A 102,605-nucleotide genomic window follows, 5' to 3' on the forward strand; every position below is an offset into this window, starting at 1 on the left:
CAAGGCACATACGAGAAGCAACTACTATAAGTTGATGCTACCTGCTCCTCCCCATTCTCTCTCTGTCTCTCTCTCCTCTCTCTAAAATCAATAAATAAATTTTTTTAAATTACTATCTCGGCCCTGGCCAGTTGGCTCAGCAGTAGAGCATCAGCCCAGCATGTAGAAGTCCTGGGTTCAATTCCTGGTCAGGGCTCACAGGAGAAGCGCCCATCTGCTTCTCCACCCTTCCCCCCTCTTTCTTCTCTATCTCTCTCTTCCCCTCCCACAGACAAGGCTCCATTGGAGCAAAGTTGGCTCAGGCACTGAAGATGGCTCCATGGCCTCCACCTCAGGAGCTAGAATGGCTCCGATTGCAGTGGAGCAATTCCCCAGATGGGCAGAGCATAGCTCCCAAGTGGGCATGCTGGGTGGATCCCAGTCGGGCACATGTGGGAGTCTGTCCATCTGCCTCCTTCCTGCTTCTCACTTTGGAAAAATACAAAAAAAAAAATTACTATCTCTATGTTAATGGAGAAATGTAAACAAAAGAGCAATTAAATCAAAAGAAAAATAAAATACAAAACAAAAAACTCTCTGGTGCATAAAAATAAAATCATTAGTAAAGTCACAGTTGGATCAACAGATGATGTGCTAGAAGGTCAGCAGGAGGCAGTGGTGTGCTGGCAAATGTTTCATAACTAACTTTTGTGAGAAAAAAAAATTGACTTGTAGAGTTTGTTAGTTCCTGAAGTATAAGAATTCCCACGTGGCTGACTTCAAGCTACCCACATGACACAGCTGAATGTGGAAACAGGAAAGAATTGTTACGTGTACTTTGTTAAAATAAAAATCTTCTGCTGTGTGAAAGACACAAGCCAGGCTATCAGCAAGTGGTTGCAAAACATATATTTGCCAAGGGACTTGTATCCAAAATACAGAAATAACTCCTAAAACTCAACAATAAGAAAACATGGCAAGCCCTGGCTGGGTAGCTCAGTTGACTAGAGTGTTGTCCCAACACACCAAGGTAACAGGTTCAGTCCTCAGTCAGGACACTAACAAGATTCAACCAAGGAATACATGAATAAGTGGAACAACAAATCAATCTCTCTCTTTCTCTCTCTCTCTCTTTCTCTCTCTCTCTCTCTCCCTCTTCCCTCTTTCTCCTTCTCTTTTTCTAAGTGGAACAATAAATTGATGTTTCTCTCTTTCCTGTGTCTCCCTCTCCCTTCCTCACTCTCTCTCTAAAATCAATCAATTTTAAAAAATTTGAAGAAAATGTGGCAAAAGATTTGAGCAGACACTTCACCAAAGAAGATACACAGATGGTAAAAAAGCAGTTGGGAGGATGGTCTACATCATAAGCCATCAGGCATATGTAACTGCATTTGCATTGCAACTGCAAATTAAAACAACAAACAGTATACACCGCTAGGATGGCTAAAATCCCAAACACCGACCACACCAAATGCTGACAAGGATGTGGAGCAACAGGAACTCTCAAACATTGTTCGTAGGAATGCAGAATAGTACAGCCACTTTGGAAGATGGTCAGGCAGTTTCTTACAAAATTAAGTACAGTATAGTCTTCCCATCCCATCCAGCAATTGTGCTCCTGAGTATAACTGAGTTGAAAAATTATATGTACACAAAAACCTGCACTTATAGTATCTTTGTCCATAATCACCAAAAACTGGAAGCAACCAGCATGTCCCTCAGTAGGTAAGTGGATAAGCAAACGAAGGTACATCCATACAGCGAGATATTCAGCGACTAAAAGACATGAACTAGCAAGCCACACACACACACACACACACACACACACACACACTAAGGAACCTTAAATGCATATTACATGCATACTACTAAGTGGAAGAAACTAACCTGAAAAGTTTACATACTACATGATTTCACTGGTATGACATTCTGGAAAAGGAAAAACTATGAAGACAGTGAAAATGTTCATGTGTCTGAGTGAAAGTCAGCAAAGGCTCAATAACACTCCATGGCCAAAAGAGCAATCAAATGTCTGTGTTTGTACAAGTCAAGTACATATTATATCTTAGAGGCTGTAAAAGTTACCACTGGGGTTGCCCAGACAACTGGTTCTTTGAAATTAGTAAGAACATGCTTCAGACTTGAAAGAGAGTGTTAAGCCAGGTGGCAAACACAATGAAAGGGAGGTGGTTGATTGTACAAACTTCATGTTCTTAGATAGCCATGACCCCGTGCAAAAGCTCAGAGGAGAGTGGAGTCCCAGCTGTGCCGTAAATTCTGCGAGCCTCAGTTTCCTGGTCTGTAAATTCAATGATTGAACTCCATTTGTATTAAGGGCCTTGCCCACTCTGCATTCTTTATTTTTATTCTAAACACATTCATTCCAAATCAGGGCCCTGTTCTTTTTCCAGGGCAGGGGTTTCAAGTTTCTAACTGCATCGCCCCTCTCCATCCCCACACTCATCTCTCCATTGGTCCAGTAGTGTTTGGATGAGTTTCCCAGCCTTTCACTCACTGTCTGGCTTCATGTCTCAAAGCCAATGGGGAGTCCAGTTCTGGGCCAAGTTCATGGGAAGGCTAGATACCCCAGGACTCTGACCACAGATATAACACCTTCTGATCCACATCTCTGACCACAGTCTCTGCCAATCTCAGATGATCTCGGGGACAGTTGGCTGGAGAAGTTCCTTGCTCCATCCTGCAGCCAAAGAAGGTTTTGCTGCAGTTGAATAGGTTCCAAAAGTCAACTAAGGAGCCTGACCGGGTGGTGGTGCAGTGGATAGAGCATCAGACTGGGATGTGGAAGATCCAGGGTTGAGACCCCGAGGTCGTCAGCTTGAGCACGGGCTCATCTGGCTTGAGCAAGGGGTTACTCAGTCTGCTGAAGGCCCGCGATCAAGGCACATATGAGAAAGCAATCAATGAACAACTAAGGTGTTGCAATGCGCAACGAAAAACTAATGATTGATGCTTCTCATCTCTCCATTCCTGTCTGTCTTTCCCTGTCTATCCCTCTCTCTGACTCTCTCTCTCTCTGTCTCTGTGAAAAAAAAAAAAAAATCAAAAGTCAACTAAGGAAATGACTGAACAGGCAGCCAGCACAAACCAGAGCACCTATTTGCAGTGAGCAAACCAAAATCTTTATTTCAACCTAACACCAACTCTTCAAGAAGTCATGAGTGGATTTTTCCCAGAACCTTCCCTGGACCTTCTCAGCTGCAGGTCCTGAGACTCTAGAAACTTTGGACCATAGTTCTGTCTAGTTGTGAGCCAATCATGTCCCAGACAAACAGTGTATCTACCAATCAGCTCAGAGCCTCCCAAAGGTGGGGACTAGAATTAATCTTGTTGCCTTACTACCTGGTATCTGGGAAGCATCCTCTGTTCCCATATAGTTACCATTCATTCATTCACCCATTCATTCACTCAAATGCACTTACGAAGTTGACCAGGTGGTGGCGTAGTGGATAGAGCATCAGACTGGGACAACCCCGAGGTTGCCGGCTTGAGCATTAGATCATTGACATGACCCCATGGTCACTGACTTGAGCCCAAAGCTCACTGGCTTGAGCCCAAAGTCAATGGCTTGAGCAAGGGGTCTCTTGCTCTGCTGTAGCCACCCCACCCCCCAGTCAAGGCACATATAAGAAAGCAATCAATGAACAACTAAGATGCCACAACAAAGAATTGATGCTTCTCACCTCTCTCCCTTCCTGTTGGTCTGTCCCCATCTGTCCCTCTCTCTGTCTCTCTTTCTGTCTCTGTAAAACACGCACACACACACGCACACGGAGTCTTCCCTTCTATAGGCCCTGTGGTATGTACCATGGAAGAGACAGGCACAGCAGCTAATCATCTCACCTCGCCAACTTGGTGCAAGTTCCCTCTGAGTTTTCAGCTCAGCAGAGGAAGGGGGACTGAATCTGACCCTCTTCATGCTAACAGAGCTTTTCCTCTGCAGAGGACTTCCGTGCTCACCTCCTATGTCCTGGCACTCTCCATGCAGTTTGAATTGAAGAGACAAGTTTCTTACACCTTCTTGGAGCATGACATGGGGTGATACAGGAGTATGAGGTGCAGAGAGTGTCCTCTCTGATGAAAGACCATTCCACAGTCTCGAGGGGTCCTCAATCTGCAGGGAGAGACACAGCTCTGTATTTCAAGAGTCTCTCAACTTTGAAGAATCCCTTGTTTGGTGGACAAATCATGTACACAAATACTAATATTCAAAGACAATACAGCACCATATATATATAAAAACAGCAGTGGGTTGGCTTATTCCCAAGGGAAGGAAGGGAGGTGACCTATCCCTAGGAGAGGTCCCTTGAGGTGAGAGATGTGGAAAGAGGGATTCTTTGCAGCCTTTCCCACTCAAGCTTGAAGGAGAAGCCCACATTCATAACTGCTAAGAGATTTATGACATGACTATAGCAGTCAGGCTAGGGTGGAGCAAGTACGAGATGGCCCTTCTGGGTGCCAATATTTTTTTAAGTGGAAAACAGAATGAAGTATGCTCTCTGGAAAAAATGAAAGGGTGGGTATATTTGTGTCCCTGGATCAAATCCTAGAGTGAGGTCTGAGTAATAGAGGGAGGTAGCCAGCCCAGAGGAAGCATACAGAATCACTAAGCTGCATGGTCCATGAAGGGACATTCTGTCCAGCCCCTGCTACAATGAAAGACTTGTTTTATTCAGACCCCTAAGTGGGCTCTTGGCCTCTTTCATAAGGTCATACCAATAGTTGCCTCTGATTGCCTCTGGGTCTTAAAACCATCTCCCAAATGATGTTCTCTTCACATTTACCCTAAACCTGCCAGTACTCATTCTCTCTTTCTCCTCTCTCTTTCAAATACCAAACTGATTAAAAATAAGAGCTGATCGATAATATTTCAGCCTGACCAGTGATGGTGCAGTGGATAGAACATCTACCTGGGATGCTGAGGTCCCAGGTTCAAAGCCCTGATGTCACTGGCTTTAGTCTAAGGTTGATGGCATGGGCAAGGGGTCACTGGCTCAGCTTGAGCCCTCTGGTCAAGGCACATTTGAGAAAGCAATTAATAAACATCTGAAGGTGATACAACTATGAGTTGATGTTTCTCATCTCTCTCCCTCCCTATCTCTCTCTCGCTAAATAATAATAATAATATTATTATTATTTCATATTTTAAAACATGGCTTCACGGTATCATAGGTTGAGCCAACAAGTTCTGCAACAATCTGGCCCCTTCCGACCTCTCTCTCTCCATTTCACAATCTGTGCTCCACCCAGCTGGCTTTTCTCACTTCCTCTGACAGCACACTTCCTCCTGTATGCAGCCACAGTACTTACAGCTTCCTCTGTCTAGAATGACCCCAAACTTTCCCTAGGGTACCACTCAGGGTTGTAAGTCTAGCTTACTTAGAATATAAGTATTTACAGAAGGGCAATGCATCCTGCAGAATCACTGGGAGTCCTGTAAAATCAGGCTGAGTTTCCAAAAAGGACTCCCAGAGTCATATCACAAAACTGGTCTGCCAAACAGGAGGCTGCTCCTCCGACCATGAAGATATCATCTTAGTTTCTATCACCAGAACCATGCTTCCACCACAACACTGGGCCAGCAAATGGATGACCTACATCTTGTCCCGTTTCCCACTCAGTGAACTTAGACAAGAATTCACACAAAAGATATATTGTAGGTTATTTGAATAGGTCAATATTTATTAAATTAAGAATTAATAACTTAAAAAAAAACTACCAGGGCCATATTACTTCATTGGTGAATTCTACCAAATATTTAAGGAAAAATTATACCAATTTTTACAATCTCTTTCAGAAAATAGAAGCAGAAGGAATTCTCTCTAACTCATTCTACAAGGCTGGTATTATTCTGATGCCAAAACCAAAAAAGATATTACAGACTGACAGTCTCATGAACACAGGTACAAAAACCCTAAAAAATATTAGCAAATTCCATCTAATAATGTATTCAAAGAACTATTCCTTACAACCAAAAGGGATTTGTTCCGGACATGCAAGATTGGCTTAACATCTGAAAACCAGTTAATGTCTCTGTCCCATCAACAGAGTAGAGAAGAAAGATTATATGATCATAACAATAGATGCAGAAAAAGCATATAACAAAATTCAATACTTATTCATGATAAAAAAAAAACAACTCTCAGTCAACTAGAAATAGAAGGGAATTTCCTGAGCTTGATAAAGAACATCTACAAAACAACCTACTAAAAAGTATACTTAATGGTGAGAAAACTAGATGCTTTCCTGCTAATATCAGAAACAACACAAGGATGTTCCTTCTCAATACTCTTATTCAACATCATACTGGAAGTCCTAGCCAACATAATAAGAAAATAAAATAAAATACAAGTATACCAATTGGGAAGAAAGAAATAAAACTGGGTTTTTTTTTCAGAGATGACTGTCTATGTAGAAAATCTCAAAGAATTGACAACAACAAAGAGAAACTGGAACTGCTAAGCAAGCATTGCAAAATAGAAAGTTAAAATATTAAAGTCTATTATTTTCCTATATATTAGCAGTGAACAAATGGAAGTTGACTTTTAAAACAATTATCATTTAGTAGCATCCCCCAAAATAAAATACTTAGGCATAACTGTTACAAATTATGTACAAGATCTAGATAAGAAAAACTACAAAATTTGATCAAAGAAATCACAGAATTAAATAACATATTCTATGTTCATGGATAAGAAGATTCAAAATTGCTAAGATGTCAGTTCTTCTCAACATGATCTATAGATTCAGTACAAGTTCAATAAACATCCCTGCAGGTTACTTTTTGGATATTGTCAAAATGATTCTAAAGTTTATGTGGAGCAGCAAAGATCCAATAGATAAAACAATATTGAAAGAAAAGAACAAAGTTGGAGGACTGACACTACCTGGTTAAAAATTTACAATAAAGCTATAGCAATTAAAATAGCCTAGCACTTCCATGGTTGGGTTGCTAAGTTGGTTAGAGCATTGTCCCAATATGCCAAGATTGTAGATTCGATCTCCAGTCAGGGCACATATGAGAATCAACCAATGAATGTATAAATGAGTGGAACAACAAAACAATGTTTCTCTTTCTTTCTTTCTCTCTCTCTCTCTCTCTCTCTCTATCTCTCTCTTTTCTCTCTCTTTCATTAAAGATCAATTTAAAAGACAATGTAGTATTGTCAAAAGAATAGAAAAATTCATCAGTGAAACAGAATCAGTAACTCAGAAATAGATCCACACAAATGTAATCTACTGATCTTTGACAAAGGAAAAAGGCAACTCAATAAAGAAAAGACAGTTTTTTTTTTGTTTTGTTTTGGTTTTTTTGAGTTGAGAATACTTTTTTATTTAAAAAAATAATTTGTTTTATTTCATAATACAAAAAATTATAAATATTTCACTACTAATTTGCTATTCTCAAAATATTGTACAAACTATAAGTACAAGAAGGTTTGAGAAGTGTTTGCATAAACTTGAGTTGCCAGTGATGTAATAATTATTTTTTTTATTTTTATTTTTTTGTTCATTGATTGCTTTCTCTTTTTTTTATTTTTTTTATTTTTTTATTATAATAAATTTTTATTAATGGTAATGGGATGACATTAATAAATCAGGGTACATATATTCAAATAAAACATGTCTAGGTTATTTTGTCATTAAATTATGTTGCAAACCCCTCGCCCAAAGTCAGATTGTCCTCAGCCACCCTCTATCTAGTTCTCTGTGCCCCTCCCCCTCCCCCTAACTCTCTCCCTCCCTCCCTCCCATGTCCTCCCTCCCCCCACCCTTGGTAACCACCACACTCTTGTCCATGTCTCTTAGTCTCATTTTTATGTTCCACCAATGTATGGAATCATGTAGTTCTTGTTTTTTTCTGATTTACTTATTTCACTCCTTATAATGTTATCAAGATCCCATCATTTTGCTATAAATGATCTGATGTCATCATTTCTTATGGCTGAGTAGTATTCCATAGTGTATATGTGCCACATCTTCTTTATCCAGTCTTCTATTGAAGGGCTTTTTGGTTGTTTCCATGTCTTGGCCACTGTGAACAGTGCTGCAATGAACATGGGGCTACATGTGTCTTCACATATCAATGTTTCTGAGGTTTTGGGGTATATACCCAGTAGAGGGATTGCTGGGTCATAAGGTAGTTCTATTTGCAGTTTTTTGAGGAACCACCATACTTTCCTCCATAATGGTTGTACTACTTTACAGTCCCACCAACAGTGAATGAGGGTTCCTTTTTCTCCACAGCCTCTCCAACATTTGCTATTACCCGTCTTGTTGATAATAGCTAATCTAACAGGAGTGAGGTGGTATCTCATTGTAGTTTTGATTTGCATTTCTCTAATAACTAATGAAGCTGAGCATCTTTTCATATATCTGTTGGCCATTTGTATCTCTTCCTGGGAGAAGTGTCTGTTCATGTCCTCTTCCCATTTTTTAATTGGATTGTTTGTTTGTTTGTTGTTGAGTTTTATGAGTTCTTTGTAAATTTTGGATATTAGGCCCTTATCTGAGCTGTTGTTTGAAAATATCATTTCCCATTTAGTTGGCTGTCTGTTTATTTTGATATCAGTTTCTCTTGCTGAGGAAAAACTTTTTATTCTGATGTAGTCCCATTCATTTATCTTTGCCTTCACTTCTCTTGCCATTGGAGTCAAGTTCATAAAATGTTCTTTAAAACCCAGGTCCATGATTTTAGTACCTATGTCTTCTTCTATGTACTTTATTGTTTCAGGTCTTATATTTAGGTCTTTGATCCATTTTGAATTAATTTTAGTACACGGGGACAGGCTGTAGTCCAGTTTCATTCTTTTGCATGTGGCTTTCCAGTTTTCCCAACACCATTTGTTGAAGAGGCTTTCTTTTCTCCATTTTGTGTTGTTGGCCCCTTTATCAAAGATTATTTGACCATATATATGTGGTTTTATTTCTGGGCTTTCTATTCTGTTCCATTGGTCTGAGTGTCTATTTTTCTGCCAATACCATGCTGTTTTGATTATCGTGGCCCTATAATATAGTTTAAAGTCAGGTATTGTAATGCCCCCAGCTTCATTCTTTTTCCTTGGGATTGTTTTGGCTATTCGGGGTTTTTTATAGTTCCATATAAATCTGATGATTTTTTGTTCCATTTCTTTAAAAAATCTCATAGGGATTTTGATGGGAATTGCATTAAATTTGTATATTGCTTTGGATAATATGGCCATTTTGATTATATTTATTCTTCCTATCCAAGAACAAGGAATATTTTTCCATCTCATTGTATCTTTTTCGATTTCCCTTAACAATGCTTTGTAATTTTCATTATATAGGTCCTTTATGTTCTTTGTTATGTTTATTCCTAGGTATTTTATTTTTTTTGTTGCAATCGTGAAGGGGATTATTTTTTTGAGTTTGTTTTCTAATATTTCATTGTTGGCATATAGAAAGGCTATGGACTTTTGTATGTTAATTTTGTATCCTGTGACCTTACTGTATTGGTTTATTGTTTCTAATAATCTTTTTGTGGAGTCCTTCGGGTTTTCGATGTATAGGATCATATCATCAGCAAAAAGTGATACCTTTACTTCTTCTTTTCCGATATGGATGCCTTTTATTTCTTTGTCTTGTCTGATTGCTCTGGCCAGAACTTCTAGCACCACGTTAAATAAGAGTGGAGAGAGTGGACAACCCTGTCTTGTTCCTGATTTAAGGTAGAAAGTCCTCAGTTTTATGCCGTTTAATAGGATGTTGGCTGATGGTTTATCATATATGGCCTTTATCATGTTGAGATATTTTCCTTCTATACCCATTTTGTTGAGAGTCTTAAACATAAAATTGTGTTGTATTTTATCAAAAGCCTTTTCTGCATCTATTGATAAGATCGTGTGGTTTTTGTTCTTTGTTTTGTTGATATGGTGTATTACGTTAACCGTTTTGCGTATGTTGAACCATCCTTGAGATTCTGGGATGAATCCCACTTGATCATGATGTATTATTTTTTTAATATGTTGTTGTATTCGGTTTGCCAGTATTTTGTTTAGTATTTTAGCATCTGTATTCATTAGAGATATTGGTCTGTAGTTTTCTTTCTTTGTGCCATCCTTGCCAGGTTTTGGTATGAGGGTTATGTTGGCCTCATAGAATGTGTTTGGAAGTATTGCTTCTTCTTCAATTTTTTGGAAGACTTTGAGTAGAATAGGAACCAAGTCTTCTTTGAATGTTTGATAGAGTTCATTAGTATAACCGTCTGGGCCTGGACTTTTATTTTTGGGGAGGTTTTTAATAGTTTTTTCTATTTCCTCCCTGCTGATTGGTCTGTTTAGGCTTTCTGCTTCTTCATGACTCAGTCTAGGAAGGTTGTATTGTTCTAGGAATTTATCCATTTCTTCTAGATTATTGTATTTGGTGGCATATAATTTTTCATAGTATTCTACAATAATTCTTTGTATATCTATGATGTCTGTGGTGATCTCTCCTCTTTCATTTTGGATTTTATTTATTTGAGTCCTGTGCCTTTTTTCCTTGGTGAGTCTTGCCAAGGGTTTGTCAATTTTGTTGATCTTTTCAAAGAACCAGCTCCTTGTTTTATTGATTTTTTTCTATAGTTTTTCTGTTCTCTATTTCATTTATTTCTGCTCTGATTTTTATTATCTCCTTTCTTCGGCTGGTTTTGGGTTGTCTTTGTTCTTCTTTTTCTAGTTCCTTAAGGTGTGAAGTTAAGTGGTTTACTTCGGCTCTCTCTTGTTTGTTCATATAGGCCTGAAGTGATATGAGCTTTCCTCTTATTACTGCTTTTGCTGCATCCCAGAGATTCTGATATGTCGTATTTTCATTTTCATTTGTCTGTATATATCTTTTGATCTCTGCGCTTATTTCTTCTTTGACCCATTCATTTTTTAGAAGTATGTGTTGTTTAGTTTCCACATTTTTGTGGGTTTTTCCCCCTCTTTTTTGCAGTTGAATTCTAGTTTCAAGGCTTTATGATCAGAAAATATGCTTGGTACAATTTCAATTTTTCTAAATTTGCTGATATTGTCTTTGTGGCCCAACATATGGTCAATTCTTGAGAATGTTCCATGTACACTAGAGAAAAATGTATACTCTGTCGCTTTGGGATGAAGTGTCCTGTAGATGTCTATCATATCCAGGTGTTCTAGTATTTTGTTTAAGGCCACTATGTCTTTGTTGATTCTCTGTTTGGATGACCGATCTAGAGCCGTCAGCGGTGTATTGAGGTCTCCAAGTATGATTGTATTTTTGTTAGTTTTTGTTTTAAGGTCAATAAGTAGCTGTCTTATATATTTTGGTGCTCCTTGGTTTGGTGCATATATATTAAGGATTGTTATGTCTTCTTGATTCAACTTCCCCTTAATCATTATGAAATGACCATTTTTGTCTCTGAGTACTTTTTCTGTCTTGTAGTCAGCATTATTAGATATGAGAATTGCTACACCTGCCTTTTTTGGGGTGTTGTTTGCTTGGAGTATTGTTTTCCAGCCTTTCACTTTGAATTTGTTTTTATCCTTGTTGCTTAGATGTGTTTCTTGTAGGCAGCATATAGTTGGATTTTCTTTTTTAATCCATTCTGCTACTCTGTGTCTTTTTATTGGTAAGTTTAATCCATTTACATTTAGTGTAATTATTGACACTTGTGGGTTCCCTACTGCCATTTTATAAATTGCTTTCTGTTAGTTTTGTATCTAGTTTGATTCTTCTCTTTTGTTTTTCTATCATTTGTTTTTGTTTGTTTGTGTTCCATACTTCTTTCCTCTGTTGCTACCTTTTTTAAGTACAGTGTTTTTGTGGTGGTTTTTTCAAGGGTGGTTACCATTAAGTAATGAAAAGGGTACCTACCATATTCATTGTAGTACCCTATCTTATAAGTATTTCTGCCCTTCATCGTCCTTTGCTACTGTTAATCTCTATCCTCTCCCCCCTTTTTTTCCTTTGTTGTCACAGTTTAAGTTTGGTTTTATTGTGTTCTTGGTGGAGCTGTTACTTGTGGTGTTGTTTTCTTTTGTTCTTTGAATCTGGTTGGAAAACCCCCTTTAGTATTTCCTGGAGTGGGGGCTTTCTGTTGATAAATTCTCTCATCTTTTCTGTATTTGTGAATGTTTTTATATCTCCTTCGTACTTGAAGGATAGCTTTGATGGGTATAGTATTCTTGGCTGAAAGTTCCTCTCTTTCAGGGCTTTAAATATTGGGGTCCACTCTCTTCTAGCTTGTAGAGTTTCTGCTGAGAAATCTGATGATAATCTAATAGGCCTTCCTTTATATGTTGTACTCTTCTTTTCCCTGGCTGCCTTGAGAATTTTTTCTTTGTCATTGGTTTGTGTCATCTTTATTATGATGTGCCTTGGAGTGGGTTTGTTGGGGTTAAGAAAACTCGGTGTTCTGTTTGCTTCTTGAATTTGAGGCTTTAGTTCTTTCCACAGGCTTGGGAAGTTCTCGTCTATTATTTGTTTGAGTATATTCTCCATTCCATTTTCTTTCTCTTCTCCCTCTGATATACCTATTATTCTTATGTTATTCTTTCTGATGGAGTCAGACAATTCCTGTAAGGCTTTCTCGTTTTTTATTATTTTTGAGTCTCTTTCTTCTTCTCTCTGTTGTGCCTCAAGTTGTTTGTCTTCTATTTCACTAATCCTATCTTCAATCTGGGCTGTTCTGTTAGCTAAGCTTGTTACCTCGTTTTTCAGCTCGTGAATTGAGTTTTTCATTTCTGTTTGATTTGTTTTTATAGTTTCAATTTCCTTGGTAATATATTCTTTGTGTTCATTGAGTTGTTTTCTGATCTCCCTATATTGCCTTTCTGTGTTTTCTTATATATCTCTGAGTATTTTTAAGATTTCTATTTTAAATTCTCTGTCATTTAGCTCCAAGGCTTCCAATATGTTAAGTCTTTTCTCCATAGATTTTTCCACATCTATTTGTGTTACCTCTCTTTCTTTTGTATCCATAATATTCGATTTCCTCTTTCTTATCGGCATCTGAGGGTGGTCTTGTTGATAGCACTAATTAGAATTAATAATGAGTAAAAAGTAAAAAAAAAAAAAAAAAAAAAGGTAAAACACCCCACAAAAAAAAACAGTAATAATTTATTAATTCCCCCTTTTTTCTTTCTTCTCTTTCCCTCCTCTTCCCTCCTCAGGGAAATATCATGCCTATAATGGAGGGCCTGATTTGAGGTGAAGAGTTCAAGGGGCAAAAAAAGGGAGTAGGGACCTATTAAATGCAAAAAAAAAAAAAAAAAAAAAAAAGGAAGAAAATCTTAGACAAGCATAAGATGATTTGCTTGTAAGTGATGGTCAACTAAGAGAAATAATGAGAGGGATAAGAGGGAACCAGAAAAAAGGAACAAAAAAGAATAATAAAGAAGAAAAAAAATAAAAATAATAAGTAAAAATCTGTTGTATTAAGTGGAGCGAAGATTAAATACAATGGAGACCTTGGGTTGGGAGGACCCAAAATGCCACAAAAATAAACAAACAAGAAAAAAAATAAAAACAAAAGCAAAAAAGAGAAATAAAGCCAAAAAAAGCCTTGAGTCCCAAATTAACTAATTTGTTCGTGATTGAGGATTATATGGGAGAAAAGTAAAATGAGAAAAGAAAAAATGAATAGAAAGGAAAAAATAAGAAAAAGAGAACAACGAAGGAAGAAATAAAATAGGAAGAGAAAAAAACAAAATAAAGCAAGACAAAAAAAAACAAAAGAGGAAAGAGTGAGAGTTAAGTGTTTTGGAGTATAACCTTAAAGGAGGGTGAGGATGAAGAAGAGAAATAAAATGCAACACTCATGGGTAGTGTAGTTCAAGAAAGGGGAAGCATAAGATGGGCAGAGAATAGAAGGACCAAGGTGGAGGAAATAAAGGCAATAAGATAGGAGAAGCAAACAACAACAACAAAAAAATTAGTGGATCAAGTTGTAAAGTCTGTGGGTTTTTCTTGATTTTGAGAGGTTAACTTCTTCCTTTTTCTTTTCTCTCCCTCTTCCTAGTCGGTGACTCTGTATCCCAGGCTCTGCCCCTGTGTCACACTTAGGTAGGGATTGCAGTTGATGGGATTCTATGGCAATGTCATATAATTGGCTTTAGTCTTGTTGGTAGTCAAGGCTTGTTGGCGTTTGCAGGGTCCAAAGATGAGAGAGTTTGCTTTCCTGGATTCTCTCTCCTAGTCCCCCCTTTCTGAATTAGCAGCCTGGTGATCCAGCTATAAGGCTGCAACTGCTTCTGCCTGGGGAGTAAGAGGCTCAAAGAGCTGGGAAATCCCCACTCTATCCCCACTCAGTGCAAGGCTTTGGGAAAGGCTCTGACAGTCAGGGCCTCCAGTTTAATCAGGCGGGGGTGGGAGTCAATTGTTGTCAAGGTGACTGTTCAGCACCTATCATTTAGTTGGACCTCTCAACCCAGGCTTTCCACACTTTGTAGCCTGTTTTTGCAGGGAAGAAGAGGCACTAGTCTCTGCTTGCGACTAGTGTAGTATAGATCTTATTATCTGCCAAGTCCTTCTTGTTAGCGTTTATCCCTGAATATGGAGGCTCTATCAATCAGAAGTTGCCCCCGCCCCTTTAGCGAGAGGCACTAAAAAATATCACGCCTCTTGTCTTGGATCGCTGAACTGAGAGAGATCTTATCAATTAGAACCGAGGGTGCGCAGATTTCATGGGTTAAGCTAGTTTCAGTGATTGGGTCGCAGCTGTGCTTCCGAAGGTATTTTAGGCTGCCTGCGCGCGCCCCTCCCCCAACGCTTGATTGTTAGCTTGAATGGCTGGGTGAGGTGCCCCGCCCATGGAGAGAATCTCCCAAGCCTCTCCCGCTCGCCCTGCCGCTGGCGGCTGGATCGCACCAGGCGCAGGATAATGGAGCACCCTGGGTGTGCGGGCCAGTAGGGCGCTCTGGGCGCGTGGAATGCCCAAGGCACGCGCGCGAATGGGGTGCTCCGGGCACCGGTGGCTGGCGACTCTCACTCACAGTGTGCGGGCCGCTGGGAACGCTAGTGGTGCCCAACCGGACCGGGCGCGCGCGCAGCTGCTCGCGGCGGCTCTCGCGCTGGCGGCTCGCGGCTCCCAAGTGTGGGCTGACTCACCACAGGCGCACTTCCTCGCGGCTTGAATGAACGTCCCTGCGGTAGATTCCTCCACACCCTCGTCTCTCAGATTCAAGTGATAACAGTCCTTTCGCTATCAGTTTGTGTGGAACTCCGGAATGCTCCGAGGATAAATTTTTCTGTTTCTAGTTGATAAATTTGTTGTGATTTAGGCTGCTCACGGCGCCATTTCCGTGACGTCACTCTCAAGAAAAGACAGTTTTTTCAACAAATGGTACTAGAGCAACTGAATGTGCACATGCAAAAATAAATAAATAAATCTAGACACAGACCTTACATATTTCACAAAAATTAATTCAAGATGGATCATAGGCCTAAATGCAAAATATGAAGCTATAAAACTTCTAAAAGATAACATAAGAGAAAGTGTGGTTTAGTGACGATTTTGAGGGTGTGTGTGTGTGTGTGTGTGTTTCACAACTTTGACTGCTGAGAAGGCCCAGAGCAGTGACATCCCAGGAACAATGAGCACCCTTAGGTCTCAGATCTTTGTTTCTAAATATGATTCTCACAAAGGAAGGAAAAGAGGGAGTGAGGAAGGGAGGGAGAGAACAAGTGAGGGAGGGAGGGAGAGAACAAGTGAGGGAGGAAGAGAGGAGGGCGAAAGGAAGGAAGGAAGGAAGGGAGGAAGGGAGGAAGGAAGGAAGGAAGGAAGGAAGGAAGGAAGGAAGGAAGGAAGGAAAAGAAAGAAGAAAAAAACCAGAGCTTCTAGGATAAATGGGTGATTGGCAAATTAAAATACAATATAAACTTGGAACATTCTATAATGCCAGAAAATAAGGAAATACTAAGGGAAAAAATATAATGAAGATGAGGGCATGCCAAAAGGACATTGCTGTCAATGTGAAGGTGCTCTCCATAGCAAAGATGGACACAATTTGAGCAAGAAAATATATAATGATGGTATTGACTTACATCTACAAATGAAATAAATGAGTACATATGAATATCAATAACTGAATAAATAAACACATGAAAAAGTTCTTGCCTATGGAAGTATTTAAATTCTTAATGTTGAAGGAATCTTGCAGGCAAGAACACGGATTAATGCTAAAACTAGTGAGTAGAACTATGAAGAGAAAGGGAATACTTGCATGGTTTCAAAATAACTCCCCCTACCCCCAAGATACTAATTACAAAAGGAAAAACTGTAACTTTTCAGTGCCAATACCTGGCAGACACCACCTTTACCAGGTGATCAAAGTGAACATCAATAGTAATGTGACCTACCAATATCAGAGACCATTGATAAGTCTCCCTGAGAAAGGTGCAATGTCCCTTCTGTGATAGTCTTGCCAAAACTGCATGCCCTCAATCTTGTCATGAGAAAACATTAGATAAACCCAATTGAGGGGCGTTCTATAAAAACCTGAGCAGTGCTCTTCAAAAGTGCCAAAGTCACCAAAAGCAAAGAAAGACCGAGGAGCTATCACAGATTAGAGGAGATTAAGGGGACATGAAAACCACATATGATGTGGAATCCTGGATTGGATTCCAGACCAGAAGAAAGAATATCACCAGGAAAAATGGTGACATTCCAATAAGGTCTGTAGATTCGTTGTTAATGTTCATTTGCTGGTTTCCATAATGTACCATGGCTCTATGTAGGATGTTAACATTCAGGGAAGCTGGAACTTCCCAGAGTATACAGTATCATTGCAACTTTTCTATAGGTGTAAATGTATTTCAAAATAAGAAGTCCCCTCCCCCAAAAAAAAGTATTGAGTAATTTTTCCTCAAACACACACAAAAAAATAGGAAACAGGACGTATTACAAACATTTTCAACCATAAACCTGAGATTGAAAATAACTATTACCAAAAGGCTGAGTCTTTTAAGTATGGATACTTTAAGACCACTTCTCTGAACACAGACTATGTTCAAAGCACCTTCCATTTGAGAATGTCCAACCTACGTAAAATTGCAACTTACCTTTCACCCACTCACTCCTGTGACCCCTTCTCATCTCTATTGCTTCTTTCTTCATTGCCTTATCACCACCTAACATGCTCTATAATTTATTTATTGCATCTTTTGTTTTTTCTTTGTCTCTCTCTACTAAGATAAAGCTCCATAAGTAGAGGATTTTGTTGCTTTGTTGTTGTTGTTGTTGTTGTTTTATTAAGAAAGACATGGAAAGATAGGCAGGAAGAGAGAGAAGCATCAACTTGTAGCTTTGCTTCAGTTATGCATTGATTGCTTCTCTTCTATGCCTTGACTAGGGATGGGACCAGTAACTTTGGGCTCAAGCTGATGACCTTGGGATCTTATTGATGATCCTATGCTCATGCTGATGACCTCAGGTTTTGAACCAGTGACCTCAGTGTTGTGAGTTGACACTCTATCCACTGCACCACCACTGGTCAGGTTAGAGATGTTTGTTTTGCTCACTGATAGTCTCCAAGTGATTACATTAGTCCTTGGATGAAAGAGTCTGCCAAGAGGCCAAACCATGGACTTCGAATTCTTATAAAACATTCCCAAAAAGATTGGAAAAGAGAGGCAATGGGTGATGCCAACAGAGCCTTTGAGTGTTGTGCCCTGGATGCAATACCAGGGACCACCAGGATCAGAATACATGTGGGGGAGACAGCCTGCAGATTGTAGAAATGATGTGTTCCAGAGGCTGAGATGCTTAACAAAAGGCAAAGGTCTAGCTCATCACCTCTGAACCTTGACATAGGCCTAAAACAAAAAACCATGAAAGCAAAAATCCCAGACTGACAGAGATCCTTGGAGAATGCGTTGGTTTGCTAGGGCTGTGTACTAGGTATAAAGTCCCACACTCTGAGTGGTTTAAACAGTAGGATGTATTATTTCATAGTTCTTGAGGCCAGAGTCTGAGGTCAAGGTGCCACGTGGTTGGCTCTTCCTGAGGGCTGTGAGGGAGGATCTGCTAGACTCCTCCCCACTCCCAACTTCTGCTGGTTTCCTGGCCATCTTAAGCATTTCTTGGCTTGTAGAAGCATTGCCACAATCTTTGCCTACATCTTCACATGTGTGTGTGTGTGTGTGTGTGTGCCCGAGTTTTCTCTTTTTATAAGGACATCAGTGATACTGGATGAGGCCAATGCTAATAACCTTATCTTAACTAATCACATCCTCAAAGACTCTATTTTCAAATAAGGTTACCTTCTGAGATACCAGAAGTTAGGACTTCAACCTAGGAATTTGGCAGGGGATGCAGTTTAACCTAACATAAGTTTACCACTTGAAGGAAATTATATCTTCAAGGTAGAAGCTGCTTAGAGGGCTATTAGCATAGATTAAGTTACGCTGTGGTCACTACCAATCTCAATGATCAGTGACTTCAAACAGTAAAATTTCAAGGAATTTGAAGATGGCGATGGAGTTGCCAGATGTAGCAACTTCCACCTCTCTGAACCAAAGTAGATTACAACTTAATTTTAAGAACCATCATCTGGAAAAACCAACTTTGGACTAAACTAAGAGAACTCTTCAACCAAGGAACGCTGAAGAAGCCACACTGAGACTAGTAAGAAAAGTGGAAATGCGGAGAGGGCTGCCCAGCTCCTTGGAGTGAATGGCAGCCCAGAGAGACTCGCTTGGCAGGAATTGAGTTTAGCAGAGAGGGGAGGGTCCTGGGCCCCAGGAACAAAGCCCCAGCCTGCAGCCCCAGAGCCTAGAAGAGGTGTATGGAAAGTACAATATTTAGCTGCGAAACAAGTCAGGATACTGTTTGTGAGAAAGAGACAGATTTCTCAGACCTAGGATTCTTCTTTTTGTTATTTTTTCTTTTTTTTTTAATGGGGCGACATCAATAAATCAGGATACATATATTCAAAGATAACATGTCCAGGTTATCTTGTCGTTCAATTATGTTGCATACCCATCACCCAAAGTCAGATTGTCCTCTGTCACCTTCTATCTAGTTTTCTTTGTGCCCCTCCCCCTCCCCCTTTCCCTCTCCCTCTCTCCCCTCCCCCCATAACCACCACACTCTTATCAATGTTTCTTAGTCTCACTTTTATGTCCCACCTACGTATGGAATAATGCAGTTCCTGGTTTTTTTCTGGACCTAGGATTCTTCTTAAAGGAACTGCAGAAAACCTCTTTCACAATCACTCACCCGGGGCTCCAGGGGACCGGGAGAGAGAAAAGGACCGGAGTAGCAGGAAGAGATTGTAATCTAGGAAGAGAGGACCGGAGTAGCAGGAAGAGAGTGTAATCTAGGAGGTACAGGGAGAAACACTTTGAGGGAAGGCCACCCTAACCCCTGGGCTGAGTCACTCCCCAAATCTGAAGTGAATATTTCCCCTGGAACCAGCAATACCAGCAAAGGGAAGCAGGACACCAGCCAAATAAGCTCTTCAGCAGCACTCAGAGCAGAGTCGCTTAGAAAGAGGGAACTTTCAGGACTACAGTATGGAGTGTTAGGATCTGAGCTGCAGCACCCCCACCCACATGGCTGAGGGCACGCAGTTCCCTCAGTGGGGGTGAAAGGGGGTGGAGGCAGGGTCAGCCATGACTGAGGCCCGGAGTGAGCTCAGTCTTGCCTGGTGGGGGTGGAGAGGACACTGAAAGTGGTCCGGCCCAGCTGCGGGCCCACCTTCAATCCCATCTGGGGGGAAAAGGCAAAAGCCTGAGAACAGGCAGAGACCAGTGGCTGAGCATGGGCATGCAGTCCCACCCAGCCCATGGGAGCCGAGGCTTGCAGCCCAAGTGTAAGCTGGCTCCTCCCGCAGGGGCGGGGTGAAAGCCCAGGAACAGGTGGAGATCCGCAGCTGAGCAAAGATGCTCACTCCTGCCTGCGGTGCGGAGGCTTACGGCTGGGCTGATAGCATTGCACAACACCACCTGCAGGGGCGGGCCAAGGCCAAGGCCCTCCAAGGCTTGTAGACCCCAGCACATGAACATAGTCCCTCCCATGGAGGAGAGGCGGAAACTGCAGCAGGCCATGCTGGCAATGCCCACACCCGTCCATATCCCTACACCCTAGGGGGGGGTGGACCTGCAGACAGACCACACCTAGGAAACACAGAGGCCACACCTACTGGACTCCAGTGGCCAAACCCTTCTTATACATAGATAAAATGGAAAGGCAGAGAAATGCAACCCAAATGAATCAAGAGAAATCCCCAGAAAAGGACCTGAATGAGTCAGATATAACCAAATTACTGGATGCAGAGTTTAAAATAAAGATTGTTAGGATGCTCAAAGATCTTAGAACAATAGATAATCATAATGAACAACTAAATAAAGAGGTAGCAAGTATAAAAAAGGACATCTAAATAATAAAAAGGAATCAGTCAGAAATGACAAATACAATATCAGAAATGAAGACCACAATGGAAGGAATTAAAAAACGAATGGATGAAGCTGAGGGTTGAATCAGTGAGTTAAAGGACAAGATAAACCAGGGGTACCCAAACATTTTACACAGGGGGACAGTTCACTGTCCCTCAGACCGTAGAAGGGCCAGACTATAAAAAAACTATGAACAAATCCCTATGCACACTGCACATATCTTATTTGAAAGTAAAAAAAAAGGGGGGGGGGAACAAATACAATATTTAAAATAAAGAACAAGTAAATTTAAATCAACAAACTGACCAATATTTCAATGGGAACTATGGGCCTGCTTTTGGCTAATAAGATGGTCAATGTGCTCCTCTCACTGACCACCAATGAAAAAGGTGCCCCTTCCAGAAGTGCAGCCTGGGGGCTGGATAAATGGCCTTAGGGGGCTGTATGCACCTGCGGGTCATAGTTTGGGGACCCCTGAGATAAACAAAGGCACGGAAGCAGAGCAGAAAAAAGAAAAGAGACTCAAAATGTCTGAGGAAACTCTAAGAGAGCTCTGTGACGACATGAAGAGAAATAACATCCGCATCATAGGGGCTCCTGAAGAAGAGAAAGAACAAGGAATAGAGACTTTGTTCAATCAAATTATAGCTGAAAACTTTCCTAAATTGATGCAGAAAAATATCTCACCAGTTCAAGAAGCACAGAGAACTTCATTAAAGAGAAACTCAAAGAAATCTACACCAAAACACATCATAATTAAAATACCAAAGCTGGCCCTGGCCGATTGGCTCAGTGGTGGAGTGTTGGCCTGGAGTGCGGGAGTCCCGGGTTCAATCCCCGGCCAGGGCACACAGGAGAAGTGCCCATCTGCTTCTCCACCCCTCTCCTTCCTCTCTGTCTCTCTCTTTCCCTCCCGCAGCCAAAGCTCCATTGGAGCAAAGTTGGCCCGGGCACTGAGGATGGCTCTGTGGCCTCTGCCTCAGGCACTAGAATGGCTCTGGTTGCAACAGAGCAACGCCCCAGATGGGCAGAGCATCGCCCCCTGGTGGGCGTGCCAGATGGATCCCAGTCATGTGCATGCGGGAGTCTGTCTGACTGCCTCCCCCTTTTCCAACTTCAGAAAAATACAAAAAATAAAAAATAAAAAAATAAAAATAAAAAAAAAATACCAAAAGCTAAGTGATAAAGAGAAAATATTAAAAGCTGCTAGAGAAAAAGGACTATCACCTACAAAGGAGCCCCCATAAGGATGACATCTGACTTCTCAACAGAAACACTTGAGGCCAGAAGGAAATGGCAAGAAATATTCAAAGTAATGCAGAACTAGAGCCTACAACCAAGACTACTTTATCCAGCAAGGCTATCGTTTAAAATTGAAGGAGAAATAAAAAGCTGCCCAGACAAAAAAAACCTCAAGGAATTCACTATAACCAAACCAATGTTGCAAGAAATGTTAAGGAGCCTGTTGTAAACAGATCAAAGGGGGAAAAGAATATAGCAAAAGAGGAATACAGCTTTAAAGAATAAAATGGCAATAAACAACTACATATCAATAATAACCTTAAATGTAAATGGATTAAATGATCCAATCAAAAGAGATAGGGTAGCTGTGTGGATAAGAAAACAAGACCTATATATATGCTGTCTACAAGAGACACACCTTAAAACAAAAGATGCACATAGACTGAAGGTAAAAGGATGGAAAAAAATATTTCATGCAAATGGAAATGAAAAAAAAGCTGGGGTAGCAATACTTATATCAGATAAAATGGACTTTAAAAGCAAAGGCTATAGTAAGAGATAAAGAAGATCACTACATAATAATAAAGGGAGCCATCCAACAGGAAGATATAACCATTATAAATATCTACGCACCTAATATAGGAGCACCTAAATATATAAAGCAGACTTTGATGGATATAGAGGGCGAGATCAATAGCAATACTATAATAGTAGGGGATTTCAATACCGCACTAACATCACTAGATAGATCCTCAAGAAAGAAAATTAACAAAGAAACAGCAGACTTAAAGGACACACTAGATCAACTCAATTTAACAGATATCTTCAGAACCTTTAACCCTAAAGCAGCACAATATACATTCTTTTCAAGTGCTCATGGTACATTCCCTAGGATAGACCACACATTAGGGCACAAAAGTGATCTCAAAAAATTTAAGAAGATTGAAATCATATCAAGCATTTTCTCTGATCACAATGGCATGAAACTAGAAATCAACCACAACAGAAACACTGAAAAATACTCAAACACTTGGAAACTAAATAGCATGTTATTAAATAAGGAATGGGTTAACAATGAGATCAAATAAGAAATAAAAAATTCGTAGAAACAAATGATAATGAGCATACAACAACTCAAAATTTATGGGACACAGCAAAAGCAGTACTGAGAGGGAAGTTCATAGTATTACAGGCATACCTTAAGAAGATAGAAAAAGCTCAAATAAACAACTTGACCCTACATCTAAAAGAACTAGAAAAAGAACAAAAGTAAAGCCCAGAGGTAGTAAAAGGAGAGAAATAATAAAGATCAGAGTGGAAATAAATGACATAGAGGCTAAAGAAACAATAAAGAGGATCAATAAAACCAGGAGCTGGTTCTTAGAAAAGATAAACAAGATCGATAAACCTTTAACCAGACTCACCAAGAAAAAAAGAGAGAGGACTCAAATAAATAAAATTAGAAATGAAAGTAGAGAAATAACAACTGACACAACAGAAATACAAAATATTGTAGAAAATACTATGAAGAACTGTATGCCAAAAAATTAGACAACCTAGATGAAATGGACAAATTCCTTGAAACATATAATATTTTAAAAATCAATCTGAAAGAATCAGAAAACCTAAATAGACCGATTACAACAAATGAGATCGAAACAGTTATCAAAAATCTTTCAACAAAAAAAGTCCTGGGAGCCCTGGCCGGTTGGCTCAGTGGTAGAGCGTCAGCCTAGCGTGCGGAGGACCCGGGTTCGATTCCCGGCCAGGGCACATAGGAGAAGCGCCCATTTGCTTCTCCACCCCTCCACCGCGCTTTCCTCTCTGTCTCTCTCTTCCCCTCCCGCAGCCAAGGCTCCATTGGAGCAAAGATGGCCCGGGCGCTGGGCATGGCTCTGTGGCCTCTGCCTCAGGCGCTAGAGTGGCTCTGGTCGCAATATGGCGATGCCCAGGATGGGCAGAGCATCGCCCCCTGGGGGGCAGAGCACCGCCCCCTGGTGGGCGTGCCGGGTGGATCCCGGTCGGGCGCATGCGGGAGTCTGTCTGACTGTCTCTCCCTGTTTCCAGCTTCAGAAAAATGAAAAAAAAAAAAAAAAAGTCCTGGGCCTGATGGCTTCACAAGTGAATTCTACCGAATATTCAAAGAACTAATTTCTATCCTTCTCAAGCTATTTCAAAAAATTCAAGAGGAAGGAAGACTTCCAAACTCCTTTTATGAGGTGAGCATAATTCTGATTCCAAAACCAGGAAAAGACAACACAAAGAAAGAAAATTATAGGCCAATATCCCTGATGAATTTAGATGCTAAAATACTCAACAAAATATTAGCAAAGCGGATCCACCAATATATGAAAAAAATCATACACCATGATCAAGTGGGATTTATCCTGGAGAGGCAAGGCTGGTACAATATTTGCAAATCAATCAATGTGATTCATCAAATAAACAAAAGGAAGAAAAAAAACCACATGATAATTTCTATAGATGCAGAAAAAGCATTTGATAAAATCCAGCACCCATTCATGATCAAAACTCTCAGCAAAGTGGGAATACAGAAAACATACCTCAACATGATAAAGGTCATCTATGACAAACCCACAGCCAACATCATACTCAATGGGAAAAAATTAAAAGCAATCCCCTTAAGATCAGGAACAAGGCAAGGGTGCTCCCTTTCACCACTCTTATTCAACATAGTTCTGGAAGTCCTAGCCACAGCAATCAGACAAGAAGAAGAAATAAAAGGCATCCAAATTGGATAAGAAGAAGTAAAACTTATCATTATTTGCAGATGATATGATACTGTATATAAAAAACCCTAAAGTCTCAGTCAAAAAACTACTGGACTTGAATTCAGTAAGGTGACATGATATAAAATTAATACTCAGAAATCAGAGGCATTTTTACACACCAACAATGTTCTGTCAGAAAGATAAATTAAGTAAACAATCCCCTTCACTGTTGCAACCAAAAAATAAAGTACCTAAGGGTAAATTTAACCAAGGAGATTAAAGACTTGTCCTCAGAAAATTATAAACATTGATAAAAGAAATCAAGGAAGAAACAAACAAGTGGAAGCATATACCGTGCTCATGGTTAGGAAGAATAAACATCATTAAAATGTCTATATTATCCAAAGCATTTATAAACTCAATGCAATACCAATTAAAATACCAATGACATACTTAAAAGATATAGAACACATACTCCAAAAATTTATATGGAATCAAAAAAGAACAGAATAGTCTGACCAGGTGGTGATGCAGTGGATAGAGCATTGGACTGGGATGCCGAGGACCCAGGTTCAAGAACCCGAGGTCGCCATCTTGAGCTCGGGTTCATCTGGCTTGAGCAAAAAGCTCACCAGCTTGGACCCAAGGTCGCTGGCTCGAGCAAGGGGTTACTCAGTCTGCTGAAGTCCCGCGGACAAGGCACATATGAGAAAGCAGTCAATGAACACCTAAGGTGTCGCAATGAGAAACTATTGATTGATGCTTCTCATCTGTCTGTTCCTGTCTGTCTGTCCCTGTCTATCCCTCTCTCTGATACTCTTTCTGTCTCTGAAAAAAAAAAAGAACAGAATAACCTCAGCAATCTTAAAAAGAAAGAATAAAGTGGGAGGTATCACACTTCCTGATATCAAGTTATACTATAAGGCTATTGTACTCAAAACAGCCTGGTACTGGCATAAGAACAGGCATATAGACCAATGGAACAGAACAGAGAACCCAGAAATAAACCCACATCTTTATGGACAACTGATATTTGACAAAGGAGGTAAGAGCATACAATGAAGTAAAGACAGCCTCTTTAACAAATGATGTTGGGAAAATTGGACAGCTACCTGCAAAAAAATGAAACTAGACCACCAACTTACATCATTCACAAAAATAAACTCAAAATGGATAAAAGACTTAAATGTAAGCCATGAAACCATAAGCATCTTAGAAGAAAACATAGGCAGTAAGCTCTCTGACATCTCTCGCAGCAATATATTTGCTGATTTATCTCTGTGGGCAAGTAAAATAAAGGACAGGATAAACAAATGGGACTATATCAAGCTAAAAAGTTTTGCACAGCTAAAGACAATAAGAACAGAATAAAAAAGACAAGCTATACAATGGGAAAACATATTTGACAATACATTTGATAAGTGGTTAATAACCAAAATTTATAAAGAACTTATAAAACTCAACACCAGGAAGACAAACAATCCAATCAAAAAAATGGGAAAAAGAAATAAATAGACACTTCTCCAAAAAGGACACACAGATGGCCAATAGGCATATGAAAAAATGCTCAACATTACTAATCATTAGAGAAATGTAAATTAAAACCACAATGAGATATCACCTCACACCAGCCAGAATGGCACTCATCAACAAAACAACACAGAATAAGTGCTGGTGAGGATGTGGAGAAAAGGGAACCCTCCTGCACTGCTGGTGGGAATGCAGACTGGTGCAGCCACTGTGAAAAACAGTATGGAGATTCCTCAAATTAAAAATCAATTGAACTGACTTTTGACCCAGCTATACTACTTTTAGGAATATACCTCAAGAACATCATAGCATTGTTTCAAAAGGAGAAATGCACCCCCATGTTTATGGCAGCATTGTTCACAATAGCGAAGATCTGGAAACAGCCCAAGTGCCTGTCAGTGGATGAGTGGATTAAAAATCAGTGGTACATATATACTATAGAATACTATGGGGCCATGAAAAAAAAGGAAATCTTACCTTTTGCGACAACATGAATAGACCTGGAAACTATTATGTTAAGTGAAATAAGCCAGGCAGAAAAAGAAAAATATCATATGACCTCGCTCATTTGAGGAATCCAATGAACAATGTTAACTGAGGAACGGAATTGAGACAGAGGAGAGATCAAAGGGACCAGAGGAAAAGAGGACAGAGGGAAAGGGGTTGATAGGATGGGATAAATCTGAAGGGAAGGGGGAGGGTGTTATGGGGAGGGGAGCAAGGGAGATGTTTAGGGGCATATGGGGGAGGGGGGATGCATTCGGGGCAACACTAGAATCTATGTAAACACAATAAATTAAAATCAATTAAAAAAAAAGAAACGGTGAAGCAAAAAAAAAAAGAAAATCAGAAATTTAAAACACACAAATCCAGCCCTGGCCGGGTAGCTCAGATGGTTAGTACATCATCCCGATATGCCAGGATTGTGGGTTCAATCAATCCCCTGTCAGGGCACATACAAGAATCAATGAATAAATGTATAATAAGTTAACAACAATAACAACAAAAAACAGTAAAATTTCTTGGCTCTGGCCGATTGGCTCAGCAGTAGAGCTTCAGCCTGGTGTGTGGAAGTCCCGGGTTTGATTTCCAGCCAGGGCACACAGGAGAGGCATCCATCTGCTTCTCCACCCTTCCCGCTCTCCTTCCTCTCTCTCTCTCTTCCCCTCCCACAGCCAAGGCTCCACTGGAGCAAAGTAGGCCCGGGCGCTGAGGATGGCTCTATGGTCTCTGCCTCAGGCACTAGAATGGCTCCGGTTGCAATGAAGCAACAGCCCCAGATGGACAGAACATCGCCCCCTGGTGGGCTTGCCAGGTGGATCCTGGTCGGGTGCATGTGGGAGTCTGTCTCTCTGCCTTCCCGCTTCTCACTTCAGAAAAATCCAAAAAAAATCCAAAGAAACCCCCCCAAAAAATAGTAAAACTTCTTTGTCTCTGACTAAGTGCACTGAGGGTCTGCGGGACTCTCCATGCCCTGACTCAGGGATCCAAGCCCCTTCCCCCTTCTTGTTCCACCATGACAGGCAGAGCAAGGCCAGGGTGCTGCCCATGGTTCTTCCTTTTGGTTCAGGCAGGAAGACCCTCAGCAGCAATGCTCATGTGATCTAATACCAGAACCAGTCTCCTGGGCCTGCCTACCTGGAGGGTGGCCCAGGGATGGTGGGGAGCAAGTGGAATGTTTATGACCACTTCACTGACTTTTTTGGGAGTAGTGTCAGGGATGTTTACCTAGGGTCGTAGAAACTAAATTCTTATCATGTATTGGACGGCAGGGAAAGAGATATTTGCTTTAGAAATTAAAGCTGGGGTCACTGTGTCCCTGAGAATTGGAAAAGAAAGAACAATGGATCCAGGAAGCATTAATCAGCGCCATCTCCAAACAGGTGTGGAGTGGGATAAGGTGGAGACAAGTACTTAAGGGGGAACTCCAGGGCAGTCTCTAGCTTTCTCTAGAAGGGGAAAGAGAAGGAGGAGGAGAAGAAGAAAGTGGATCAAGGAGGAGAAAAGGTAGAGGTGCTGGCCCAAGTCAGTGGGAAGTGACCATCTGCTTCATTGCACCCTTTTGGTCCCTGGAAGAGCAGAATGAGTCCTCACAACCGCCCCCTCCAGAGGCTTACATGGGTCCTAGCACTTTGTGGGGGTTGAGTATGTACATCCTGCGAATGAACAATTGATAGAATGAATGAATAACAATAAAGGCCCCCGTTTCTATGCCCAAAGGCCACATTTGGCTGAAGAAAGAAGCTATCCTCACTCAATGGTCCGGTTGGCCGTGTAGTGAGTCCACAGCCTGCACCAGCAGGTGCCCCGTTCTCTTGTGAGCGTGGTTCCAGGGAGCTGACTGGGGCTCGCTCGCACACAGAGCCTGGTCTGGGGATTTTCCTCAGCCAGGAAGTAGGGCCATGTGAAGATTGCAAAGTAATCAACAATATTGGCATTGGCTAACAGCACATAAGTTTTTTCCATCCTCATCTCTGTCCTGCCAGCAAATGAGGGGAAGAAAAGGGACTTGCCCAGAAGTATGCACATGCCAACTTTGAGTTCATTGCTTACCATAATCCCACCCATTTGCCTCCCCAACCAAATCCCAACCTCCTTGGGGGCAACTATTTTAGGGGAGCTGCAGTTCAGACAGTCACTTGGAGCCATCAACTCTGGCTTTACTGAGAGGTAAATATCTGGAAATTTATGCTCCATCAGAAGTATGAGTCCCTGATCATTGGCTGCCTTTAAGAATATCTGTGCTGTGCATACGTGTGCATGTGTGTTTATGCGTGTGTATCTTGGCATGTGTGAAAATAAACATGCATGCATGTGATCTGGGTCTTTGTGCACAGGCTGTTATGTGGGTAGGGAGTGTATTGTAGGAGAGGAGGTCTGCACTAGTGGGGGAGCTGGAGATTGTGCATATGCATACATATGCGCGTGATGTATGTGCTTTTGCGCATGTGTATGGGTGTAAGGGGTTGGAAAATCTTGCAAAGAGAGGGGTACTGCTTTAATTTTGGAGAAAAATATTGAGGATTAAAATCCATGGATGGAATTTCCAAGACTTGAACCCAGTTGGGAACAAGATATGTCTAACGGAAGGCACATAACCTATGGCCTTGGCACTCTCCCAGCCGGTTAAGATGACCCGGTTGCAACCTCCAGGAATCTTCGGTCTGATGGGAAGCATGGGGGTGTCCTCAGTGTAGAATGCAGGGTTCTCGTCGGTCTGAGGCCTGCCTGTGTGCAAAAACATTCAGCAGAGCTGGGAAGAGTCAGGAGGTCCTGCATGTGCACAACCTTCGTGTTCTGTATGTGACGAAAGCAGTCCTCCTGGATTGAGGAGCATGTCTGTGTGTTCCCCTGAAGAGTCCTTCCTCCAGGGCTGCTGAGTGCGAGCTGGGAAACAGGGGGCCAGGGCAGACGCTGGTCCCACCTGGGGGGAATCTAGACCCATCCATCTGCATTTCTCCCACACAGAGCTGTCAACATGAAGATCCTTCTGTTGCTGGCCTTGACCTTGGCTTTTGGTAAGAGCTGACCCTGACTTCTGGCCACAAGTGGGCAGCCCAGGACGGACATAGCCTCAACCCCAGCGTTCCTTCCTATTTCACAGGCCCTCTCTTTGTGGGTGGGAGAGAGGCTATGGGGGGAGTAACAGAGAGGGACAGAGGAGGAGGACACAGTTCCCCAGGCCCCATCACCAGGTGATTTCCTTCCAGGCCTGCTGCAGACCCATGGGGATTTGCTGGATTTCTGGAAAATGATCCGGTTGATGACAGGAAAGAAAGCCGTGTCCAGTTATGCCTTCTATGGTTGCTACTGCGGCTTCAGAGGCCGTGGATTCCCCAAGGATAGCACGGATTGGTGAGGCCGCCCGGCCCTCCCCTCCCTCTGCCCACTTGTTATCCCCACAAGGTCAGGAGCTGCAGGGCAATGCTGGTGCCCATCTGCCTGGGGCCCCAGGAGGTCCCGGCCTGAAAAGCAGCCAGCATATTGGAAACTGCTCTAGACTATGGCAAAGTCACTGGGTCTCTGCTCAGGGCCCAGGGGGTGAGACCACGGGGCACCAGGCTCCCTGAAGCCATGAGGAGGCATCCTCATAAGGTACTATTGTCACAGGTGCTGCGCCAGACATGACTGTTGCTACACCCTTCTGGAGAAACAGGGCTGCGGCACCATGTTTGCGGGCTACGAGTTTACTTACCAAAATGGTCAAATCATCTGTGGTAAGAAAGAGTCCTACAACTTCACCTGGTCCTTTTGTTTCCTTTGCTGGGTATCCACTGTGCTGTGCACCAGAGACAGAGACACAAAGGAACAGTGCCCCTGCCTCAGGGACAGTAAGAAGATGAAAACACCACCCAGGAGACTCCCATAGGAAGAAAAAAGGGCAGGACACTGAACCCAGGCTGAGATTCCAGAAGGCTCCTGACCAAGGGGACTGCCAAGCTGGGTCTTGAAGGCTGCGCAGGCATCAGGGGAGAGAAGGGCTTGGGGACCTTCTTATAAGGGGGCCCAGCAGGGTCAGAGGGACCCGAGGGAACTGTAACACTTCGGTGAGACTGAAAGAGAAGGAGTAGAGAGACATGATGTGGAAGGAACGGGAAGGGGCTAGGTCAAGCCCAAGGCCCATATGGCAGGGGTCCTCAAACTTTTCACACAGGGGGCCAGTTCATTGTCCCTCAGGCCGTTGGAGGGCCGGACTATAAAAAAAAAACTATGAACAAATCCCTATGCACACTGCACATATCTTATTTGAAAGTAAAAAAACAAATACAATATTTAAAATAAAGAACAAGTAAATTTAAATCAACAAACTGACCAGTATTTCAATAGGAACTATGGGCCTGCTTTTGGCTAATGAGATGGTCAATGTGCTCTTCTCACTGACCACCAGTGAAAGAGGTGCCCCTTCCAGAAGTGCGGCGGGGAGCCGGATAAATGGCCTCAGGGGGCTGTAGTTTGGGGACCCCTGCCATATGGTATTTAGATTTTGTCCTAGAGCAGTAGGAGGCTCTAGAGCAAAGGAGTGAGACGATCAGACTTGATTCTGGAAGACTCACCCTGGCGGCAGGGTGGGCGGAGACAGGAGACCTTTGCCATTGGACATACCACAGTGGCAGTCTTGATGGTAGGGGTGGAGAGTGGTTCTAAGGTGCGTTACAGGTAGAACTAACTAGTGATTGACTGTGGAAGGGGAGAGGAAGCTGTTGGGTGGGTAGACAGCTGTGTAGATGGGACAGGAGGCCGTCTGGTGAGTGAGAAGAGGAGGAGTCCTACGTAGAGCGTGTTGAAGAGGCTTCCGGAACACCCAGGGAGGTGCGGAGCAGGCGGCTGGGTGTCGAACGTGCAGCTCCAGGGAGGGGTCTGGACTGGGTGGGGGCGCAGAGTCTGGAGTCTCACCCATTTAAAGGCCCAGAAAGGACAGAGGAGGGATAACCCGAGAGGGGGCAGGAGAGCGGAGAGGGAAGGTCAGAGCGTTAACAGCAGCCAATTTAACAGCGGAGTCTCCGGGATAAGGGCTGACAAGCCTCCTCGGATTTAGACGCAGGGTGACTGAGGACCCAGTGGGGGCTGTGGCCATGGAGCAAGAGGGCAAAGCCAGGTCAGAGCAGGTGCGGAGTGAGCGGGGAGTGAAGCCGAGACAGTCAGTATAGACAACATCCCGGAGCAAGTTTGGCTTGAAGAGGAGGAGAAAGCTGGGTGGTCACCGAAAGGGTTTGTCCCGTGCCCCAGACAGCAAATCCACAGGTGGGATTCTGAAAGCATGGCTTCTTGCCCAACACCCTGAGCTCTTTAAGATCAGAAATTATGTCTCCCTATCATGACCTCTCCGCGGGGTCGTGTATTTTAGCAGGCTTTGGGCTGCAAGCTACAAGATGCTCAACTAAAAAGCGACTGGATAAAGGGGAAGTCTGACTCTGACCAACAGAAGTCTGCAAGAGGGCAGTGCAGGGCTGGGGCAGCTTCTCAACTGCGTCATCAGGGACGGAGCCTTTCGCCACCTTCCGCTCCGCCATGTGGGCGTGGGGATGCCAAGAGGCATGGCGCCACTCCAGGCATCATGGCCTCATGCTATAGAAGAGGCTTTCCCCCTGGGTATTTTTCTCTTTGAGGAAGCAAATTAATCCTCCCCACAGCCCCCAGGACACTTCCCCATGTACCTCATTGGCCAGAGACCAACCATTGACAGGAAAAAGGGATGAGCATGGCTGGTTTACACCAATCACAACGCATTCCCAGGCCCTAGGGGCTGGGGCTTTGCACCTGGACACATTTGTTGTCAAGAAGAAAGAAACAATGGCTGTCGGGAAAGCCTTTATGAGTTTCCCAGTGCTTGGGTGCTGGTATCCTCATCAGACTGGGTGCCAGCTTCCCAGGGACGGGCACTCTGTCTTCACACCGGTCGGAGCTATCTGGAGCGTAGGTGCTTGTCTCAGACTAGAAATTCTGGAGGACAAGAGCTATGTCTTTCTCCTCAGGGTTCCCACAAGGAGCCATGAAATATAAAATATTAACAACCCCCCACCTAGTGTTTATTTTCTTATCATTTCAGCAAAACAAGATCGCTGTAAAAGTGAACTGTGTCTGTGTGATAAAACGGCTGCCATCTGTTTTGCGGAAAACCTGAACACCTACAATAAATCATACCAATACTACAACAATTGGGGGTGCGGTAGCAGAAAGGCCATGTGCTGAGGGCACCCGGACGCCTCGTCACCGATGCTGAGTTCCCTCTCCTAGCCCTCACCGCCTCCCTGCTCTAGTTAGTCCCCCAGAGATAAAGGAAACGCCCCTCTCCCATCCCAGAGACAAGCCAGGAGCCCTTCCATCCCCAGATAGAAGCCTCTATCCGGAATAAGAAGCTCTAAGGCATGGATGTCTGGTGCCCTTTCCCTCTTCCTTGGGCAGCAGGAGATGCCCCCATTCCCACTGTTCTCCAAGTCCTGCTTTTTCTGCTTAGCAGTGACAGCTACACTCCCAGTGTCTCTTCTGAATAAAGCAATTCCTTGGCAAAGTGTGTGTGTGTATGTGTGTGTGTGTGTACTCGCACACACGCGTGTGCACTGCCCTAGTGTAAGAACAAACTGGTACAAGGCAATATAGTGTAAGCAGGTTAAAATAGAGACTCTGGAGTCAGACTGGCTGAGTCAGACCCGCCCCCCACCTCCCTGAGTCTTCCTTCTCTCATTAAATGGAGATGGCTTTGGTACCAACTGCACGTGCTTCCTGGAGAACTAAAGCACAAGTGAAACCCAGCCGTCAACAGCTCCTTCCCTGGGCAAGAGCACCTCCTGCTGGCCCCTTTGGGGGAAACAGGACGATTGGTCTTGATGTTTTGGGGGCTACAGTTCACATCCTCCACGTGGCATGGTCTTCTCCTGTGTTGCCAGCCTGGGAGGATGGGTGCATGTAATGCTGGCCACCAGCTGGATCCCGGGGCATTATCACCTCACCTAGGGCTGGCCATCTGGGCTGTGACACGTGCAGAGTCCTTCAGGGCCCCATGCTCGGAAGGGCACCACACCTAATTGAATGCTGCGTCCCAGCCATCTCCAAGTTCATAATAACACAGCCCCTCCTTTTTTTTTTTTTTTTTTTTTTTTTTTTGTATTTTTCCTAAGTGAGAAGCAGTGAGGAGGCAGACAGACTCCCACATGCGTCTGACAGGGATCCACCAGGCATGCCCACCAGGGGGCGATGCTCTGCCCTTCTGGGGCGTTGTTCCATTGCAACTGGAGCCATTCTAGTGCCTGAGGTGGAGGCCATGGAGCCATTCTCAGTGCCCAGGCCAACTTTGCTCCAATGGAGCCTTGGTTGCGGGAGGGGAAGAGAAAAAGAGGAAGGAGAGGGGGAAGGGTGGAGAAGCAGATGGGCACTTCTCCTGTGTTCCCTGGCCAGAAATCAAACCCGGGACTTCCACACGCTAGGCCAATGCTCTACCGCTGAGCCAACCAGCCAGGGAGGCCCCCCATTTTTATTTTGCACTGGGACCCATAAATTATGTAGCTGGTCCTACCCTCACCTGGCGGTCACTTCCCCTCCTGTCATCCCGGGTTCCCCCAAGAGGGTTCTGCTGGGATAGTCCCTTTGGGATCAGCTGCTTTTCCAAGCACCACCAGGGCTGCCAGGTGTGGGTCTCTGCACAGAGGCGCCTTGCTTGGCAGCCCGGGTCAGGTGGGAGTGGAGCTCTAACCCACCACAGCTCAGCACAACCTGCTCTTTCCAACCCAGGGGCTGTGCCTTTCTGTGATTCTTCTTCCCAGAAAGATGCTTTTTCCAATTCTGCACAGAGTTACTTCCTTTGCCGGCAGCAGCCCTAATCATGTCCACTGGTGCTCATACTAAGATAAATGCAAATTAAAACTCCACAGAGATGTCATTTTTATTTATTAGAGTAGATAAAAGTCCCAAAGTGTGACAAGCTGCTCTGTCGGCAAGGCCACGCAGGGGAACCGTCGCACTCAAATGCAGCTGGTGGGAGGGCAAAGTGCCCACAGAGGGCCAGCTGGCGGAGCTATCAACATTATAAATGCGTTTACCCTTTGGCGCAGCGACTCCCCCTTTTTAAAAATTCACTCCACGAAAGCACACAGGCATAGGAACAGCACACACAGGTATAGTGATTGATGAGAATTTTTTTTACTGCCACATTATTCTGAATTGGTTTGGAAATAATCCAAGTGCCCATGTAGGATGGACTAATTAAGTAAACAAGAATGCAACCTCAAAATGGAATACGTCTGTTTACTGAGGGACGCTTTCTCTGTTGCAGTATAGAAAGTCCCCAGCACGGCAGCAAGGAGATAGAACAAGGTGAAGGGCAGTGTGAAAGCAGTGCTACATTTATGTAGCAAAGGGTGGAAGTGTGGCTATGTATGTGCTAATATCACCATAAACCTTAAAAAATACACCAGGAGTTCATTAACATGGTCACCTGTAGAAAGCAGGGCTAGCGTGGGAAAGGCGTAAGAGGGAGATTCTCAGTATAAGAATTTCTTTAGCCTTGTGAACATATTTCATATTCAAAAGAAAATAAGCACCAGCCCACACATTCCTCTCCCTAAGACAGACACTAAGTATCAGAGACAACCTAGTCTAATCCAAGGGCTCGACAAACTGTGGCCTGTCAGCCAGATCTACCCTCTGTCTCATTCTGTACAGTTTATAAGCTAAGAATGGTTTCTACATTCTTATAATGGTTGGAAACAAATCAAAAGAAGGATATTTGTAACGCATTAAAACAATATGAAATTTCCATTTGAGTGGCAATAAATAAAGGTCGATTGTAACACAACCGTGATCTTTGGTTTACAGAAGGTCAGTGACTGCTCGTATGGCCTGAAAGCAGACTTGAACAGTTACAAATCCAGAGTGTCTGTCCCTTCACAGGAAGAACTGGCTGATCCCGGGTCTAATCTGGTGCTTCTCAACCTATCCCTGGGCTTTGATCTGTCTCAGATCCCTACTTTTACAAAATAAAAGACATACCAAATATGAACCCAAATGTTTTATTATTCGATTTGATGAACATAAAATTCACTGTCAAGTTGCTTTGAAATTGCTAAACACTCTCGATCTCTGTGTGTACCTCACCACGGGCAGAAAACCTTGCTCCGGCCTGTGGACCCCACCCAGGGGAAGTGTTAGTCTAAGCCGGTACTGAGGAAAGACAAGTGCCCTTAACGGTTTCATAGTTAGCAATATGGTTTTGTCCTTTGACTTATAGTAAGCAGCATTTATTACTATGTGGGTAGAGTCTCTTTTCCTTCCCTGCTACCTTTCAGGATGCAATGGAGTGAGGCTGGGACCACATTACTCCACCCGATCGCTTTTCAGTTCAAAGAGAGGCTCTGAAATGCCCTTTTGGAAAAACGCCATCATTAAATGGCTTGCCAAAGGCGTTCTTTCCTCCGGCCTCGGTCTCGGGGCAGGGCACGGCTGCGGCTTGTTTGCTCTGTGACCTCTCTCCCTGCAGTAAAGACTTTGCACTTCCTAACGGAGTCTTCTTCCAAGAATTTCTTCAAAGGAAGTCTTTGTGTGCAAAATTTTGGAGGTCCTCTACCCCTGAGAACCGTTCTTTTACAACCTCATGCTGAATAATAGTTTGAAAGGACATAATATTCTGGGTTCCTTTTTTTTTTCTTCTATACCTTTGGGATATTCCTCTGTTTTACTCTTACGGCCAATACTGCTACTGAGAAGTCTGATATTCATCTGGCTCCAATTCCGTGGTTGGTTTCCTGCTTTTCCCTCAGAAGCCTTTAGAATTTCCCTCCTTGCCTTAGGTGTTCTCAACTTTCACTACAACGTGCCTAGTTGTCAGTTTTTCTTTACCTGCCCTATGTGCCTTCTCAGGTATTTTCCCCTTCCTTTAAATATAGAGATTTTATGTTCATGATTTCTTTGAATACTCCTCTCGATATTTCCTCTCTCCTCCTGGGACGTACATAACCTGGATGGTGGGACATTTATCTCTTAGATTTTCTTTTCTATTTTCTCTTTCTACTTAGATTTCTCAGTCCAAGCTTCTAACATCTGTGTCTTTCTTCAGTTGGCTGTCCCATTTCAAAGATTATAGTTTTCGTAACTAACATGCACATTTAAGTTTTTTTAAATGCTTTTTTTTTCTCGTGGCTTATATCTTTCCTCATCTACAAATGTATATGTTTAACACGCTTACTTAAATCCCTTGTTCATCCATTCTGACATTTCTGTTTCAGATGGCATATGACGTCACTATATTTCCTTTCCGTTAGTGAGTGCAGTTGTGTGACTGCAGGTGAGTTTGCAGAGAGAAGAGGGGATGAGTCCTGGGTTTGATGTTTGTTTGTCATTTGCTGCCGCCCAGGCAGGCGCCCTGGTCAGGATTTCCTCCTGAAATACCTGGGAAGCGGCAGAACTGGCAGGAAGCTGCATCCTGAGGTTGAAATCAGCCATCCCTGGGATTGGGGGATGCAGTGGAGGAGGAAGTAGTCTAGGAAGAGAGGAAAGAATGAATGCCTGAGGGTAGGTGAGCAGCCTGAGGTGTCTTTAACCATTCCTCGCCTCTCAGGGTTTCTGGACAGCCCTACTATTACCTCCCAAACTTGAGCATCTCAGCTCTGACTTCCGGGGTGAAGAGGTGAAGGGAGAGGAAGAAGAGAACATGAAAGTTCCCTCCCAATCTGCCCAGCCCTGCCCTCAGCGCCAGGGCACAGCTGCCCCTTCTCTCCGACCACCAACCACCAACAGCAGCTCCCAGCCTTCGAGATCGGCTCCGTACTTCCTTGCAGGGCTCTGCATAGATTCTTTGGTCGGTTCTTCAAATCCGAGCTCCCTCCGCTCTGTAGATTTGCCAGATTGGCCTTGGCAAAGGGAGCCAGCAGCCTATGCCAGCTTGCGATCTTGGCAGAAGAAAAAAGGAAATTATACATGCAGTGCCATATATTATATATAATTTAAAAGCATACACACGTAGACACTAAATATTTTTCAAGGACCCACACAGCTAAATAAACAGAGGCAGGGTAAATTGGTCGTGGAGATCGAGGGGAAAAGGGGGAAAAATGAATAAAGTAAAACAAGCCCAGAGTCTTGCAAAAACTAATGATAACAGTGTGCTATAAGGAGAAACTGCAATGCAATTGGTTAAGCAGTTGGTCAATCTTAAATGCATTTATCCTTTGACTCAGTGACCCCACTGCTGGAGATTCACCCTATAAATGTGCGTGTGCACACACACAATACCCACACACACACATAATGCATGAGCAATGTAATTGACAGGTTGGGAATTCAAACCCAGAGCTGACTTGATCCAGAGTCTGTTTTTCCTAGTGCTTGTGATATTCAGTAGCCTGACTTGGCTGTCAATGTGAATGCCAGCTGCGGAGCCTCGGGGTCCTGGTTCGCACCATCTGGCCAGAATGAAATACCCATTTCTCACATATTGCTACCTCTGGGCTACAGTAACAGAGATGATGCATATTCCAAATATCATTTCCATTTTGCTTTTGTCCTCGGTTTTAGGATGGAGCTAAACTGACACATCTGACTGATAGCAAGTAGAGTAAGGTCAGGTTCGTGCCAAATGGCAGAAAGACGACCATCGGAGATGAAAAGTCTTCTCCATACATGATGTAATGGGGTGTTAATTAATTAACAAAACGAATGAATAGTGGACTGGGAGCAACTCAAGGATGCAAACCACGCTTGGCTCCCTGGTAGCTTGGGGCCTGGCTTGGAGGCAGTAAACACGGAGCATCCAGAACACAGGTGGGGCTGCAAGAATCTGGGGAGACACGTGAGCGGGACCCCAGGTCTACCCCTTGAGCCACACACATCCACTCACGCCCGCCGTGACGCCCAGCTTTCACGCTACCCTGGGGCCCCTGTTACCTTGTGACAGATAATGAGATGCCCACCCTGCTACACTGAAAGGGAGGTACGAGGCCAGTGGTCACAGAGCCCTCTTCACTGCCCAGTCCGGACTTCCCGCAAGACTCTTCTCGCGAAGATGAATGAGACAGCCCCTGCCGTCTCAGCTGCTCCCGATTTCTTCACTGCCACCCGTCATCTCCTCCCTCTCACACCCCTTTCAATCTCCTCCATGCTTGGCCAGCTCTGTAGCTTTTTGTTTTTTTGGTGTTTTTTTTTTGCTTGTGTGGCAGATGCCACCTTCACTCAAGAGGATGAACCCGGGTGAGCGGCCCACACAAGTCCTGGAAGTGACTCGGAGAGCCATTTGGATGAGGAAATGGCAGAGTCACGGCATCCAGAGCACGGTCTGGGAAGGAACCACGGGCTCCAAGCAGGCACATCCCGTGGCCGGCAGGGTCCCACCTCAGGGCAGGAGGGCCCCGGAGACCCAGGTCTGGGGCGCTGCTACTCATCCTAGCTCAGGAGACTCTGAGGATGGACTCGTGGAGGAAGGGTTTCTCCCAAAGAAAAGGCTCTTTTAGGAAGGACTAAATTTTTAGTGGGTGGGGGGACCGGCCTTTCTGCGACTCACCTTCCCAGGAGCACCTCTTGGCTTTGATTTCCAGTGCTTTTGTTGGGCCCATGCAGCGAGGAGGCTTCACTCGCCTCTGAAGACCTTGAAGGTCAAATGCAGACCATCTGAGCGACTCTCATTTGGTTCAAACCTCACCCAGGAGACTTTGCAAGGGCAAAGTTACTGCCGGGTTCCATTCCCCGAGGGGAACAATCACAGGACAGCTCTCTGCAGCTTGGAGGCTGGGAGCAAGCCAGCTGGCTGGCCGGGGGACTCTCCGGCTTCTCAACTGGGTCATGGCCTGGGAGTCATCGCCCTCCGAATGACAGTGCGGAGGAGAAAGGTGCTCAGAAGCCGGGATAGTGACAGCAAAAACCAAAACAGTGCTTCTCAACAGTGCCCCCTCGCTGCACTCCCTCTGTGATGGTCCCAAGCATTTTTTAATTCATTTTCTTATTTAGTTCTCTTAGTTGATCCTATGAGGCAGACGATACTGTTTTTCTCACTTTCCATTCATTCACTCCACAGGACACTTATTGAGCATGTTCCAGGCACAGAACCAGGCAATGAGGGTCCAGCAAAAGCCAGACGTGCAAGATCCCTGACTCTGGGCACCTACAAGGCACTGAAAGGAGACAGATGCAGCCAGTAAACAAGGGCAATGAGGATAAATGACAAGGGGAAAAGGGATAGCAGTAAGTAACATAAAGGAAATACAACAGGAGAGTAGAGGAGGGGAGGGGGACAGCAGGGTGTGTATTCGAGAGAGCGTGGCTGGGCAAGCTGCTGCCTATAGGAAGGCCCTGGAAGTGATAGGAAGAAGTCAGCCCTGAGAGGATCCCGGGGAGACCGATTCAGGCAGAGGGAGCAGCTGAGGCAACGGCATAGAGGCAGCCCCGAGCTTGGCATTTGGGAGGACAGAAAGAAGGGCAGTGTGGTGCACGACAGGGACAGAAAGAGCCCAGAGAAGGCGCAGTTAGGCAGGAGAGTAGAGCAAATGAGTCTACTTAATCTTTTCTATGTGTGAAATCTCATGCAGATAAGCAAGGAAATAAAAAAGAAAGAAGAAGAAGAAGAAGCAGCAGCAGAGGAGGAAGTGGAAAAGGAGGGGAGGGGGAGAGGGAGGAGGAGGAGGAGGAGGAGGAGGAGAAGAAGAAGAAGAAGAAAAAGAAGAAGCAGAGGAGGAAGTGGAAGAGGAGGGGAGAGAAAGGGGGAGAGGGAGGTGCAGGAGGAGGAGAAAAAGAAGAAGAAGAGGAGGAAGTGGAAGAGGAGGGGAGAGGGAGGGGGAGGGGGAGGAGGAGGAGGAGAAGAAGAAGAAGAAAAAGAAGAAGCAGAGGAGGAAGTGGAAGAGGAGGGGAGAGAAAGGGGGAGAGGGAGGTGCAGGAGGAGGAGGAGGAGGAGGAGGAGGAGGAGGAGAAGAAGAAGAAGAAGAAGAAGAAGAAGAAGAAGAAGAAGAAGAAGAAGAAGAAGAAGAAGAAAAGAAGAGGAGGAGGAGGAGGAGGAGGAGGAGGAGAAAGATTAAGAATAAGAAGCAGCTTGTGCTCCTGGATCAAACCATACCTGAAAGCCTCTAGTCTTTCTTGCACAAGTCAATAGATTTCTATTATTGTTTAAACTAGTTTGAGCTGTGTTTTCTTTTAGTTACATTAAAAGCATCCTAAAAATGGCCTGACCTGTGGGGATAAAGCGTCGACCTGGAATGCTGAAGTTGCAAATTCAAAACCTCAGGCTTGCCTGGTCAAGGCACATGTGGGAGTTGAGGCTTCCTGCTCCTCCCTTCCCCTCTTCTCTTTCTCTCTCTAAAATGATCAAATTAATTTTTTTTAATTTTTAAAAAAGTATCCTGAATGATTTGTACACATTCTTTATTATTTTTAAACTTCCCTGATGAAGTACCAGTAGTTATATAAACTCTACTGTATACATGAGAAACAGAGATTGAAAAAGGTCAAACGATTAACACAAACTCTGTCAATGGCAGCTGAGATTCCAACCCAGAGCACCAAAGACTGAGTGCCTAATTCCTACGATACGGCTCCTCTGTGAGGACCATGGCAACAGGTCTCCCACCACCCCTGAATCTCAGAGTCTTTCACATGCAACCCAGTCACGTGGAAGGAAGAGAAAAGAGAGCATCCCTCCAATGCACTTAAACTATTTCTTTTAAGCTTTCGATTTTTGAACATTTCTAACATGCACAAAATTTTATAATAAACTCCTCCATATTCATCACCCAGCTTCTACATTTATCAACATTCTGCTTTTCTTTGTCGTCTATATTTCCACCCACTCTGCACCTCTGCTCACTTATCATCATCATCATTATCATCATTATTACGTGCAATTCTTTCCTAGAGATAAAATACACATATGTTGGAATGCACAAATCTCAGCTGGACAACTTTGGCAAATGGACACACCCACGTAACCCGCATTCCATCACAATATAGAACATTTCTATCTCCTAGAAAGTTCCTTCCCACTCCGTGAAAACTGCACTCACCCGGGTCCCCACGGGCCTCCAGGTGGCTAACTTCAGCTGACCCTTTCCTTCATTATCCCACGGGGTCACTCTGCTAACACGACTCTCCAACATACTTCACCATCTCCTGCTTCCTGAAACCTTCTACCGGTTGACTTCCACGACTTGCTCTCTTGTTTTACTCCCACTTTCCTCTGCTCCTCTCTGAGCCCTTAAACGTTCGATGGGTGATTGCTTTCAGCTCTCAGTGGATGACTCTCCAGTCGAGGTCCCCAGCTCAGACTCCCCCTGAGCTGCAGGTGAACACCTCCACTTGTCACTGGACGTCTCCCCCTGGGTGTCCAATTATATCATTGACAGTTGGACCTAATCCTAGCATATCACCCCAAACCCAGAGTTGAAAATCTCCTCCACAGTGTTTCCCATTTTATGTTCAGCCTCGCTTTTGAGGACAGCCTATTAGAGGTTCTACAATGAGTTCAAATGACATCAGCCAGATACGTACTCCAATAACAAACTCCAACAATAAAGTGCCCTTGTTCGCATAGGAACCCTCTCCCATTCAAATTCCCAGAGGGGGAAAAACATGTTTGTCCTTTGGTATCCACAAAAACTTGGCTCCAGGAGTCCCTGAGGATGGATGCCCAAGTCTGTGATGCTCAAGTCCTTTATATAAAATGACATATTTGCTTATCACCTATGCATATCCTCCCATAGACTTTAAATCATGTCCAAATCGGCCCTGGCCAGTTGGCTCAGTGGTAGAGCATCGGCCTGGCGTGCAGAAGTCCCGGGTTCGATTCCCGGCCAGGGCACACAGGAGAAGCGCCCATCTGCTTCTCCACCCCTCCCCCTCTCCTTCCTCTCTGTCTCTCTCTTCCCCTCCCGCAGCCGAGGCTCCATTGGAGCAAAGATGGCCTGGGCGCTGGGGATGGCTCCTCGGCCTCTGCCCCAGGCACTAGAGTGGCTCTGGTCGCAACAGAGCGACGCCCCGGTGGGGCAGAGCATCGCCCCCTGGTGGGCAGAGCGTTGCCCCCTGGTGGGCGTGCCAGGTGGATCCCGGTCGGGCGCATGCGGGAGTCTGTCTGACTGTCTCTCCCCGGTTCCGGCTTCAGAAAAATACAGAAAAAAAAAAAAATCATGTCCAAATCACTTGTAATACTTAATACAATGTAAATGCTAGATAAATAGTTGTGATACCGTATTGTTTCTGGAACAATGACAAGAAAAAGTCTGTACAGATTCAGTACCCACACAGCCATTGTAAGCCTAAATACATAGTACATGTCAGCAACAGCATAATTTTTTCTTTTTCCAAATATTTTTGATCCACAGTTGGTTGGAAACAGACGGCTGAATGTAAAGTCTGAAAATTACCCTAATTCATTTCTTCTGAAAGGCACAAATTTTTTTCCCCCCTCATTGTAAAATGCGGCCAAGTGTGATGTTATCCAGATACATCTTAAGATCGGAGTCATTTTACAATCGTCTGGCGGGTGTGTAAAAAGCTTCCATTGACCACTTCAGATAAGATCACAGAAGAACCAGCATCAAAGCTCATTAGATTAAAGAGAATACGATTTTACTTTGTGAACTAAAACCCAAGGGAATTACAGTTCGGCATTGATCTTCCCCAGTTTCTCATTGGCTCAGTCTCAGCTTCAAGGATTCAAAACCTCATGTTTCCTTTTATGTTTCCAGGCAGTCCCCTAATATCTCAGCCTTTCTCCTAAGGCGATGGTTCTCCAACCAAAGTGGGCATCAGAATGAACTGGAAGGCTTGGAAAAATGAGTTCCAGGGCCAGACCCTGAGAGCTTCTGGTTCGGACCGTCTGGGGCGGGGGCTGAGAGCCTGCCGCTAGTTGGAGGACATCATCGCTGCTCTAAATTAACCGGCCTGTCTTCCTTTCTGCTGTTTTCCTTCTTCAGCTGCTCCTGTTCAGTTAAAGACAAAAAACACCTGAAGCATGCTTCTCCAATTATTCTGGTTCCTTTTGTAATTTCCCAAGCAATCTTGATCCCTAGAGAGAGACTGCTCCAAACGCAGGCCGCTTTAATTGCCTTCTGAGCCCTCAAATTGACAGTAATTTAATCGCATCATTTTTAGGCCTCACCCCAGGTAGACAGCATGCTCTGTTTACAGTAAGAGTGCCCATTGCTTTTCTAATTTTTTTCCCCCCTCTGTTATAAAACCTACCATTTTTCCATGGGGGAAATCCAGCCCTTGGGTCACTCACGGTGTGACTTCTGTAATTAATAACTCAGAAATATGCAAAGGTAACTTGAGACATCACTTGTAATATTTAATGCAATGTAAATGCTAGATAAATAGTTGTTATACTGCATCGTTTACGGAACAATGACAAGAAAAAAGAGTCTGTACAGGTTCAGTACCCACACCGAGCCACTGTCACTCTGTGAGCCACTGTCACGGAGACAATAATTACTCAGAGACCCCACAGAGTGCACCGAGGGACCTAGGGGAGACCACCTCACAATCCACTATACAGGTTTCATGAGCACGAGCCCCAGTCCCTACGGGTATTTGTTGATCCACACGAATAGAAGCAGGGACGAGAGTGAGGAAGTCGGGAAGGGGAACTTCTTTTAAGCAGACAAAAGGGTAAGGAAAGTAGCTCACTTCTGAGATATCTACCCCACATATTGATTAACCAGAATTGCTAATTCTATCCCTATTGTGCTGTGTCCAGCACGGTACTGTGTGCAGTACTTTCCATCAGTGATGCCATTGTGGCTTTTGCCTCAGGGCACTGCACTGTGTCCCTGTTCTGTGTTCCTATTCAGGGCCTCTACAGGCCATGTACATTCAAGGCCAAGCCCTTTACAGGAGGGTTTTTCAACCCCAGCACCCTTGACATTGGGGGCCAGGTAACTCTGTGGTGGAGGCTGGCCTGGGCACTGCAGGATGCTTAGCGGCGTCCATGGCCTGCACTCACTGCACCCCAGGAGCACCCTCCCAGTTGTGACAACCGACTATATCTGCAGACACTGCCCTCGGCTCTGGGGCCGCCCGGAACAACGGAAACGGAAAGGACTGTGGGAAGTTCATGGGTGCCAACTACATAGGCTTTTACCGCTAAAGACGAAAAGCTCGTGTTCTCCAGCCACACTTCTCAAAATGTAGCTTGCTCCCCCCTCCCCCCAAAAAAACAACCCAGAAATCTTATTAAGATGCAGATCTTGCTTCAGGAGGTCTGTGGTGGGACCTACCTGATACTCAAGGCTCCGAGTCAGGATCCACATAGTAACAAAATCTCTAGGTGGTTCATATGCACAGTACAAGCGTGGGAAACGCTGCCCCATAAACACACGCGGATTTAGCGGAAGCTGAAGTCCTGGCCTGCAGACCTGGTTGAAGACACCCCGGAAATGTAGCAACTCATTCTTCTGCCCCCAGGGTCTACAGGGCTTGCTTGGGGAAGCCTCTTTCCCCCAGAATGAATCTTTGCCTGGGCCTTGCATGCTACCTGAAGCTCTCCCGGCTCTTGGGTACCTGCTAAAGTCCCCTGCACTGTTGCTAAGGCTGGCCCCTTGTAGTTTAAGGTCAAATTGAGGTAGCCTACACACTACAGCCTGCACGGCCAGTGCTTATGCTAAGTCCCTCCCCCAGAACCTGCTCTCCCTGGAAGGAAACAGCTGCTTGCCTCATGTACCACTTGCACTTTGCTTCCCTAGTTCGACTCTGTCTATTTCTTCTTAAGTTCTTGGCCGACATCAGGTTTGGGTTTGGAGGCAAGGTCATCGAATAATATTTATTCCCTTCCCATGTAAGTAGCTTTTGTCGTGAACTTTCGATTCTGCCTCTTGTTAATTAACCCAGACCCAGAACACCTGATCTCACCTGCCTAATTCAGTTTGCACGTTTTGAAATATTTTAACGTAAATACTACGGAATTTATCTCTAGCTCTTCTGTGCCACTTACCACCTTCTATGGAGATTCAATCTATCTCTGCACCAGCTTATCTTCTCTCTGGGACCATGAACTTGGAGAGGTTACACATCTGGTTTGCTTTTGCACCCAGACAAACCCTTGCGCATAAGAGATGCTCAATAAATATTAATTAGTGAAATGCTAATAAGTGTTTCCACTGTGCCCCTTGGTCGATTCTATGATGAATTAAATAATCTTTCCATCCCTGGGTGTGACACAGAGCCTGGCTCTGCGAGTTAGCCCACCGGGATCAGACCCCTCTCTCATGACAGAACTCTGAAACTGTACCTTGCAGACCTTCAGCATGCCGTCTCATTTTGGATTGATTTTTCCTTGTGTAGGTCACTGCTCACCTCTGGTTAGTGTCTGAGGTCACTCATCTCACTTGCTTTCATCTTGGGTCACCGTTGTTCCGTTATCTCAGCAGCTAGGGACTTGACTGACACATTATTTCACATCTTGATCTGGAAATGTTCTCTAACATCGAAGTCTAATAAGGTGACCCTGCGTAGGGAAACCCTCAGACCTGTTTCAGCCTTCGATGAGGGAAATGGAGAAAAGGGATGGGCCACAGCTGGGCCGTTGACAGCTCACAAATGGTGTGACTTAACATCAACCAGCCTAGAACTGGGAGGTGTGAGAATAGACATGGTGGCAGTGAGGAGGAGGAGGAAGGGGAGGAGGGGGAAGGGGAGGAGGGGGAAGGGGAGGAGGGGGAAGGGGAGGAGGAGGGGGAGTCATCAGCACGATCTCTTTCATGACACTCAAGTACAAGAAACGTCACGTTGCTTTAATCTGGCAGATAAAATCAATTTGGCTCACTTAACTTGGGCTGGTGGGCAGTTTAAGACATTTGGGGGAAACCTTTTCCTCTCCCTTGAAGTTGTGCAGTAGTCCTGAGGATGTGTCCAGCCCAGAATGTTTGAGAAAGAGCCTTGGTAACCATGGTGCACTGCCTTGTGGTCACCTGGCGCATCTGAAAGGCAGGAGCTGATGGATCTGTGCTGAGGTTTCCAACCACAGCACCCGGTTTTCAGCTTCACATCCGCGTCCCCCCCAGATACCCCCCACAGGAGTCTCCTGAGTACAAGTAGGGCCATATTTCTCACCCATGAAAACTTCCTGATTTAGTCTAGAGCCTTCTCAGTTTCAAATGACAGAACCCAAGTCAAGGTAGCATAAGCACCAAAGAGAATTGTTGGCTCACATAATCTGAGAAGGTTCAGAATAGAAGTCAAACAATGTTAGATCAAGGGATTCCTTTCTCTCTCTCTCTCTCTCTCTTCCTCCCTCTCCCTCTCCCTCTCCCCCCCCCCCCCCCAGCATACTGTCTCCATTCTACACGCAGCTTTATAGATCAAGGTTCCAGGGAAAAGGGAGACCCATAATCAAAGCTAATGAAAGATTCTGATTGGTCCAGTTTATGTGCCTATTCCTGGAAGTAGCCCTGTGGCCAGGAGAAATGGAGGATTGTGCTTAGACAGCTTAGGCCATAAGTCGATCCTTGTGGTGGAAAGTGCAGGGCACCATGACCGATAGCTCTACAAGATCGCATGGGATGGAGGGAGGGAGGTTTCTGTTTATCAAAGGAAAGAAGTGGTTATTACCAACTAAATGGAGAGGACAAACCCTTCCCACTACACCACACACACACACACACACTCACACTCACACTAACATAAACACACATACCCATATAGAATGCTTAATGCCTGAGCATTTGATCTCTCTGCCGCCTGCCAGACAACCACAATTACACTCCCAGAAAAAAAAAAAAATCACAGGATTTTTCCCTATTTCAACAAGATGTCTGGGAATAATTAGAGCAATTAGTGTGGACTCTAATGCCCAGGATAGAAGAGCTCTCCATGCTGGCTCCCTACCCGTTCATCTGCGTGCAGAACCCATGAATGACAAGCCCACCCACATGTGTGAAGATGTTTGTTGTCTTGTTCGTAAACATGAACAATCAAGGACCAGCAGGAATGTGAAGAAAGACTACAAAATAAAGGAGGCCCACATAATCAAACAAGGAGGTGGTGATGACTCAGAAGAAATGGAGATCATTCAGGGAACAGAAGATAATTTTTTAAATCTGTAATTGTTAGTCTCAGAAAGATCGAGATAATGCATTCCTGAAACACAAGGAAGTTATATGAAAATAGTAATTGGGTAACAAGGAAAAGCTATTCAAAATTTTAAGAATGCCTGACCAGGTGGTGGCACAGTGGATAGGGTGTCGGACTGGGATGCGGAGGACCCACGTTCGAGACCCTGAGGTCGCCAGCTTGAGCGCGGGCTCATCTGGTTTGGGCAAGGCTCACCAACTTGAGCCCAAGGTCGCTGGCTCAAGCAAGGGGTTACTCGGTCTGCTGTAGCCCCCTGGTCAAGGCACATATGAGAAATCAATTAATGAACAACTAAGGAGCTGCAACGAAGAATTGATGTTTCTCATCTCTCTCCCTTCCTGTCTATCTGTCCCTATCTGTCCCTCTCTCTGTCTCTGAAAAAAAAATTCTTTTAAGAAAAAATACAATTGCTGGGAATTTTAAAATCAAGAAAGGTTTGGAAGATAAAGTCAAGGTAATTCTTACAAAGTAAAACAAAAAGACTATAAAAAAAGAATATAACCAAAAAAGATAAGAGACCCAGAGAATCGATCCAGCAAGTTCAATAGTCAACCCAGAAAATCCAAAAAGAGAACAGAGAGCAAAAGAAATGCTCAAAGAAACAAGAATTCCCAGAGCTAAACAATGACAGTCCTCTGACTGAATAACCCCACTGAGTGCCCAGAATATTAGATGGGGAAAAGATTTACGCCTCACCACATCACTGTAAACTTTTAGAATCCTGAAGATGAAGATGGGATCCCAAAAGCTTCCAAGAAAGAGGAGGAATAAACAGGTTATCTCCAAAGGAACAAGAATCAGGCAGAAGGTTGGATTGGGTCCATGGGCCATAGTTTGCCAACCCCTGGGCCAGAATTCTACACCCAGAGAAAGTGAGACAGGCTGGTAAACCAGCGCAAGTGTATCATAGGGAAAATGAGACAGAGAGTTAGAAAAATGGCCAAGCAGTTTACAGCCCCCTAGTAAATTACAATATCCTATCTTCCCCAACCAAGAACACAAGAATAAATGTTTTACATTTCTCCCCAACCAGAAGGTAAATAGCTTAAATCAAACTACTCAAAGAGATAGGTAACAAGAACCTAATTTGTGCCAGCAACACCAAAGGATGGATGATGTCAGAAGAATAAATCTCACTTTGGTGCAGCAGCATAAAGCTGGTGAATATTCTGTTGAGATCCCCCCAAAAAAAACCTCCCCTAAATTCCCAGCCTTTAAAACCCTAGGACCCAGCGCTCACTCGCCCCTCTCTCGAGCAAGACTGCACCTTTCCCTCCCTCTCTCCTTCCCTCCAGCTGCATTCCCTTTGCCTCCCTCTCTCCTAAGCTCCAAGGGCCCTTCTTTAGCTTCCATACTTTGTTTCTTGAGTCTTTGCAGCCCAGCAGGCTCACTTCTACTACCTCTGTAACTTTCTAAATAAACTTTCTTTTATAATTTGAGTTCCTGCCTTGAATTCTTTCTTTGCCGAACTCAAGAACTGAGGTCTAGTTTCGCTGCCAACGCTGGCAGTAACTCTTCTGTCGTTCTTATTCTGAGAACATGATTGGTGAGGGACCCTGGACCCTCGCAGGGGATCGTGGGAGGGTGGGTGGGAGGCGGGTTGCATGAGACGAATACCATCCGGAACCCATGTCTCCTGCAGATTGTTTCATTCCTCCTTCCATGTTGACACAGCAAGTCTGACTTTCCACGGCTCGTGATGTGGATCAGCATTTGAATTCTCCAACCCAGGCAACACTAGACTCACAGAGTTGCCCAAATTAATACATTAAAACCTTAGGCTGGGGCTCCAGGTAATATATCCAACCTGACCCCACATTTAAGTCTTAGTGGAGGAAAATCAACATTGATTCTTAAAATTTCTTCCCAGTTTTCGATACTATGAGTTAGCAAACTCAATTCTTTTCAGGACAACCCCTCTGCTTCTTACTCTAGAAATCCTAAATTTAAGCTTGTTCTTTATTCCCATTTGTTTATCAAACACGTAAGTGCCTGCTGTGTGCCAGGTGTTGTCCTAGGGACAGAGCCGTGCCCAAGAGCGCCTGCCCTCAAGGATCACACATTCTATTAAGAAAGAACAGAAGAAATAAGAAAATTAAAATATCATATGTTGAGTGGTGCTGGTAACATAAATATCTCCCACTTTAATTAACCTAACTCTGTCAAAGCAACCATCTATCTCATCATGAGGCCTCCCTGTTCCTCACCCCCTTAAAATTGTTGATGTCAGCAACTACCCAGTCCCCCAAACTTTGCCCTTGGCAAGCAGGTGGCTTTTTTGTGACTGTGGGGACCATGGGAAGTAGTGTGCCATATCAGGGTTCTATCTCTGCCTAGTAACCTACACCAGATTCACTGTTTCCCTCAGCATCCTTCCTGGTATAGCTTCTATATCAATCTTCACTGGCAAGCCTCAGAAACTTATTCTGCCTAGCCAAAGCCAGAAGGAACTTGCTGAGAGGAAGCTGGGTGACTCATGAATGGAAAGAAGAGTTGATCCAGCAACCCTGGGAGGGACAGGATACAAGGAGTCTGTCTCAGGAGCAAGACATCATGAATATTTTCTATAGGACATGAAGGACAGAATGCTGTGCTCCATCTCTGTCTTAAACTAGTGTATCCTTCTGCTGAAGATGTTGAGTCGCAAGAGAGAATCTGATTGGCTGGCTTGGGTCATGTGCCTGCCTTTGGGGGTGGAGCCTCATTGTGACTGGCAGTTCTACCGGGACCATTTAGAATGAGAGAAGGAAAAATAGAATGATCTCAAAGGAGGGGAGAAGGGATTCTGAACAGAAAAAAGCAAAGATGCCCACAAGGCTTCTGAGCTTGTGGGGCTCTGTACCCACAGCTCCTGCTGCATTTCCCTCCTTGGGGCTCTCATCAGCTGACCCTGTTCACTCTTCAAAGCCCCAGCTCGGGTGGCAGCTTCTCTCTGCAGCTCTTCTTGAAGGCCATCCAGGCAAAATGAATTGTGCCTCCTCTGTGGCCCTCTGACACTTTATACACACTTCTGTTTGCTTCTCTGTCCACTGAGAGCAGCACTGTCTTTTCATCTTGGCAATTGGTGCAGTGTTAGAACCCTTGATGTTTGCTCAGTTGGATGTGTTAAATTCTTTCCTCTCTTCATTTGCACCTATTTGGGGCATCTCCAGGCAACACTGAGGCTTGCTGCTGCTCCCGCACTTTCTCTCTGACGTCTGGCAGCACCTCTCTCTGTGTTGTAAGACTCGCTGGGAGCACTGGGAGTTGCTTTGCTTGTTTTTGAGACGGGTTTTCTGTTCTTGCATCTGCTCTTGCTGGTTTTGCTCCCCAGAGCTGTCATTCTTCTTTATTAAAGGAAACCCAATGGTTTGTCTTGTGTCTCTGGCTGAGAGGTAGGCAACCTGGTTGGTTCTTCATACTCCAATGTCTAGATCTAACTATTTACCTTCCAACAACTTATGACAGTGAATTTCATATCCCTATCTTAAGACTCAGGCTTAGAGCAAACATTGTCTCCAGAATCACTCAAATCCAGTTGGAGTTCTGGATTCTTTTCTAAGAGTAGTTTCAGCATCACAATTTTGTTGCCTCAGTTTGAGTCTGGCACTTCTCCCCACTCCACCTTTAATTTAACAGGCCTTTCTGTATTCACTGTAAGCAGATCTAGAAGACACACACTAGTGAAAGGACAGGCTCCGTGTTTCTGCACCATCTATTTGCCCTCCTAACACCTTTCTAACAGAACCAGGTTTTCCTTTGGGGTTCCACTAGCTCCCTGTTGCAGAGCAATCATGAAGTTGTTTAAATACTCCTGTCCCTGAGGATGGGTCCAAAGGGTGGTCAGTCAGCTTCTGTATTATCCCTTTTGCAACAGAGACTGTCCTAGGTTGGTTTTATCAGAACAAATCTGAAGACTTCTGTGCAGTGACTGTGGGAGTTGTCCCTCCTCTTTTTCTCCCAATGTGAACGACAAAGTTTGAAGCCCTGGTCGCATGCATAGCTTACAAGCACCAGAGAAGTGGCTTAAGAACAAAGGTGACACTGGGAGGGCAGAGGATAGAAAGAACTGCAAAGGAAACAGGATGAGCCGCGCTCCAGCTGTGTCCAAAAGCTCCCATGCCTCCGGGATCTTTCACTCATTTGAGCCAATAACCCACTTGACTATTTAACGTGAAAAACTGGTTATTTTGTTACTTACAATGAAAAGCACCAATATATAAATATATGTTGTCATATTAATAGTAAAAAATACATATGATATAGATAAAGATAGATATAGGTATAGATGATATAGATAGATATAGATCTTCTTTTCTTTATTCAACAAACTATTATTGAACACTTATGTGCTAAGCACTGAGGATACCATGATGAATATACTACTGTTATGGAGCTTAGAGTTTGCAAAAGGAGAAAGACAATCAAATAGTCATCACACTTTTTAAAATGCTAATAAACAGTGATGGGTGCTTTGAGGGAAAAAGACATCATACCATAAAAGTGTGGAAGAGACTTCTGCAGCAGACACTAAAGAGTCAGGTTTCCTTGGTTGTCGGGAGATTATCACTGGAATAAATGCAGCAGCAGCCAGGAATTACATTTCCCAGATATTCTTTGGATTTGAGTGAGGTCACATGATTACCATTTTTCCCCATGTATAAGATGCACCCTTTTTCAAAAATTTTGGGGTCTAAAAACTGGGTGCATCTTCTATAGTGGTTGTAGATTATTTTACTTGCATTTCCAGCTTTTTTATCCTTGTTTTTGTGCTCATTGTGGAAGACAGAGATTTGTCATCAGACACAGATGAGGACAAGCTAATGGATGGGAGTTTTGACAGTGATGAGGAGTTGTATGAATTTTATGATGAATAAAACCTGAGTTCAATAACTTTATGTAATACATTTTTCCCCCAAATTTCAGGCCCCAAAATTAAGGTGCGTCTTATACATGAGAGTGTCTTATACATGGGGAAATACGGTAGTTCTCACCAGTGGAGTAGGAGCAGCAGTAATGGTTATCACTTTCAGGCTAAAACATTAAGAAATGAAGATGTCTTCCCACCTCTTTCTTCTTCTGTCTGCTGACTGCTGTCAATGCTCAGGGTGATTTTGGAAGCCACATGTCCGAAATGGAAAAGTCTTCATCAACCTGGATTCCTCAAAGGCTACATGAGACAGAGCCCCCAACCCTATTCTCGCCAGCTGACATTGGCTGATTATATGAGAGAGAAATGAACTTGTGCTGAGTCACTGAGATTTGGGGAGTTGTGTTATAGCCACCAGCATCATCTTAACTAACAGGACTTCTTTGACCCAGTGACATTAGTGCTGAGACGGGAAGGATCTCACTAGGTGGGGAGGACACTGTGAGGCACAGCGTTCCAGGTAAGTGTCCCAGGACAGGAAGGAGCATGGTGCATGTAAGGGTTTAAAAAGAAGCACCTGTCATGGCCTGTGCCAGGCCACTCACGGAGCTGTCCCCAGGATCTGCACTGCAATGCAGTAATTTCCTCATCGACTGTCTTTTTCCCAGGCACTTATTCTCTTTGAGTACCTAATGGGCTGCTCATGATTTTCACTTATACCTTCTGTAGCCACAATGTGACAGGCACCGAATGTACATTCATCCCAAAGAGGTTGAGTAACTTATACAAGATCGTAGAACATCTAAGTGACAAAACTGGAATTTGACATCAATTCTGTTTGTCCAAACTCCATATGTATCATCAATGTATGCTAATGTATGGCATATTGCTTCCTGCTATTGGCTCTTCGCAAATTTGGGGCTTTTGTAAAGGTCTTGGGAGATGTCTCTGATGACAGCCCCACAAGCGAGCTCAGGTGAAACCAGCTACCGACCCCAGAATGGTGAGGAGTAGTAAATGGCTGTTGCTTAGGTCACTGTTTGGGGTGCCTTGTCACCAGCAATAGGTAACTGGAACCCAGGCTCTTTTGCATCTGAGATCCCTTGCTAAGAATCCCAGCGGGTCCAGGGCATGGCCTGTGTCACTTAGAATGGCAAGACCTCTTACAAATTCTCATGCAACCTCTCATAGCTCAGTGGAGGAAACAGAGGCCCAGGACGTGCAGTGGGTTGGTTAATATCGGGGTCTGAAGCCAGAGCACTCACCTCCCCATTTGGGATTCTTCCCTCCAGTGTGTGCCACAGTCTCCTTAAGTTCTGAAGGAACAGCCTCCCTGAGCACCGGGGCATTGGTGATGTCAGATGCTGGGGCCTGGGAGAGGAGGTTAGTGGAGGTTTAGGAAACTCAGATCACAAAACAAAGAGGCCAAGGAGCACCTGAGTACCTCCAGGGAGGGTGGAGAGGCAGGCTCTGGAGATCAAAGCACAAATGGTCAGAGGAGGCAGCTGAGGTCAGCCTCAGTGCACCCATGGAACTATACCAACTTCCAGGACCCTGGGCCTCAGGGCAGGAGTGAGAAAGCCGAGTCAGGCCTGTCCCTGAACTCAGCGTTGGGAGGCAGCATGGAGCAGCAGCCGCAGACTAGGGCTCTGCCCCGTCCTGTGAGCTGGGTAGAGGAGTGCCCTGGGCTGGTTACTTCTCTGGGAAGACACGGAGCCTAAGTTTCATCATCCATAAAATAAAACAATACTCTCTTCATAGGCTTATGGTGGAAGTTCATGTAAAACCCCTAGAACAACCCAGGAGGTGGTGAACACCACCGGGAGCACAGACCAGAGAGGAAGACTCAAGGGGGCCCTGCCGAGGCCTCGTGCGCTAAAGGACCCCACATACCACACACGGACACACATGGACACACACGGACACACACAGACACACATACACACACATAGACATACAGACACACAAACACACAGAGACAGACATACTCACACAGACACACACACGGACACACACAGACACATACAGACTCACATACACACAGAGAAAGACATACACACACAGGCACATGGACACACACACACACACACGGACACACACAAACTCACAGACACACACACACACTAAATTTACAGAAAAGCCTATGAGTGCCTCTGCCCCTTGCCGGGCCCTCAGTGCTGACCGAGCAGTACAACCCCCAACCTTAAACATCCACTCTCGTAACTAACACCCTTCAGGCCCCAGTGAGGCGTTTCCTGCCCTGTGTGCTGGTGACAAAAGGCAACTGCATCAAAGTGTCCTGAAGGCAGCAGGCTGTGCTGTCGCCACATCGCAATGGATGCTGGGCACTGCTTCACAGGGAGGACATGTGTGGCAGGAGCACTCGGGGACAGACTCACTCGCCGGAGCCCTCCTCTCGGTGGCCTGAGTACAGAGGGTGGCACAGTCACTTCCCATCAGTTCTGCACATCCAATGTCCTGTGTCTGTTCACCGCCAGCCCAGCGGGTCTGGAGAAGCTCGTGAATTGGGGATTGTCACCACAGCTCCACAGGGTCATAGGAACACGTGGTAACATTAAACAAAGTGCATTTCACTTATAAATGTAAATCAGTGTGGGTCTACACACACCTGAGTCATGAAAGCAATTCTTTCCGTTGGCAACTAAATGATACTCAATAGCAGAATTGTGTAAGTTCTATTTTTATTAAAATATTTGGCAAGATGTAACTGAATTGGAACAAAAACCCTTTTTTAAAGCCAACTTTAAATATTTTTTATTTATTCATTTTAGAGAGGAGAGAGAGAGAAGGAGGGAGGAGCAGGAAGCATCAACTCCCATATGTGCCTTGACCAGGCAAGCCCAGGGTTTCAAACTAGTGACCTCAGTGTTTCCAGGTCAACGCTTTATCCACTGAGCCACGACAGGCCAGGCAAGCCAACTTTAAATCTAAATAACTTTTTAAAAAATATTAAATAACTTTATTTAAAATGTTTTATACTCATGAGCTATAATTTATATTTTGCCCTTTAGTTCTAACAGAGAACTTAGAGTATTTTAGAAGAAAAATCCTTTTGAAAACATATTAAAATAAGTTTTTTTCCCTCTAGACTCACTGTAATTGATGTTGTTTTTATGAAACATAATGAGATTTTATACACTTCCAATACAATTACATTTTAAAATCTTTTAGATCATTACAGTCAGAGGAACACAAATTACATGAAAATTTGATTACAACATAATTGGAGATTTTGCTGAGATGGAAGCATGAAAAACAAATTTTATGAAATAAATGTATAATAATTCATGAAAGACCTCTGTCTATATTTTATAAGTCATTCAAACATTGCCAGCCCAGCAACACAATATCCAGATACACACAATAATAACTCTACTCAATCTATTTGGACATATTTCTGACTTTCTGTCACATGGAAACTGGTTTTCCATAAATCTCTCATTTGTTGTTAGGAAAGTATATTCAGACAGAAGCATTGAACATGCTCTTTCCAGTCTGTCAGCTTGATTGATGACTTTGAAACATTTGGACACACGGCATGAGGACCCCCGGGGGCCACACCAATGTTAAATGTTAGGGCTGCACCTGACCACTACCAACCAGAATAGAGTCTTGAGACCCCCGGAGAAGAAGGGGCTTTGTAGAGGAGGCCCCCAAATCTGTGTTGACAACTAACACTGCTCCTAACAACGATAGTAGTGATAACTATCACACGTGCAGGTTCCAAGTATTGTTTTATTAACTCTCCCAACAATGTGACAAGACAGATCCTGTTATTATCCATCCCATTTTACAGATGAGAAAATGGAGACTGGCAAGTGAGGTCCTTTACTCAAAGCATCCACTTAGCCAAGGGTGAAGCCGGGCAGCCTGACCCCGGAGCCCATGGCCTCCTCTCAACCAGAACACTACGGCACTGGGAGTACAGGGGCTCCTCCCAGTGGGTGGGGCCTACGCACGCTTATAGACACAGGCGCTTACAGACACAGGCACCCCAGCAAAACGCACAGGCTTAGTTCTGCACGTGACACCTGCCCGTGCCTGCCCAGGCATCCCTTCTCCCCAGAGCTCTGCCCCCTCTCTGCCCTCTGGCAGAAGCATTTGTGGGATGAGAGCCCTCTGTTTCCCCTCCTGCCCATGATCACCGCACCCATGAAGGCTCCGTGAAGGGGGGGGGGCCCGATGCACTCACACATCCTCAGGCTCCACCACCCACCAAGTGCATTCCACCCCATCCCCGCCATCCCCTGGTGTGTGGGGCCTGTGCCATCCTGCAGTGTGCCGTCCCTGCTCTCTGGCTCTCTCTTCCTTGCCAGTGTCCTCCTATTCATTCCCCTCAGCAGCCAGAAGCATCCTGTCCAAACACGGGCACAAGTAGAACGCCTCCTTGCTTTAAGCCCTCGCTGGCATTCCATTGTTCCCTGGACAAAAACCAGCAAGGAGTGGCTGTCATTTTACAAGGAAGTTGGCACCCTTATGAAAGATGACAACAGGCCCACATCAAGGATTCCTGTTCTTTATTCTCCATCCCAAATGGAGAACCCAACTGTGTGGCGACAGCTGTCCCACTGGAAGGACCAGCCTCCCTGGCCTTCAGGTGCCCACAGGGGATCCTCATTGGAACGACAAGATCATGGGGCCTTTCAGAGAGCTGCTTCATTCTCTCGGGGGACTCCCAGCCCTTCTCCAGCATTCTGCAAGCTCTAGGCCACCTGTTGCATCAGGCTCAAGCAAAACGCTTTCTGTGGGGTGAATGGAAGGTCAAGGTCCTTGGATCAGCTTTCTGATGAATCATACATACCCTTCAAGGTTAGTCCAGCACCAGCTCAGCTACCCCAGCCTCCTTGCAGTCCCTCCTGGGTGCTATATCCCTCGGACCACTGGGCCTTTGCACAGGCTGTTTCTTTTACTTAAACTCTCTCCACTTTCAACTTTACTCAGTTAACTTCCTGAGATTCCCCTGCTAAATCATTTCTTCCACAGAGAAGCCCTCACTGACAGCCTGCCCAGATCAGACGCCCTTGTTAAATGCTCTCATAGCCCCACGGAACATTCTGTCAAGCTACTTACCTCAACTTGTAAGTTTCCATTCAGTAGGTAATTACTGTCTGTCTTCTACTGTCAGCCCCATGAGGGTAGAAATCACGTCTGGTTTTGCTCTCCTGAGTATCCCCAGCACATAGTAAGTCCTCAATATAGCACATTGACTGAACAGGCAACGAATCCTCCTGGTTATGACACTTTGCCGGGAGTCTGTAGGAGTCTTCAAGGCAGCAACAGAAGTGAGATCAGGCGGATTAAGAGCCCCCAGCTCAGTGCTTGGTACTTTGGAGGAGCTAGTAAATGGTAGTTGTATCGCCATTTTTATTGTTAGGGTGATGATGATAATGACAATGACGACAAACAAGGGGCAGCTTTACACCAAGAGAAAGAAGACAGGGCTCTGTTTCCTCTACTCACCTCCACCCTAGCCACCCTCCACCATGGAAGTTAAGACCTGCCCAAGGTCGGACAATAATCCCACTGAAATGCTAGGGCCCCTGGCCCAGCTGTGGGCTATATGCCAGCTAAGGGAAGTCCTTTGAGCTCCTGGGACAGCAGCTGCCTCATCCGTGACCAGGTAAGGAAGGAGAGAGGGAGGGACCCGACATTTCTGGGTTCCTCCTTTGGGCATGGCACCTTGCAAAGGGATTTACACATTTCATCTCCTTTGCATCCGGTCCAGAACTCTAAAAGGGAGGTCTAATTATCCACATAGTATGGATGATGCAGCCGGGCTCAGAGAGGTGACAGGGCTGGCCAAAGCCACACGGCTCCTGCGTGGCGGAGCGAACTCAAGTCCCGTTCTTGCTGATGCAGAGACAATTCAAACAGATTGTGCCACTGCTGAGAAAACCATAAAACCAACCACATCTCCTGAACACCTGAAACTCTCCTCCAAGTCCAAGTCCTTCCAGCGCGCTCACTTCAATCATCAACTGAGGACACGTCCGCCTGAGAGCCCACCTGGATTTCCTTGCCTGGCTCTGGCCCTTACAGGCCTCGGTCTTCTGTCACAGGTACACACTGGCAGGGGGTTGCAGGGGCTCCATCCTGGCCCGGCCAGGATTCAAAATGGCTCACAAGGGATTGTCTCAGAAACCCCACCCTCTCTGGGGAACACCCTTATGCTGCTGCAGGAAGGGCTGCCGGCCAAACCTCCTCAGGAATTGAAGCTAATTCTCAGTTGTTTAGGAGATAGCTCCTCAGTGACTCACCGTTTGGGCTCTTGTGATCCAGGCCAGGAGCCAGGGGCTGCCAGGAGGTGTCCTCATTAAAATCAAAAGGCAATGGTGAGCCCAAGGGAGCCCCCTCCCTGGAGACCATGACTCACCGCAACGGGGTGCTCCTGGCGGGGGGGACTCACCTCTCTGGCCCCTCTCCCCTGAAGTCTGCTCTCAGCTGGCAAGAGAGCCCAAGCGTGAGGATTTCGGGAGGAGTTATTAGCAAGAAACTGGAGGGGGAGGAGGCAGGCCGCTGCCTAATGCATGTCAGTGTTCAACTGACTTGACTCTTGGGTCAAAAACCTTTCATTCTAAACCACTGCCAGGGATCCCTGCCGCCAGCTTTCCCGTCCCTCTCTGAGGTGACACCTCCCCAGGGACTCTATCCCTGACTGGGCAGGGGGAGGAACACCGGGCTGGGACTCCTTTCTGTCTGCAGTGTGAAACCCGGTCTCCCCTCTGGGACAGAGGCCGAGGCCAGGCCCCAAGTCGGCTCCTGTAAGGGGACATGCATAGGCCCGTGGGTAAGCTCGGGGTCACTGCATGACTATTCTCGTGTTCCCTGGGCACTTTTACTTTTCTCAGCCTTTTCCTGCGTTAAAAAAAAAAAGCAAAGGTGATGACTTTATTGGTATGGCGACACATATAATCCAGAGACTGAATGATAGTCATTCTTCTCTTCTGACTTTAAACAATGCTGAACATTTTGAGGGACCTCAGGTATCCTGGGAGCTCGGCACCATGCCTCCTTGTCAGCAATAAGTTAAGCCCTTTGAACTGCCTGACCCAAATTCTGGCTCACCATAGACTGAGACATGTGCCTCAGTTTGCCTCTCTGTGAAGTGGGGACAATGGGAGCACTCACGTGCTGGGGCTGCTGAGGGACTCGGCGCTGTCCCGGCACAGAGTAAGCACTCCCTGCGGGCCACCTGCTTAGATGCCCGTGAGCTTCGCTTGAAGGCGGAGGGGTGGGAGGCCAGCTACCCTCATCACAGGAAACCCAGGTTCTCAGCCAGGGAAAGGACCTGCCCAAGGCCGCATAATAAGCGGTGGAATCAGGACTCCAAGGCCACACATCAAGCAGTTCCCAGGCCTCCAGCGTTGATGGAAGTGGTTGGTCGAGTTATCCCAGTCCCAGACAGGGAACAGGGAAGGAAGGGGCAGGAGGGAGACGCAGCCCAGGACAGGGGTGTCTCGCCTCCAGCTCTGGCCTGAGTGGACTCAAGGAGGGGGCAGCAGTCAGCAAATGAGTCACTGTGAGTCCGTAGTCAGTGGGGCTTTGAAACTTCTGACCACGACAGAGCCACTGTCTCCTCCATCCCTCTGACCATGGGGACAGCAGCTCTCCCTGGGGGACAAGGTGAGCCCGGGGCTACTATCTTCCGGACCCAGCCCCTAAGATGACCTCAGGAAGCTGGAATGTGGGCTCTTCTCCGGTAGCCACACCACCCACCCACTGTCCGAGAATTTGGGGAGATAGATTCACACCTGGAGCATTTTCACCACTTGCCAAACAAGCAGGCTCCTTCCCAGGAAAGAACAACAAAGACAGTCCCTAAGCTCGGCCGGCTGAGCTCCCAGCCTCTAGCCTGTAGGTTCTTGGACAAACGGCCTCCCAGACACCAGGGGTCCTGCCGATGGTCCTGGTCGATGGCTGAGCTGTTCTCAGTTACCCTCCGGGTAAGACAGAGAGGCTGGGGGCGAGGCAAGGGGCAGGAGCAGAGGGCAGGCTGGAGTCCCAGCAGCGGGGAAACAGGACGGACACGGCACTTCCCGGCTGTGTGAACTTAGGTTTCTCAGCCTCTCTGGGCCTCAGTTGCTGCATCAGTAAAATGGGGATGAGAAAGAAATACCAAGAATGAAAAGCACCTGTCACAGCCCTGCTCAGGGCTCCACCAGTTGGCGCTAGCGCAGTGATCTGGAGCAAAGGGCCGGTGATGGGAAGGGCATTGAGGACAAAGAGCTACGGATCGCCCCCTCCCCAGACTGCCTGGAAGAAGAGCTCACGGCCCAGACTGGCCCCTCCCCTGGGGGCTTGGCCAGAGTGTCAGACCTGGAAGTATCATTGAGTCATCGGGCATGCAGGGGTTAATGATGGGGAGTGGACAGGCCCCGGGTATTTAACTAATTGAGGAGGTGCCCTGAGACCAGAGGCGCCCCTGCTCACTTCCTGCTCCTGCAGCCTGGCTCCTCTGTCCCTGCTCCCCTCCCCTCCCGCAGGATGAAGCCTCCCCCTCTTCTGACCTTCCTCTGCCTCCTGGGTAAGTGACCTTTGTGACCTTCACCCTCTCCTCTGATCCAGATGGGAACCGCAAACTCCCTGGAGGCCCCTGAGCCTGGCCCTGGGGACAGGGTGGTGGGTCATCCTGAGGCCAGGTCTGCTGGAGCCAGCACTGACCATTGGAGAGGGGTGGGGTGGGGGAAAGGGTGCAGCCTAGGAGGGGCACGAGAAAGGGACTGATGGGGACCCCAGACAGCACACATGGGGCTGCTGCCACCCACACTCCACCCTCACTTCCATTTCCGAAAGGATCTGAAGGAAGTGGGGGAAGTCCAGGTGGCTGGGAAGCCTAGCTGGTGGCATCCAACGAGACTTGGGAGCAGGGTGCTCCTGGGAGATGGGACTGACACCTGGGAGATGGTCAGGACCCATTGGGAGCCATCTGGGGAACAGTGGGGGCATCCTGGGAGGCGGAGGAGAGCGGGGGAGGGGGTCATGTGCACTAACACGGGTGGGGGGACTGAGCGAGGGGACCAGGTGCAGTGGAGATCACAGAGACGTGATCACTGATTAGCCTCACTGGTGCTGGGAGTGAGGGGCTTGGAGACGTGAGATTAACTGACAGCCAGAGAGGTGACTGGACTAGGACTGGAGGACCTCAGGGCACCCTCAGGGACCTGATGGCGCCCGCCCGCCCGCCCTGCCTGCAGTGGCCCTGGCGGCCGGGAACCTGGTCCAGTTCGGGGTGATGATTGAGAGGGTGACTGGGAAGCCCGCGCTGCAGTACAATGACTACGGCTGCTACTGCGGCGTCGGCGGCTCCCACTGGCCGGTGGACCCCACGGACTGGTGAGCAGGCGGGCCTCCCTGGGGGGGCACCCTGGGTGGAGGGAGGAGCTGAGGCCATCTTGGGAGTGGGGCTTGACCTCTCCCTTGAGCCCCCGGGGGTGCCAGGCCCGCGGGCAGTCTGACGGCCCTTCCAGGTGTTGCCATGCCCACGACTGCTGCTATGGGCGGCTGGAGAAGCTGGGCTGCGAACCCAAACTGGAGAGGTATCTCTTCTCCGCCAGCAAGAGCAACGTCTTCTGTGGTAAGTGACAGCCTGAGGTGCCCAGACACAGGGCGGCGGGGGGGGGGGGGGGGGGGGCCTATCGTCAGACAGGAACCCTGAGCCAGACCCGCATCATCGTGGAATGGGGGAGGGGCAAGTCCACCACCCAGAGGCTCACCTGACACCCAACTAGAGCGCCCTGTGACTCATCACCCCTTCCCTGACCCGGGTGCTTCCCCCCACCCAGGGGCCTCCCAGCTCCGTCTGGGGGGAAGGAGCAAAGGGGCAGAGCTGAGACCCCCTCAGCGGGTTGTACTCACACACCCTCCTGGGCTGGGGCGGCAGCTAGAGGCACAATCCCCAGCACAGAGCCTCAAGGCCATCCTCGCAGACAGGAGAGCTGGAGCTTTGTTTTGGGACAGCAGACCCCCTTCCCAAAGACTGACTCCCCCCACCCCCAGTGGGGTGCCAGGCTGGAACCATTTGCTCAGCGTGCCGGGTCCAATGCCCGTTTGGACCAAGTAGCTTTCCTCTGCTCCTTGCCCTGGGCAGCAGCCTGAACCAAGTGAGAATAAGGAAGGCTTCACACAGCCCAGTCCCCTGGGGAGCCTGGACCAGACCACCGAGCCATCTTCCTGCTGCAGCGCAGGGGCGGCCTGGAAGAAGGGCAGGCCCCGCAAGGGGCGCAGGGAAGGACAGGGAGGGTCGGGCGGGACTCAACCCAGACCTCTAAGGTTTGTCCCAGGGAAGGGCGGCGCCAGGACCAGAACCACTGGAGGCAGACTGGGCTGTTTCTTATGCCTGCCGCCATCCACTCAGCAAGGCAGCTTTGTCGGGAAGTGAGCTCCCTGTCACTGGGGGTTCCCGCAGGCTGGCTGGGATGGTCAGGACAGTGCTGAGTGTCAGGTGGGCGTGGACACGGGCTCGGGGCTTCACCTTCACCCACTGTGTCACTCTGCCTCCTCGTCTATAAACGGAGCTGATCACACTCCCCCAGCTTTAGTCTAGCTCCCGGCAAGAACCACTCAAAAGGACTGACATGACTGTTAAACCCCTTCCAACTCGGAGTTTTGCTGAAATAGCAGCCTGGCCAGAACTCTGGTGGGACATGGAGACTGACCTTTGGGGGGGGGGTGAGCCCTGGACATCTCTGAGCTGTGGGAGGTATTCCTGGGGACAGGGAGGGGCGAGCTGCTCGGGCAGACAGAGGCAGTGAGAGGCGGCTTTGGGCCCCTGCTCGGGCAGACAGAGGCAGTGAGAGGCAGCTTTGGGCCCCTGCTCGGGCAGACAGAGGCAGTGAGAGGCGGCTTTGGGCCCCTGCTCGGGCAGACAGAGGCAGTGAGAGGCGGCTTTGGGCCCCTGCTCGGGCAGACAGAGGCAGTGAGAGGCAGCTTTGGGCCCCTGGCGCCTGATGCCAGTTCCGATTCCCTGGCTGGGTGCGGGCACACACATGGTGGCGGGGGAATTAAGGTAAATGCTAGAAAAATGGGCTCCGTCCACTCATGGAGACAAGCACGGGGTCCCCAGCTTCAGTCCTAGCTGCCTCCAGTCCGGGCACAGGCCACTCTGGGCATACACCAGCCATCTGAGATTGGGTTGCTGTCATTTCATAATGTTCCTCGCTGCTCAATGCCCACAACCCACGGTCAGCAATGCTTCACACTGGAGGGCAGAAGCTGCCTAGAAATCCCCCCAGGCTGGGGCAGATGAGAGTTGGTGAACCAGCTGGCCCCCGGCCCAGGAGGAGAGAGCTAAGGGTTGAGAGGGGGCTGGGGTAGGAGGGACAAACTTGCAGCCTTCCAGCATCCTGCCCCAGGGGACCCTCCTGTGTCCTGCCCTGTGTCTCACCCACCCCCGGGACAGCCCCTGTGAGAATGAGCTTCCAGTAGAATGGGGGAGGGGAGAATATGGACCCCGGAGCGGTCCAATGCGTGAGCCTCTGGACCCTGACCCGCCTTGTCCCATCAGCCGGCAAAACTGCCTGCCAGCGACAGACCTGCGAGTGTGACAAGACGGCTGCGCTCTGCTTTCGCCAAAACCTGGGCACCTACGACCGCAAATACGCCCATTACCCCAACAGGCTGTGCACAGGTCCCACCCCACCCTGCTAAGGGCACGCCCCGCCTGCTCCCTGCGGCCTGTGGAGGCCCCCACCTCCAGCTGCTGCAGCCCCAGGCCTGGGGAACACTGGCACCCAAAACCCTTCTTCTGGAAAATTCCTCTCCTGCAAACCCCATCCCTCCCTGAGAACACCCAGACTGTGGCCTGGACCATCGCTGGCCTCCCAGGCCACATGCCCCTTAGGAAGAGCCATGCCCCTGGACTCTTCAGCACCCAGAAGACGCTACACCCTACGACCCCTGGGATCTCAGCTCCCTCTTCTGAAGAAGTGGATAATGTTTCCCATAATTCTAACATTCTCTGATGCTCAGCTTCTATCATTGTAGGATTTGCTAAATCTACAGTTTCATTCACTCATTCTTTCATTTTTTGAGCACTTCCCACATGCCGGCAACGAGCTAAGCACTGGGAAACAGCGGGAACAAAATCGACATGGGCGACCCCTGTGCGCGATTCCAACATTCTGTCCTTTTAATTTGCCGTTGTAGTAAGTTTTTGTGATTCTTTCTCTAATAGTCTACAGTCTTACCCAAGACAATAATGGCAATCCCTGGAAGGAATATGGCTGGATGTGAGAAGCATGAAAAATCCCAACCTAAAACTATTGTCCCCACTATGTCACCAAGCTTCCCGTCCCTCCCGTTAGCAGCACACAGGCTAAGAGTAAAAGGAAGTTCTAGAATCATCTCATCCAAATCCCTCTTTCAACAGACAGGCATCCAGGGACCGGAGAGGGGAGAAGGTTCTAGCTGAGGGGTCTTCACTCCTAGGCCAGCGTACCTTCAATTCTTCATGTGTTGCTATCAGCCACTGACACTGCGACCCTCTGGTTGTCATCTTGCACAGACCAGACTGACCAGGTCAGGTCAGGCTCCTGACACAGGGAGGGCAGAAGACAAGATTTCAGCATCGTGGGGCTGACTCTGGCATCATAAGGAACTTTAATGCCTCAAAGGATTCCCACCAGGTAGCAGGCAGCCTGTCCTGGAAGCAATGTGCTTTGGCAGATTTACTCCTAGATGTAGATATAAGATCTCCACTATCTATAATATATGCTGATACCGATCTTCCAGCTTGGGGGTGACCCAATTCAATGAAATAAAGGATGCAAAAAGGCATCGCCCCGGGCAAAGCGCACAGTGAACACGCAATAAAAGGTGAAGTTCTGTGCTAGCAAAAAGAGGTGGGGCAGGTGTGCAGGCTTTGCTCAGGAAGAACCAACAGAAGATCAGATCTTAAAGCAAAAATGGGTTGCCTGGGGAAGAGGAGCCACGGTTGCTGGGGAAAGTGGTCCTGGGGCGCCCTCTGGTGGCCATTGTATGCAGGCTAGTCGGAGGAAACCTAGATTTGCTTTGAACTTGGGTTTCCCTCTAAAAGGTGGGGGGCAAAGAGTGCTTCTGGGCGAGTGAAATCAGTCCCCTCACATTTTCAATAATAAATATGCCAAGAAATAAGCAATTAAGCTCTTACAACTATCTTAGAATGGTGGTGCTGCCACTTAAATGAGAAACTCAGGAAGAACTGACGTGGGAGAGGTGGAGAAAAGTTATGTTCCAGGCGGGATGGAGTTAAGGGAGCAATGGGACAAGGAGCTGGTGGCCTAGCAGCTGTGTAACCATCTGACAAAGTGAAAACGGAACTGGAGAACCAGACTGCAGAAGTTCCTGCTGTGACCTTCTGGCCACAGACCAGGTTGGCATCCTTTGCTTTCCCAGGGATCAGTAAATGTTTGGTGAATGAATCAAAGGGCCTGCGTATATTATGTGTCTATAGTACACACACTTGACTTCCTGCTGCTGACTTGTGGAAAGGACGGAGAAAATGAAAAAGAACCCTGAACTTGAGGTCAGAGGGTGCAGGGACTGACGTCAGCTCTGCCACTTAGCAGCAGTGTGCACCTGCTCTTGAGGCCTGGTGTTCAGCGTGGCACGTGGTGGCGGCAGCAGCAGCGTCAGGCTCGTTAGAAATGCAGACTCTCAGACTGCCCCCAGACCTGCTGAGTTGAAATCTATAGGTTAGCAAGACTTCCCAGGCGATTCGTGTGTACACTAAAATCTAAAAAGCGCTGACATGTGAACATACCCTCAGCTTCTGCATTTGTAGAGTAGAACAATGACATCTCCCTGGCAGGTTGATTGTGGCAAGGTTTAAATAAGTTAGCATTGTGAAAGTACAGAAAATAGTGCCTAGGACACAATAAGCATTTGTGCTGTGAATGAATGAATGAATCAATCAAATAATGAACGAAGGAATAAAAACTCATAGTAAAACAGTATTAGCTAACATCTATTAAGTATTTGGATTTGGTGTTTACCAGGTACTAAGTATTTTTTTAATTGAAAGAAAGATCAAAGAAAGAAAGGAAAGAAAGGGAAGGAGGGGAAGGAAGGGAGGGAAGGGAGGGAAGGGAGGGAGGGAGGGAGGGGCAAGGAAAAGAAGGGAAGGAGAGAGGCGAGGGGAGGGGAGGGGAGGGGAGGGGAAGGAAGGGGAGAAACAGGGGCTCCTGGGTACCTGAATGTTTCATAGCTTTGCCTCTCCAATTCTGATGACGGGATTTGAATTAGTTTTGCTTCTGTTCCCACTTTGCCCCTAACAAAAGCTATTAACCAAGTACTCAGTTAAATAACTTGCTGAATAAGTAGAAACCACACTGGCATTCCTGAGTGAATGTAAGTTTGATTATGATTTTGTGGATCTCCGTCTGCTCTGGGGTTCTTTCCAGTGTCCCCACTGGAGAACCAATGCTGTGTTCAAGTTCATTCTTGCCTTCTATAAGCTTTTCTACAAGCTGTGCTCCCGGCTCCTGGCTGAATGCTGTGATGGAGACACATCAGATGTGTCCAGCCAGCCGGCAGACATCCCATTATTCCATACTAGTGAGTGCTGTGACACAGCTCAGGTTGGGATTCTCAGAACCAAAGGCTCTTCACTTCAGCCCTCCATCCTCCGGCCAGTCTCCATCCTGTCCTCCGATGCCACCTTTATCTTCCTGCTGCTTTGACTTTCATCACGTCACTCCTCTGCCCCCTGAACCATCAGTGGCTCCCCATTGCCCACCAATCCCTGGCATTCAAGCTTGGTGTCATCTGCTTTCCTCACCTTGCTTATCTGTTTCTCTAGGTTCCTCACGGTCCCCAGAACATGCTCACTGCCTTCCTGCCTTCACACCTCTGTGAAATGGCATCCTATAATGTAGAAGCTCCCTGTTTACAGGTTCCTCATTGCCATGTTCAAATCTACATGGGTAAGGCACATTTCAAATGCCACCTTTTCCATAACGCTTTTCCAATTGGAGCAGGTTTTAGCCTCCCCCAGGCTGCCGAGCAATGTGCTATACCTTCCCTGGTGCTGCTCACCTGTTATGTGGGTTCCTGTTTTGGATTCCTATATAATGGAGGCAGATTGCCCTGGCTTCAAATCTATGACTTTGAAGGGTCATATTTATTCCCTCTGTGTGATACAGGGATAGAACCATCAGCCTACATGGTGGTTGTAAGTGGTAAACAAGACAACATATTCAAAGTGCCCGGAGCATTGTAGAAGCTCCATCTAAACTAGATTATGCCATATTTTTGCCTCCCCCTTTTGTATCCATCACATGATGCTCAATAAATGTCTGTTCCATCAAATCCATGGACACATAACAGGAACTATTTTAGGGAAGTGGCATCATACATGATAAATACTATACTGATTTATTGGAATAGCCCCTTGAGTGCTCATTTAGCTTAAGTGAACACACGCCTGAAAATCATTAACCTCCAGTGCCCTGAGCTGACGTCCCAGAGAGTTAGAGGCAGAACTGGCTGAAGAGAGCATGCACAGCATTTCTCGTGGGACTGCTGCCTGTGACGTGTGCCAAGGCCAACAGGCACACCGGCCAACTCAACAGCAAAACACTGTCAGGACAGACTCAGTACACCTGACCTTTGGAACTCAGCAAGACAAGCATCACTCTTCCAGTAGAAAAGGCACATGACTGCCTGACCAGGCAGTGGCGCAGTAGATAGAGTCGGACTGGGACGCAGAGGACCCAGGTTTGAAACCCCAAGGTCACCAGCTTGGCCCCAAGGTCACTGGCTTGAGCAAGGGGTCACTCACTCTGCTGTAGCCCCCTGGGTCAAGGCACATATGAGAAAGCCATCAATGACCAACTAAGGTGCCACAACGAAGAATTGATGCTTCTCATCTCTCTCCCTTCCTGTCTGTCCCTTTCTATGACTCTGTAAAAAATAATAATAAAGGCACATGACCAGCATTTGTAGTTGTCTCTCTCCCAGACTGTGGCCTCTTCTTGATCAGTTCTGCCCTAAACACACGGGGCAGCACACTAGGGCTTTGTTGATGCCGTCCTTCAGCCCCCAAGGCCTGTGCTCCTGTTTCCACGTCCTCTCCCCCCTACCCTGGTCCAAGCATCCTCCTCCACCAGCTTTCCCTGAGCTCCCTTCTGAGCTCGCAGCCCTTCTTGGTTTGTAATTTTTATTTATTGACTTTTAGAGAGGAAGACAGAGACAGAAACATCGGTCTGTTCCTGTGTGTGCCCTGACCAGGGAGTGAACCTACAACCATTGCACATCAGGAGACGCTGTACCCAGTGGAGCTATCCGGCCCAGGCAATAGCAGCACCTTCTTTAATGGTGTGCTTCCACTTTCACTCTGGGACTGGAAACATCTGTGGACAGGGTCCACCTCTGAGTCAACACCTGGAAATAAGGACCCACACCAAGTACAGGTTCAGTCAATGTGGGTGGATTCTTGGATGTCTGGATGGGCAAATGGAATAAAAACCAAGGTTACTGAGATACCCAAATCTCTCTACCTTAGGGAGGTCCACACAAGTTTTCTAAGGTGGAAAATTTTTCCTTCTGCCAAGCCAGAATTGATGAAGTGGCAGGATTGGTCCTGGCCCTTTACAACCAAAAACATTCTAAATCTCTGCATCACTAGGGTCCAGGAGGGGCCCACTGTCTGGCCATCTAACCAGAGCCAAGTTGGAACAGAGCACTCTGACAGATTTTCCCCACACCTCGCGGCCTGCATCCTCCTCTGGGTTAGGGGGAAGGCCTCTGTGGTGTGTCTGCTGAACGGGTAACTCTACACCTGGATTCCCAGCCCGACTCTCTCCTAGGCAACCATGGGCAGCTACCAAGAGACATTCCCCTTTACGGTATTTCAGTCTTTGGCTTCATAAATTGTCCCTCACCCGGGGTGGGCAATGCTGTAGCCTAGAGAAAAGTGTAAACAATACACTTTGTGTTCTGTAACTATCCCCACACCTCTGTCCCTCAGACCTGGCTGTACAGGTCTCCCAGCGCAGGCAGGAAGCCCCTCCACCACCACCCAGGCTCTCAGCCGCCCCCGCCCGGCTGAATCACTGAAGCGATCGCACTGAGGAGGCCGCAACAGGAGCCTGAGGGCCTCTTCCAGGTGAGTCCCTGCTGTCCACGTGTGTCTGGTGAAGTGCCTCCTCCTAGAACGGGGTCAAACCAGCCCTCAATTTCTAGAGAAACACCAAGGTGGCAGCCGCAGACACCAGCTCCTTAATGATCCAGATTTCCAGAGACATCCTTAGGTACTGAGCAGAAATCCTAGGTGCTCAGTTCTTACAGGGGTGCACTCACGCCTATACTATAGCTCCACTCACCATTCCAAGTGCAGCGAGCCCCAGTGCCCACACACCACCGACAGGCAGTGGGGAGGACGCGCCCAGTTCCATGCTGTGGCCTCCAGACAGCGCTCTGCGGCTGCTTGCTCACAGAGGAGACAAACCACTTGCAACTAAACTTTGTCTTTAAACTAGAATTTATTGGTTTACAATAGTTTTTCATAGATAAAGTGGCACATCTTTGCAGCTTCTATTGCACCAAGTATTGAAGATTAAAAACACAAATAAAAGAAACATTTGGTTTTGAAAACACTGCAAATAGCCAAGTACAGTACTTTGGTGGATAAAAAATAAAACGGTTCAGATGAACACAATCTGTGGAAAGAAACCTAGAGAAAATGGACTGTGGACATCAGACAATGGTCACATTTCTCCCGTCGAGTTCCATAGATAAGGCAAGGCTTGCTAAGTCTATGGATCATGACCCCATGGAGGTCTTAAATGAATCTCCAGACTGAAGCTAGACCAAGTTTAGTGCAATTAGAAAAAAGAGAAGGTTCCTGAGCCTGTGAAGACCCGTGTTCCCCACAGACCCATGCCCTCCTTCACGAGGGGACTGACCACACCCACCAGCTCTCCGCAGCAGCCAGAGGAGCACGCTGGTTTGAAGTCCGGCTCTCCTCTCAGAGCTCAGTGCTGGTGGAAGATGCTGGAAGGGCGCCAGGAGGCGAGGGCCCCCCCACCAGGACAGTGCACAAGGGGACTGGGAAGATGTGAGGAGCCCCACACCAGTGCTCCTCAAGTTCTGGTCGAGGGACCCGCCAGGGTCAAACTGCAGGCTGAAGCCGGTGACTGAGCTCCGGTGCTTGTCGCGAAAAGCTGGCAGCAGTGACCTGCTGATGCCCACACGCAAAGGGTTAGGGACAAGCCCCAGAGGTCTATCCAGTGGCCAGTCCCTTCCATGACCACCACACAGTGAGCAGAAGTTCTGTATCCTGGGGATCCCCTGCTTCAAACCAAGCTGCCGCACGGAGTGCACGTTTTCACAGAGACGTGCAGTGGCTGGTGCCACCCTCCTCCAGTCACTTTGCAAGGACACTAAACATTAACTGAGCTACAAAGTAGTCTTAACTGGGACAGAGAGATAGGAAAATAACTGCTTACAGGACATGGTGAAGAGCCTGAGGTTCTTTCAGGGGCCTGATCTCAGGGCAGGGCAGAGCTGGGCAGTCCACAGCAGCCGCTGTGCCGGCTCTGGCTGCACATGGGGGGCCCACACCGCTCAAGTGCTCCAGGACCAGCACCCACTGTCTCCACTTCAAACCATTCTCCACTTGCCCCTCCACCATGAGATGGCAGATTTGCTATAATCTAAATATGCTGTCTAGATCTCCAGTTCAACAACCATGGAAAAACGTGATTTGCTTTAGTCAGGAAAACACTTTATAAAAAGCGCCATGATTACATCACCTCAGAACAACGGTCAGAAGGTCCCAAGGATCCAGCAACGCTTGTTCTGGACACGGAGCTGGATGGAGCGGGGGAAGGAGAAGGGCAAGCAGAACAGCTGCGTCGAACTCTGGGTCCCAGGTTTGCCGCAGAGTCTTGAGGTAAAAAGGTAAAAAGCTGTGTGTCTACCCAAACAGAGTCAGAGAGGGCCCAGATGTGACGCTGAAACCAAGACACCTCGTCTCATCCCGCCCACAAAGCTCCTCGGGTCACAGCGACTCAGTCCACCTGACGAGGAATCCAAGTGTCTTTTAACCAACTGAAGATTCGAACTGGAGGTTTCACAGAGGTAAACTGATAGCAATCCACATTAACCCAGTAAAACCCAGGCAGAGTCTAGAATTTCTCAGAACAAGAGAAACTGTACAATGGTGACGGGGACTCACAAGGAGCACAGTTCAATGCCAAAGTCCATGTGATATCCACCTTCTATGTGAGCGACTTGCCCCCACCTGCCGTGCCCCCCCACCCGATCAGATCATTTCACAGTGCCAGAGTCCCCGGGGGCAGGGCCCTGTCCACTACCCACACGGCTCCCTCCTGCAGCGCTGACTGCCCCACAAGGGGGGTCCCACGTACAGGCCCTCAGAATCAAAATGAGTTTGGAAGTGTTTTCAGAGCTTATAAGAGAAATTATCAACAACCTCAACTAACATTTAAGTCTTTTTTCTGCCATAAGTCCCCAACAGGTGCTGCAAGCAGAAGTTCGTATCACTGAAAAATTAAATAGGCATACAGAGTCTATCTCTCTATTATCTCCTAGTGGCAACTACTATAGATTACTTAGAAGTTGTGGTTCTATGTTGTTTTAATACACCTACCTCTCTAGTACAAAGGTGTTGCCACTACATTTTAAAATTTGTTTTGACCTTTAAAAAGTCATTTTTTAAAATTCCTAAAACCTTTGTATACAGTTTATAAGACGAGTAAGCAGCTGCGGAGCACGGCCCCACCGTTTCTCCCAGCCTCACTAAATGCCGCAGAGACGACCCCAGGAGCATAAGTAATCTCTAACAGCCAAGAGGTAACAGAGGTTAGCCAGGGCTCACTTCCTGATATGGCATACACACGAGTAACTGTACTGGTAACAATCCCTGACCATAACCATTCAGGACTGAACACAGCCTCCCTTTGGGTTGCCAATAAAGGAATCTGCAAGTGACTACAAAGGCAACTAAGTGTATGAATTCCATCCACCTCATACTTCAGTGAGACTGAGGCAGGGAAGTCTAAATCCAAACCCTTAGCTAGAAGGCATCACTAGAGTTGGATACATGTACTCCATTCCTAATAATTAACACACTAAACACAGACCAATTATAACTGGAGAGCTATGCAATAATAATAAAGAAAAATTACTGAAGTCATTTGATTAGTTTTTAAAACCATTGTTATTTTACCCCAGAAATGCTGAAGCCTGTTATCAGAATTAGGTTAACTTATAAAAAATGTGCCCAATATTCTTTATTAACTATTTAGCAGCTTCTAAAACTTCTAACACCCAGCCACCTTCACTAACCAAGTAAAGAAAGCAATTCTCCCACTTGTGACGGTAGGTCTTCCTAAAGCTATTTCTGACTCCTGTCTACTGAATTTCTGGCACACATCCTTGATCTTTCTGAGAGACTCTGGTCTCCGGCACTCTCGTAGTACCTACCAGACAAGAAAGGATGTTCATTCAGAGCAGCTCAGCCAGAGCCAGAGCCAGGACCCAGCCCAGAGTCAGAAGTCCTGGCCTGCTCGCGTGGGGACAGGCTGCAGAGAGCCCTGCGCTCGTCTGGGCTGAGCTCTAGAGCCTCAGACTCAGGACACCACAGGTGCACGGGAAAAGGGCCGTGTATCTCCTCAACCTGCCAACGAGTGCAACGTGCTGTACCAGGGAGACACCCAAGCTACCACGTCCTGGGAGCAATTCCTAAAGGCGACTGGGGCTCCAACCACTAAAGGTCACCAAAGTCAAAAAAGCAAAAAATTAAAACACATTATTAAGCCAGAGAAAGCAAAACACCCACTAGGAAGACAATTCAATGACTCCAGGGCCAGCCCAGACAATACTGTGCATCCTCACAGCTATGCGGCTGTAGCTCTCCCTTCACCTCGGAACTTGGAACTCTGAGGTGGGGAGGTAACAATTCACCTTTTGACTCAGCAGATCCTATTTGTCTAAATGTTAGGTACCCAAAAGGCAGATGTTCAAGATTGGCCACTTCAGACATTACAGCTTTAAAGTTCACATCCACCTAATTCAAATCTGCCCAGATCGGTCCATTTCAGAACTGCAGAGTCACTTGAGGTCCCCAAAGTGCATGCTCAGCCAGCCGGGCTAACCTAAACCCCCGATAGTGCCTGCTGGGCACTGGAGACCTTCCAACATCAGAATCCCAAACCGAGTTTAAGTGAAGAAAAGAAATGTAACATTTATGGGGTTTCATCTTCACAACAACTAAGAAAATTTAGCAACAGGTCAAGCTACCTTTCATGAAGGCATCTACGTCTAGAAAACTAGAGAAGAAAACAGTTACTTACAATGTGAAGACAAAAAACCTTAGACGTTCTTCCAGACACTCTCCCTACAAAATCAAGTAACTCGGACTCTTCCGAGGCAGACACTCAAGAATCCCCTATGCCTCCCTTTCCAGCTCTCCACACTACCGGACCCCCAGAGCTGTGTCACAGGAAGTCACACGCCACCTTCCCGCCACAGAAACAAGCACCAGGACCTCACACCACTGGTCTGCAGCAAAGCCCAGGCCTGAATGGCCGCCGGGCGCAGGAACGAGTGGCACTGCGCCCACCGGGAACGCCGTCAGAGCCGGGAAGGAGAGAGATGGCTTGAGTCCCACCCTGACTGTGGCCATGGCCTCTACCATGTTCCTCTGGGAGAACACTTCCCGGAGTATTTTCTGATGAACTTGGATTAAAAGAAAACTAAATCTAACCATGTTCCTGAGTTGGAGATCATTTACAAAGTATCCTGTATGTTAATATACGTGTTTGAAAATTAAAGAGAAACAAAGAAAACTTGTGGTTCTGAGTGTCTGGCAATTAATCTAAACTACTCCATGAACAATTACAGCAAGACTCACCCCAAAGGTTAAGGACAGACCCCAGGGCCACCCTGACCACTGATTTTCAGAACAAATGAAATCACACCTGAAAGGTTTTTCCTGATCTAGCTATCTATCCTCAAACTCAACACTTTAATTACAGAACATGAATGTCTTCACAGAACTTTCATGAAAGAAGACTCATCACTAATAAAACTGAACCAAAAGGTGGCAGCTGAGAAACACTAGCTGGGAGTGTGAGCCTCCAGTGGTTCCATGGACTGGGCCGTGAGCCGGCCTCGCAGGCAGCCTGCCATGCAGCGCGCCCTTCCCCGCGCTCCTCACAGCTCCCCACGGCGTCAGATGTTGAGAGCAGCAAACGTCTTCACCAAAGTGACCTGCTCGCTGGCCTCAGCCTCGCTCCTGGCGTCCCTGGGGCCAGCCCTGCTCTCCAGCGCTCTGTGCCGGTGCCGCTCCTCTTGGCGCCTCTTCTTCTCCAGGCGCTGCTGTTCCCTGCGCTGCCGGCTACTGACCTGGAAGAGAAGGCAGAGAAGGCAGCTGGGGAGGGGCCGCTGGGCCGCGGGCTGTCCCCAGAAGGTGCCGCTGTCCCAGAGAATAGGGGCAGAGCAAGCCCGCCCAACAGATCAAACATGAGTCAGTTTGCATTACTGCTCAAATCTCCATTGCAATTTAGAGCGCCTTGCTGAGCTGGCCAACAAAATCAATTCCCTTCTCCTCATAAAGCAATTAAAAATGACCTAAAAATCGTTACCCCAAGTGCAGCCAGAGATAGCCCTCAAACATGCCACAGGACACCTTTCTCTACACAACTTACCGCCCCCGGGAACCGCAATCAACTCCTCTGCCTGTGGCCTTTTTGATCATGTCGCATTCAGAGCTCAGAGTTCCCGTGGAAAATCTTTGAAATGGTGTCACATAGTACTTGTGGGCACGGGGAATGGCCAGGGAGATTACAACCTTTCTGGGGAGCACTTGACAATTTATCAAAAAACCTTTAAAAAATTCAAACATCCATGTCTTTTAACCTGTCAATTCCTCTTCTGGGACTCTAGCCAAGGAAGTAATACAAAGTGCAGATTTATACAAATAAATCAGGCAGGTGTGCACCGCAGACAATGGTCTTTATTAGAAATGGGGTCTGATAGTGTGGCTCACCACAGAAAGCAGCCACCCACACAGGCCTGTGAGGTGGGACAGCGGGCATGTGCACACACAGGACACTATCAGTGGGCACTGCTTCCGATGCTCACTGCGCACACCAGACAGGACAGGCGAGGTCTTCGTTCTGCTCCTGCTATACCTCCACACACTCCCCTATTCTCTACAATAACTACTTATAAATCACATGAAATGACACATGAAAATGAGCTCCCAGCTCCCACCACGGCCACCGAATGTCAGCAGCCCAGCACCTGCCCTTGCGACCCCATCTTCCATACCTTGGGGAGCTGGCTCCTATTTGCTTTGTTCTCTTCACTAGGGCTGGCCCGCGCCTTAGTGTTCTCAGTCCTGCCTTCATTTAAGCCCTGATTTCCAAAGAGTCTGGTGCCACTGCCGCCCTCCTCCCATAAGGGACCACTCTGCTTCAGCGCTCGGCCCCCGGACTCAAGGGTCTCCTCTGCATCTTTTAAAGAAAGATATTTTATTAAAATTCAGAACCTAAAATAGTTACACAATTCGAGTCTTGGTAAATGACTCCAACATTACCTTGGTCCCTAGTTCACTGTCATGTGGAGAACAAGTTCCCTGAGGCATTTCCTACTATCAAGTCAACACAGCAGGAACGCAGAGAAAACCCTGGTAGAATTGGGAAAATAACCCTAAAAGTCACCTGCTGACCAGACTCATCATCAGCCTCCCACTGGCAGTGTTTCATTTCACTAGATAAACCACTGTTTAACATGAATACTTAGGGGGAAATCCTTCATTTGCACCCAAATCCAGAAAAGAAATAATCTCTAAAGACGTGTTATACAGTGCAGTAGCCACCAGCTTCATGGGACTCTTTAAAGTTAGATAAAATTTTAAATTTAGTTCCTCCATCTCCTTTAGCCACATGTCAAGTACAGTGCTGTTTTAAAGTCTCAAGGGTCTAGTTATTACTTTCTCAGAAGGCACCGTAAATGCATACAGTGGATAATAAGATACCCATCTCTTAGAAAACTACAGTGTTGGGAACCGTATCTGGCACAGAGCATCTGGCCATAAGTACTGAAATCACTTTAAATGAATGACTTGAGAAAACAGTTAAGACATCACATCGTTTTCCTTCCTCCATGTCACAAAATTAAACTCAGTCGAATTAAATTCTGATTATCACCAGCTGATGGATGCTAGTCATCTAAATATTTCCATCAGAAAAATAAGGTATTTTCCTCTCCATCCAATTTCAGTTGTCATTCTGATTTTATAAAGGAATCTGGCCTCCAAAAGGATAAAGTCTTCTCTGACAGTCTCCATCCCTCCCACACTGGAGAGGTGGCCTTCCCACGTGTTCCCCTGGCACCCGGTACCCGCAACTGCGCTGGGTCTCCGTGCCAGCTCACCCGTCTGTCTCCCCCAGCCCACCCCCGGACTACTCTCTCCCTGATGCAGGACGAGGACCTTGTCAACAAGCCTGCAGGGAAAGTGCTCAATAAACAACTTCTGAAGGAGTGAACAGAAGGACAGTATAACCACCACCTGCGACTTGATTAAAAATAAATATTTGGAAAATCACCAGTATAACTTTGAACGCTTATAAATAGCAATCACCGACTTACTGTTTCTTTTCCCCTGGTTCATCTGAAGCATGGCAATTATTGCAGATTCAATATTATAATTTTCAGCTTCCAGGTTCTGGACTATCAAATTAAAGTCCTAGCCAAGAAACAAAGAAACACTTCAAGACTCTGGGAACACTTTTCTAAGTCTCTCAACCTCAACAATTTGATAAATAAAATGATGTAACAGTGAGAACTGAGACAAGGTTTCAAGATCTTTTCCATTTAGAAAATGTCCATTTTCAATTACGCTGGTTGGTCACTGGAAAAACCAGTTAATATAAATGCATTCCCTTTATAAAATGCTTTTACTTGTACAAACACTAATCACAAGAAAATAATGCATGTACTTCCTGAGGATTTTGAGCAGTATTGGGTAAAGTCTAGCAAACAAGAGAGAAACGAATGAACAGCTCTCATTAAGCTGTATCACACCACCTCATCACACTACCAGTACTGTGGCCCGGATCTGGCCCATCAGGTGCCGGCAGGCTAGAGTGTGCTACAAACCAGCAGGAGAACCAGGCACAGCAACGTGCTCGTTATAAGGCAGTGGTACCACGGGGCAGGAATACTAACTGAGCAGCCAGTCGCATTGCAAACTTTCTGGACAGCATCTCCCACTTCATCTCGCAGGTCGTCTTCAAAGTCAACTCCCTTTGTCTTGATCTTTTCTCTTTTATTTGTTCCATCTTGATGAAGCATCTGAAACTAAAAGAAATACTAAGAGTTGTCATCATAGAAATCTTGCAAACTATGTTCAGAATCTTCAACACAGGAAGACACTCACCTCAAAAACATTCAAATATACAGGGAAAAGATCCCAGAAACAATCTTAAGAGCTATGAGTAGGCTAAATTTCCTCCAGATATTGAGATTCCAGTCCACAACAGAAGTATTAAAGAGAACAGCCCAAGATATGCGATGACCTATTCAGTAAGAAAGGCTCGACAGCTCCCCTGGCTATATTTGGCCGTGGCTGCTGGCTCAGACAGCACACATCTGTCTAAGCTGACTTCCAGAGTGTGAGCTTAGTAACAGAAGAGAACCCCTATACTAGCACCTGACCAGCTCTGCAGCAGGATAGCTACTTTTTTGTTTGTTTGTTTGTTTGTTTTTTACAGAGAGAGAGTCAGAGAGAGGGATAGACAGGGACAGACAGGAATGGAGAGATGAGAAGCATCAATCATTAGTTTTTCGTTGCGCACTGCAACCTTAGTTGTTCATTGATTGCTTTCTTATATGTGCCTTGATCACGGGCCTTCAGCAGACCGAGTAACCCCTTGCTTGAGCCAGCGACCGTGGGTCCAAGTTAGTGAGCTTTTGCTCAAACCAGATGAGCCCACGCTCAAGCTGGTGACCTTGGGGTCTTGAACCTGGGTCCTCGGCATCCCAGTCCAACGCTCTATCCACTGTGCCACCGCCTGGTCAGGCAGGACAGCTACTCTTGAAGCAACATACGTTCGCCTCTCACCTGTCCCTAGGTCCTATGTGATTATCAGCAAGCTCCGATGTACTGAAGTTACTGTCCCAACTGAGCAGTCACAAATGAGCACGACTCATCAACCCTCACAGGTATGCCACCACACTCAAGGGACCCTGTCAATCCAAATTCTAAAACCACCAAGAGCAGTTCACTTAATATCCATGGGGCCTTTCAGGACCTAGGCCTACCTCGGGAAAGTTAGTCACCCCTCTGCAGCTGCGCGGTCACCTTCTCCTGCCTGCAGTCAATGCGGGGAGCTGGGAATGGGCAGGGACATTTCCATTTTCTGCATGTAAAAGTGTAAGTGGAATCCAGCAATGTGCCATTTAGAGTGTTAATAAAAGGCAACCTCACCAGAGCTAGAAAAATAAACACAATCAAGCCCCCAGATTCTTAAAGGCAAGTTCCCATGAAACTTCACTGGTTTTTAGCTCAGGGCACCCGGCTCTCAACCTGGTCCTTCAGAGCTGAACACACTAAAGGAAACAGGCCTCACTCACATCGGTCTGAAGATGGGCAGGGGCTTCCGAGTTGTCATTGATCCTCCGCACACTGTCATAGTGCTCTCCATACCGATACGCGATGTGCAACTCCCGCCCGTTGCTCTTGTCTGTACCACGAATCTGGAGGCAAAAGAAAGCAGGTGCCAGTGAGGATTCAGGCTGTGCCAACTCCTAGAACTCCTGTGTCAACTTCCTAGCTGGTACAGGAAACCCAGCCAACAGGCTCCATCTACAATGGACTGGGTACGTCCACAGCACCTTCTGACTCGCCTTTCTCCCAGTCACGCATGGATGCTTCGATGTGTTTGTGCTTAGTATGGAACTAGATGGAAATAAATCCATAGGAAAACACAGAACCCAGGGGCAAATTTACAGAGAAGTGAAACAGACTTCAGTTCCAGGGGGGCATCAGCAACTCCCAGACGCACAGGCCTGTTCCCAGAGGGAAGGCCCGTGGGCAGATGCGCATTTGTTGGGCTTGAAGTAATACTCTCTGGGGAACCTGACTCTGGGTGATTTTTATTTGCCTTTATTGGTTTTTCTGAATTTTCAAGTTTTTCTACAACTACAAATATTGATCGACTTACGACCGATGCAACTTATGACCATTTGACTTTATGACCACAATCGCTAGCCACGACTGCTCTGCGTCTGGCAGCGCAAGCGTTGCACGGCTGGGCGTACAACAGTGCGGACCAGTTTCCAGCAGCACCACCATCTCTGCGTGCACTATTTCAACTCTTATCCCAGACTCGGTACAGCAATTTGGGATTTGTGTCTTGGATATTTTTCATCAAACCCCTCCCAAGATGTCTACCAAGAGGAAATTGTCTTTGCAAATAGTAAACCAGTTAGTTGTACTGGTAATGCAGTGTTTTACTTAAACCTGATGAATGTAAAAATAAGAAACAAAATGGTGTAGAGATGATACAAATGGCATAAAATGAACAAAGAAAATAATGATATATAACAATAATGAAAATTATGATAAAATATGACTTAAAGATTTTTATAACATCATTTCACAGTACTATACATATAGCCTACTCAACTTACGACCAAATCGTGTTACAACCAGTCTGTCGGAACCAATTGTGGTCGTAAGTCGAGCGCTAGCTGTAATACATTTTACCTTTCTAATTAAAAGTAGAAAGTTAGAACTGGAGCCTGACCCGTGGTGGTGCAGTGGACAGAGCGCTGACCTGGAACACTCAGGTTACCAGTTTGAAACCCTGGGCTTGCCCAGTCAAGGCACATGTGAGGAACAATCAATTAACAACTGAAGATGTTTTTCTCTCTCTCACTCTCTCTCTCTAAAAATTGATAAATCTTTTTAATTTTTTTTAATTTATTTATTCATTTTAGAAAGGAGAGAGAGAGCAGAGAGAGAGAGAGAGGAGAGAGAGAGAAGGGGGAAGGAGCAGGAAGCATCAACTCCCATATATGCCTTGACCAGGCAAGCCCAGTGTTTTGAACCGGCGACCTCAGCATTTCCAGGTCGACGGTTTATCCACTGCGCCACCACAGGTCAGGCAAAAATTGATAAATCTTAAAAAAAATAAATAAAGGTTAGAACCGGAAAAGTAGAGGAGAGGGGAGGAGGACTGACAGAAATCAGTCACCCAGGCAGTAGTAGAGATATAAGTAAAGGAAGCATTCTGAATGGAAGGAGGAGCAACCTCTAGCCTTCCACATAGAACGTCTGGTGTGATGGACAGGGAGATGAGGTTAATTTAGGACACCAAAAGGAAATATTAAAGGGCTCAACTACAAGCTCTGCCATCCTACAGCACAAACTTAACACTTGTTGTGAAATCCTGTCTGCTATAGAAAGCCCACTGGTACCATATAAACAGCTGAGCAGACCAGAGCAATGGAACTTGACCTAGGCCGTGAACTCAATTTTGTTGTTCAGCACACCCATTTTAGTAATGGTTATTATAGTAAATATGGTTTCTGTTTCCCTCCACCTAAAAAACACAAACACGCCCTGGCCAGTAGGCTCAACGGTAGAGCATCGGCCAAGCGAGTGAAAAGTCCTACATTTGATTCCTGGCCAGGGCACACAGGAGAAATGCCCAACTGCTTCTCCACCCCTCTCCCTCTTCTTCCTCTCTGTCTCTCTCTTCCTCTCCCGCAGCCAAGGCTCCACTGGAGCAAAGTTGGCCCAGGTGCTGAGAATGGCTCCATGGCCTCTGCCTGAGGCGCTAGATTAGCTCCAGTTGCAATGGAACGGCACTCCAGACAGTCAGAACATCGCCCCCTAGTGAGCTTGCCTCGTTGCTCCTGGTCAGGCACATGCGGGAGTCTGTCTCTCTGCCTCCCTACTTCTCACTTCAGAAAAATAGAAAGAAAGAAATAAAAATAAAAAATACAAACACATGTGGGACTAGGCATATTTCAAAACTAAATTTATATGCACTAATCCTTTAAATTCTTGCTTAGATATTTACAGAATTATAGACAATATTTCCATATTAGGCTCTCTGCCACAAACTACTCAATTAACTGACTGTTGAGAATCATGTTTCTGGATTATACTCCAGACTCCACGTGGACGTGGCACTGGGCAGTGCCAGGCCACTACAGCTTCCCTTCTAATCTCTGGTGAGGCTCCCAGTCCAAGATGCCCTCTACAGTTCAACAGCACAGGACATGCCTTGTCATCCTAGCACATCCCCAAAGCTCACTTATAAAGAAGAGCTTAAGACAGCTCTTAAAATGGGGACCTACCTGCCACAAAGGGGCATTCAGTTGATGAATCACCACATTCAATTGATGATTTCTTGCAAAGGCTACAATTGCATCATTGCCAGCAAATGTACCAGGCTTTGCCAAACTGGCCACTACATGGAAATAGGAAAAAAGAGAAAAATGAAGTCTTTATAATGGAAAAATCCAAGTGCAAACATGCTTTAGTACTTATTTAGTTCCAGATAATGGGAAACAGGGGTGTAATGGGAAACAAGTCCATGAGCTTTGTCAAGAGTCTAGGCATTTGGATGCTTGAAGACTGTCACTCAAAAGGGCACCAATCATTCATAAAGGATTAGTTTACTTATTCCTTCAATAAGTATTCAGTATTTACTAAATAAGCCTAACTATATAAAAGATACAGGAAATGTAACAATAAATAGTGATTATAATAGCCTGCATTAATGGATACATAGCATGTGGTGAGCACTGCTCCAATCCTCATGGATTATCAATTTTAATCCTCAAAACAATCCTGAAAAGTATTATCATGCACACCACTTTACAGATGAGGAGACCAAGGCATAACCTATAACTGTGCCTAAGGTCACAAACCAGTACACAAGAACACAGCAGAGCTGAGATTACATCCCAGGCAGCCCGACTCCAAGATCCTGGCTTTTGGCTGCTCCACTATAGCCTGTTCAGTTTGTCCCTGAGAACTTTACAACCAATGGGGGGGAAGCAAGAAATTAGGCACTACTTTATCGATATGAAAAAAAAAAGAAATTGGGCACTACTGATGTATAATGCTACAGGAAAGGGATGTATGATAAAGAATTTGACCTTGCCCAAAGAAAGGTCTGAACTTTGTCCCTGGCTCCTGGGAGAAAAACTCTAAACCCTCCAAATTTCCCAGTGACAGGAATGTCTTTGTTATTCACAGTGGGCTCCTCAGCTACACCTAATAGTTTAAGCTAATGAAGCGACTATTTGGCCATGTGAAGATGTCAGCCAGATCTGGGAACTGGGGAGCCAGGCAATCAATCAATAATGCCCACAAAATCAAATGCCAATAAAAACTCTGGACATCAAAGTTCAAGTAAGTGTAGTGGCTGACAATACTCTGTATCACACACAGGGGCCAGGAAGACAATGCGTCCTGAGGACAACAGAAACTTCATGTTTGGAACCTCTCCAGGCTCCGCCTTTTGGCTAATTTTGACCTATAAACTTGCCATGTAATAAACTATAACTGTTAGAACAGCAGCCTGTTCAGTGAGTTCTGTGCATCCTTGTAGCAAATCATTGAACCTGAGCATGGTTTGAGGAAACCCCCAAACTTGCCGTGTCAGAAGTGAGGGAAGTCAGGTGGAAGTCCGTGCCCTAAAACCTTGCAGCTTGGCTAACGCCAGGTCAAAAACAAACACCAGTCTGTGGGGAGGGGGAGGTAAGATGTATCAGACAAGCTTCTAGGCTTAGACAACTAAGTTAATTCCCAAACGACAAATATGAGATAGAAAACATGTTCCTTGCAGAGAAGAGAGAGAGATGAGGGGTAGACGGACGAGTCTGTGGACAATACAGCAGTGCAAGAACTCAGAATGCTAAAATAGTAGGGTGGGAGATTAGGATAGAGAAATAAGAAAATCACAGATTGCAAAGGGCTCAATCAAGTTTGGACTTCATCCTGAGGTCAATGGGGAGCAGCAGAGGGGCTCTAGACAGGGGAAAGATGTATTAGATGCACATTTAGGTCACTACTCTGGTTGCAAAAAACAAACTGAATGAAATGGATCAAGTGGCAATGAGACCAGTTGGAAGGGCCTGATTTTACAAGGTGGTACTGAGGTAGATGTGACAAAACTTAATGAGTGACTGGGCATGAGGAAGGGAAGGAAGCATTAAGAACATTCAGGATTCTGATCTCAAAATTTACAAAGCTGGAGAAGTTTACAAAGTTATTGACGGTCCTACGCCACAGTCTAGAGCAGTGGTAGTCAACCTGGTCCCTACCACCCACTAGTGGGCGTTCCAGCTTTCATGGTGGGTGGTAGCGGAGCAACCAAAGTATAAATAAAAAGATAGATTTAACTATAGTAAATTGTTTTATAAAGATTTATTCTGCCAAACTTAGTGAAAATCTGACATAAAGTACTTGGTAAGTAATTATTATTATATGCTTTAACTTGCTGTAACTCTGCTTTATAAATTTTATAAAGTAAAGTTACTTCCCTACTTTACAAATCATCATTACTGTGGAACTGGTGGGTGGTTAGAAAATTTTACTACTAACAGAGATACAAAAGTAGGTAGGTATAAAAAGGTTGACTACCCCTGGTCTAAAGGAAAAGAATAATACAGCCAGATGCAAGGGTGACCAGGTCCTGACAAGTTAATTGAGCCATTCACTATTCATTCAACAGATATCTTGGGTGGGTTTTTTTTTTGGGGGGGGGGGTGTTTTTAGGTGAGAGTAGGGGAGAGTGAGGCAGACTCCCGCATGCACCCCAACTGGGATCCACCCGACAACCCCAGTCTGGGGCCAATACTTAAGTACTGAGCTTTTTTTAGCACCTGAGGCTGACACCCTTGGACCAACCAAGCTATCCTCAAGCACCTAGGGCTACACTCAAACCAATCGAGCCACTGGCTACAGGAGAGGATGAAAAAGAGAAGAGGTGGGGAGAAGCATATGGTTGCTTCTCCTGTGTGCCCTGACTAGGAATCGAATCTGAGATGTCCATACACTGGGCCGATGTTCTATCCACTGGACCACCAGCTAAGGCCTCATCCAGCAGGTATCTTGTGAGTGCTTACTATATGCCATGCATTGCCATGTTGGGGAGGAGACACAGTCCCTGCCCTCAAGAATCTCACAGTGGCCTGACCAGGCGGTGGCGTAGTGGATAGAGCATCGGACTGGGATGCCAGGGACCCAGGTTCGAGACCCCAAGGTTGCCAGCTTGAGCACGGGCTCATCTGGTTTGAGCAAAAGCTCACCAGCTTGGACCCAAGGTCGCTGGCTCAAGCAAGGGGTTACTCGGTCTGCTGAAGGCCCGCGGTCAAGGCACATATGAGAAGGCAATCAATGAACAACTAAGGTGTCGCAGTACACAACGAAAAACTAATGATTGATGCTTCTCATCTCTTCGTTCCTATCTGTCTGTCCCTGTCTATCCCTCGATCTAACTCTCTGTCTCTGTAAAAAAAAAAAAAGAATCTCACAGTGTAACAAGGTAGACATTAAAAACACCTAACTATGATACAGGTGATAATGTAGTAAGCCTGGCCTTCAACTCACACACAAACAGAATGTGCAGATTTCTAGGATTCTTCCTATCTCTGCTATGACAGTTAGAGCCACTTCTCACTTTGAAGCTCCAATTCTTTATAAAGCATCAACCAATGATTAGGAATGCACAGGGACATTTCAAGAGAACACTTTCCCATTGTACACCTAAAGTGACTATCACACTGGACACAAAACCCTTGCCATGTCACAACCCTAAATCTACCACATGACCTTCACTGAAGATGTTCAATGTGAAATTTCAAGTCACAAACTAAAAACTTACTTCATCTAAAATATTTTAATTGGCTCAATGGCAATTTATTTTATATAGCTATACTACAAAACTTGCCCCATATACCCACATTTAACTTGTAAACTGCTGACCATCTGGTAAACTGTGCCTATGTGCTAGACAAAAAGTGATCCAGGGAGAGTGGCTACCAATTGGGTGACTGGTAACAACTACTCTATGGGAGTTTTGTGGCTGTGTCTCTGGTGCTTAGCAAATGAGTTCTTTCCTTATTAGTTATAATCACCGACAGCTCCCCTCCCAAATGACTGCCTCCCGTTACTAATAGTACAGCTACCTAGCCTTTCCCCAAGCAGAATCTTCAGAACCACCTCTGTCTCCTCCTCTCCCATCCTCCAATGAGTCCTGTCAATTATGCTACCAGCTCGGTCTTGGCCTGGACCCCACTCATCATCCCAGCAGCTGCTTTGGTGGAGACCCCCTTACTCTTCATCTGGCCAATGTGGAGAGCCTCCTAACTTATCTCCCTGCTCAGTCTCTCCCCACTTCCTCCCTGACTTGATTCCCAGAGCCACAAAATATTCTGTCTCTTTCCTGGTGAGAGACAGATAAGACTGGGAGCCCAGTGATGAAAATGTTACTGTAAAACATAAACATATTGGCCCTGGCCGGTTGGCTCAGTGGTAGAGCGTCAGTCCGGTGTGCAGGAGTCCTGGGTTCGATTCCCAGCCAGGGCACACAGAAGCACCCATCTGCTTCTCCACCCCTCCCCCTCTCCTTCCTCTCTGTCTCTCTCTTCCCCTCCCGCAGCCAAGGCTCCATTGGAGCAAAGTTGGCCCAGGCGCTGAGGATGGCTCCATGGCCTCTGCCTCAGGCGCTAGAATGGCTCTGGTCACAACACCCCAGATGGGCAGAGCATCACCCCCTGGTGGGCACGCCGGGTGGATCCCAGTCGGGCGCATGTGGGAGTCTGTCTGACTGCCTCCGTTTCCAACTTCAGAAAAATACAAAAAATAAAAATAAACATATCAGCACCTAGCATAGCACATTCTCAGTAAATAACTGTCACATTCAAGTTTAAAACCTCATATGTATTTTCTTCCTAGATTTGTGCCTATCAAGGAACTAATTAAAATTGCTCAATGTTTTGCCTCAAAGAAAACAGGTTGTGCTTGGGTTTTTGGTGAGAAATTAAAATGACTTTGGTTCTTCTGATTATAAAATGGATGGTCATTTAAATTCAGAAAAAATGTACAGAAGATCATTTAAAAGCCGCATAGACCCATCACCCCCAGATGGCTAACAGTTAAACTTATTTTAATTTTAATTATATCGTTCAATTTAATCTTCACTAAAAAGGCTTGTAATAAGTGCTATTATCTCTCCTTTACAAAGTTTACAGAGAGTAAGTGGTCTCTGAAGAATAAGTGGAGCCAAGAATAAACAACCATAACATGTTCATATCCTTCTAGAATTTTCCTAGTGTTTCTGCATGTATTTATATATACCTTTTAAAAACAGGACCAAGCCATACCACTATTTTAGAGCCTGCTCCCCCTCATTGAATAAGAAGTCATAAACAGCTTTACAAGTCAATTGACATCATCATTTTTATTAAGGGCGTACACATCTACACCTACTGAATCCCAACGGCCTGGCAAGCTGCCTAGTACAAAGCACACAAATAACTTGCTGAATACATGCCATAGTTTATGTAACCAAACCCTGGCTGGTAGGGGGTGGTGGTGGAGGGTGGGGTGCTGATGGATTTAATTACCCAATTGTTACTCAGAGGACCTGGTGTCCCATGGAGGACTTACCATGTTTCTCAAAGGGAATGTCGTCTTCTACAAAGGGTTCAAAATCTTCCCTCTGCTTTACCATGTAGTCCACTGTCTCTTGTCGGTGCTTGAGGTGATTTCGTGAGTGTCCCTCCAACTGATCACCAAGAGCTCGGAATAGGCAATTGCTATCAAAACAAAAATATTAGTCAAAACCTTTTAACAACGAATTCAGTTCATCTAAAACAATGATGCTTTGTGCTATGCCATCCATGGAAATCTTTCACATGAAGAAAAGAGAAAGCCTCAACTCTTGACATTCCGTGATTCTTCCCAGATACACAGGGGAAAGCACTGGGGCACATGTCCAATTACAATACATTTCCTTTGTCAGAGGCAACAAACAAGGATCCTATTCCCCACCTACCGGCTGGCTGGCTCAGGACAGGCACCAAGCACCCCTGGGCCTCGGCTGCTTCAACAGGGAAGCTGGTGATATACCAACCGCCTGAAGACAACAGGGTCCAGACATTACAGGCCATTTCTCAAGGGCTCTGAATCCCAGATGCTCTTCCAAAATGAGAAATTACACCCACTACCTCTTTCCTGCAACAAGTTTCACTATAGCTGCTCAGCTAAGTAATCATTCACCTAGCAGAGACCACCTAAAAGATAAATCATGTGTCAAGCTCCCAATACAAACATCTGAACTGAGCACCCTGCTGAAGTCCTACGAAGGAACGAACATGGTAGAGGAAGCCGTGAGAGGCCCCTGGACAACAGTGGCAGCCCTCTGCAGTGACGCTTTCCTGCCCTGGTTCCCCGCTCACCCAAGGAGCCATAACGTTGTTGCTACTCCTGCCAAATGAAAACTTGAAACAAAATTTTTATTTTCTTTTGTTTCTGAAATTAAAATGCTAATAAACTTTAAGAGCTATCTTTACTTTCAAATCCTTCGAAGGCTGCTAAAATTCCAAACTGTATCACACACAGAGCTCAGACACGCAAAGCCGGAAACAAGACAAACACCATCTGGTATCCTCAACTCTAAGAAAAATAAGTCATTCTGAAGGCAAACAGTTGCCCATTTTCACACCAAACTGTTTACTCTTCCACAAGAAAACCTATGATACTAATTCCAAAATACTATATAAACTTATCACTGCCAGAAGGACTTCAGATGTAAATGCATAGGAGAAAGGTTTTTCAACTCAGAAAAATGAATTTTCAACAAAGTTATAGAGGCAGGAATCTCTTCAAACGTATAAGGAATTATACCATTTGTTTGTTGTTGTTGTTTTGCAAGAGGGGGAGGAAAACTTTAAAGATGACAGATTCTATGAACAAGAAACCACGAAGCTTTGCATCAATCTGAGGCAAGATTCTACGGGGGTTGGAATACAGCAGCTCTATACTAGACAGGGGTATGCTGCTCAAATCTAATAATAGCAGTCTTTTTCAACCAGAGGGGGGAAAGTAAGCTAATCAATAAAGTGTTCTCAATTTTAAGCTTTTCTCTCAAACTTTTCTTAAACCTTTAGCATTTGCCCTCTAGAGAAGAGTCTCTAATCTAGTTTAAGAGGTATGATTTAGCCCAAAATTATATATTTAGTTATTTTACACTTAATATATCAAAATTCATGATGTTCTACAGGAAGTAACATGCTTTCTAAGAACTTTTAGTAACATGGGAAAATGTTCTCCATATAAGCCAAAATGTAGGTATTAAAAACTACAATGCATGAGCTCACACATGTTCATCTGCATATTACACACAGGCGTATGCAAAGAAAAAACACTGAAACCATCACTTAAAGATCTCTTATGTGCCAGTGACTGTCGCAAACACTTCACGTGTTAAATGTGCTCAGTCCTCACAACTCTGAGCTAGGTACTATTACTATCCCCTTAGGGTGACTTGCTCAAGGTCACATTAGTAGTAGGTGGCAGACCAGGGATTCAAACCCAGGCACCAAAATGTCAGCTGTCATTACCCCTAGGAGTAGAATTAGGAGTGCTAAATTGTATCTTATTTTAACTTACTTTCTGATATTTACCAAACTTTCCGGAGCTCACTAAAAACAGTCAAAAATGAAAAATCAAGATAGATAAATCACTTTCTTTTCTGAGAGTTACAAAGGAATGACAAAGGAATGTGAACAATCACTGCAGCCAACCAGGGATCCTTAGGGAACCCAGAGAGAGGAAGTGATCACTGTCCAAAGGACTTCCAGGAGATCCCAGTTCCTGAGTCCATACCTGCACCCGTTACACTACAACTGGGCTTCTCACAACCTACACTGCTGACACCCGGGGACAATTCTGCTGTGAGGCCAGCTGTCCTGTTAACTATAGGATGTTTAGGAGCATCCTTGGTCTCTACCATCTAGATTCCAGTAGCACCACCTCCCTCCCCAACAGTTGTCACAACCAAAAATGTCTCCAGACATCGCCAAATGTTCCCCAAGGGGAGACAAAAACATCCCCACTTGAGAACCACTGTGCTACTGGGACATATGTCAAGGTCTTGCATTGAGTTCACAAAAATAACCAATTATACAAGTAGCGTGTACGAGTTTTAGGGGTTTAATAATATAGTATGAGCCACTACTGTAATACAGTGTGTCCGTAAAGTCATGGTGCACTTTTGACTGGTCACAGGAAAGCATCAAAAGATGATAGAAATGTGAAATCTGCACCAAATAAAAGGAAAACTCTCCCAGTTTCATACCTATTCGGTACAGTTCAATGTGGGCTCACGCACACATTTTTTAGGGCTCCTTAGGTAGCTATCCCGTATAACCTCTACAGACTTGTCACTGACTGATGGCCTACCAGAACGGGGTTTCTCCACCAAACTGCCGGTTTCCTTCAACTGCTTATCCCACCGAGTAATGTTATTCCTATGTGGTGGCACTTCGTTATAAACGCGCCGATATTCACGTTGCACTTTGATCATGGATTCGAATTTAGCAAGCCACAGAACACACTGAACTTTCCTCTGTATTGTCCACATCTCAACTGGCATGGCCGTGGGCTGCTCCACTGTATACATGGTGTTACATCATCATCTGTGCATGCGCACATGCTGCCACATCATCCTACAGAAACTGGGTTTTCCTGTTATTTGGTGCAGATTTCACATTTCTATCGTCTTTTGTTGCTTTCCTGTGACCGGTCAAAAGTGCACCATGACTTTATGGACAGACTGTATATACATAAAATAATGAATGGGCACCTAGGCTGAAGTAATAGTAGCCTGTTAGCAGACAAAGAGGGGGCCGGTTTTGTTCTAGGCTTTGAGGTCAGACCACAGCTGGAGTACTGGGTACCATTCTGGTTACTGCTCTTTAAGAGACATGTTCAGATGAAATGATGTGGTTTTAAAATGCGTAAGAGGAAGAACACAAACAACTACTGATATTCAGGCTAAAGAAGGCTCAAGGGACATGGGTACTAGCTCCACCTGTCATGTGAAAGGCATGTTATATTTGGACCATAACATAAAAATCTAACACTGAGCCCTTGCCAGTTGGCTCAGTGGTAGAGCACTGGCCCAGTGTGTAGATGTACCAGGTTCGATTCCCGGCCAGGACACACAGAAGCACTCATCTGCTTCTCCACCCTTCCCCCTCTTCCTTCTCTCTCTCTCTTTTCCCCTCCCACAGCCAAGGCTCCATTGAAGCAAGTTGGCCCGGGCTCTGAGGATGGCTCCATGGCTTCTGCCTCAAGCGCTAGAATGGCTCTCTGGTTGCAACGGAGAAACACTCCAGATGGGCAGCGCATCGCCCCCTAGCGGGCTTGCCAGGTGGATCCTGGTGGGGCACATGTGGGAGTCTGTCTCACAAAAAACAAAAACAACACTGGAGCTACAAAGACATAGAGTTCAACAAATAAAAGGAAACTTTTATTTTGGTACTATAGACGTAGACAGTATAGATTCTGGATTTTGTAAATTTCTATCTATGGGCAACCCCTAACAACTGTGTACATCTGTGCTGTACAATGCGGTAGCCACCAGCCACGTATGATGAATCCAAATTGAGCTGTGTGATAGATGTAAAGTACTAGATTTTGAACAGTATTTTTTAAAATGTAAATTTTCACATTAAAAATTTCTATATTGCTTATATGTTGAGATAGTTTAGAATGGCTTAAAATATATATTAAGCCTGACCTGTGGTGGCGCAGTGGATAAAGCACCGACCTGGAACTCTGAGGTCGCTGGTTCAGAACCCTGCACTTGTCTGGTCAAGGCACATACAGGAGTTGATGCTTCCTGCTCCTCCCCCTTCTCTCTCTCTCTCTCTCATACTCTCTACTCTCTCTCCTCTCTAAAATGAATAAATAAAAATATATATATATTAAAAAGTTTCTATATATTATGTTTCTTTTCAGTTTTTTAATGTGGCTACCAGAAAATGTTAAATCACGTACATGGCTTCCATTTTATTTGTTGGACCATGCTGCTCTAGATCACTAATTCTCAAAGCGTGGTGTCTGACCAGCAACGTCAGCATCACCTGACAACCTGTTTGGAATGAAAATTATGGAGCCACCCCAGCCCTACTGACTCAGACACTCTGGGGTAGGGGCCCAGAGATCTAGTCATTGCAAATGTTTTAACTAGCCCTCCAGGTTGAGAAACACGAGTGTAGAGTCCAGACTCTCATGCATCAATGGTTTTCAATCATAGCTTCACAGAAGAATCACCTGTGGACCTTTTAAAAATTATCATTAACTAGGCTCCACTGCCTGAGATTCTGGCATGGCTGATAGAGAGGAGAGCCCAGTTACTGTCTTTTTCCCAGAGTTCCCCAGGCAATTCCATCATGCCAGCAGTTGAAAACCACTCTGCTCAAAACAAAGTTGGAGCTGCCATACAGATGATGCAGGTACCCAATAGACAGGCAAGATGACACGTGAATGCCCTTCCATCGCCAAGATCCTACAATCATAAAAACAAAATAAAAATAAAACAACTTGTTTGGGGACAGAGATAAACGCTAAATAGCAATTCTGTAACATTTTACTTTTAGAACACTACTAATTAGTTATGTAATTTAGGGCTACAATTAGAAAGATACAACTAGATATAGTTCAGAGAGATGCTAATGCTGTTTGTCCTAAACAAATTAGATTCTTTTCATGCCATAACCAGTGATGTTTTACGGACAACATCAAGGTTAAAAAATTTATTTCTTGTTTTGAAACTGAATCCAATTCTTGTAGGTCCACCTTCCAGACAACATAACAAATATGACAGAAGCCTATGACGCATTATAAAACCCATAAATAACTCCCTGATTAATCTATGCTAACCTGACTGAACTCATAGAAACATTAAAGGATACTGGCTAATTCATCCCCAAGCACCAGGAGTTTGCAGAGTGCTACAAGAACCATACCACCACCAATGAAAACGCCTACATAGCAAAATGCTCCCTCAGACTATTCAATACTGTAATCAGACCAGAATGGAAAGACGGAAAAATGAAGACTGTCAACTATTTTTTATATTACCATAACCTTTTTATATTTCACCAGAGTACTCAATAAATAAAATATGCCGATACCAGCCCGCCCATCACATACCCAGGAAAACACCATCCATTGCAGTGATAAAGCCTGCAATCACATATCCAAAACACAATACTATGGAGAGCCGAACCACAGTCTATCTCAGGGTACCGATGGGAAGAATGTGTTATCTAACTCTGTCTAAAGAATAAAGACCGTGGAAATGAGAAACATAAGCATTCCAGTTGAGCTGACCTCTGGCCTCTGCAGCCTCAGTACCCGTATTCTATCCTTGTACCCTAGACCCCTGTCATCTAAACAACTTGTAGATCTCTTAAAAATCATGTGCTCCTGGCCGGGTAGCTCAGTTGGTTAGAACATCGTCCCAATACACCAACGTTGTGGGTTTAATCCCCAGTCAGGGCACATGCAAGAATCAACCAAGGAATGCATAGATATGTGGAACAACAAATTGACATTTCTCTCTCTAGCTCTAAAATCAGTAATAATTTTTTTAAATATGCTCCAGTGCCTTTACATCAAGGAGTAGGCAAAAGTAGGCTTATAGTTGTTCGTATATAAAAAAGACATACAGGTTTTGATTATAATAATAAACTCTGTTCTTCATGTACTCACTACTGTAAAACTACTTTTACCCATTCCTGTATGTTACTCTGAAGCCTGGAATGTTCTCTTGGCATATTTCTATTGGCCTTTCATGACCCAGTCTGTATATGACTTCCTCTGAGAGGCACCTAGGACAGTGTAGGTTTTGGTAAGAACTTGCTGAATAAATGAGAAGGCCTCCCTGACCACTTCTGGGAGTGCTGGCCATTTCCAGTAATTGATTATAATCAATTACTATTAAGAATATATCAAACTGTATTTTATTTATATAATACATTCTTAAAGTGTGGCCCAGTTTGGGGGTATGGGAGGAAAAGATCCCTAACCCTTCCGGGGTATCCATGAATTCAAAAGTAAGATGTGCTGGACCTGTGGTGGCACAGTGGATGAAGTGTTGACCTGGAATGCTGAGGTCACTGGTTCAAAACCCAGGGCTTCCGTCAAGACACATATTACTTGATGCTTCCCGCTCCCCCCCCCCAGCCTTTCTCTCTCTCTCTCTCTCTCTCTCTCTCTCTCTCTCCTCTCTCCTCTCTCCAGTCAATCAGTAAAATAAAAAAATCTTTTAAAAAAAATGTTATTTATCTTTTCACTCTCCTCTCAAAAGTCCACAGTAGAGTTTTCCAGTGGCTGATACATGAGGTTATCACTCTGATAGCTCATGGAATGTGTTTGTTATTTGTGTTTTTTTACTTTCTAACATAGTAAATATTGCCAGCTTTAACCCACACAAACAAAAGCACTTTGAAATCCCCAGTCATTTTTAAGTGTGAATGGGTCCTAAGACCAAAATGTTTGAGACTCGCTGTTATGTTTCTCTTACTAGGCTATGAACTCCGTATCTTAATCATCAATGTATTCTCAGTTCCTCTGCTTAATCAATGTTTGCTGAAGCAACTCAAGAAGTATGCTCTCTTTGGAGGTGGGGTGGAGGTAGCACCCCCAAAGTTTCCCATAGCATTAGGAAAGCTCCCTCAAGATTTTCAACTCCCTGTAGTGCAATTCCTGCTCATAAGCAACCTTCTGTTGAGTATTTCCATCCTTGGGCACCCTAACATTGAGTGAGAATTCCATACCCACTATAGCAGACACCAGCAATCCAATCATTTGCAAGGAATAGCCCCACCCCAATCTCACTGTCAAGTATTCAACTGGTACTTTGGTTTATATAGCAGTGTCTTGTGCTTGTGAGTTTGATTAAAATAAGGCCCTTTAGAGTTAATAAACTTTATGTGACAAAATCAAGGTACTAGGTGAAAGGCAAGCGCCAGCAAAGCAAGTCTTTAACTGTAGTGACTCCACTCAGGAAATTCCCCCATGAGGCATCCTACTGAGCGTGTAGCTGGCCTCCCTCTATATTTCTACCGTTCATTCATTCAACAAAAATGCACTGACTGCCTTTATGTAGTAAGCACTGTGTTAGATGGTGGTGAATAAAATATAATCAAACGCTAAATACATTTAGCCTAAACTACTGCACATGTGTAGGAAAGATGGGAAAGGTTTATCAGGGGCAGTCCTGTTTTCCCCTCTGCCCTACCCTATTCCTTCTTCCATCCCCGCTCCTGTTTCCACATCCCCTTTCCTGAGGCCATTTTTCCTTCCATTCTCCCATTCTCTCCCTCCCACCATTTATCCCATGTTCCCTAAAACGGCTGAACCCAGAACGCAGTCCAAACCCCGAGGCACCTTTGCTTACAGCGGGGAAACTGAGGCCCAGGAACGTAAGATTCAGGGGAGGTGCCATCAGCCAACAGCAGGCCCTCAACAGACCTAACTTCCCCAAGGGGGGGGGGACCAAAAGCAAGAAAGGGCTCAAAGGAGGCAACGTGTTACAGTAAGCGAGGCCTAGGCTTCTGTATGTTCGATCGTCGCTACGTCGGCTCTACATGCACTCCCGCTCTTCTAGTGACCGGCTCCATCTCCTTCCTCCCTGCAGGTCTCAGCTTAAATGTCACCTTTCAAGGAGGCCTCCCTGGACACCGCTCTAAAGGAAACCCGCTCCAGCGTTCTCTCTCGGAACCACTGTACAGCTTGGCCACGGCCTCCGCCACGGTCAGGGGAATCTGAGATGATTCGAGCGTTCCCAGGGAAGGAGCCTTGCCGCCTCGCCCGCCGCCGGACCCCTGACCTGGGGGGCGGATGGCGCTCGGGGCCGCCTGAACGAGCGGGTGGACGAGAGCGGGCGACGGTCGCCAAGCCCGGCGCGTCCCCCGGCGCCGCCTCCTGCGCTCCCGGGCCCGCCTCACCCGTCCCCCGGCACCTCCCGCAGCTTCAGCCCCAGGGCCTGCAGCTGGTTGGCGAAGCTCACGAACTCTTCCTCGCAGCCGCCGCCGCCGCCACCGGACTCCGGCCGGTTCCGCCGCTCCTTGGCCAGGGCCCGGCGCGCCGCCCGCTCGTCCCGCTTGCGCTCAGCCTCGGCTTTCCGGCTGCCGCTGCCCGGCCGGCTCTTCGCCGCCTGCTTTCGGGACATGGCCCTGGCCGGGCGGCCCGCAGCGGCAGGCGGAAAAGCCGCAGGACCGCGGGGCGGCCGGCTCAGGTGCAGAAAAGAGAAAACGAAGCGGGCGACGGAGCCCGGCGACGGCGACGCGGCCCCCGCGCCTGCGCGGTCACCCGGCACCCAGGTCACGTGCCAGAACCCCGCCCCCTCCGCGCTGCTTGGTGGTCAGATGCCATCGAGAGCTTGCCTAGGAGTGCTAGAGGGGCACCCGTCTTTGTTTGTTCCGGTCTTCCCCCTAGCGGTGGGTGGTACTCCAAGTGAGGAGGGGTGATCCCAGAGAACAAAGCCCACAAGTCAAGAGAAACAGAATGAAAGGGGGGGGGGGGGGGGGGGGGAGCAGCAGCAAAAACGAGGAAAGATTGGAGACCGAAACCTTGTGAGCCTGCAGTTAGAATAGGCGTTTTCACATGGCTCATTCTTGTTTAATTATCCCAAATCACAGGAAACGGAATCTGAGAGGTTAAGTTCAAGAAGATCACGCAGCTCAGAAGCAGAGCTTTGCCCTGGTTCCAAAGCCCATAGACTTTCTTTATTGAGCTTGCCCTTCTCTACCTCTCTACTTTCCATGTAACTCAAGGGAGAGGTAGCCCTTGCTCTAAACCGCTGGCTTCTCTGGTAATCGTGATTCCACCCAGGATGACCAACCTAGGTTTGCCTGGACGAAGGGTATTCCTGGGAAACGCAAGTTCCAAATTTAAAACAGGAATGGTCCCAGGCACACCAGGATAGGTGCTCACCCTATTCCACACCCACCTACACGTACTCTGGAAGCTAACTCTATCAGTAATCCCCTCTTCTCCCTTTCCTGACTCCAATTTCTTAACTATCTCTTCCCATCATGATACTACTGTCTCCTCCTCCTGGCCATGGAAGCAATCTCTGTCACCATGCCTAGAAATGTTCCTGATGTGTCTACCCTTAATAATCTTATTTTCTCACTCCACTTATAAGTTTCTCTTTGGCATAGCCTCCACTTCCTCAGTTTCAATTAGCATTTGTATTTATCTTTGATGTGTAAATAACTTGTTTCAGGCCCTGTTGCCACGTATAACACTGAACCAAAGAGACATGTGAATTGCTCTCAGGAAGCCCAGATTCTAGTGGGACATAGAGACAAGGACACAGTAATTATAGTAATACTCCATGATTAAGGAGGAGATAGTGCTATAAGAAAAAATGCCAAAAGTCTTCCCAGAAAAGCTGACTTCTAAGTGGAAGCTTAAAGGATGAGTATGACTTGGCCAGACTAAAACGTTAAGAGCAAAGAGGATTGTGTGTTCAACACTTCAGAGGAACTGAAGAACTGCAATCTCACAGAAGCACAGGGCCCGAGCCATGGGGCAGGAAGGTGAAGGAAGGCTCAGCTCTGGACAATCTCATAGGGCACATGAAAGGGCTTTATTCCAAGTCCTTAGAGCAGTGGTTCTCCAAGTGTGCTCCAGGGTGCACTGCTGCGCCCTATGGTATTTCAGAGAAATTTGTGCCTGTTAGGGACTAAAAAACCAACAGGGTTTTTGGAGTTTAGATTTTTGGGGGACAGAGGTGTGGGGAATTAGCTGTAAACTGACAGTCTGCCCAACCCCCCACCTCACTTGCCTGATTAGGTTGCAAAAGGCTGTTAAGCTGTGGTGCTGAATTGTTTACACTGCCCACCATGTTCCCTGGAAAGACTGGAGGCAAGTTTCTTCTATCCTTTGTTTGGTGTCAAGTTAAGATGATATGTATGGTGGGGGTTTTCTGCACTCAACACAATTAAGAGTAAAAAGAGAGGAATTTAATGTATTGACGAGGAAATGAGAGTTTGCCTTTCAAATATATGCCCAAACATTGAAGAAATCTCTAGGACACATCAGGCTTATGTTTCTTATAAACACAAGAATGAAAAAACTTAACACATTCAAGCAGGGACCTGCCGAATTTACTAAATCTTACTAAGAAGGTATCTATATATGTATAAAGATAAATTTTTTGTCGATTTTTAAATTTTTTATCTCTTTTTTACAAATTCTAAAAAGCATAACAAAAAATATAACATAAAAATGTATTTTAATGTCAGAATAAATTTAATTTTGTCATATTTATTTCATTTAATTACCATAAAAGCACTCTTGGACTTGATATTTTTTCTTTAATATTTGACTTAATTATTATAATGTATTTCTCAGAAATTTGTATAGGATTTTAAATGTGTCCCGATTTCAAAAAGTTTGAGAACCACTGCCTTAGAGCCATGGGGAGCCATTGAAGGTTTTTAATCAGGGAACTGACATGATCAACTTTATGTTTAGAAATATGCCTTTGGCTATTGCAGGGAGAATAAGTTAAAGGTGAGATGCCAGGTAGGAGGCCCCTCTAGAGACAAGTGATGGTAACAGTGATAGCTGGGACTGGGATGAAGGGGAAGAGAAGTAGGTTGAAAAGGTAGATTCATGAAACAAAATTGGACTGAGGTGTTGTGCAATGCTTTACATGCTGCACTGCAGTTCCTGAAATTCTTTTTTTTTTTTTCTTTTCTTTTTTTTTTCTGAAGCTGGAAACGGGGAGAGACAGTCAGACAGACTCCCGCATGTGCCGGACAGGGATCCACCCAGCACGCCCACTAGGGGCGACGCTCTGCCCTCCAGGGGGCGATGCTCTGCCCCTCAGGGGCGTAGCTCTGAGCCACTCTAGCGCCTGGGGCAGAGGCCATGGAGCCATCCCCAGCGCCCAGGCCATCTTTGCTCCAATGGAGCCTCGGCTGCGGGAGGGGAAGAGAGAGACAGAGAGGAAGGAGAGGGGGAGGGGTGGAGAAGCAGATGGGCGCTTCTCCTGTGTGCCCTGGCCGGAAATCGAACCCGGGACTTCTGCACGCCAGGCCGACACTCTACCACTGAGCCAACTGGCCAGGGCCCTGAAATTCTTTTATTTTATTTTTTTAATTAAGTGGGAAGTGGGGAGGTGGAGAGACATGCACCCCAACCGGGATCTACCAGGCAAGCCCTCTATAAGGATGATGCTCTGCCCACCTGAGACACTGCTCCATTGCTCAGCAATAGAGCTATTTTAGCACCGAAGCGAGGCTGTGGAGCCATCCTCAGCACCCAGGGCCAACTTGCTCCAACCATTCAAGCCATGGCTGCAGGAGAGGAAGAGAGAAAAAAGGGGGAGGGATGGAGAAGCATGCTTCTCCTGTGTGCCCTGACCGGCAATCGAACCTAGGACTTCCACACACCAGGCCGACGCTCTACCACTGAACCAACTGGCCAGGGCTGAAAGTCTTTCTCTACAGATCTTTCTTTGATTCCCAGGAAGAAGTAGCATGAATTGTGCCTGGCTCCACCTCCAGGCCTGCAGTGACCCCTCTGCTTGTATTTAGTAAAGTTGGGAGGCAGTGCTAGGAGTGGACAACTCCTGCACAGGATGGCAGAGACCCAGATTCTGGTCCAGGTCTCTTACTGACTGACTCCATGATTTTGAGTTAATAGCTTAACCTCTCTAGTTTCCCTTTCCTCACCTATAAAATGGAAATAACAACACCCTGGCCAGTTGGCTCAGTGGTAGAGTGTCGGCCTAGCGTGTAGGAATCCCGGGTTCAATTCCCGGCCAGGACACACAGGAGAAGCGCCCATCTGCTTCTCCACCCCTCCCCCTCTCCTTCCTCTCTGTCTCTCTCTTCCCCTCCCGCAGCCAAGGCTCCATTGGAGCAAAGTTGGCCTAAGCGCTGAGCATGGCTCCATGGCCTCTACCTCAGGCGCTAGAATGCCTCTGGTTGGGACAGAGCAACGCCCCAGATGGGCAGAGCATCGCCCCCTGGTGGGCATGCCGGGTGGATCCCTGTCAGGCGCATGTGGGAGTCTGACTGCCTCCCTGTTTCCAACTTCATAAAAATACAAAAAATAAAATAATAAAAAAAATAAAAATGTATATTTAAAAAAAAACTGGGAATAACAACAATGAAGACCAAATATAATAGTAAAGATATTAATGACAGATTTTTCTGGTGCTAAGTACAAGACACTGTTCTAATTGCTTTATAAACACTAACTTATTAATCATCACAACAACCCAATGAAACATATATTATTTTTAATTCTTCCTTTATAGATGACAAAACTGAGGCACAGAGAGGTTAAGTAACTTTCCCAAAGTCACATGGCTATCAATTGGCAGAGCCAGGATTTGAAGCTAGGACATCCAGCTCTAAATGATATGCTCTTGATCACTATATTATACCACACATGTAATTTGTTATAAATAGCAAAGAACGCTACATAATACATGAATTTGTTTCATTATTAACTCTCCTATGCTTCCCATGTTTGTTGCTGATACAAACTTCTTACCATCTCTACTGTCCTGTATCACTATTGTCTGATTTTCAATTTAATTTTTTCTGCATTAAGGCAGACCTTGAAGATATAGAGCCTAATAGGCTCAGATTTCCATCCTGATCTTCCTTAAGGTGAATGATTCAACTTCTGAACCTCGGTTTTCTATTCTGCAAAATGGCTACAATAACATAAGAATGGGCAGGAGAATTATAAAGATTTAAATAAAAATGCAAAGCCCAGGCTCCCAGTAAATAACAGCTTAATGGCATTCTTTGAATCATCCCTCAGAGTGTGGAAGGTTTGGGAGCTCACTGGCAGATACTGACACTGCAAACTTCAGAAACCAGAGAAGAAGGTTTGTCTCCACAAAATGTGGAAATGCAGACCACTTGAGAATATTGACAGAAATGCAAACACTTGCCCTTCTTGTAAACACCTTTTCTTGCATAAGCCCTTGGCCCGTCAGCCCATGTCTGGAATTTTGAATGAGCTAGCTTCTTTTCTCTCAGCAGAGGCATGTGTTAGATAATATCTCCCTTTGAGTGTAAATCAATACTGTGTATAAATCATAACTAAAGGCCAGAGCAAAGAAGTACTTGTGAATTAACTAGATGCTATACCAACTCCACCAGAGTTAACTAAAAGAATAATCAGGCCTCACTGGGCAGCATTTAGTACAAATTAGTAAAAAAGTGTGATGAGGTGAATTTTAGTGAAGAAAGGCAGCTTCAGGCCTTGCAAGAACATACCATCAAGGGTGTAGGGAAATAAGAACTCTCACACACTGCTGTGGGGGAGGTAATCTAGCCTGGCCACTTGGGAGGGCAATTTGGGCAGTCCCTGATAACATTCTAGAAGTCCAATGACCCAGAAATACCGTATCTCATTATCCTAAAAATCTCGCACACATGCACGTGGGGGTGTGTTCAAGGATGTTTAAGGCATACTGGTGTATATATGGATATAATTAAAAACAATGTAAATATCCTCCAATGGGAAAATGGCTTCTTAAATGATGGAACAGCCATTCATTAAATAGTCTGCAACAGTTTAAAGGGATGATGAGGTGGGAGGGAAATGAGGAAGGTCTACAGGGAGCGTGATCCTTCCAGGGAGCCTTCATGTGACACAGAACAACAACATAAAACAAAACAGAGAAGTGCATGTTTCCTACAGGTATATATGTGCACTGAACTATGTACAAAGATGGTCTGGAAAGATAAAGTCCAAATCGAAGAAGAGTGAGGAGGAAGGAAAGAGGAAATGCAACCTCATCTTTACATGTAATTCTTTTTAATGAGGCCAAGGTTAATTGTGTATTATGTATATAATTAATAACCTTCTTTTAGTAGACTAACAAAAGCTATTCTTTCCTTCAAATTGAAGCCAAATAGAGTTTTGGGGGGATCTGCTTTGTAGGCTCACTTGAATTGATCATGAGCATATGGCTTTTCCTGAGAAGTGGCTATGACAGCCCTTATTAGACCCAGTAGCCAAAGGACTGTCTCTTTGCATGACAGCCACTTCAACCACTGCAGCTCTTGCCAAATTAACAGAAGAAATCGTCATGGGCTCTTCCCCCACCATTTATGTTCCCCTAGCTGCAGAAGCATTATTAAATTCCCATCACACTCCACATCTTTCTGCAAGCTGACTTACTTTTCATGAAACCCTGTTACTAACATCTCCCCACATCACACTCTTTCGCTGTAATAATCTTGACCCCACTACTCACCTTCCTCTGCCTTTGGAAGAGACACCTCATGGCAGGCTGACTTTGACCGAGTACTGATACCTAGAGCTAACTTACAAGAAACTCCTACTACGAATGCTGGACTCTCATGGTTCACTGATGGTTCCTATGTATTCAATAAGATGAGAGTTGGGTACGCAGTGTTTTCTAGGTGGTCAAAGCAGCTCTGCCGCCAACAGCCACTTCAGCACAACAGGTTGCACTCTATGCCTTGACAGGAGCTCATACTTTAGCAAATGATCAAACTGCAAACATTTACACAGACAGTCTTTACACCTTTGGGGTCATTCGTGACATTGGTATGATCTGAAAACAGAGGATGGCTGACCTCTGGAGGATCTCAATTTAAGAATGAATTCTTTGTTAATAAATTACTATCTCAAACCAACTTCTGTGTGTCTTGGCCATTATCAAAGTTTCGAGACATTCAAAATTTGAGTCGGAAGGAACTGAAGGCAACCATTGGGCTGCTTGAGCAGCGAGGACTGCTGCCTTAAAATCTATCAAAACCAACGCCCCTGTAGCCAACATTACTTCCCAAAGGAAACTCTAAAACTCATTATTAAGGATGCTCAATTTAGGGCACCCAACAAGGATAAACTTTATTGGGCTGACAATGGTGGTAGTTTCAGTCCAGTGACTGATTACGGTATGACCCAAACAAGAAACCTATCCTACCAGAGTCCATGAAACGACCCCTGATAGAAATGACTCAGCACATGACCCACTGGGCAGCTGATAAACGTATAAGTTCCATGGAATAATACTGGTGGGGCGATATCTCAAAGACCACCAAAGGGGCACACTTGACTCGGACTGCACGTCCTAAATACAATCCAGAAAGGAGGACTCTTTACACAGCCCCTGGACTTTCTGACTTGCCTAAAGGACTTTTCAAAGTATGGCAAATGGATTTGATCCAGCTGCCTCCTTCCCAACGTTGTAAATTTGCTTGTGATGGTTTCCACATTTTCTAGTTGAGTCAAAGCATTCCCTGCTTTGGCAGTTGTGAAAATGTTATTAGAAAAG

At 45.8% G+C, this 102,605-nt stretch overlaps 3 protein-coding genes across 4 annotated transcripts; 2 read left to right on the top strand and 1 right to left on the bottom strand.

The window, feature by feature from the left end:
* Positions 1 to 28,487: 28,487 nt before the first annotated feature.
* Positions 28,488 to 32,804, top strand: PLA2G2A (phospholipase A2 group IIA). The gene is made up of 5 exons (XM_066265146.1): positions 28,488 to 28,526; positions 29,325 to 29,374; positions 29,567 to 29,711; positions 29,967 to 30,073; positions 32,404 to 32,804. The coding sequence occupies exons 2-5, from the start codon at positions 29,335 to 29,337 to the stop codon at positions 32,544 to 32,546; spliced, it is 435 nt and encodes a 144-aa protein (XP_066121243.1). The 5' UTR covers positions 28,488 to 28,526; positions 29,325 to 29,334; the 3' UTR covers positions 32,547 to 32,804.
* A 25,391-nt stretch (positions 32,805 to 58,195) lies between these two features.
* PLA2G2E (phospholipase A2 group IIE) lies at positions 58,196 to 64,147 on the top strand. Of its 2 annotated transcripts, none has more exons than XM_066265147.1 (5): positions 58,196 to 58,316; positions 60,741 to 60,781; positions 61,452 to 61,590; positions 61,725 to 61,831; positions 63,761 to 64,147. In XM_066265147.1, exons 2-5 carry the CDS (start codon positions 60,742 to 60,744, stop codon positions 63,901 to 63,903), a joined length of 429 nt encoding a protein of 142 aa, XP_066121244.1. In that variant the 5' UTR covers positions 58,196 to 58,316; position 60,741; the 3' UTR covers positions 63,904 to 64,147. The 2 variants fall into 2 exon arrangements, with proteins under 2 accessions (XP_066121244.1, XP_066121245.1); XM_066265148.1 differs by lacking the exon at positions 58,196 to 58,316 and adding an exon at positions 60,092 to 60,200.
* An 8,502-nt stretch (positions 64,148 to 72,649) lies between these two features.
* Positions 72,650 to 95,625, bottom strand: OTUD3 (OTU deubiquitinase 3). The gene is made up of 8 exons (XM_066270261.1): positions 95,263 to 95,625; positions 86,906 to 87,054; positions 81,580 to 81,692; positions 78,844 to 78,966; positions 77,437 to 77,568; positions 76,858 to 76,954; positions 75,535 to 75,719; positions 72,650 to 74,607 (listed from the first exon to the last, which is right to left on the bottom strand). Exons 1-8 carry the CDS (start codon positions 95,484 to 95,486, stop codon positions 74,434 to 74,436), a joined length of 1,197 nt encoding a protein of 398 aa, XP_066126358.1. The 5' UTR covers positions 95,487 to 95,625; the 3' UTR covers positions 72,650 to 74,433.
* Between the last annotated feature and the right edge of the window lie 6,980 nt (positions 95,626 to 102,605).

Source organism: Saccopteryx bilineata, chromosome 3 (genome assembly GCF_036850765.1).
Source record: "Saccopteryx bilineata isolate mSacBil1 chromosome 3, mSacBil1_pri_phased_curated, whole genome shotgun sequence".
NCBI classification, from domain to species: Eukaryota; Metazoa; Chordata; class Mammalia; order Chiroptera; family Emballonuridae; genus Saccopteryx; species Saccopteryx bilineata.

Excerpts from the sequence above, each read along its gene's own strand:
- PLA2G2A (XM_066265146.1), top strand. The coding sequence starts at position 29,335 with ATGAAGATCCTTCTGTTGCTGGCCTTGACCTTGGCTTTTG. Across the intron at positions 29,375-29,566 it reads GGCCTTGACCTTGGCTTTTG|GCCTGCTGCAGACCCATGGG; the intron begins GTAAGAGCTGAC and ends ATTTCCTTCCAG. Across the intron at positions 29,712-29,966 it reads CCCAAGGATAGCACGGATTG|GTGCTGCGCCAGACATGACT; the intron begins GTGAGGCCGCCC and ends CTATTGTCACAG.
- PLA2G2E (XM_066265147.1), top strand. The coding sequence starts at position 60,742 with ATGAAGCCTCCCCCTCTTCTGACCTTCCTCTGCCTCCTGG. Across the intron at positions 60,782-61,451 it reads GACCTTCCTCTGCCTCCTGG|TGGCCCTGGCGGCCGGGAAC; the intron begins GTAAGTGACCTT and ends CCCTGCCTGCAG. Across the intron at positions 61,591-61,724 it reads CCGGTGGACCCCACGGACTG|GTGTTGCCATGCCCACGACT; the intron begins GTGAGCAGGCGG and ends CGGCCCTTCCAG.
- OTUD3 (XM_066270261.1), bottom strand. The coding sequence starts at position 95,486 with ATGTCCCGAAAGCAGGCGGCGAAGAGCCGGCCGGGCAGCGGCAGCCGG. Across the intron at positions 78,967-81,579 it reads TGAATGCCCCTTTGTGGCAG|ATTCGTGGTACAGACAAGAG; the intron begins GTAGGTCCCCAT and ends TTTTGCCTCCAG. Across the intron at positions 74,608-75,534 it reads ATAGGAGCCAGCTCCCCAAG|GTCAGTAGCCGGCAGCGCAG; the intron begins GTATGGAAGATG and ends CTTCTCTTCCAG.